The sequence below is a fragment of the Cololabis saira genome, chromosome 4, assembly GCF_033807715.1.
Source record: "Cololabis saira isolate AMF1-May2022 chromosome 4, fColSai1.1, whole genome shotgun sequence".
Lineage (NCBI taxonomy): Eukaryota > Metazoa > Chordata > Actinopteri > Beloniformes > Belonidae > Cololabis > Cololabis saira.
The window spans coordinates 33,940,729-34,084,907 of record NC_084590.1 but is presented as its reverse complement, the minus strand read 5'-3'; the positions used below and the strand labels follow the sequence as shown (position 1 = coordinate 34,084,907).

The window sequence follows — 144,179 nt, the reverse complement described above, 5'->3', positions numbered from 1 at the left end:
GACTTTAATCAACTTCTTAAAAAGTTGGGACCAGCTTTCCTAAAAGAAAGCCAGCGTCATGCAGTAATGAGGGGAGGAGGAGGAAGTACCATCTGCTCCTCGCTCACAGCAAGTCTCACCGTTCTGCATTGATGTCTGAGTGTGAGCAGGTTCAGGTGTGAAATCCAGTGCAGGATGGCTAAAGAAAACCAATAGCCGTGCATCTGTATTAGTGCAGCATGACTACAACCAGAGGGAAAGACTCAATTGCACGAAAAGGAAAAGCAATGAGTCATAAATTATGAATCCTAATTATCAATAGCAGTTTGCTGATGTAGATTGCTAGTCATACAGCTTTATTGGAAGCTTTAATAAGTAAAGGGACATCTTTTCTTGGTTGTTGAAAACATTTCATTGCTCACTTGGAAAAAGGCTTCTTATATTCTCACTGGTATGTGAAGAGTTTTTTTTAGGCTAATAAGCAGTTGATGGCACAATATGTGTTATTATTGAAAGTTATTAAAGACAAATGTTCTGTAAATCAGTGACCCACCATCCCTCCTTTGTGTCATCAGATCATTGGGCTTACCTGCTCAGCATGTGAGATGTCTTTGTTTCAAGAATCAAGATATGAATAGTGAAACCTCCCAGGAAGGAGATTTGAGTGTTTGATTCCTCTGTTAAATGTAGGTTTGGCCCGCTTAACTTAGATTTAACATAGATATTCCTTCAATCCTCTCAAACCATCTGTCTACTCTGGCCAGAATGTGTACATTGCTGCCCTCGAAATAGCCTCCCTCATCCTTGAGCTGCAGATGAGTTCCTGTCACTAAGTCTGGCTTATTAGTCTGATGCAAACTCAGAAGTTAAGAAGTGTGTTTCTAGGAGGGAGCTGAAAAGGGGAGTGAATCTCCTCCGAGCCTTATTGTTAAATTTGTCCAACTTTACAGTAGAAATTAACATATACCACCTGGTTCAAAAACTGTATATATGAAAAAAGCTTGGGGGGTGCAGTTTTATGTACCTTATCTGGTAAATGTATATAAATCCACAAATTTGCATTGAATTAGAAGCGTCATGTTTGGCTTGACAGCTGTCTGTGGCTAATGGCTAGCTGTCATCACTTTGGCTACTTAGCAATTAGCCATGTCATCACTTGACTTCCGAGCTGTCAGTGAAGCCCTAACAGTGCATAGTCATTCTTATTTTAAAGAGAAAATGTTTTGTTGGGCCGCCAGCGGTATTAACAGACCGCCGCAATCGGCTCTGGTTTGGCCTGGAAAAGTCCAAGGATGAAGCTTAGCTAAGCAGCAGGCAGCACATACACGGGATAACCAGTGAGCAGCCTCTAGCTCATTGGCTGCTTGTCCTGGCAGCAGTGGGAACAGCTGGCTCCTTCAGCCAAGCCACCCTCCAGGTTGGATTGCACCCTTTTGGATTGACTAACTTTGTCCAGATCTCTGGCGGGAACCGGCTGGAAGACCCGGGGACCCGAAGGACACTTCTGCTGGCTGATCGTCAGCTCGTCTAGGGTCACCGTAGTGTTCCATCTGACTTTCAGCTCTCGCAGTTCTTGTGTCAAGTGTAATTTTAGTAGTGACAGAAGGAGTTAGGATTGATGGACACATTAGGTCAGAGTGGTAATGCCAGAGAGCTAATTTCCGGTAACAGAGAAGGTAACATGCTGGCCTCTAAACTAAATACATATGGAGTAAACCCGAGCAAAGAGGCAAGAAACCTAGGAGTCATATTTGACTCAGATTTTAATTTCAAATCACACGTACGCTGTGTCACAAAAACAGCATTTTATCATTTAAAAAATATTTCTAAGGTGAGGCCGTTTCTCTCTCTGAGCAACACGGAGAGACTAATGCACGCCTTTATAACAAGCAGGATAGACTACTGTAATGCTCTTCTTACTGGTCTACCCAAGAATACCATAAATCAGCTGCAATTGGTTCAAAACGCTGCAGCACGACTTCTGACTCAGACCAGAAGGAGAGCACACATTAGGCCCATTTTAAAATCCTTACACTGGCTACCTGTTAGTTTTCGTGTTGATTTTAAAGTTCTTTTATTAGTTAGTAAAGCGCTACATGGGCTTGTACCAGAGTATATTTCAGAGATGTTTTTATTCTATGAACCAGGAAGGCCCCTCAGATCCTCTGGCTCTTCTTTTCTAGCTGTTCCAGAGAGTAGAACTAAAAGATTTGGTGATGCTGCTTTTAACCACTACGCTCCAAAACTGTGGAACATGCCGGAGGATCTGAGAGGAGCTGGAAATGTGGACATTTTTAAACGTAGACTAAAAACTCATCTCTTTGATCTGGCTTTTATGTAGCATCACATTTTATAGTTTTAGTTTTATTCAGTTTTTTTTAAAGGTATCTGTTTTATTTATTTATCTATCTCTTATAATGTTTTTATTATTTTTATTGTTGTGGACTGATTATTTCTTTTTAGCCTTAATCCTTGAACCTTTATCTTTTTATAAATTTTATATATTTTATATTGTATGTCAGGGTGCATTGGTCTCCCAGTTTTTATCTTTTTGGTCTCCCAGTTTTTATTTGTTTATTATGCTTATTTTTCAATCAAAATGTCAAAGCACCTTGTATTTCATGTACCTGGACGAAAGGTGCTATATAAATAAAATTTGATTGATTGATTGATTGATTCTACCCACATTTGTCCAGATTTCAATTAGAAGGCTTGGTTGGAGTCTGCTTTTGTAAGATGGCAACTTCCACCAAAAGCTTCAAAATGAGTGTTCAGAAAACCTGTGATTGATGTCACAGAGGGTTTGTCCTGATCTTATACAGTCTATGGTCTTATTTTTGTGTAGTTGTTTACTTTCTCCTAGATTTATTGCAGTGGGCTGAGTACACCGCTCAGTTTGTGTCTGAGTGTTTTTCCTCGAGGTGAATCTGTTTTTTGCCTGAGGGTGTTCTTAGGTTTGAAGTGTGCCTGGATGTTGCGTTTAGAAAAAGGATCTTTCTAGGTTTTTCAGCCACATTTTCCACTTATGGAACAACATTTTTCTTTCTTGTCCACTCTGTCTGATACTGCGGTAATCTTTTCAGATTTCCCAGATGATTCAGCCAAAGGACCAGTTTGGAAATCAGCAAGTTTTGAAGTGTTGTGTTTGAATTTGTGTGTGTAGGTTTTCATTATAGCTCAGTGTTGAGACATCAGTCCTCTTCAATCTGAACAGCACGGTCCATAAACGGCAGCTTGTTATTTCCTGCTCTTCTCCATCCTCTTCTCCACAAAGGGGTTTACGTGGAAGAGTTGTCACTGAGCACCTGCTGCAGAGCAAAAGTAAGGTCATATTACCAACACACCCCATCAGACCCACGCAGAAAGTTACACAGCAGTGCAAGCACAATGCCACTGCACATTGTGGGCCTTCAGCAGACAGTCTGTTTCCACTTGACGTTTGGAACCACAGGAGAGATTGTCTTTTTTCTTCCTCCCTGGGCAGAATTAGATTTTCTACAAGCCAGGGCAGGGAAAAGATAAGAACAGTTAAGATAATCTGTTATGTAACTCTGCAAGTATTAGTTTTACAGCTCTGTGTGGGGAAGCTGGGGATGGCTGCTACCAAACGCCAGGAGGGGAGCATGAAATCTCTCTATATTTCCATGGCAGTCTGTTCCAGAGCAAATACAACAATTATTTTCTGTCATAACGGCTTGTATCTTATGGTAAAAGTGGCATTATAGAAAAATCATGATGTCCCCATAATATGCTTATTGAATCCATAGTGATTATATAAAGGATCCATAGTGATCATTTAGGGGGAAAACTCTTTTTGATTTCTTTTAAAGCGATATTTATCTTCAGAACTTGTATATCGGGTTCTTATGAGAAACTGAGGTCAAAGGAAATAAATCATTCCAATATTTCAGCAGAAAGGGGGCTTGCATAGCAGAACTTTGTTTTTTCCTTAATCTGACTTCCGTTAATCATCTCATGACCACTTAGATTTGTCTTGTGACTCTTAGAAAGGAATGACCCCTGGTTTGAATATTGCTCAACAAAAGTGGCTCCACCCTGCAGCTGCTGCAGCAAAATACTGGTGTACACTTCACGTTCATGTTTCTCACAGTCCATCTGAGGGCTTTTAAATGGACTTTTACCTGCAACTGAATCCTTTTTACAGATTTGTTAGTACCTTTACTTTGATAAAAATATAATTTTCTCATTCAGCTGCTATATAAGCAGAATTTTTTTTTTTTTTGTTTGTTCATTTAGAGGAAGTCCAAATATGTACATGTGCTGATTTCAGGTTCCCTGCTAAATATACCATGTCTTTACTGTAGATGCGTCAGACTTGTTCGTTTTTAGGGTCGTCATCTCGAGGAATCCTCTCAGTCTGTCACCACGTCAGTGAGAAGCCTATGTGCATGATGTCTTTAATTTACAGCCTCCGCGATACATAATGGTCAATCCAAAAAAAACGGATAAACCATCGCATTTTTATTATCTTTCTATAATCCCATGTACATCCATTAAACATGAAGTGGCTTCCACAGACCAAGATGCTTTGGTGACAGAGACATATGGGTGTGCGCACTCAGGGTCCCGTTCAGCATCAATCCATCAGCCTGCAGCCCGATAATCTGCCTGCAGCACACAGCGGCTCATGTACGCCTGAACACATGTTCTGATGCATGTCTGCTAATGGTGTTTTATAAGCTCTGTATGTCCACAAAGCCTCACACTCCTTCTAGGCATAATTCGTGCTTGTGGCCAGTAGTGGTCAGCAGTGTTGTACATGAGATAGGCGTGTTTTCAGAACTCCTTGGTCAGCTTTTGCAGCCATAAGCATGGTTCAAAATGTACAATGTTGGAAATATATATGAAACAGGCACTATAAATGTAATTGTCATAATTCTTAATTTTTCTCTGAGAATATAGAGTCATATTCAAATAGCTACATATTTTATGAGCTAGCAGCTTTAGCCTACATGCACCTACAGACTCCAGTCTAGTTTTAAAGTACCCTGACAACATTTATCTTTCATTACAGTTCCATGCTGAAATGTTCTGAGGGACTGAGATATTTTTTATAGCCAAAGAGTTTACAGAATTCTGTAAATGGAGTCATATGTGAAACTATATAATTGATTAACTTGCAGGTTGGGAGGATTTTCCCCATTTCTTCCTGTCCAAGGTCAAGACACGGATTGACATGGATTCTTAGAAAATAAAGTCAGAACTCCCAAATCAATGAGAAAAGCAGAATTCCTTTAACACAAAATAGTAATAGTAACAACTGCAGTTTTCATGAAATAACTGGTCTTCTCTGACGGATGACAATGTATTAGAGCAGGGGTTTTCAATTCCAGTCCTCAGCCCCCCTGTCCTGCACGTTTGAGACGCTACGCTGCTTCAGCACACCGGGATACAATGAGCTGTGTCATCAACAGACTTGATGACAAGCTAATGAGGACCATTAATTAGAATCAGGTGTGTTGATGCAAGGCAACATCTAAAACACAAAGGGCAGGGAGGCCTGAGGACCGGAATTGAAAACCCCTGTATTAAAGGATATTGGAGCATTCTGTGTTTCTTCTTCTTCTTTCTTTTGTATGGAAAATAATACATATTTCTCTTCTGACGATCATTATTCCCTTCACTGGATGGCTGGTTTGGTTAAGACATGACAGACGGTTATTTTTAGGGTCAAACTAGTCACATCCAGCGTTTTACTTCATTCAAATTGCGTCACTGCAAGGTTTGTTACACATGCTTATTCTCCCAGCATGCAAATATCACCGGCTATTGTTTAAATGTTATATTACAGAGATGTCTTACATGTTATCCTTAATAATACTTTATAATTATTCATGTTTGTCCTTAGCTGGATGGGCTGTTTAAGAAAAAAGTGTAAAAAATAAAGCACCTATTAACTACAGGGTGATATATTTTTTTTAGGCAGAAATTGGAGTACCTGGAGAAAACCTGCATGTGGCGTGAAACCTCCAGGGCAGGAGGCCTCCAGGATATTCCTGACCGGCTGCATCACTCTCTGGTGTGGCAGTTGCACCGCCCTCAACCGTAAGGCTCTACAGCAGGTGGTGAAAACTGCATCACCAGGATGGAGCTGCCATCCATGGAGGACCTCTACACCCAGTTGTGCAGGAAGAAAGTCAACAGGATAATAAGTGACCCTAATCACCCCGGCCATAATCTATCCTGTCAGGCGGTTCCGCAGCATCCAGGCCCACAGCCCCCGGCTGAGGGACAGCTTCATCCTTCAGACCATCACACTGTTGCACTTATGAGCTGTTAGCCCACCAAAATCACTGCAGGAACTTTAGTATATATTTCACACTGCCACTTTAATTTACACTTACCCCAGCTGTGACTCTGATATTTTGCACCTTTTTTTATCATTAGAAACATTTCTTACATTTTTATCGCTTGGATATATTTATTAAGATTTCACTGTTGAAATCTGGCGTCTGTGACACAAGTTTTTCAGTGGCAACTCTGCTCTTGTAGCTTTTTGTGCAGTGACAATAAAGGACTTTGAACTTTGAACCACTGAAGAAAAAAGTCAAAACTGCTAGAATAAATGTGAGTCTTCTTAAAATAGTACCCTGGCATCATATTTTCATGACAGCCTTTTTCCTAAAGCTGAGAAGAGCAAGATAAGATACCAATGCATACATACATACAAAACATAGATAATCAAATAAACTAAAGAAAATCAAAAATGTTCAGCAGTTTCACTATGATGGCTCAGAAAATGTATAATAACTACATTTACATATCTACCTAGCCACACACACATTCACTGTGAACAGCACCCTCATAGTCTAGTGATCTACACAGGTATCATTTTTTATTATGTGTCTTCCCCTTTCATAATCAGACACCTCTTAACAACCCTGGAAGCAACATGAACACAAACAGCCAAGGAATCAAACCACTGACTTCCAGGTTGTCAGACGACTAGTGTACTTCCCAAGCTACAGCTGCCCTGCACGTGGCCACACCAACATAACATTTTCTACAGTCCTTTCACTTTTATATTTGCTTCAAGGCAAAATTCCAACGTTAAAGTCTCTTTCAATCTATGCAGTGTTCCTCCGATAAGAATCTCTTCATGTTCAGACGTCATCGGTAACCAATCCACCTAAACAGTTGATTTGCAGCAAAGGATAAGCAGTTAAACCCTTTCTTGCAGTTCAGTGTCACAACATCGTGCTGCACAATTGCATTTTGAGGTAATGGACTTGTATCACCTCAGAAGTTAAAAAACTGTGTCAATGTTCATTGATTAAATCCTCACATAAAGCCAATGTGTGCATCTACACTCCCATTAGGAGTTGGATAGTTAGTCGAACTAATGTCAGTGTTAAATTGAACTCATCAAAGTGAATTTATCTGTAGGCAACATAGTTAAGACATATCTCCACTGGTTCTAGAAATAGAATTTGCTAATGATGAGAAACGCAAACAACAGTGTCTTGGTGTTCAAATTGTGATCTCCTGAGATCATGATAAAAATCAATGAGCCCGACGAGCATTTCATCGTCTTTCAGTCCACTTATGACATCTATAAATACCACAGGCCTAAAACATCTGTAGAGGCATTGCCTGCTAATCCTTGAGTCTTTTTAGTCTCTGCAAACGTGATGAGCTTCTGTGGGCAGAACTCTGTTGACAACATCTCTCATCTTCTTCGCAACAGTATGCAGTTCAACCTGTTGTTGCCACGGGGAGAGTCTATGAGTGTTTGTGAGCAGAAGACAAGGCAAAGCCTCAACCAGTCATCGTTCCAGAGAGTAAATCCCTCTGCACCCAGTGTTAAAAACTTTCTGCTGCACGTCTGATTCAGAACAATCTCTTCATGAATGTTTAATTGCACTGCAGTGACTGTGTTTACACCGGCTCCTAATATCACACAAGACTTTCAACTCTCCTAATTACCAATTGTCATATTTCTACAACTATAAGATACACATTCTTGTTTTTTGCATTGTTCTCCATGAATGACGCTACAGCTGCCAGTCCAAGAGCAAACAGAGGTTGGAACTTTTCTGCATGCTGGGAATGGAAGTATACATGTGGGAAGTCATTCCAGGAAGTTCTTTGAAGTCTTTTGACTTCTGTCTTACATTTGTCAGTGTACATATCTTAAATACTCTACAACAAAATATCCAGACTTAAGAGACCAAGTGAATACAGTGGTTAAAACTGTATCTTATAAATTGAAAGGCAGTATGAGCAAAGAAGAGTCTACACCTTGGGATTATTTTTAATTTTATCTTTTTAATAAAGATTAATGGAAACTGAGTTTCCTGTCTACATATTTGTATTTCATTTGAGTTTTTTTTAGCTACGTTTAGCATCTGTACTTGGAGTGTGTGGCTTACTTTCTATTGTGATTCTATTGTGTTGACTCTGACTTTACCTCAGAGTGGTAGTATTCAAACAAGATTACATGATTACATATTGCATGTAACAGTTAGAGCTGTACAGCATCTTATACCATTTTAAAATATTTATATTAAAAATACAGTGAAACCCAGTAAACCATTAAAATCCATTTAGATGTTGCAGACCCACCACTCCAGGAGAAACTGGCTGATAACAGTTTTAAAATAAAACCCCTCTTGTGCCACTGGACCCGCTACACTTTCGATTAGATGTGAATATGATTTTGAAAGGAGTCCCGTGAGCCAGCCACAATGTGAAAATTTAACCTCCCCTGCTTTGTTCGTTTGTTAGCCTTTTCCATCTGATCGTCAGGTTTGGGAATTTGAGCCGCCTCCTTATCTGAACCTCAAAAGCTCCTGCTCTAAGTCCCACTCCGGTTCTGAGAAGCCCTGCAGCTTTTTAAAGCCATAGCCAAACGTGTACCAGCTGCAGTCTGCCATTTGCAAAATAAAAATCGCACGGGCCGAAGAGTGTCCACAGATTTAAACACAGACTGCAGCGAGGATTTCATCAGTCAGCGGAGGAAAACAATAAGCAGCAGAAATATTGGGAGGGGAAGAAGGTGTCTCACACCATGATTGCACTAATAATAGCAACAAGAAAGAGTGGGCTGGGGATGAGTTGGGGGGAGAGGGAGGGGGAGCAGAGCGATCCTGGAAGACCTTTTTTTCTGACTCTCTCTTACCTAGAGATAAGAAAATCCATCAAAGGAGCTATGACCAGCACATGTTCAAATTAGCATTCCTTTGAATTGCTTAAGACACGGGGTCCCATTGTAACTTGTGATCCATTCATCCATTCATCCATCCATCTCTACCTACTTCTTCCTATTGAGGGTCACGGGGGTCTACTGGAGCATGGCCCAGCTTTCTTCAGGTGAACCCCTGCAAAAGGCATAAAGTCACCAGTTAATTGCAGGGGTTCAACATAATTCAGCTGGGTTCAGTTCAGTTCAGTTCAGTTCAATTTGGTTCAGTTCAGTTCAGTTCAGTTCAATTTGGTTCAGTTCAGTTCAATTCTTTTCAATTCAATTCAGTTCAGTTCAGTTCAGGTCAATTTGGTTCAGTTCAGTTCAGTTCTTTTCAATTCAATTCAGTTCAGTTCAATTCAAGTTAAGCCTGAGTTATGGTTATGCGTAAAAAAGACGCCGGGCCTTTTTCGCGATCTTTTCCTGAATGGTTTATCCAACTTTTTCCGGTCACAGTGAATCAAAGAGATAAGGATTGTGCAAAAAAACTAAACAAAAAAAATCACACATACACGAAGAAAAGAGCGCTGAAAGTTCACGACTGCTTCAAAACGGAAACCGGAAATGCGTTGCTACCAAGCAAACCAATCACAGCCCTCTCGTCTGCGTTTGGTCTGCGTCGCATCGACGCGTAGTTACAATTTTTGGGAGGTGCACGTCAGTGAAGGCATCAGTGACGGCGTCAGTGACGGCGTCAGTGACGGCGTCAGTGACGGCGTCAGTGACGGCGTCAGTGACGGCGTCAGTGACGGGGTGTGGTCTGCGTCGACGCGTACCCTGCAGCATAGGCACGGCGTCGTTTTGACGCAGAACCATAACTCAGCCTTTAGTCATTGTTTTGCATATACTTTATGTATGTAATCAATTTAACTGCATGCTTTATGTTTGTTTATGTTACATTTTCTCCTTGTGTTTAAACTGAAAGAAAAAACAAAAAACAAAAAAACAAACAGACACTTGTTTTGTGGAACCACTGCAGAAGTTTTTACGCTAATAACAAATCAGATGCTTTAAATTGTCTGATTTACGATGACAACAGTGTGGCAATTATGTTGTAAGCTCATCAGTTCTTGGATAAGAGTAATTCATTTTTCAAACTGTAAGTTAAAATTTCTCTTGAAAATTTGCTTGAGGTCCAGAGGAAATTTGAATGTTTAATCACTGAAGCGGATCACATGTGTTTTGGTACATATTTTTCCCAGTAACCGTGCAGGTAACAAATCCAAACAAACATGGATCATATTTTGTCTTCCCACATTCTATGAATTTTTAAATTGTTTAAGGCATAGCATAAAAAATGTACCCATTTATTAATCAAGATCTGTCAAGACATAAACGTATATTCCTTATGTATCTAGTTCATGTTAATCTGGAAGCACAAAAAATAGCAACATTGTTTTTATCAGATGATAATTCTAATTGTGCCCTAAACACCTAACTTTTCCTAACCCTTCTCAATAAATGGATACAAGATCTGACACAGTAAAATCAAGGTGTGGTTGGACTAGATTTGCCCAATTATGTCAGTTTTTAATAAAATTAACTTCCATACAACTACCAATTTTAGGGATACAGAGTTTGCCGTGTATGAAAGGATACAAATCTGAGTTGCTTTCAACTTACTCCCTCAAGAGACTGACATGAAGTGAACTGAATTACATGAATTTAAATTATACTAATTGCCATGGGGAAATTATATTGTTGTTGCATGAATTATTGAGGATAAAATGCATAAAGGATAATGCAAGAGTAAGATTAAAATAATCAGATGACAAACCATTGGAAAGTTGGAAGTGATTTTGCATAGACAGAGGTGTAGCTAAATTTTCCAGTTTGCCACGAATGCAACAGGGTGTTCATCACAGGTAACACAGGAGACCTTTCTCTATATCTTCTATATAACTTGGTCCTAACTCTTTTGGATTTGCGTGCATAGACACTCCTTTATATTTGCATATCCAGGATTACACTGTTTTTTAGAAGCAGTGCAGTCAAAGCAGAAGGGGTACTTGATAACAGCAGAAGGAGGGAGGCCAGGGATTAGTGAGCATCAAAGCCACCATCCAGGATGAAACAACAAAGATCCAGGAATACGTCAAGAAGATCGCCCTTAAGGATAAGCTGCTAGGTGAATGTCCCAGGCACCTTAAATCCAGTGAGGAGAAAGACGGCATTGAGGAGGAACCGTCATGGAAAGAGAAGCTAATGCATGGCATGTATCACTGACGGACTGAGGAAGTGGCTGACAGTGAGAAGTCCTACCAGTGGCTGGAAAAGGTTGGTCCGAAGTCTACAACACCAGACAGGACCCTAGCTGCAGACAAAGATGACTCAGAGACAATCCAGCACGTGATGGCAGGATGCAAGATGCAGGCAGGTAAGACATACATGGAACGCTACAACCAGATAGCAGGAATAGTGTACATGAACATCTGTAACGAGTATGGGTTAGAACTCCCAAAGTCACTCCACAAGTGGAGGGGAAGGAAAAAGCATATATCCTGTGACACTTCCAAATTCACACCATCAAACTGTTGATGGCCAACCAAATGGTTGTGGTCAACAAACTCAAGTAGAGAGAAGTGGTGACAAATATAGCAACATAAGAAGAAGGAATACAAAAAAGAGGAGAAATATTGGGTCAAGCTGATTCCAGGAACAACGAAGATCTGTTGGAAAGCCTGTTTATTTCCCTTTTAAATGGTACCATATTTGTAAGAAACATGCATTTGTGAGATGAGCAGCAGAGCCGAGTATGTCAGTTCTGCCCATGAAAAATTTGCCAAATCTTATCTGCCAATGCCGAACAGTTAATTTTGCCACTGATTCTTGTTTGGTGTTTGGTGGATTGGATGATTGAAGTTTGAAGAAACAACACATATTGGAAATGTAACAGTTAATTCATTTAAACAGGAGCCTCAGTAGTGTGTGGAAGAACCCCACACAGCCACAACAGCCTGGCACCTCCACCACATGCTGGTCACCAGCCTGGTCTCACACTGCTGTGGGATGGAATCCCATTCTTCAACCAGCTTTTGTTGCTAGTCAGCCAACCTGGTTGTGTTGGTCACTTTGGTACAAACAGCACGCCCAAGCTGAGCCCACAAGAAGTAAATGGGGTTGAGATCCATTCCTCATCTCTACTCCCAAATTCTAAGACATAGTCTCTGGTAAACCTCGCTCTGTGGAGGCGAGCATTGCCATCCTGGAGAATAAAGTTCGGTCCCAGACTGTGGAGATGTGGGATTGCCATTGGTTGCAGAATCTCATCTCGATATCTCTGCATTGAGATTGCCTCTAATTATGACGAGCCTAGTTTTTCCAAGTGAGGGAGATCCCGCCCCATACCATCACACTGCCTCCCCCAACAGATGTTACTCTATCGGTGCAGCAATCAGCATAGCGTTCGTGGCGTCTTCTCCACACTGACCCAATGATCCCAATGCTGTAGGCAGAATCTGGACTCATCGCTGAACATAACATTCCACCACGTGTTCGGGTTGCAGTGCACGTGTTGCATACGCCAGCGCAAACCAGCCTGACAGTGAAGGACAGTCATGGCAGGCCTCCTGGCAGCCAGAGACCGGAGATTGGCTGTGAGCAGGCTGTTCCCGATTGTCTGGGCAGAGAGCCGTCGGCCATATCGACCACTTTGACTACAAATCTATAGAAGAAAAAAAAATTATATATATATATATATATATATATATATATATATTGTGTGTGTACATGCATAGAATTATATGTGTGTGTGTAACAATGACAATAATAATAATATATCTCACAGAACACATTGAAATTAGTCCTCTGCTTTTAACCCATCACTAGTCACAGTAGGAGCAGTCGGCTGCCATTCTTCCGTTGCCTGGGGAGCGGTGTGTGTGTGTGTGTGTGTGTGTGTGTGTGTGTGTGTGTGTGTGTGTGTGTGTGTGTGTGTGTGTGTGTGTGTGTGTGTGTGTGCATATATATGTTTTATAAGTCTTCCTCCTTTCGGCCCATTTTGCCCCTTACCTTTATACTTGACATCTCTTCTTCAGCTTGTTTGGATATCAGTTATTATTCCAGGTATTATTAAAGCTTTGTAAAGCTCAATCAGCAGCTCTCACACCTGTAAACAACTTCCCTGTTGTCATGGTTACTCGCCATAATGGAAAGTGCCAGAATTATTACCAGATAACTCTAAAGAAGCACAGCATCCAAAACCAGAACAGAGAAATATTTCATATGACAGTGTTTTAACTGAACAAAGCTCAGCAGAAAATATCAAGAAGATACAAAGAAAGAATGACCAGAGGCGCTGCAACGGGTTGTGGATGGGTCAAGTCCATTTTATAAGCCCCTCCTCGGGTATTTTTTCAACACATGAGTCCAACAGAAATGCTATTCTCAGATTGACTATCAATAGATTGATGTTAGATGTCATAAATATTGTGAAGACATCACAGCAGAAAATTGCAGGGGTTGAGGTTGCACCTAAATGGGGAAATAGATTTTCGTGCTGCATCTCAAGGAGGAGAAAATAGCAGATATGATGTCGTCAAAAATCTCTGGCCAGAACAGCAGGGTGGCTGCTATGTTGAGATGAGCTTTGTTTAGAGAAAATTGTGGTGTAAAGTTGCAGTTTACCCCTGACATACCAGGGATCACAACCCTCTTCTTTCCACTAATGTACAGTACTGGCTATCACAACTTGTGACGTAAAGGAGATAATCTGAAGACTCTTTCAAAAATTGTGCATCACAGCAAAACTGAAACGGGAATAGATAAAAGGCTGCAGATGGGAAATGTTTCTGAAGTTTTACCCTGAAGGAAAACATTCATTCACTGAAGTACTTTTTTGAGCATCAACATTTGAGGGAGTCTCTTATCTGTTAAGACAAATATTTAGCGCCATAAAATGAAGACACAACCAAAATAAAAATGCTGAGAAAAAGAAGGTATGAAATAAATATTTCATTGACTTTCTTGTTTTTGTCAACAATGTTTGTTTCTTAATTGCATCTATACTACAGGCATCAAAACTCAGTTGTCTACAAAATACAGACTACATTTGTATTTACATTGATTGAACCTGCAGGTCCTGAGTATATTTTCTTTTATGTAAAATCCATGTGTTATTTCAACTCATTGCAGGTTGTGAATACTGTTGCTGACTGATATACTTTAATATCCTGTGTTTATTCAACACCTTAAGTCAACTTTGTCTGGCGTTTGACTTGTCTGTCAAGCCTGCAAGAAGAGATCTCATGGGTGTGAGGTGGATAGATTAGTGATATTAAATCCATTGCTCCTGTAGCCATAGTGACTTATTTATATTTTCAAATATATTTATTTAATTTGCAAAAGAAGCAAATACAAACAATACTTTGCACACCTGACTCACCATCTTTAATCAGGCTGATAGTAGCACCTCATTCAACTGCAGGATAAATAAGCAGAATGTTTCTGTTTTGTTCACAGATATGTTCGTTTTTACTTCATTTCCTTTCATAAGATAACAAAAGTAATCTATCGAGGCTAATTCTCTGCAAAGATACATGATAAACGTGTATTTTTCTTTGTTGTATGATTGCATTTTTAAAAAATTCAGTTTTCCTTGGACTGCAACACAGAGAAGCCACAAAGGGCTTTGCAGCAGAGGAATGATTGCCTGGCAACGTCTACAACAGCAGGACACAATGCTGTGATCTAGTTGGAATGTTCAAAGAAGCCAATGCTTTTGCTTTTCTTTTTTTTTTCTTTCTAAAAATCTCAGTGTGTGCATAAGAGGATTGAATTCAGAAGTCAGCCCAAGGGTTTTGTGTTCAATGACACTGTTAACAAATTCAAAGCGGTTTTTCTACAATGTAATCATGAAAAAAGACTTTGTGTTCTTGAGAAATTGCAATACATTACATGGCATAAATACCACAGATATCACCATGTAGTCCATTCATTTGTACTGGATGGTGCAGTTGCCTGGTTATGTGTGACGTAGTGGCAACCTTTTGGGCGAGTATTAATTTCTGGTTTAACATTGCCATCTGGTGTTGATTTATATTACTTCATGTTATTTATTTATTTATTTATAATAGTAAATGTTATTCTGAAAATACTTCATTGTTTCCTCACCGTCAGCAGTATCAATCAGATGTTACTATGTTTGAAATAGATGAAAATGTTGCAGAAATGTCCTGCTTATAGCTTCATTCAATTTTGCTGTATCTGTTATTTTTATTTTTGTTATGATTTATGAATGGACTTTAGCTCAGAACGAGCAGGACTGCTGTTGACATTAAAATCACAGTGGCTCTGTGATGCAAAAGCATTTCCTGTCTGTGAAGGATGCACCTTCTGCTCTGATGCCCTTGTACTGACTTTTTTCTTTTTTCTTTTTTAAATGCTGCATAACTAATGCTATAGATGCCCTCGGAGTGGTCTTTCAGGCAACAAACAATAGAGGGATACATTTTCTATAGGTGTAGTCACAACTGTTTATTCTAACAGCACTAAAAGGAACAGGCTCTGACCAAAATTCTGCACGAAATCAGATGAAAAGGAAAAGGAAAGAAAAAAAATTAAACCAGAAAACAATCTCAAATGATTTAAAAATAAAAAGTTACCAAAGATTAAAACAAAAAAGAATAAATAAAATGAAATGAAACTAATTTAGTCAGGTTTAACTTAAATGGTTGCTAACATCCCTATCTCAGACATTTACACCCAAGCTTTTCCTTTTTCTGAACCAAATACCAGTCAAATCATGGAAAATAGCTTTACAAAAAGTAAATATGTGTTACAGAACTTCATGCAACAACAACTGGGTTATTTTTTTAAATCCCAACTATCGCTTGAGCCCTGGAATATATGTACCGTATATTAGCCATTAGCCTGAGAACAGTTTCTGAGAACAGTTTACTAACACTTACTTTATATATATATATATATATATATATATATATATATATATATATATATATATATATATATATATATATATATATATATATATATAAATATATTATATTGAAAAATGACCTCTGATCTTCAACATGAATAGACCATTTATGTCAAACCAGAACATAATTATGCTCATTTTGCATGGTTTAAAGTGATAGCAGTTTCTCCAGAAGACATGATTTTTGATTTTATTCCAAACGGCAGTTCAAAGACCAGCTTGGTAAATTCTCCACTTATCAGTAAGGAAATCTGGAATTTGAAAAGAAAATTTACAAAGCAGAACATTGATTTTCCATCTTTCTGCTCTTGTGAATCATTACACAATGAAGACTTTGAAGTCAGGAATGGAGTGGAAGGCGGAGGACCTGGATGCAAGCTCGGATGGAAGCAGGTTGATGTTGAAATAAAAGGATTTTAATATTCCTTTAACAGTCAAACATGAGGCTTTTTAAAAAAAAAGAAAAAGATTTGGCTTGAACATAGAAAAGTGTTCTCAACGTATGTCCTCCGATTTGTATTTAAGCAATCATTTAATTGCAATAATTCACCTTTTTTACAACAGAAGGAGGAAATATTTTACATCAGATGTCAGTAGAAGAGAGTCAGGGCATCTGCCAGTAAAACAATTAACACCAATATGGCACATAGAGTCAGTTGTCCTACAGCTGGAAGGTCACCGGACTGATCGAAGAGCCCTTGAGCAAGACACAGAACCACTCATTACCCAACCCCCCCACTGAGGTCACAAACCAGCATCCAAATAGTACTGGATCTAAGACACAATTTAACGGGAAGATTGTGTTACAAAGGGCATCTAGTGTAAAACTTAGGCTTTTATACACATGTGTAAAAATGTGCTGGTACCTTTCTATTAAAGCCAAAACTGGGCAATTCTGAAGTGTCCTTGTGTGAGTCCTGATCTACGGTAAATGCTATTTAACATCTGTGGAAAGAGCCGAAATATGCAGTCTGGAGAAGAAGCCATTCACACCCGAGACGGCTGGGGCAGTTTGCTAATAAGGAGTGGGTGAAAATACCTGTCCAGAGGTGCAGAAGGGTCACTGGGAGTTAAAGATCACATAAACTGCAGTGATAGCCACAAAAGGTTGTGAAACAAAAATGTAAGTTGAGTTTTGTTTTTAAATGATTATTTCAAACCTAATTTAATTTTTTTTCTTTAATCAGTGTTCATTCAAATATAAGTTATTATTACTGTTGTCTGTTTCAAGTTAATTCACTGACCAGTGTTTTTTTTCTTTCTTTAATGGGAAGGCACCAACATATGTATCCCCAAGTGATGTGCAGAACAAAATGACCCCTAGAAAAAGGGAAACAGTGAAACAGCAAAACTAAACCAGGGAGGAATAATTTTACAAAATAAAACGGGACATAAAGTGTACCACAGTACAACTGTTTATGTGCAGAAATGCTGTACTTATTCACCCGTATATTGAGAACTATCTAAAAGGCACACACATACATAATGTACTTATAAAATCGTGTCATCCTCTACAACCTCATGTTTTTGACAAACTTGGCAGCTAAACATTAGTAAATTGTCACAGTTTATTCTGATGAGGTTTTTTTTCCTCATGCCTAACTCAAAACATACTGTGGAAAATTTGACAGTAGTCAAGTAAGATTAGATTATGAGTTTTATGTCCACAGTACAAGCATTTGTCAGAAAATGAATTAAACAAGTTACTTAAAACAAACATTTAGTTTAGAGTTATTTGACTATTTGAATTTTCCTAAAAATATTTGTTCCACTCGAAAGGGGAACTCTACGTAGAGAAGACCCAACCTCAAACACAAAAATACCAAATTACTTCAAAAGGACTAAAAATTAGTGGAAATGGTCAGAATGAGAATATAGGATGACCACCCACAAAGTAAAATGAGAATTATGCAGTGAAATGCCAAATGCCCATCACAGTCAGATACACAAACACAAATTAAGATTGGTATATGAAGCAGCATTAAAACTCCAACATTTATTGCAGGTAAGATGTGGGTAAAATTGGTTTTAAAAGAAGTCACACTTTTAGGGGTATTCACTAGTTGAACCATTGGGAGAATCCTCCAGACAGAGACAGTTTCTTCCCTCAAGCTGTTGCTCTGATGAACTATCATCACTCATATAGCCCCTTTCACACAGAGATTCCGCAATATTGGTGTAAAGAAGTCCTGCCAATACGCCGCCTTTGTTGGTTCACACAGAACCATACAACGCCGGCATAACGCCGCTCCCGTCTGTAAATTCACACAGCATGCCGGCGTTCCGCAATCAGAGGCGTGACGACAGCGTCAGCGCTGGCCCCGGCTGGCCCCGGCATGCCGGCTGTGTCATTCACACAGACCCCGTTACGGCTCTGTGACTACCTCCGCTGCCGGCTTATTGGTGGGGCCACTTGGCCCCCCCATTCCGCCTCCGTGACTTTCACACAGAACAGCGAGGCGGCTTAAAGGCGCAACGTTCCCGCCTCGAACTGGCTGTGTGAAAGGGGCTATAGAGTCTCAAAGCAAGGCAAGGCAGGTTTATTTGTATCACACAATTCAACACAATGTAATTCAAAGTGCTTTACATCAACATTAAAAGCAGCAAGACACAATTAAACAGTAAATGACAAATAAAATGAAATAAAATGATAAGAAAAGAGGTAAAATAATAAAAAGCACAAGTTGTTAAAAAGTAAGGGCAGTAGAGTCCAGCAGGTAAATATTTAATGTAAGAGTACGCTTCAGTAAACAGTAGTGTTTTTAGGCCTGATTTAAAGGATCTACAGTTGGAGCAGACCTCAGGTCTACAGGAAGTTTGTTCCACCGGTGAGGAGCAGAGTAACTGAACGCTGCCTCACCTTGCTTGGTTCTGATTCTGGAACCACAACAAACCAGATCCAGATGAACCTCAGGGGTCTGGGAGCTTCATAGGAACTAACAGATCAACCATGTATTTTGGTCCAAGACCATTCAGGTCTTTGTAGACCAGCAGTAAGATTTTAAACTCTATCCTTTGACTCACTAGGAGCCAGTGTAGCGATTTCATGACCGGTGTAATGTGGTCCAGTTTCCTGGTGTTTACAAGGACTCTGGCGGCAGCGTTAAATATACCTGATTTCTGAAGGAAAAAATATATATATATAAAAATAAAAATTTAAAAATGTTTAAAAACAAAAAGGGAGGGGGGGAGGGGTTTTTTCCTTTCGCTGCCGTCCTACCTGCCTCTCGCTGGGGCTCCTGGTCGGGCAACTTGGAGTCTGGTGGGGGCCCCCTGCTCGCTTCCCTGATGCCCCGGTCCGACCTCGCCCCTCATTGCAATATATATATTACCAATTCTAATTCTAATAATTATTCTTGGCATTATCATGATATATTGTTTCATAGTGTATTATTATATTATGTTATGAGAACTCATGGGATGTTAAACTATAGTATTATTATATTGTTATAGATTATAGTATGGTGATATCATTTTGTTATATGTTATAATATTATAAAAATTATTATGTTATATTAGGATATTATTATATGCTATTATAGTATTACATATATTACTTTATATTATATCGTGCTATATTATATCACTCTATATGATAATTATTTATTTGTTTATTTATTTATATATAATTCTGATTCTGAGTCTGATTTTTATTCCTCCACCTTTACATAATGAGTTGTACGGTGCTTTAAAAGGTAATTTCATTTCATTTTTTATTTATTCCGATCATGGAAATATGCACACAGAAAAAACAAAAAACAAACAAGTAAAATAACAACAACATAATCATCAACTAAAGCATATTCCATAACCAGAAAGGAAGAATACAATCTTATTATACCTGCCCCTCCCTCAAAACAAAATTGAACAATAATAACAGATGGTCTGCACAATTACAATTACTCAGTTAACATCACAAAGAAAGGAAAACAAAAAAATCAAAGATAGATTGTCCGTCTCCATACCATATATTATAAATCTTAACTATTTCATCGATACATTGCTATTTTTTTCTCTTTACTTTTTTTTTTAAACAGAAATATGTTTATACAGCCCTTTAAATCATCATGTAATGAATTCCATAACTTAATTCCAACAACAGAAACACTCATCTGCTTTAAAGTTGTTTGGACAAGTAGATGTTTAAAATTAAATTTTCTTCGACTACCTTAGGGCTACTAGGGCAGCACGGTGGCTTAGTGGTTAGCACTGTTGCCTCACAGCAAGAAGGTCCCCGGTTCGACTCCCAGGCCCGGCTGTTCTCCCCGTGCTTGCGTGGGTTTTCTCCGGGTACTCCGGCTTCCTCCCACAGTCCAAAAACATGCATGCTAGGTTAATTGATGATTCTAAAATTGCCCGTAGGTGTGAGCGTGAGTGTGATTGTGATTGTGAGCATGGTTTGTGTGTCTATATGTGGCCCTGTGATGGACTGGTGACCTGTCCAGGGTGTAACCCCTGCCTCTCACCTAAAATGAGCTGGGATAGGCTCCAGCAGACCCCCGTGACCCCGCAAGGGATAAAGCGGGTAAGATAATGAATGAATGAATATCTTCATTATTTGAACTGAAAGTAAACATGTATTGTAAATTTTATGGTAATGCTTTACATTTAGCTGTGTACATGATTGTGAGTGTCTGTAACTTAACCTAATCATCAAGTTTCAGTAATCTTGATTCAATAAATAATCTGTTGGTGTGTTCTCTGTAATGCGTATTGTAAATAACTCTAAGTGCTCTTTTCTGTAGTAAAAATAAAGGATTCATATTAGTTGGATATGTGTTGCCCCAAACTGCAACACAATAAGTTAAATAAGGCAAAATTAATGAACAATACAGGACTGTCTCAGAAAATTTGAATATTGTGATAAGTTCTTTATTTTCTGTAATGCAATTAAAAAAACAAAAATGTCATACATTCTGGATTCATTACAAATCAACTGAAATATTACAAGCCTTTCATTATTTTAATATTGCTGATTATGGCTTACAGTTTAAGATTAAGATTCCCAGAATATTCTAATTTTTTGGGGGTTTTCTTAAACTGTAAGCCATGATCAGCAATATCAAAATAATAAAAGGCTTGCAATATTTCAGTTGATTTGTAATGAATCCAGGATGTATGAAATTTTTGTTTTTGTAATTGCATTACAGAAAATCACAATATCCTAATTTTCTGAGACAATCCTGTATAAAATTCTCATTTTAGAGCTGAAACCACTAGAGGGTGTAGGTCACAAGTTTCCCACGACAGCAGAGCATTGTCTCCAGCAGGACTGCGTGCACGTCGGAGGAGGGGCGGAGCCTCATTAGGCCCCGCCCACAGCCTGTCAGGCAGCGCTGAGGGCGGCATCACCCAGAGCAACGCTCGTAGCTATGGAAACTCGTCGATGGCAACATCCAGCAGCGCTGTAACCCTCATCCTCATCCTCATCATACCTCTGCGAGGTGCTGACCGGGAGCAGCTGGAACACACTCAACCGCACGCTGGGCAAGATGGCGATTACGGGACTGGCTTTTTGTTTGATTCTGTACACCGTTTTCGGTGAGTTATTGTCTCGCTTTTGAACAACGCTATTGTGAAAGCGAGCTTAACGAGGTGAGGCTGTTAAATCCGAGCAGCAGCCGAGCTGCCCGCGCTAACCACGTTAGCTCTGACACGGACAGGCTGACAAATGTCAGGGAGAAGAAAACGAAAAGATGTGTTTTGGAGTGTAATGAAGCGCTTTCCTGCCAGTGAGACATTTTGAGAACTAAAGCATAGGTTACAATTAAGCTTAAAAAAATACGACATGGCGTAAAAGGGCATCTTAAACGTGTTGAATTCGACCGCTGGCTAACAATAAAGCGTACATTTATGCTGTAAAACCTGCATTGTTATGGTGGAAGCATGCCAACAGATGTTAAGTGCTTACATTTGGAGACTTTCTCTCATGGCATTCATTGTTAGGATAAAAACACACGTTTGCTTTGAAAGAAAATGTTCAAACACAATGTCAGAGATCCCAGGCCTGCAAAAGCGTCCATACGTTTACTATGCTGTGCTCCTAAATCAAATGTGCCGGAAACAGAGACCTCAAAGTTAAACTAAAGTGTTTATTTTGAAGCCTATTTTAGTTTTAACTGACCTTTCTTGATCACGTGGTGCTTGGGATGCTGCGTTGGGTGTTAGAGGAGAGGCAGGTCCAGCACTGCAAACAACTCAACATCTTAACAAGAATATTTGTCTTATTTCTAGATAAAATGTCCCATTTTTAGTCAAAATAAATCTCATTACACTTAAAACGAGACTCATCCCTTGAAAAAAAACCATCAATTTTCACCTGTTTCAAGTAGATTTTCACTTAAAATAAGTAGAAAAATCTGCCAGTGGAACAAGATTTTTTTGCTTGTAATAAGAAGATAAATCTTGTCCCACTGGCAGATTTTTCTACTTATTTCAAGTGAAAATTTACTTGAAACAGGTGAAAATTGTCAAATAACAAGTTATTTTTCTGGTAATGACTCTTGTTTTAAGTGTAATAAGATTTTTTGACTAAAAATTAGACATTTTAACTAGAAATAAGACAAATATTCCTGGTAAGATTTGGAGTTTGTGCAGTGAGGGTGATGAAGATGATATGCAGCAGCAGCAGCTGGTTGAGCAGCTGAAACAAGGTGATGTGCTTCATCTGGCTTCCTATTCACAAACTGGCCGTGGGAGGTTTCCTTAGTAAGAATCTAAATTTAAGTCCCAATGATTCAGAGACTGACAGGCAGAGCTTCATTAGTTAAGCTCCTGAATTGGAATGCAATAAAACACCCTCATCTGCCCACACTGAATATATTCTTGAATATATTCAGAGGAACAGTTTTGTTGTTCTGCTTGTTACCATTTTGAAAAGTGTATCATGCAGGACTGTTAAGAGTAGAAATAGGGTTCCTTTTTATTTTTTTTTCTTAAAATATTGCTTTTTTTGTTTGTTTGTTTTTTTTTTGTTGGGTAGGGCTTTGAGTGAACTCATATCAATATTTTATGTCTGCGTCATGGTAAGAGCTCTCTGCAAGTAGAAATTAAAATAGGTATATAGAGCAGTGTCAGCATTGCCCAAAACTATTTATCTGTTTATTATCTGTAACAATTTAATATTGTGCATCCCTTCAATTATAAAACCATTCCTCTGGTCGTGGAACCCAGGAATGATCCTGTGGTTGTAACAAGAGAATTTATGAAAACTCGTGCTTTACGACAAGCTCTGAACACTAAGTCTAGATTGCTGTTATGTCAGAAAATGAATAAGGATCAGAAAGAGAATTGTTTAATACCTGCTTGTGATAAATTATTACTGCACCAGCTTTTGCCCTTTGTGTTCTGCTGGTTTTGAGAGTAAGATTCTTTATTCTTAAATCTTTACATGTTTTCCTTTGTGTATCCCTAAAATCATAAAAATGCTGCAACTCCACTCTGACAGAATCACATATATTGTATTCCATTGTGTCTATCTTCTTCACCTAATAGAAAATGTTATTAAATTATGTCATTATTCAACAGTTATTTTTGAAATTACAGACTACATTTTTCATTAATGAAATATTAAAGACCTGAAGAAGCTAGAGAAAGGAGGCCTATTTAGAATCCTGTAAAAACGAATCCTATTCCATTTAAAATGGTTAAAAAAAATGAAACAAGACACCACATCTTCATCTATGCAGGAACCAAGGAGTATGTGGTATTTTTGTCTTCAGGCTCGTTAAATAATTGTCATTTAATATTAATGTTCTCTTGGCCAACTTCCAGAAATAAACAGAGCATAAACTTAAAATCATGTGGTTACGTAGTCAAAGTTTTACTCACATTTTCCAAAATATAGCCTATCTTGAAACTGCCCATTTAAGGTTAGAATTGGTTCCTGCTGGTAACTCATAGGTACAGAGACTGCAGAGGTAAGAATCAATGGCTCCACAATTGATGTCTTAGCTCCTGTAGTGATGTTTCCTTTACCTGTGCCAAATTTGTATCCTACAGTAATTAAAGGGGAAAAAAATCAGGAGCAAACTACAGTTTATGTGTCACTTTCTTACATTTCCCTCAAGTACTAATAGCAACATGACTGCCTTGGTTTAATCTACTGGAATGATGTTTTGCACAGTGACACCGGTATGCTTTGAATCCCAGTGGTCCTTGCTCCATCGTCAGCCTTTAGCATATTTGCAGCGACTGCACTGGAATGTCTGGGAATAAGCTTTTTATAGATGCATTGGATCAACAACTTTTGTCGCAGGGATGGGGATGGTGTGTTGTTTTCATAGTCAGCATGTAAGAGGATTGCAGAATTTGGCTATTTAAAAGTAGGTTTCTTTTTGGACCCTTTTTGCCTGAGCATTACCATAAGAGAAGGATTAACATGAGACTGCCTTTGCATTTCAGAAAGCTTTGAGATTATTTTCTAAAATCAAAAATACTGTCTTCATCTCAGCCTTCATTGTGTCGCACGGGGATAAAGCATTGTTTCCTAAATGCTTTTATTCTAAACTTGCATTGGTAATTAGTTACATTGTCTCGTTAATTGACTGTGCTTAGTCGTTCCCACGGTCTACATTTTGTTTTGTTTGGGAATAAATGAGTAGAACCTGTAATATGTTCATATTCTGCAATTAGTACGCCTGCTATAGATTTCACAGAGCCTCTGGACCAAAATAACCTGCTGGGGAATCTGAAACCCAGGAAGCAGAGGGATCAATGTTCCTTCAATCCTTGAAATTTGCCACATCACATGTTAAAGTGTCGTACTGCAACATTTGGCTCCACATCGCTCCCTTCTGTGTCTCGATTATAAGTCTCTTTGGATAAAAGCATCTGCTCAGTGAATGTTATGTATTCAGCCACAAATGCAGTTACTGTATAATGCAAATAAAAATGCCTAAAATGTTTTTTGCTTAATGGACATGGCATTTGACCTTTTCGTCACACATCTTATCGAAGCAGATGTTCTCTGGCAAATCTAAAGTGTTGTCATTTAACTTAGGCTAACGCAGTTATGATTCAGTCCACACAGTTAATGAAAGCAGTTGTATTTTGTTATTACAATAGATTGAATTATATGTCGTAATATTGTTAGAATATTGGTTTTTGTTTTGTGTTTTCAGTTAACTTTGGCCAACGCGCTTATGTTTCAGTCCACACAGTTGATGAAAGCTGTTGTTTTTTGTTATTATGGTAGATCTAATTATACGTCTTAGTATGTTAGAATCATGGTTTTTATTTGGTTAATAAAAAAGCTCTTCAGATTTTGCCCCACAATGTCTCAAGAGCAGAAGAAACTGTCCAAAGAATACTTTAAAGCCTAGTATGTCCGCGAGGGAGCGTTTGGTGGACAAGGTCTCCTCATGTCTCACAGGATGTCCAGCCACAGCTGTATAAAAATAGATCTTGATGTGCAGGGTGGGAAAGTCAGCAACAGAGACGGAAGCTGAGACCTGGGAGTCAAATCACATCAGTGTCCTCAGCTGTGCTTATATGACCGGATTCTTGGGCAGAACGCATCTTTTCTTAATTTTACGGCTGAGCATCAGCTATAATTTAGCCCCCTTTGTCATACTATGCAGCTCATCTTGGGGGTCACTCATCTAACAATGAGGTATGCTTTGGATAAATACCTCCGAGTCTGCAATGCCTCGAGCAAACAGGGATGTCTTGTTGCATTCATGAGCAGCTCAGTTAATTGTTATTGTTTTAATTCTGCCCTTATTTGAAAGCCTTTGTACTGCCCCCACTGGGAGCATGAATGCCTTCATTAGTCAGCGTGGGTGCTATTATTTGCATGTATACCCAACAATTACTGCATTTTGATGTGACTCAGAAAAAAAAAGTTTAGTGTAGGGTACGAGTTCAAGGCAGAATAATGATTATTTATCCTTGCAGCTTTAAACATACACCAAGGTTAGTAATTTTCAGATTTTCTTAATTTGTTCTTGCTCTGTGGTGCTGTCCTCCAAAATCACTAATTTTCTGCTTAAGTTGGCATTCTGCTGGCCCAGTTTGGAAAAAATCTATGAATTATGCCGCCTGCCATTAAAGCCAGACATTTAGAAAATAACACTGATTGCTTTAAGAGGTTCACTAGAGCATTAAACCTAAAATAAGTACGTATCATGTGTCGCCTTTGTGCCAGAGGGAAACCTCGATGGTAGATTAAGTATGGTTCAAATATAAGCACATTCCTGCTATTATTAGGCTTCAGATTTGACTTGTTTGAAGGCTTTATTAAATGATTAATTTGTAAATCTTGGTTAAAAAAAAAAAAAAAAGTGTGTAACCATTTAGTAGTGGAACATGAAGCAAGAAACATTTGTTTTTTTTCTCAATACTGCATATGGATTTACCACCAGTATTATTACAGCTTAGTGGAAAACAGCTTACCCCTACATCTAAGCCATTGCTTTTTTTCAATGACTACATGCTTTTTGCACATTTGTAAAAATAATGAAATTATGTTTTATGAGAAGATATCCGAGCTTTCTGCTTTAATGGAGGACGGATCATTTTTTTAATTCCATATATTCCTTAGAGCCGTATCATCATCCAAACACTCATGAGATGATGGGAGCTAGTGATGCAGATGCGCACATTTCATCAACTGTGTTTTCAAGCATCCCATCCAAACTGTGCTTTGACGTGCAGCCTTTATGATTTCTTGATTTAATTGTTCTGCTGGTTTAGAACATAAAAATACTTAGTTGCAAAAGAATTGTGCACTTGTTTTGTATTTGTATCAAATCCGGTTATAGTTAACCAATATAATTTAAATTGGTTTACATAAAATGTAATTTCTTTGTTAATACATACAACTAAAGGCAGACTTTTATAGTAGTTTCCCAGTCTTGTACTTGACTTTTTTATTCTTCCAGTCTCTACTTTAGTACAAAATACTTGGTCTTGGCTGAAAATGTGACTTGTTTCATGACCTTATCCGTATTGTAATGCTGCATCTACCATAAAATGCAGAAGAAGTGGTGTTTCCGATATTTCAAATGTATATAGTAATTGTTTCTTTGCATGAGCTTTTCATTGATCTCTCTCTCTCTCTTAAAACTTCATCACCATCAAGGTGGTAATCCAAAAAACCAGCACATATGAACCAAAGAAAATATGAAGCCAGTTTAATACAGAAAGCCCATTCTGTGTGGCCCACAACTTCATTAAACTACAGGACTTAGACATTTTACCCTCAGGCATCAGTGTCCTTAAATAGAAATGGGAAGTAATTAATGAAACACTTTCACACTAAATCAGATCCCAAGGCTCTTACGCTCGCCTCGTTTATCAGTCTAATCAAGTGGTTATTAGGCAACATGCCCGTTTGATAACATCTGCTGATGAAAATGCTTGTGTTTGCAATCATGGTAACTCAGTGTTTTAGTGTGCCTTTTTTTTTTTTTTATTCCTTTTTTTCTTTTTTCTCATTGTCCCCACAGGCCACATTCCATCATCGCTTGGGGTAATCCTCCGAACCACAGACAAGATTGTTTGGGCAAATGAGTTTGAGCGTAAGTTGTGTTCTAACCTATTCTGTGAAAGTAGCTTTTATTTTCCTGATCTACATTCCACCCTCTCATCCCCTCACTCAATCTCTTTTCTCTCCAGCCATCGAACTGACCTGTTTAATAGAATCCATCTCGACAAACAACCCGAGGATTGAATGGAAAAAGATTAAAAACGGCGTCCCCAGTTATGTCTACTTTCAAAACAAGATATCAGGTAAAGCTTCTGGAAAGTGTCTTTATGAAAAAGAAAGAATCAAACAGTAGAATGCAGCATTTCAAAGAGAATTCCTCGGAACTGGAAGCTGAATGGTACCTTTTAAAGAACTTGGCACCGAAGTCTGTTTTTGAACTGTAAAGTCACGTTGTGTGTTTGAATGAGCAATTGTGAAGAGTTTTTCTCTCTTTTTTTTTTTTCTTAATCTCTCTCTCTCTCTCTCTCTCTCTCTCTCTCTCTCTCTCTCTCTCTCTCTCTCTCTCTCTCTCTCTCTCTCTCTCTCTCTCTCTCTCTCTCTCTCTCTCTCTCTCTCTCTCTCTCTCTCTCTCTCTCTCTCTCTCTCTCTCTCTCTCTCTCTCTCTCTAAAGGGGACTTGGAGAACAGAGCTCAGCTCAGAGAGCCAGCCAACATTTTGATCTTCAACGCCACTCGATCAGACACTGCAGAGTACCGCTGTGAGGTGGCTGCCATCGATGATCAAAGGGACTTTGATGAGATACTTATTAGTCTTGCAGTTAGAGGTATGGGGAGCAAATGCATCACTAACCAAAGCATGACTGACATAAATCTATGTTATATTATATTTATATGCCTTGTTTTTGTCACAGACTGAATATTTAGTGCACTTTTTGGGGAATACTCATTCCCACTTTCACATCGGGAGTTAAACAAGAAGATCAGTACCGCCCTATTCCTAAAAACATGAAGCTACATTCAACCATTGTAACTGTGAGGTTTCTAGGTAACCGCTTTCTGCCCCTTGGAGTTGCTTTTAGGGTAAGTTAATGGGCTGCTGGTACTGATGTCAGCAATACTACACAGTGGAACTGCAAGCTTCACTGATTGCCATCCAGACTCAGAGGGAAAGCAGAGAAGAAAAGAAAACATGTGAACATCCTCTTGCCTTTTATAAAATACACAAATAAAGGGTGATGTGTGGGGTTTGGAAATGTTGTAATTTAACTATTGAAAAAGAGGAAAACAGTGAGTGTCATTACAAACAGGAAGTGGAGGCCTGGGGTCACTGTGTTAAGGTCCACTGCATTGCTGCTTCCCTCATCAAAGTCAGTGGAAAGCTTTGAATCATCACCCAACGGCAGTGCTCTCTGGTCCATCACCACAGACATGCTGTCTTCTCAGTCCCTGGAGTAGATCCCGCTCTGCATGCAGAGAAAACCAAAAGATTGAAATGCCAGCAGCCGTTGCTGCAAGTAGCATAAAAAGACAACAGACTGGAGTTACGTCGGTGCCCTTTAAACTGACTGATTTACAAGTATATGCTGACAGCAAAATGTAAAATCTCTCCAATTCTTGCATGCACAACTAACTCACAGTCAGTGCCAGTTAGTGTTAATGACACAGATCTATCCTGTCACTTTTAATGTAATGTCAAACATTTTTGCTATGATATCGGGCTGCACTTTTCAGTCATTGGTTTTTACGGTTTATGCTCAAGAAGAGGATTTAATTGCATAAATAACAGAGGAATATATGGATAAATGTCATGTAGGCTACTTGCTGCTGACACTTTAGTTCTCACGCAGTGGTATCAGTGGAAAAGATTAAAGGCAGTATATAAGCTGTTGTAGATTGACGTGAATTCTTGCTTGCGTGCAGTGAAACCTGTTGTGCCTCGGTGCAGCGTGCCAGAGGCCGTCACAGTTGGAACATCAACAGAGCTGCGATGTCTGGAGAACCAGGGCTTTCCTGCTCCTCAGTACCGCTGGTTCCACAACAGTGAAGAACTTCCTCAGGATCCCAAAAACAGCCCAAGATTTGCAAACTTCTCTTACAGTATCAACCCTGACACTGGAGGTCTGGTAAGAGAGACAGGCATAAGCTTGCATTTTACTGCGCCGTTTATTTATTAGTTTAGCTCCTAGTACAATAACTGGAAACATGGTTTAAAAGAAATGATCATACCTATATTATCTGAGGAAAAAAAAAGAATAGATCTTTGAACATGTTTCTGTATTTTAAGGGACTCTTTAGTGTTAAGGATAGTCAGTTACAGCTTATATAACATAAACAGCTTAATCTGAATTAAACCTGAACCATGGAATGACTATTTGGAGGCTTAATCCCTGTGTTTAAAGATAGCCATCCTGGATAGTTCACCAAACACTGACATATGAAAGCAGGATAATGTTGCTTTCAAAGCCATCCTGATATGTCTAAACTTTTAAGACATTGTGACCCAAAGTTTTACATCTGGCTCATGTCAGATATCTGGAAACCATGTTGCCAAGTATTGTGAAGTCTATTTAGAAAAATGCTCTAACAGTCAGTGTTTAGACTGTCGTAAAGTCATCAACCTGCCAGACGTCCTCTCGCATTTTGTTTACATTCCAGCTGTGTGTCAGTGCACTCAATTTGTTCTGAAAATGTCTCCTCAGAAATTTCGACGGGTGAGGAAAGAGGATGCTGGAGAGTACTACTGCCAGGCAAAAAATGATGCAGGATATGCACAGTGTTCACCGCAAATCATGGACGTGTGTGAGTGACTTACATACATATACTGTACACGATTTTATGGATAGAACTAGAACCTGAAAACAAAATCAGAGAAGTTGAGCTCACTCGAGAGTGAGAATATTAGTGTACTGTTGCTAGTAGATCTTTAAAACATAGTCTCACCCTCCTTTTTAACAAGAGTCACCGCTGTCCTGAAAGCATCCACACACTCCCATCATCACCTTTTCTCTCTGCCATTATGGAAGGTACAAGAGAGCAATAAAAGTGCATTCATCCAGAACGAACATCTTTTTTTCCTCCAAGAGCCATTACTGAACTGCACTCTCACAACCGTGTTCCACCACTCCAGTGTCACATGCTGCATTTAGTAAAAGGAATATATTGTGTCAATTGCACAATAATGTTGTGGACACCAGGTGCAGTGCTGTTGTTTTTGCCTGGGTGTGTGCATAACTGTGTGTGCATACTATGTGTGTATTTTACAGTCTGTTTTTTGTTATTGATTGTTTCAGGATGACAATAAAACTTGAATTAAAGTGAACTAAATTGTAACTGATAATTAAAGGCAAAGAAACAAAGTTTAAATACAGCAAAGTGACAATCGGGGTCCAAACAGATTTAAAGCAACAACAACCCACAGTTGAACGGCTTCTGCAATTGCCCTCACGGATTAAATTTTACAAAATTTGTGAGCGGTGAATTATGAATAATGAAATTTGAACTCATACTAAATATTGGCCAAGCGTTTCAAGGCCATGGCATTTATTTTCATTGGCCTATAATTTCGAGGACTTCGAAAAATCATAACTCTTTTGGGTCACATCAGAGTTTGCTTTCCATACTTTTTATTAACTTGTGTTCATAAGAAACACGGAGGAGGTGCAAATGTTATCATACAATAGTTGGAGTTGACTAAATATGGGGAAGAAGTTACCTGCTGAGGGAATAATGATTGCCAGAGATCTGAGCAAGTCCTGGTTCTGTGTCTCTGCCATGTATCCTGTTTGCTGCCCAGACACTTTTAGGGCAGATGAAAGGAACTGAAAGACAAAATGAAGGTAAAAGATTTTGACATGACAGACACAAGCAGTAAAAATCTCCTCTCAGTCCATCAGTTTTACACACGGCTGTTTCTGATGATGGAGGAGGAGAGCCGGAGCTTATGGTAACATGAACACGGGCAGCGCACGCACCCTGGACAGGCTGTCAGTGTGTCACACAGTCAGCAGTGCATTCAAGTGTGATCCTGTTTACCAGCTTACAGTGAGAAAAAAATGTCCACCTGATGTGAAACAGAAATTTTGAGTAGGTAGGGGAAGTTTGTTTTTGGTCAGAGTTTAGGAATTTTGACATTCTTGCAGGGCACGTAGTCCCAATTTGCAAATTTGTCTTAAAAGGGTTTTAAAGAATCTACAGCATGCAACACCCTTTGCTCATGTTGTATGCTGTAGATTTAAAGATTTAAAAACAAATCTTTTAAAATTCCAACACAATGATGGTATCTACATGACCCACATTGCAAGCTATAAGATATCACTTAAAAACATAAAGTAATCCTCTTGTATCCTGTTGCAGATGATGTGGACATCCTTGGAATTTTCCTCAAGTCACTTGGAATATTCGCTGTCGTCGTCTCTTTGGTCGGTTGCCTTTGTTCCTTTAGACGTATGTGTCCTCACAATAAAGGCCACAGTGAAAATAAGTAAGTACAATCTGCAGCTTTGAAGAAGGCAGACAGGATGTTTTAAACGTCTACTCCTTGCTCCCAAGATTTTGTATTTTATCCAGTTTTTCTTCTTTTAATCTTTTTCAGCTATAACTGGCCCGCTCAGAATGATCGTGTTGACTACAGTGATGCAGATGAGGTAAAATGCACAAAACATGCACATCATTTCACGCGCGTCTCATTTACCGTGAACTTTTTAAACTATGCGACATGTTATGCTAATCTTCTGCCCTCTGTCTTTCTCAGGGTCATTTCCGTCACAAGTCTTCATTTGTCATATGACAAGACAAAACAGACGAACACTGTTGGAGTTTACCTCCAACAGTTATAGCCCCGTTGATAAAGTTCAAGGTCTAACGTAGCACATTTCTCTCTGATGCACATCAAAATCCAACCAACTGACTTGCCAAAGCATTATTACGTTTGTGGCACAATATGCTTCTTTTGTATAGTGCCACATAGTTTGTTTTTTTTATTCTGTTTGCATTGCTTTCCTTTAAAGCATAAGATTTTTACATCAAATTTAAGGTATTTTTACTCATTTTCCAACATACTTGTATCTTACAATACAAGAATTTCAAAGCTGTGAAATTTGATATCTGGCTGTCTGTGTTATTACAGCGTACTGTAAGCTGCATCCCCTTTCCATTTTTGGACAAATCCTTTTTGATAGCATTTAAACTTTTTACTGTGTGAAAAATTCTTTAAAAAAAAGTCTTTTTCATCCTTATGTCATCGGATGAATATGTCTTTAACCGTTTCACATACAGATCAGTCAAAACTTGTCTTTGTATATATTGTAGATATATAGGCAGTAAATAGCAGACTGCAGAAAGCCTGAATAAGATCAGATTCAAAAGGCACAATTTATTAGCCTTTTTATTATATTCACAAATGCTAAACATCTACAAGTAAAGATTAAACTATACATTTAAATACTCTCTATCCCACTATGCTGCAAAGCCAATATGAAGTATAAAGGTGGTGAAGTCTGAGTTTTTGGAGTGTCTTTTATGTGTATAAGTGACCTTTTGTGCATTACTAGTTATTTTGTGAGTATTGGACATATTGTACAGTTTTGATTCAGTATTATATGTACATAAGTGTATACTTTTTTATTTTTTAATTTCAATGCATTGCACTCCATGCTTAATTGTAAATACCCCAATAACCTGTTTGTTAGAAATAAATTCACAGTATAACTGTTGAGTGTGTTTATGCAGTGTTGAGCCTGTCGGTAACAACAGTATAAGTCTTTTAAGACGGTTGTGTCGTTTTGTGTAACAACTCAGGAACTGTTGTACAATGTCTGCTGTTCATTTGATAATAACGTTATTGTTTTTTGGTAGTATTAAATACATTTGAACTGTAAGTGAGTCAGATATGTTGTTTTATGAAGGTATTGGACATTTTTGAAAAAACCTTCACTTATGAAGCTTAATGGAGTTTGAGTGTGGAAAAATACTGCAAGATATGATGATGATGTTTTCATTATATGCTGCTACATAAAACCTTAAAATGTAAATGATAGGATATAAGATTTAAAAAAAAATTAAATGAAGGTTTTTAAGAATATACACATGCATTTTCAACAAGGAAATAACTAATACTGTATAATATCCAATTAGATTAGGTCAACATTATTTTCCCGAAGGAAATCTTTGGGTTTAAAAAGGCTAAACACAGCTGCAGTTATACATAGACAGGCACACTGAATATTCAGTAAAGATCAAATATCAGTAAGTATTACATAGATTAATATTGATCAATATAAAACACTTAGTGAGACAAAAGGCTATAGAAATAGTGCTCTCTGATCCATCACCACAGACATGTCTTCTCAGTCCCAGAGAGATCAAATTAATTTCATTGCAGTTTTAACTACAGATGAAATTTTGTTTTTTGACTGGATATTTAATAATAATAATATTAATAATAATAATATATTTTATTTATAGAGCACTTTTCATTCAAAGAATCTCGAGAGTGCTTACAAGATTAAAACGAGTTAAAAACAGGTACAAATTTAAAAACTCTAAAGACGGAGAAGCGGCGAACAAACACGCCAGCGTCCTCTCCTCTCTACTTTCCTTAGCAGTTAAAAGCTTTCCTGAATAGGAAGGTTTTTAGGCCTTTAAATTGTTTTAATTTAAATTGTCCAAGCTCTGTGGAGCCCTCAACTGGGCGGGGAGTTTCACAAGCGTGGTGATGAGCAGAAGGCTCAGTCCCCCATAGTGCGGAGTCTTGTTTTTTTGTTGTTTTTTTTTTAATTTTTGTCCCCGATTTTTTTTTTTTCTTCCCATTTTTACCACCCCGTGCTCCTACCTAAGTCAGTCCTGGGCATTGCCATCCTCTGCCAACCCCGAGAGGGCCCTAAACTGAGCTCAGGTCTCCTCCTTAACCTGAGGAGTGAGCAGGCCGCTTCTTTTTCACCAGACAGGGTGGGGCTTCTCCGGCCGGATGTAGCGCGTGGAAGGATCACGTTATTCCGGCCAGATCCTCCCCACCCCATCTGGCGCCCCGGCTGGCCAGAGGGGGCAGTATAGCCCACGACAGTCTTGTTTTTGGGACCAGTTTCTCTGCATCTGGTAGGGTTAAAGTGGGATGGAGTTTGGAGATGTTCCGGAGGGGTCTGAGGCGGAAATGAGGTCCTAGGGCCGGTCTGAGGTGGTAGAATGACATTTTGCATAGTTGTTGTATGTGGTTGTTTAAAGTGAGGTGCGGGTCAAATCGAACCCCCAGATTTGTGACTGAGTTGGATAGAGGGATGACCTGGCCGTCAAAGGTGAGTTGGGATATGGGTGAAGTCTGGATCTGATGTGGTGTGCCAAGAAGGAGAGCCTCAGTTTTGTTGCTGTTCAGCTGAAGGAAGTTGTTACTCACCCATGCCTTTATCTCCTCAAGACAGATGGTGAGAGATGACAGGGATGCAGAGGGAGTGGGGGCACTTCTTATGTAGAGTTGCGTGTCATCAGCATAACAATGGAAGGATATGCCATGTCTGCTGATGACACGACCAAGTGGGACCAGGTAGGTAATAAAAAGGATGGGGCCGAGGACCGACCCCTGTGGGACGCCACAGGTGACAGGGAGCAGCCTGGACTTTCATCCTCCCAGCCACACATATTCAGTCCTGTCTGAGAGGTAGGACCGGAACCACTGCAGAGCACTGCCTGAAAGTCCAGTGGGGCTTTGAAGGTGCTCCAGGAGCATGGTGTGGTCCACAGTGACGAACGCTGCTGTCAGATCGAGGAGGATAAGTAATGATGGTGATCCTGTGTCTGCTGTCATCAGTATATCATTTGTCACCCTGAGCAAGGCTGTCTCAGTGCTGTGGGCTGAACGAAAGCCTGACTGAAATTTTTCAAACAGATTATTGTGTTTGAGATGGTCCTGGAGCAACTACTTTTTCTAGTACCTTGGACGGAAAGGTGAGGTTTGAGATGGGCCTGTAGTTAGCAAGGACCTCCGGGTCCAGGTTTGGCTTTTTGAGGAGGGGACGGATGACAGCAGCTTTGAGGGAACATGACCAGTTCGGATTGAGAGATTTACAGCCTGGGTGATGATTGGGCTGAGGATGGGGATTTATGACTTGAGCAGAGCAGTTTGGATGGGGTCCAAGATGCAGGTGGATTTAAGGTGCCACCAGGCTGCCCTGCTGTCCTAATGACACTTCCGAGCACAGCACAGAACATATTTTTTCCGCTGACTCCAAACAGTCTCAAACCTCCTGAGAGTTCTTTGGTTTTATTGGTATTCCAAATCATGGCATGCCTGTCACCAGGATTTGACACCAGTCATCTCAATACAGCAAGCTCAGAACAATTGTTTCACCCAAGAACTTGATGACACGGTTGTTCTTATTCTTGCTTCTATAGCCAGTGTAATAAAAAGTATTGGTGAATTCTGGCTCCTTGGATTTCCTGTTACCCACTTTGCTGAAGATCTTTTTCAGCCAGTTTGATGTGACAGTATGGGGAAAATGTATTGAATAATTTCAACCAATTTTCTTCATTCCAACTCAGACAATGATCCTTCGCAAAGTATAAAATGAGTAGAGATATTTATAGTTATGAAAGAGTACAGACTGGCAGAATTTAGGTAAGAGTGCTTCTCTTGTCTACTGAGACTTCACTTGTGTTACCTGCACATACTGCAAGTCATGAAAGTTATCAATACATCACTACAGTTCTTAGCAGGGATTAAGTATTACCAATTAAATTCAGTCTTTCTTTCAATGAGCAAATTTCAAAGGCTAGAAATCTGCGGTACCACTGCCAAATTTAAATTAGCTTTGCAGGTACATCTTAAGGTGGGTCTGTTCTAGGGTTGCCAACTCCCTGAAAAATAAATAAGGGACACCTCATCGGCAGGGCCGGCCAACCCGATTGCCTTCACCTTTCCTGGCGTGGTGAATTTTTTTTTAGCTCTTGAACCTGAATTGAATTAGATACATATTTTTGAATGCCATGAACACATTACAAATATTATCTAGCAATTCACTTTAATACAAAATAACAAAATGAACTGAATAAAATGAGTATCTTTCTTAAACAGAAACCTGTCCTGCTTAACTTAAAATTGTATAAATTAATATAAAACAATAGAAAGAAAGCACAACATCCATTCCGTAATAGTGCACATTTTTAGTGCAATAACAAAAGTGCAAACATAAAGTCTGTAGAAAACTTGTAAATATATTTGTGCCTCAAATGCCAGTAAAATATAAAAAAATAACTTATGAATTCAACAGCTCAATTACATTTTCCATTGGCATTTTATGACTATTTTTTGACTCTCACAGTAATACGGGACAAAGTGTGTCCCTTTTCAGCTCCATAGGACGTGTACTTTAGTTTGGGACAAAGTTTTAATTCACAGTAACAAGGATAACCTCAGAGCTCTTACTAAGGCTGTGTACTAATGAATCTTGTACTCGTTAATCAATGTTTAATCTAGTCAGAAATGCTGTAAAATTGTTCATTTTTTTTCAGACAAAATAGGTGATCCTTATTTTTAATACTTCAGATTTTTGTGTCATGATCTGGTCTCTTGTTAGTCCTTTATCTTCTACTATTAAATTAAGCACCATCAATGTGGGTGTACTTCTTGATGCTATAGTAAATTTCCTTTTGTAAAAAAAGGTTTTAAAAAGACACCACACAAAAACAATACAAATGAAAAATATCGCTGAGGGCAATGCTGGTAATAATGTTAACCATAAATCAATGTTTTTGCACCCATCCACATTTTTATTAGGTATTATAGGTATGCATGTAATACTGAGGACACCTAATAAAGATGCCAGTGAATGTATCTTGTTGGATTGCAGTAATGCTTTTGTCATGGCTGTAATTCCAAAACTATTTCACAAAAATGTGCAAAAGTAGCAGGCAAGCTCTAGTCTAAACAATGCCCACACGCAAGATTTTTTCTTTCTTTATTTCTTTTTAGACGTTGAAAATTTAGGTTTGGTCCGGAAACATAGACTGTGTTAAACCTAAAGACAAAAAAACAAAAAAACAAACCTGCTCATCATTACTCCTGCACTTTAGAACCAACTCGTACATTTTTTCCTTTAATATTATTTGCTCTTTTGTATTGCACCAATCACCACAACAAATTCCTTGTATGTTAAACTACTTGGCAATAAACTTCTTTCTGATTCTGATGGTCGACGACCAGACCAGCAGCACACCAGGATGCAGGGGAGGTGTGTTGGCTGTTCCAGAGGCAGAAGGTCAGGAAGGCTCCAGGCCTAGGCGTCGTGTCCCCCTCCTGCCTGAGAGCCTGCACCGAGCAGCTGGCACCCACCTTTACACGGATCTTCAACCGGTCCCTGGAGCTGTGTGAGGTGCCCTCATGCCTCAAACGCTCCACCATCATCCCAGTCGCCAAGAAACCCACCATCACAGGACTAAATGACTACAGGCCTGTCGCCCTGAAATCCTTTGAGCGGCTGGTGTTGAGCCACCTGAAGGACATCACAGGCTCCCTGCTCGACCCCCTGCAGTTTGCCTACCGGGCAAACAGGTCGGTGGATGACGCAGTCAACATCGGACTGCACCACATCCTGCGTCACGTCGACTCCCCAGGGACGTATGCGAGGATCCTGTTCGTGGACTTCAGCTCAGCGTTCAACACCATCGCTCCTGAAATCCTCCACCAGAAGCTCACCCAGCTCACCGTGCCTGCCTCCACCAGCTTCCTGAGTGACAGGAGGCAGCAGGTGAGGCTGGGGAGCATCACATCCAGCACCCGGACCATCAGCACTGGCGCCCCTCAGGGGTGCGTCCTCTCGCCACTGCTCTTCTCCCTCTATACTAATGACTGCACCTCAGAGGACTCTTCTGTGAAGCTCCTGAAGTACGTGGACGACACCACCGTCATCAGTCTGTTCTCTGCACTTCCATCACTGTCTGGTTCGGATCGGCCACCAAACTAGACAGGCACAGACTGCAACGGAATGGTCTGTGGAAAGGATAATTGGGACTAACCTCCCATCTATCCAGGACCTATACCGGTCCAGGACCAGGAAACGGGCAGGTATCATCTCTGCAGACCCCTCACACCAGGACACAGTCTGTTTGAACTCCTCCCCTCGGGACGGCACTACAGAGCACTGTACACCAAAACCTCCAGACTCAGAGACAGTTTCTTCCCCCAAGCTGTTGCTCTGATGAACTCTCATCACTCAAAGAGTCTCAGAGTAATCAACCCCTGTACAATAATAATTATTATTATTATAACACAATCATATGCTGTGACAATGCACCCTTCAATAACCATGTCTACCTCATACTGCTGCACCTTTCACTTTTTAAAAAATTGTATATATGTTAATAAGAGCTGTCATTTGTCTCTTACTTATTTAGATCATCAAAATAAGAGTCTTCTCATCATACCTAGAATTCACACTAGATCTGCTCATGGTGCTTTCAGTCACTACGGTCCCACTCTCTGGAATTCCTTGCCGCAGGAACTACGGTTTGCTCCAACAGTGACCTCTTTCAAAAGCAGACTAAAAACTTACCTTTTTGCACAGGCATTTGAGTAAACATTTGAGTAAACATTTGAATAAAACCCTTGTAGCTGCGGGCTATGAGACCTCCTGCCGTGGACGGCTCCCTGATACCGTTTCCTCACCTGGATCCTCAGTGCTCAGCCATGTCTACACTGTGTGTCTGCGTACGTGTCTGTGTGTGTAACATGGGTGAATTGCAGTGTGCTTGTGTCTGTCTGTGTGTGTGCGGGGAGGGGGGCATTAATACGTTTTATGTTTGTATTTGTTTTATGTAAAGCACTTTGTGCTGCATTCTATGCATGAAAGGTGCTTTATTTTAAAGTTTGATTGGATTTGATTTGATTTATACTCTACATGGTTGGCTTAGTGATCGCACTTTTGTTAAAATGGAAGATCCCAAATTTTGTCTGTTTCTGTTATTGTAAACCTGTAATTTTGTTTGTTTATGTATTTGAGCACATTGAGTCCATGCTCATCATCTGAAAGGTGCTTTATAAATACATTTGCCTTTGCCTTTGCCTTCTGTAGAATGAGCAAAAGTAACCGAGTCAAATTCCATGTCTTGTCTTGACCTGACTTGGCCAAATAAACATGATTCTGATTCTGAATTCAAAAACTATTTCACAAAACTGTGCAAAAGTAGCAGGGAAGCTCTAAAACAATGCCCACACGCAAGATTTTTTATTTATTTATTTATTTTTAGATGTTGAAAATTTAGGTTTGGTGAGAAAAATAGACTGCGTTCAGAGGTGTCAACTAACGAAGTATAAATACTTTGTTACCTTACTTAAGTAGAAATTTTGGTTATCTATACTTCACTGGAGTAATTATTTTTCAGACAACTTTTTACTTTTACTCCTTACATTTTCACGCAATTATCTGTACTTTTTACTCCTTACATTTTAAAAACAGTCTCGTTACTCTATTTCATTTCGGCCTTTAAAAAAAAACTATCCAGTTAAATTGCTCCGTCCGGATAGAGTGAATTTGGTTGTGGTTGTTTCAGATGTTCTTGTCCAGTTTTGTTCTTACATCCGTTCCCTCAGATTCCTGCAACTAAACTTGGATGTACATTCCAATAAAGGTTAGGATAAAAGATAACATGGCTCTGAAGTTTGACTTTTTGCACCATTACAATACTTATAGACATCTAGTCATCATATCTTCAGCTCTCTGAAACACATGTTAATGCTCAATAGTACACATATATGCTTCTTTAATATATTAGCATTATACTAAGATGCTTCATTTTCAATGGCTTTTGTCCTTAATGGCTTTTTCCTTACCTTACTTTTACTTTTATACTTTAAGTCGTTTTGAAACCAGTACTTTTATACTTTTACTTGAGTTGATACTTCAACTTCTACAGGAGTATTTTTAAACTCTAGTATCTATACTTCTACCTGAGTAATGAATGTGAATACTTTTGACACCTCTGACTGTGTTAGACCTAAAGACAAAAAAAAAAAAAAAAACATCTTAAACCTGAATTATGGTTCCGCGTTAAATCGACGCAGAACCTACGCCGTAGGATGCGGCGTAGCACTCGCCGTAGGGTACGCGTTGGTGTAACGCGGAACCATAAATCAGCCTTTATCATTCACTTCCGGTTTTATTTTGGAGAAAAGGCCACCCGGAAGTAGTCGGTTGAACCACAGCCAGCGTATGCTAACGTTTCATCTGTATCGCTCACTATCTGCTCTTTCAGAGCACAAACATGTAATTTAAACCCAAGTTATAGTCACGTTTAGCCGAGATTTATCTAATAACCTTTTCGTAGACGGCTTAATGGTGTCAATAGTTTCAGCCGAGGGGAAAAAAAGAAACTGCTAATTTTCCGATGGACGTAGCACTGAGCATGTTCGCTTCGTATTCACTAGTTTGACGTTAGTTCGGACATGTAGCCTACTAGTGAAGACTTTGTGAATTATCTTTGAATTTACTCTTTTCTTAATGTCTCTCGCTGTAATTCCTGCTCCAAAAGGGAACCGAGCTCTTACTCTCACGGCCTGGGTGTGTGTATTATTGGCAGGATCTTTGCACTAGTTTTCTCTCACTAAAGTCCCAGTCACGTCACAGCAGATAAGAATATATGCGATATAATAAGGATTGACTCAAAAACAGGCGTTAAGGATGAGTTTCTTCAGTTTTGGACAGAGTGCAGAGATCGATGTAGTCCTCAATGACGCCGAGACGAGGAAGAAGGCTGAACACAAGACTGAAGATGGCAAGAAAGATAAATATTTCCTCTTCTACGACGGAGAGACCGTCAGTGGGAAGGTGAATGTGACGCTGAAGAACCCCGGGAAGAGGCTGGAGCACCACGGCATCAAGATCGAGTTTGTGGGCCAGATAGGTGGGTAGAGACAGTTTAGTGTTTAAAGTGAACAAAGATAAGACCATTCCCCCCTGGGGAAGATTTATGTTATTGGATTTGTGTTTTTGATGTAAGCCTCTGCTGCAGTGGGTACATATTTAAAAGACAAGTCGATTTGCAGCGCTTTGTGACAAGAGTGGATTGAGGTTTGAGCTAAATGATGTCGCAAAACATGAAAAATGTACTAAATGTCTACGCTAGCAGCTTAAAGGGGAAGTACAGGGCAAGGCAAGTTTATTTATATAGCGTAATTCAAAGTGCTTTACATCCACATTAAAAGCAGCAAGACATAATTAGACAGTAAATAACAAATAAAATGAAATAAAATTATGAGAAAAGGAGGTAAAATAATAAAAAGCACAAGTTGTTGATTTAAGAGTACGCTTAAATAACAAATAAATGAAATAAAATTATGAGAAAAGGAGGTAAAATAATAAAAAGCACAAGTTGTTGATTTAAGAGTACGCTTAAATAACAAATAAATGAAATAAAATTATGAGCAAAGGAGGTAAAATAATAAAAAGCACAAGTTGTTGATTTAAGAGTATGCTTAAATAACAAATAAATGAAATAAAATTATGAGAAAAGGAGGTAAAATAATAAAAAGCACAAGTTGTTGATTTAAGAGTATGCTTAAATAACAAATAAATGAAATAAAATTATAAGAAAAGAGGTAAAATAATGTTGTTAAAAAGTAAGGGCAGTAGAGTACAGCAGGTAAGTATTTAATTTAGGAGTACGCTTGAGTAAACAGTAATTTTTTTAGGCCTGATTTATAGGAGCTGACAGTTGCAGCAGACCTCAGGTCTACAGGAAGTTTGTTCCACCGGTGAGGAGCAGAATAACTAAACGCTGCCTCACCTTGCTTGGTTCTGGTTCTTGGGACACACAACAAACCAGATCCAGATGAACCTCAGGGGTCTGGGAGCTTCATAGGAACTAACAGATTAACCATGTATTTTGGTCCAAGACCATTCAGGTCTTTGTAGACCAGCAGTAAGATTTTAAACTCTATCCTTTGACTCACTGGAAGCCAGTGTAGCGATTTCATGACCGGTGTAATGTGGTCCAGGGTCCTGGTGTTTGAAGGCAGAGGATCTCAACATTTTGCGAGTTTTCTGTGCAAACCTGGTCCATGATAACTTAAATGTCCCTCAATGGATAAAAAGAAAGATAGATTTTACTTTATTGATCCCAAACTGTGTCATTCCTGTGTCACAGCAGCATGGTTGGGGATACAGGTACAGAATGTACAACTATATGACTATGCACAGTACTGGGTATAAAAGGTAACCTGTGTATAAAACTTCATAAAAAATTAGTAATAAAAATAAATGTATTTATTTTTATCAAATAAAACACTGAAGAATCTGGAAATAGTCTCTAAAAAAGGTTAAAATATGTAACTGGAATTTTTCTTAAAGTATTTCAACTAGTGGTTGATTGTCGTGGATTTTTCAGTGATTTATATTGATTATTTAGTGAGCATGAGGAGAATTTAATGTGTTACCCAAAATGTTTTTTTTTTTTTTTGCCATCACAAAAATATATAATGATGCAATAACCATAAGTGTGAAGCAAAAGTTGCTGAGCTTAGATTGTCTTTTTAACACGCCCACAGTGCTGTTAACTATTCATTTATACTGCTGGAACCAGGGACTATAATAAATGTGAATAAAAGTGAATTTCCCCATTGAAGGGAGAAATAAACGACAATCTAATTATCAGGGACACATTTATGGTTGTTAATGTTTTACTTTTTTACATTTTGTTATATTTATTCATTATCTGTTAAAATGTATATATTTATCTGTATTTTTTTCTCTAAGTATACTCTGGAACAGTAGGGACACTTGTTTGAAATGCAGCAAATGTGTGCATTGTTTTTGTTTGCTTAAGTAGATATATTCTCCCCGTGGACAGCATTACTGGCTGGTGGAATACACTTCAATTGATTTTCCAAAGTTTAAAGCAGCACAATGTAACTTTTCCACCTTAATATAATACTTCCAGAGTCATTGTGATGGTACATCAACTTACAACAGGTTTAATGAACCTCTGTCATGGTCTGAGTGGTCTGTATCGCCTTCACTGGCACTATGTAACTTTGAGGATCATGGTAGGAACCCTTCCACACTACTGGTAAAGCACTACCGCTTTTGTCCAAAGGAGCCGCCAAACTCAACAAAAGCTGAAAGTTACATTGTGCTGCTTTAAAGTACCCTTGATTAAAAAGAACAAACAAAAAAACAACAAAGAAAATGTTACCCCATTATTTTTTTTTTATACCCTCCTTTTGTAGTCTGACCAACCATACTTGTTAGTTTTGCGCTAATTCTCAATTGGTCTGGCAGCCCTCCTGTTCAAACTTATTTAAACCATCACAGAACACAGCAAAACAGTAGCGAAAGGGTTGGGATGGCTTTATATGACTTATACAGGAGCCTCCAAGAGCCACAATTCAAGACAACTATGATGACGGCATAAGTCCTAATAATACTTGGGATTGCCACGTTTTCACTGCAAAACCACAACAGTCATTTACCGGTGTTCTGACTCATCTGCCAACAATTTTGGGTGTCTTTTGTAAATTTAAAGGGGACCTATTATGAAAAACTTGTTTTTTCTTGCTTTAACATATATAAAGTGGTCTCCCCTCAGCCTGCCAACTCAGAGAAGGAGGAAAGCAACCAAATTCTGCAGTGTCTGTACAGCCGCCCGGATGAGCCATCCAGTGTGATGTGGATCTACGAGCCGTTAAGATTCTGCTCCCGTCGTTACGTAACCAAAATGCGATTTACATAGGTCGGCCTCCTATGTGTGAAACCACACCCACAACTAACTCCGCCGGCCGGAGCTTCCACCATTTTTTCGTAGCGGTGTATCGCGTCATTCAGGCAGCCAATCAGCACAGTGCCTCATTATCATAGCCTCCCCACCCACCCATAATCCCGCAATGATAAGGAGGTTAGAGACTGGGAAGATAAAGACATGGCTCAGAGGCTGAATTTCTAATTTATTTAGCAAAAACAATCAAAAGCTTGTTTTTAAGACATTCAAGGCCTGTTTAAAATAGGTATTAGATGCCGTAATAGGTCCCCTTTAAGTATAGTTGTCATGTTCCTTCCCCTGGTTGGGTATCCAGAGGCAGTTTCGTTTTCATCCGTTGCTACGGCCTCCCAGAGATCAAAGTTTTATTCAGAGAAACTAGATTTATTCTTAAAACTATTGGGATGGCAGGCCAGGCTACTTCTTTTAATACTTTTTAAGAAGTCATTGATGAAAAATAGACTATAATGTTTTATCTAAATGAAATTATATGGGGATAATTACACTGTTTGCTCATAGTTTAAGAATTATTGATCGATTCAAATGTCTTTGTAGTAACCTTCATCAATGCTGTAACAGGGCGTCAGCTTTTATTGAACGTAAAGTTTTGTGACACATTTTACTCTTTGACTGAAATCACTTGTCACAGTCTTATGCACAAATCTCACCAGATAATTATTTTAATGTAACTGTTTCATCACACTTTTCTAGAGCTGTATTACGACAGAGGAAACCATCATGAATTTGTTTCCTTGGTGAAAGATCTTGCGAGGCCCGGTGAAATAACTCAGTCGCAGACCTTCGACTTTGAGTTCACCCATGTTGAGAAACCCTACGAGTCCTACACAGGCCAGAACGTCAAGCTAAGGCAAGTTTGATCATTTACTCTTCTTTTATAGAGAGTGAGATGAGTGACTCTAAGAGTTACTCTTTAACTTGTCTTTCATAAGGTTACATTTAAAATTAACATTTGACCCCTGTAGTTGCCCAGACTTCACTTGTAGCACATCTTGGGTTAGACACCAGCCTGTGTTTGATCTCTTTTCAGATACTTTCTTCGTGCCACGGTGGTAAGAAGACTAAATGACATCACAAAAGAGATGGACATTGTTGTCCACACACTGAGCACCTACCCTGAACTCAACTCCTCCATCAAGATGGAAGTTGGAATTGAAGACTGTCTCCACATTGAGTTTGAGTATAATAAATCCAAGTAAGTCTTGCAGGGATCCAACAGTCTGTTTTTTCACACACAGTCAGGCATAGACAAGTTGGTTTAATGTAAAAGCACAAATAAGCTAGGCCTTTAGCAAGGCCTTCCCTTTGCTTAAGTGTCTGTTAAGTTGGAAAAAAGCTGATCTTCGTAGGTGATAAAATCAGTTTTTTTTTAGTTAAAAACCACACAAAGATTCCTCACAAATTGTTTGCAGCAAAATGTAATTGGCTCAGCAGCATTATGACACATGTCTGAAATGTTGGATGGATGAAATACTTTTTTTTAATTATTATTCATGTAACAAAGTTCCTCTCCACCCATGACTTTACTTTAGGGCTGAACGATTTTTGAAAATAATCTAATTGCGATTTTTTTCCTTAATATTGCGATTGCGATTTAATATGCGATTTATTTTTTCAAGTTCCTGTTGGGTCGTTCTCTCTGAACCCAATCGCACGACACCAAACCGGGTTAAACTTTAGCCAAAACGAGGCGTAGTTTAATAGAAAAACACAGAAAAACTCCCACAGGGAACAAAAAAACCTTCCTCACAGGGAACTCAGAACTTCTTTACAAATAACTCAAAAATCACAGGGAGAAAAAAACCACCAGCAAACTAACAAACAAACCAACAAAGCTCAGAGTTAACAAAACAAACCAGCAATAAACAACTGGCAGCCGCTCTTTAACCTCTGCTCCTGATGAGCTGACGAGCTGCAGGTGTGGCTCACAGCGCGACTCCACTGTCCGCCAGCTCGTGCTCGTCGCCACGCGCAGCTCTTCGCCACACTGACTCCATGCTCATATTTTTAATAAATGTATAAAGCCCATATATTTATAAAGCCCCGCCTGGCCGAGCCCTAACACTGAGGCCATGGTAGATTTAGGTTACGCGGCACTGTTGGCTTTTTCTCCCTGCCGGCTCTGCTCTTCCCGCTCTGCTCACTCGCACATTACGTGACCAGATCACGTGATCAGATCATGTGACTGGTCAAATCGCAGCCTTTGCGGTTAGAAAATCTCGTTTTATCACATCGCGATATTATCGCAAATGCAATTTAATCGTTCAGCCCTACTGTACTTCCTTAAGACAGGTAAACAAAGCTTCAACAAAAGTATAACTCTTATGTCTGTATGGGTAGATAAACCTGCAAATCATCATTAAACAATGAAAAACATTATTCAGCTTCCTACAAATACTGCAAAAACAATAGAGCCCAAAATGGAGCCTTGTGGTACGTCATAGTTCAGTTGGGATGCAGCTGAGGAACACTGGCTCAGGTGGACATAGAAACGCCTCTTTGACAATATGACCAGAGCCTCTTGAAGGCTGTACCTGAAAATGCCCACACACAAGTCGAGGCTAAATGAAAGGGTCATCATCTACCTTGTCAACGGTTGTGGTAAGATCCAAGAGCTCCTTAACAGCAGAATGACTAGAATCCGCGGTCAAAAGCAGGCCATTAAAACTGTTGGAAGTGCTGATTTTGTGCTGTGCCAAAATTTAAGTTCAGACTACAGTTTGTCATGAAATACCTTTACTAAAACGCTCTATTAAAAATGGAAGCTTGGAGATGTATGTGTGTGTATATATGTGTGTGTGTGTGTATATATATATATATATATATATATAATATATACACACACATAATTACTTCTAATAAATGTGTCTTGTTCAGCAGCTTACTTCAACTTTTTTAAACTCTGCTTGATGACGGATGATTTGAGCCCCGGTTATAACATGAACATCCTGCACATACTTCTTCCCTAGAACATGTTAAAGTCCAAAATGTGCACAAACATTTGCCTTCAGGTTGTGTGTCCTGCTGAATTTCTTGCTGCTTCATATTAAATAAACGTCTAACTCTAAAAATAAGAGCTAATTTTAGCAGCATAAAACTCGCACCCTGGCGCTTCATGTTAATCGTTAATTAAACAAAAGCCCGGAGAGATGCGTGACAAGGCAACAGTGCCAAATTGGGTAAAAAAAAATGTGTTAAGAAAACTATTCTTCAAAGTTGTGAATCTTGTTTATTTTCTCCTCCCATATCCTAATTAAATGTGTGCTCTGTTTTGTAACAGGTATCATCTGAAAGATGTAATTGTTGGAAAAATCTATTTCCTGCTGGTGAGGATCAAAATAAAGCACATGGAGATCGACATCATCAAACGTGAGACAACAGGCACCGGCCCGAGTGTTTACCACGAAAATGACACTATTGCTAAATACGAGATCATGGATGGAGCACCAGTCAGGGGTAAACACACATTTTAAAGTGTGACATCCTTTTAAAACGAGTCACCTGTTAAGCCAAGTAAAAAAGTATCCAACTCCTACCATTTTACTTGATCTTGTAGGAGAGTCCATTCCCATCCGATTATTTCTGGCTGGCTATGATCTGACTCCGACCATGCGAGACATCAACAAGAAGTTCTCTGTGCGCTATTACCTGAACCTGGTGCTGATTGATGAAGAGGAAAGACGCTACTTCAAACAACAGGTAAAAAAACAAAAAAATGCGGAATCTGAAATATTGAAAAGACATATTGTACATATTCAGTTTACTTAACATGTGATGGGCTCACTAATTTGTATTTATGGGCTTAAAATGTACTACATTTGGTTGCAAAAACTGTATTTGTTCCACATCTAAGATACCCCAGTAATTTTTTAATTCAGGTCATCTTAAAACGGCTGTTTTATTCCCTCTGATCAAAGCCAGTATCATACTGTTCTGTATGCATGATAATGGGTTATGATGACAGACGTGTCACCATCATATTAAAGGAGTCAAGGAATACAGAAGCTCATTTCAGGACAACTGCTGTGTGTTTGTGCAGTTCCTGTTGTCAATACGACAAAAAAGCAGAGATAATGTGACATTTAAAGTTCACATTTTCTCAGTGCGTTCAGTGCTCATTAGTCTTTTTAAAAGACTGACCCGGGATCACATCCAGTCACTGTCTGCAAGCATTGAGTTGATTGAAGCAGCCATCCTGCAGTGCTTTTATCGTTGTTTCAACACATGATAAATGTGGTGGAGATGTGCTCACACACCCTGAAGTATGAAGACTGGGGTGCAGGGAGACTAAGTGTTTATCGGTGCCACATACATGGGGGGGGGTTCTGGAGACACTGCTACAGGCCATTTGGTCTCTGTAGAGAGGGAGCAAGATAGGGCTGCACGATTAATCGTTAAAAAATCGCGATCTCGATTCATGCTTGAACCCAATCTCAATTCCAAATGACGACGATTTAATTTTTTTTTTTTTTTTTTTGGATGTCTATTGTTTTTATGTTCAATGTCAGCTGTTACAAAGTTGATGCCAGTCTTTTATCAGGCACCATCATATTTTTTGTAACGTTTACCTTTTGTATCGGCAGCTTCTTAATAGCAGCAAAAGGAATAATTTGTTGCCTCAGAACTACAGGATCTGTTACAAGTCCCCTTTCTGAAAGGGTGTTCAACTCAGGGAGGAACAAATATTGTTCAAAATTGTTATTATTGTTTAAATTATTCAAAGGTTTGTGTAAAGAAGACAATAGATGTTTATTGTTATTATATTTTTGTTCAGCTGTTGCAAAGTTAAAGTAATAAGTGCAATAAATTTAATATTTTAAAAAAATCGTGAGAGAATCGTGATCTCAATTCTAAGCAAAAAAATCGTGATTCTCATTTTGTCCAGAATCGTGCAGCCCTAGAGCAAGAGTCTGGTGTACGTTTGTAGAAGTGAGTCAGATTTGTTTTGGGTGGGAGTTTGTCTCTGTCAGGGCGGCCTTTTTATTACTGACTGTTCATAAAACCCCCAAAAGAATGAGATCCCAGATACAAGCGGCTGATGTGAGTTTTGTGTTCAGTGTGGCTGGACTCTCCTTTCGAGAGAGGGTGAGAAGCTCTGCCATTCACGGCTTTTTCCAGGACGCACTAGAAGGAGTAAAGCTCTGGCCTGGGTAGGGAATGCCTCAATATCCCCGTGGAAGAGCTGGATGAGCTGGCTGGGGAAAGGGAAGTGAAGGCCTGTCTGCTTATGGTGCTGCCCTCATGACGCAAACTTGTGTCAGTGGAATTTAATAGATGGATGGAAAGTAACTTACAAATCTTCAGAAAAGAGTACGAAGTAGCGACTGTCATAATTAAGCGCACCAATTTTCAGTAAATTCTCAGGGAGATTAGCTTGTACATTTGTACGTTACCTTATCACCAGGTCTTTCAAAGATATTTGGATAGTGCTGAGTGGAAAATCTCTGCAAGAAGTGCACAGAAAATGCTACTAACAACTGCATTCCAACATGCCGTCTTTCCAGGTTGTTTCTTATAAACGTGTGAAAATGGGTAATGACAGATGTGTCATCAACATATTACAGGAGTTAACAAATGCAGCAGCTTTAGTACAGCACATCCGCTACATGTTGTTAGTGTTAGAACCGTCACAGTGGCGTTTCTGTCATCACAGTTACACTGTTTCAGTCACATTCAGTCCACGCTGTTAAAACAGCCTCTTTTTATTTACTTCTATTGATGCAGCGATATTTTCATTCGACATCTAGAAAATATCCTGTATGTAGCTGATATAGTCCAAATTTAAGTAAGAAAAAAAGCTTATCTGTTCAGCTAATACAAATTAGTTCTTAATTTAGTTTAGTTTTCATAGACATTCTCGGACATTAAGATCAGCATTTGTTGAAATACATTTCCAAACCCTTTTATTTTCTCCATCTTTGCAGGAAATCACGCTGTGGAGGAAAGGAGACGTGGTGAGGAAGAGCATGTCCCACCAGGCCGCCATCGCGTCTCAGAGGTTCGAGGGCTCGGCTGCGTCAGAGAGCGCACTGGAACAGGCTGCAAAGGAGGAGAGCGGCTAGAGCCGCCGCCCTGCTCTCACAGGAGTTGTCGGTGTCGGCGCGAGAGAGGCGGATACCTGTCAACTGTGCAACAAATGGAGAGTCAGCTGTTTTGTTTGTAGCCGCTGCTGGTAAAGGAAGGAAGAAGGGAGACAAATGCACCCACTAAAACTGTGTGTCAATTATGAAACAGTTTGTATGAGGCATTCAGAGCGGCTTCAGGCTGCTCCTGTCCTTCCTCATTCATGCATTTTATTTTTCTGTATGGAAATCGAACTAATCACCTGTCGCAGTGTCTGCTGATATGAAATTCTTACATTTTTAAATCACGTTTGTTACATTCTAACGCTTTTTTGGGATAAGTTGATTTTTTTTTTTGGGGTCACTTTGTTGTTATAAATAAATTGTCATAAAGTTTCAACAAGCAAATCTCTTACATTCCACATTTAATGAGTGCATTCCTAACATTGTTATAAGAGTAAGAAATAAGAGTTAACTTTGCATTGCTTTATCATATGGAGCACATTTTTCTTGGTCATTGCACAAAAATAGTGAAAGTGGAGACCAGAATATTTTGTTCCCTTTTCTGGGCAAGAAGGCTAAAGTATTATCCCACGTATTGTTTTCTTTCTTTTCTTTTTTTTTAGCTGTAAATAAAACCAGTCAAACCTATTATCCTGTTCCAGCTTGTATACATTCACTATTCAGTACACAGTGCTACAATGACCTTTCATGTCCATGTGCTTTACCTCATTCCAGTGGTGTTAGGAGAGGATGTCAAAGTATATGTATTAAGGTCTGATTGTATGGAGTCTTCTATATCCTCTTTATTAGAGACTTGAAGTCGTGCCTATGTGTATTAAGCAAATGAAATTCTACTGCCTCTAACATGATTTTAGTCTTTTAACCAGAGAAAAATTACTTATTGACTTATCTATCTTTTGCAAAATGCTAATCAAGTACTCTGTTCCCAAATGTCCAATAAATTGATGCCAAATGGAAAACAATCTCTGATCTGACTGTGTTGCAAAAAGGAGTAAATGTGTTGTGATGAGCCTGAACACAAATGAAACAGATTAAGTGGTTTAGATTTGTCTTCTATTTTAATATTCATAAAAATACTCACATTTAAAAATACAGGACTTATTTTTAAAACTGCACATTTTCAATCATTTTTACTTGTTCGCTATAATGATTTCTCCACATATACTACTGTAAATAGCAACAGAAAGTAATTGTGTTTATCCCAAGCTGAGCTGGGGATAAACAAATATAAAACATGTTTTAAAAAAGTTGACAAGCATTTTGACTTCTATTAAAACGGTTGTCCAGGGATACAAAAGGATGATCAAATTAAATTGGACTAATTGATCCTGATCATAACAGAATAAATGATTCTACATGCTTCTTCAGCAGTGGTGTGAGATTGACCTGGGCCACATATCACAAGAAAGTTTCTGTGAGCCCCTGCTCTAAGACATAAAGAAGTGCACCTCTAATGGGACAATGTGGTAAGATGTACAAGCCCCGTTCTGTGCACTTAAATTTAGCATAATTCAATTAATCATAATGCAAAGATACAAAATTGTTTGCAAATGCAACACCAGTAGGTAAGATAGTCCTGTTGCTGCATGAGGAGCTATATTATATCCAGCAGTGGTGCTGTTAGACTGTTGCTGTTATAAACAACATCATCATCACTTTGGATATGAATTATCAGCTTTGTTGTGACATGACAAATGCATTCAATTTAATTGTTTCAAAGTGTATTTTGAAAATCATCCAAAATTGTGTAATCTTTAAAATGTCTTGAACTTTCACAGAGAACCTTAGAGCATCCAGATTGGTCATCAGCAAATTAATCTCAACTCTATTTAAAATTGACTGAGTCATTTGTAATCACAGCAAACTGATTTAATTTGTGTTTTGTGACATTGTCATAGATCAAAAGATTAAAAAAAATATTTTTCAGTCAGACCAGATGCAGTTTATCAACACAATTAATTTAATTCTTGTTACTTTCAAATAGTAATTTGCATTAGAATATGAAGCCTCTTAAAATACAGTACTGATTATATATTCTTATTCTATTCTTAAATAAAAGAATTATAAAAAGAAAAAAGTTTCTCTGAAGTAAACACGAGCACATATAGCTACTCATTTGCTTCATGTCTGTATGATTGTATTTTAGATTAGCAGGTTTTCCTATAAATGATGTTTTCCTGCTTACAGAAAATTATCAAAATTAAAATATTTTTGCACTTTTCCTCTTATTTGCTGTACCCAATACTTTCTTCATTTGTATTGCTTCGAAAGTTCATTTTTCAGAACGTATTAGTATTCTGTTTTCTAACTTGGAAAGTACCAGCAAGGACAACCATCAGCCAATCAGCAACAAAACAGCACTGACCAAGTTTTTTAGACATCTTTACAGGAGAATGCGCATAGTGATCGTAATATAATTGTTCGCATTATGAGATGCTGTTATGAGTTTGGCAGGATGTCCAACAGGATATTACTGTTACTACTCACTTCCTCATCACTTCTGACCTTACTCTGCAACTTTATAGAGCACAAAGCTTCTTTCTGATGGTGAGACTTAGATTTAACAATCATCTGACGCTGTAAAGATCTGCCTCTTACGCTCCTGCACACAAATTACGAGTTGAAGAGCAATAAAACGACACCTACAATAACCAGAGTTACACACTGGAGATGATATATCATATTGCACCACCCTGTTACTTTCACTCAATAGTCTCAAGGTCTCATGCAGTGGCTGATTATTTTTTTTTTTTGTTTTTCCAACAAAAGGAAGCTCACAATTAAAATCTGAGCCATGATAAACTTCTTTAATAATATTAACATAAAAGATTACAGCAGTAACATTTCAACCAGCCAGTCTGTTGAGTAGTCGTAGGTCTTTTCTTTTTTTAAATGGCAAATCTTCATAGTGGATCTTTGTCCTCCAAATATACGATAAAGTCAAACTCCTCTGTAAGGGGGAAAAAAAAACAAAACAAAAAAACAGTTCAGAGCCAGCACCTTGTGACATGAAATAAAAGGGTGACATGTTTTTATATACCAGTAGTGAGGGGTTGAACAGAAAGCCTGGCCCTTGTAAAAAGGGCCATGTCCTTTAGAGGCCCCCCGCTGGCGCGATGCTGCAGGTGGAACTTCTTCAGCTCCGACAGGGGAATAAAACGTGTCGTCATTCTTTGAAACTGAACATCGACCTGAGAAAACAGGACGACAGCTCATCATCATCATCATCATCATCATCATCATCATCATTTATTACAGTTTAATTTATCCTTATCTCATTTATGGCAAAATTGTTTGGGCAAGTACATATTCATCAAATTTACACAAATTACTCATTACTCAAAAGAAGTTTGTAAGAATAGCTACTTCTGCCTCCTATTTGGCCCCATCTGCCCCTTTGTTTAAAATTTTTTATTTATTATCCATCTATGATATTAACATACTCCAATCATGTGCTTTCATTTACAAAGGCACTTATCTTGCAAATATGCTTCCAAGTACCTTCAAAGATTTTTTTAAGACCAATTCACAAATTCATAACTATAATACCAGACAATTTGAGGATCTCCATTCTTCATTCAGTCGTATCAATAGCAGTCAGTTCTCCATCAAAGACAGAGGTGCCTCACTCTGGAATTCTCATATACTTATTGCTAAATCTTCACTGTCTATTAGTAGCTTTAAACAGAGATTGAAGACCAGCCTTATTGACCAAGCGTCTAGAAGTGCTTCCACTTAATGTGGACTCACTTCTGCACGTGCACATACACTCGCACACACACACACATACAAACACACATGTGCATGCTCACATGCAAGCACACACACTCATTCAACCGAGAAATTGTCTGTTTATATCCATCTTTTTGGAACGCTGTTTTTTTGTTTTTTGTTTTTTGTTCTTGCTATTATTTCAATACAACGTATTTTCTTGGTGAGAACTTTGAATAAGCCCATTTAGGGCTTCCTTTCTCACCTGCACATATTTTCATGCTTTTATGTTCATTTCAACTTTTGTACCATTTTTTATGTTGTGCAAATGAACAAATCAAAAATCAAAATCAAATCATTTGTGCTGAAGGTGCATACAGTGTGTCTTATTTACCATGCTCCACTTGGGGTTGTCTGGTTTGCTGGCTGCGTCATAATGGATATCTTTCTTGTCAAACTGCGTGTGATCCACATAAGCTTCCTTCGCAATCTTAACAAGGAAACACGTCTTAACATCAAGACCGTTCTGAGCCGTACGTCAACGGGAGCAGAGGGACTCACCTTCATGATTCCTGCGATTCCTGGTTCCTTGCAGTTGCTGTGGTAAAAGAAAGCCAGCTGCCCTACTTTCATCTGCCTCATGAAATTGCGAGCCTGCAGAAGAAACAAAAGTGGGAAATTAATTCTTTTCTTCAGATATGAACAACAACATTGTGGTTAGATTAAGACGACAAAAAGCTTTTTGCGGTGCTAATTTGTAAGCATTTCACTTCTGATAAACATATTTCCATTACAGATGCTGTATTTCTGGCTGCACCTGGTAATTACGGACACCGTCCCAGCAGCTGGTCTGATCCGACATCGCCTTCAGCTCTTCAATGCCGAACTGCAGAAGGAGGCATTGTGGTCAGACAAGAACAGCCTATTTTACATGAACTGTGGTGACGGATGCTGTTCTGCACCTTTACATCAATGCCGTTCTCAAAGCGGCTCTCGGGCTCAGACTTCATTAACCAGTGGTTGTAATTTGGCGAGCCAGCGGATCCAGAACCGTCTTCCTTTTTCACAACTGAGGCTTTCCTCTTCTTGACAGCTGAAGAAGCTTTCTCCTCATGGTCATTTTTGCCTGAGTTGGTGTAACGTCCATTAGAAAGTACCATCACCTGATGTTTTATTCTGCTATTTAGTTTTCTTACCTGAACTTGCAGTTCTTGGACTCACTCTGGCCCTTTTCTTTGGTGGCATCGCTCAAACCCTGTAAAGATTCACAAGGGGTTTGAGTCAGGATATTGCTCTATATACCTTAGTATATTCCTGCAACATGTCAACACGCTTCTCTGATCATTTTACACAATTATTAAGTGATTTTTGCTTCTTCTATCCATACATAATCTTGTGCAAAGATTTTAGGATACACAAGTAAACAGTTCTACTTTCAAAACCAAATTAAAAAAAGAAAAATGCATCTCCAAGCAGCTTGGAAGCCTTGCTTTCTTGGAGAACTGTTTTGTGGATATGAGTTGTTTCAGTATGTTCTGTCAAACGCTGAGGTGAGAACCCTCAGCTACAGAACTAATAACTCTCTGTGTTGCAGACATTTTACCCAAATAATAACATTTTCAGTCAATAAGACACCAGAAAAATACATTTAAGAGTCACAGTACACGCCACAGTAACTCTTTAGTAGGCTATGCAAAAAGTTAACATTTTTAGTTTCAGTTCAACTTCAGAATCATGTTGAAGGATTAAATTTGAATTTCTACACATATTTTTCCCCAAAGCACTTTCATTGATAGATTTAGTGTGATCTAAAAAAAAAGACAAATTTTGACTTTGTCTCCTTTCAAAGGGCCTCTTGATTTTCTTCAATTTAAAAGAAAAATATGTGATATGCTTTGCTCATGATACCAAATATAAAATGTATAGATCTCTCTGTTTAAAAGAGCCCTTTTCAACCATATGTTTACAGCTCTATTTATAGTAGATGGTGTTAGGGTGGTGGTCAGACACCTGCCCCCCATCTCTCTCCTCCATAGTGTATCCTTTAGTGTAGACTGGTGAACTTACGCCCTCTCAAGGGAGAGGGCTGTGCTGTTAGACACCTAATACTGTACATGCTCTAATGCACATAATAAAAGTGACTTTATTATTACTTGTAAAGGTCCCCTTTAACCCAATTTCAGCTTTATTACCTGGCTGTCCAACAAAGCAGTGTATTGTGCATAAGCAAAGTGAAGCGAATTTGATGTCGACCATGTATGAGTAGGGTTGCCACCTTTCAGAAATAGAAATAAGGGACGCCCTGATTTCACCAGCGCAGGAGCCAAAAAAAAGCCCCCAAACTTCAAAACTGCATAACAATGTGTTTATTTTATATGAAAAAACAAAATGCTTTGATTTAAAGTTTAAAGTGCTTTAATAGCATTGAACTTGCACGACTGTACAGACAGCCAACCATAGTAGCAACTGAAATAGCCTCCTATGCTACGTATGTCCACATCAGCCCAGATGTATAATATACATACAGGTGAAGAATATGGTGTAAAAGTTAATTTATTTCAATAATTCAACTAAAATATGGTGTAAAAGTTAATTTATTTCAATAATTCAACTAAAATATGGTGTACAAGTTAATTTATTTCAATAATTCAACTAAAATATGGTGTAAAAGTTAATTTATTTCAATAATTCAACTAAAATATGGTGTACAAGTTAATTTATTTCAATAATTCAACTAAAATATGGTGTAAAGGTTCATTTATTTCAATAATTATACTAGAATATGATGTAAAAGTTCATTTATTACAATAATTCAACTTAAAAGGTGAAACTAATATATTACCTAGTCTTATTACATGCAAAGCAAGATATGTTAAACCTTTATTTGTTATCATTTTGATGATGGAGTTGTTTATTAATTTCATAAAATATTCTCTAATTTATTTTTTATTTGGGGTTATCATAAACTGTGAGCCATAATCACCAAAATTATAACAAATAAAGGCTTGAAATATCTCACTTTGCATGTAGTGGGAAATAATATATTTGCTTCACCTTTAGTTGAATTTACTACGAATGAAGTTTTGCAATATATTCAAATTTTCTGACCTTGACCTGTATATTATTACATGAATAAATAAGAGCATAATATACGTCTTGGTTCAATACGGAACGCAACTTTTAATTCCCCGTATTTCAAGGGACGGGTGGCAAGCCTATGTATGAGTAAATAAATAAATAAATGTTTCTGCTCTTGTAACCAGCTTATGGTCATCTAGGCTAAATAGTGGAGGATATCACGTGGGAAATCATATCAACAACAGTACGTGAAAACGTGACCCTTAAAGTTACAGTTACACGTAAGAATCCATACATGATCTGCATGTGAACTCCATTAATCCTACCTTCTGCTACGAAGCACTGCTGCTCTGTTAAGCCTGATGTATGGTTCCGCGTTAAATAGACGTAGGTCTCGCCGTAGGGTACGGCGTAACCTACGGCCTAGGCTCTGCGTCGGTGTAACGCGGAACCATAAATCAGCCTTTAGGACCCGCCAAAATCCCACGACACGTGACGTAAAAAAAAAAAGGAAGCGTGCGCTCGATTTATTCACCAGTTTCTGCCGCCAGGTAAGTAATAGTCAGTAATCGTATTCTTCACACTACTACCAAGAAACCATCTACAATGTCTGTCTGCAAAGATGATTTACCTGGTGTTTACTCTGTTTCATGTGTCAAATGTGTATTCATGATTTTGTAAATTATATATTCAAAATGTTACTCAAATTGTTTGTTTAAATATCTAAGAGGGCGTAAAGAAAGACTGTTTACCTTGCTCTCATACGTTTATAACGGGATTCGTTTTGGCATTGTTTTTTTCATTTCAGCATCAAAAGCAAAAAGTAATTACTGGGTGATAAAATCAAACAGACCCATATTGTGAAGGGTTGAACGTCAGCCCGCCTTCAATATAAATACAACTACATTACCCAGCTACCCTAGCGGCTCTGTTAGTAATTAAAATAAAAATATATACCTGTTATTACCTTATAAAAATAGTATCAAAATGTGTCACAATAAGCTCAAACATCTGCCTGAATCACCCATTGATTTTTTACCAAAAACTCACAGAGACGAGGAATAGCTTCATGTATCAACCGTAAATTTTGGAAAATCGACACTGTTGATTGATTGATTGATTGATTGATTGATTGATTGATTGATTGATTGATTGATTGATTGAAATCTTTATTTCGAGCATACGTTAAAAAAAAAAACAATTACCCAAAACAACAAAAAAAGAATATAAATAAAAAGTCATTAAACAAAGTCAAAGGGAAATAAACCGTCATGCCCGAAAAGGAGTAGGAGGAAGTAGAAAAACGTATGAGGTCCTACCCTTTGTTTTCTATTTCAATTTTGCTTGAAAATAAAAATAAGAAAAAAAATATAACAACAAGCTTTACTTTATCCCCAAAAAATATATACCTGTTATTACCTTATAAAAAGAGTACAGCACTTCATTGCAATATTATACCTCAGCATTATAAATATGAATATACTTGAGCATTTTAAATATTATACCTAAGTTTTATAAATAAATTATGTACCAGAGCAATTATAAATAATATACATATACAACATGGTTATGTAACAGACTTTTCCTTATATATGTATATATATATATATATATATATATATATATATATATATACATATATATATATATATATATATATATATATATATATATATATATATATATATATATATATATATATATATATATATATATATATATATATATATATATATATATATATATATATATATACCATTTTATATATCATTTTATATACACTACCTCATTTTATATACACTACCTCATGTCTCCTCTTCCCTGTATTTGGCAAAAATCTTTTTTTTGTATTTGCTTTTGACCCTGTAGATGGTTGGACATTGTTTCAGCTCCTTACTCAGACTGTTCCATAGCCTCACTCCACTGTTTGAAATGCAACATTTTTTGCTTGTAGTTCTACATGACTGTAATTTAAAATTAATTGGTTCCCTTAATTCATATCTCCCCTGTCTTTCCTGAAACATTTGCTGTATTTGTCCGGGTAAAGAGTTATTTCTGGCTTTATTATTATTTACTTATTATTTACTATATTATTTGTGCAGTCCTTAACTAACTAAAACTATTTTATTACAATTTTATAATTTTATTTTGTTCACTTGTATAGCAGCTGAATTAAATGCAAATGCCACTGAATAAGTAATACACCTAAAAAAAAACAACTTAAAAGCAAAACTTAATATAATTTTACTCAATATTCAGCTGGTTTGGTCTCTCTGGTTTTCCAGATGAGAAGTGGAGCAGGTTACACGCCCCTTTTAAACCCCCCTCTCACACAGACAAGATGACTGAACTTGTCTGATTTATTAAAAAAAACAACTTTGCATCCATGGTTTGTTTACTTGCTGCAGCAGGGAAAAAGGGGCAGCATTTGTTATCCAGCATTACAGTAAAAAAATCATGACAGCTGGCTCCCTGTGTGTTGGATTAACTGTACATACTTTTGACAGCTGCTCACTGACTGACAGATGAACAGAAAGAGTTTCAAAAAGTAAAAAGTTTTAAAAAGCTGCAAACTTTTAACTTTGCAGCCAATGAAATGGTTCCTAACAGAGCAGAGTGACGCCACGAAGTATGTACTATTGATCCTTATTGTTATATAGAAAAAGATCCTGTTATTTTGGTTGAATACTTTTATTCATTTGTGTTAAAACAAATATCTTTCCGATGTACTAGTTTAGTATGAAATAGAGGGTTACATGTTGCATAGGGTTTTTTTTAGATAGATAGATAGATTGATCCTGAGTGAAATTCAAAGTGTGTGTTACTATGTTATGAAATTTACTGTAAACTAATTTGTCTAGAAGAATTGGAGGAAGCATCTTTTTTCAGAAATGTTTTCTTTCTTCCTTCCCATAATCAGACCTCCTTTCTGACAAAAAGAGACAAGTTATCATATTTTGTTGGACTTTTCCAAGATTCTCTGATTCCATTTGAGTTAATTTTTTTGTTTTCAGTTTTTTTTTTTTATAATTTCGAATCCAAATCAGCTGTTTTCGGTTTATTACTCGTGGAATAATAGACTAGCTTTAAGCTTTGTTTTCTATTACTGTATTCCTCAAGGAGTTCCCTGTTCTTAACCAATTTATAGTGGGAAGATTAATACAAAACAGAATGCTTTTTGGAAGGGGAATTATAAATGAGACACAGCTGTGACCAGCAGAGACTGTGAGAAGTGAGGAAAAACCAACCAAACAGAGGACAACATGAAGATAACATGAAGTAGCTAAAACAGCAAAGCGAGGGTGGTTGAAAGTCATGAAAACAGGAAACATTCCCGTTTCTGGACATATTTTACCCGAAAGACAACATAGTTGTAAATAAAACAAAAAGGAGTGGAAATTAGTGGTTCAATGACCTGTTTGTTTTATTTTGTTTGTTTTAAAGAACTCCACTGTTTACCAACACTGATGCACTTTTTAGTTCTCATCTATTAAAAAAATATTTCTATTTAACCTTTATTGAACCAACTGAGTCAATAGAGAATCAAATTCTCATTTTTAACCATGACCTGGCCAAAATGCAGCACAAAAGACAAAGTGAGGACATAAAAGAGGGACAAACCAATATAAAACGCATATAAAGAAACGGCCAAAATAAGGTGATCATATCTAACTGACATTCTGATGCATTCGCCAGACGATGGACCTGGACATTAATTGGCCAAATTCCATAACTTTCTTACTCTACACGGCTGTAGCATCGCACTAGACATTCTATATATTCTGTTTACCTTTGGGAATTGACTGTGTGGTAACACACGCGATTTCCATCCTTTGCAACATGCATATTTATGAGCGTGTAGTAGATCCACTCTCACTTCTGTACACAAGCACTTTGTGACTCATGTCTGTGAAAGTTACTACCGGTATATAAATATGTACTAGACTAGTCCTAATTTGGTAAAGAAATCCACATGTACACTCATTGGGACTGGTACTGCTGCATCAGCTGGTGTGCTCACGCCTCACGGACCAATTCATCAGTGTTTATGAAAGTGCGGTACTGTCAAGGAGCCGCCGCCGGGGGGGGGGCCTCGCAGGCGGTGGGTTGCCTCCCTCCTACTTCTCCCCTCTGTGGGGTTGCCGGTGGCCTGGGTTCCGGGCTCTTCCGTGTCGGCCTCTGGTCTCGCGGGTGGCGGGGTTGCTCCCCCCCCTCCCCCACTATAGATACACTTCAGGTGGAGCTTTGTTTGGTTTATTACACACACACACACACACACACACACACACACACACACACACACACACACACACACACACACACACACACACACACACACACACACACACACACACACACACACACACATACACACACACACACATATAGTCACTTAGTCACATGCATTTACACACACACACACACACACACACACACACACACACACACACACACACGCGTGATCATATACATACACACACACACACATAGACATACACACTGGCTTGTTCACCTGCATGCTGGCTCTCTAGTTTTTGGGTTTAGGTAGCGGTAGCGATAGCTTAGCTCAGACTGCGATCAGATCTTAAGATTTAGGTCGATTGCTGTTATTGTTTTGGTTGGCTCCGTGCCGGTTTCGTGCTTTGTTTGTGGTTTTTTGTTGCAGATTTCCAGTGCTTGACGTGTGTCTCCGTGTGTTCCTGCTTCCTGGATTGGCAGTGGAGGTCGTCACCCCCCCCCCCCCCCCCCCCAAAAAAAAAACAAAAAAAAAAAAAAAAAAAAAACACTGGGTTTGTATGTGTATATTTATGTATGTGTACGCATATGTGTGCGTATATATATGTATATATATTAAATATAGTAATAATGCACACATATACACTTTTTGTTTCTACCGTCATGGTATCAATCAATAATATGTGTGCAGACAAGGTAAAAAAAAAAAAAAAAGACGGTCCGGTACATCGACCGCATAACTGCAGACGCTGCACCGATACGTCTGTCAATATCACGCTCCATTGTTCCCTCACTCGTGAACAAGACCCCGCGATACTTGAACTCCTCCACCTGAGGCAGGACTTCTCCACCCACCCAGAGAAGGCACGCCACCCTTTCCCGGTGGAGAACCTTGGCCTCGGTTTTGGAGGTGCTGATTCTCATCCCTGCCGCGTCGCACTCGGCCTCAAACCGCTCCAGCACATGCTGAAGGTCCCGGTCCGATGAAGCCAACAGGACAACGTCATCTGCAAAAAGCAGAGATGAAATCCTGTGGTTCCCAAACCGGATCCCCTTCGGCCCCTGGCCACGACTAGAAATCCTGTCCATAAAAATTATGAACAGAACCGGTGACAAAGGACAGCCCTGCCGGAGTCCAACATGCACCAGGAACAAGTCTGATCTACTGCCGGCAATGCGAAACCAGACTCCTGCTCCGATCATACAGAGACCGGACAGCCCTTAATAGAGGCCCCCGGACTCCATACTCACTGAGCGCCCCCCATTGGTTTCTGAAGAGGGGTTTTCAAGCTAATTTTTCTTGGTACGGGTCACAGCCATGTTGCTCAAGAAGCTGACGGGAACACACCCACTATATGTCAATCTAAGTCAGGTATGGGTATCAGCTGCTTCAGCTGAATCCCTGCCGAAATTATCTCCAGAGCTGCCAGGAGACATTAACAGTTGAATATATACTGTTAACATGTTCTTAGCAGTAAAATCAAACATTACTATCGCCTTTAGCCAGTGCTGGGTTCATACAATTGGCTGGTTACTTCACTCAGTGCTGTAGCATGACAATTATGGATGTGGAAGAAATAGTGGCTAGCCATTGGCTGAGCTGTCAATCAATCAATCAGAGATAAATGTATTGCCTAATTTGTGCTGTCTTGTCTAATTATATAAATTAGTGAGAGGGCTGTAGTGTTTTGAAATGTTTTTTGATGTGGTAAACTTTTTAGACTCCCAAATACATGCTGTAATGCACAGGAAAAAAGTTTCTTTATTATTTTTATCTTTAATGTTTATCTTTAATGTCCTTAACCCAACTCTGGCTTTATTAGCTAGCTGCAAATAACCAAGTTGTGTGTTGTACTTTTGTAAAAAGATGCAAAAAATGTTTTCCATTGTGTGCCATGAAAAAAAAAAATCAAATCCATATTTTTGCGTTTGTAACTAGCTCATAATGGCTGCCTAAAACTAGAGCAAATAATAAGGTTTATCGTTTGTCATGGATGAAAGTATGTAATACTACCTCAGTATAAACACATTTGCAGGAGTGTCACAGAGAGTTGCCAGTACAGAAGTTTTACAGAACAGAGCTCAGTGCCCTTTAGACAAAATAACACGCAGTTCCCAAAACAACATCTTTGCAGCTGTGTATGACGACTAAACCCAAACTGCACAAACACAATACTGGTCAGACCTGAGTGTAGGCTACTCATGACATCACTGGATGACTGGAAATTTCCATCACATGTGATTAATTGAATCAACAACAGAACATGAAACCTAAACCCTGGAAGTTAAAGTTTCAATTAGGGTCCATATATGATCTGCAGATAACCTCTATAAAGCCTCAAGTTCTACCTGACCTATCTGTTACAACCTGCGAAAAATCCTCAATATGACGTGAAACAAAACATATCTGTGCACTTGGTTAATACACCCATGTCTGCCTCTAGTCTGTGTGCCTCCGCGTTAGTATAATTAAGAAACTGTCTACTATGTTCATCTTCAAAAGTAGGTTTTTAATGATTCTCCGTGTTATATACTGTCTACAAATTATGTATCCATTATTTAAAAAACAAATTCATACCAAACATAAATAAAATATGTGTCAAATGACGATATGTGTGTATATACATATACTGAGGTTGTATATATATATATATATATATATATATATATATATATATATATATATATATATATATATATATATATATATATATATGTATATTATTTATAATTGCTTTGGTATATCATTTATTTATAAAACTCAGGTATAATATTTCAAATGCTCAAGTATATTCATATTTATAATGCTGAGGTAAAATCAAAAGTGAACCAGTAAGTACCTTAACCAGTAGTATGAGTAACTGGGTCATAAAATCAAGTCAACAGTTGCTCTGATGAACTCTCATCACTCATAGAGTCTCAGAGTAATCAATCACTGTGCAATAATAATAATAATAATAATAATAATAACCACAATCATATGCTGTAACAATGCACCTTTCAATAACCATGTCTACCTCATACTGCTGCACATTTCACTTAAAAAAAATTGTATATGTTAATAATAGCTGTCATTTGCCTACTGTACAGTGAGCGAAAATAACCGAGTCAAATTCCCTGTCTTGTTTGACCTGACTTGGCCAAATAAACATGATTCTGATTCTGATTCTGAACCCGTACTGCAGGGGTATTCAACTATATTCGGCCGGGGGCCACATCTGCAAAAGGACTGTATGGAGAGGGCCGCACAATTTGAAAATTTGGGGGTTTTCAAAAGGTATTTTGCACTCAAAGACGAAGACTTATGTATATATAATACATTTGTATTATACATTTGAATATATCTAGTTTACATATGAATTATGTATTAATTGTCTCCAGATATAGTCATTGTGAATGTTAAATATAATATTCAAATAAAGAAATATTATTTTAAATGCAAGTTCATTTTGAAACCATGCATTGTGCAAACTTAATGAAGTTGATAATTGACCTACCGCGGGCCGCCAATTGAATAGCCCTGCCGTACTGGTTCAAACCTCAGCCCCGCCTCTTCTCGCCTGATTTCAGAACTACATCCCCCAGAATCCTCCGCGGCCGTGTCATAACTAGTCCCGTAGTGTAGAGGTAAACATGGCTGTCGTAGGCTCTCTATCAAGACTTGCCAGACGGGGCTCTAACATCTGCCGGAATCATCAATTGATATTTTCCAAAAACGTGCAAAGACGAGGAATAGCTTCATGTATCGACCGTAAGTTTTAGAACTAGAATCGCCGGTGTTCACTTGTGTGGCAGCTGACTGAGTTAAACACCTTGGCAAGCTAATGTTAACTGCTTTGTAGGACTCAAACGGCCGTCACAATAATGATAATTACTAATGGCAATAAACTGATGTCAGCTGTTCAGTATTCAGGTGGTTAGTTTAGTATCACTGGTCCTCCAGTCACGAAGCAGAGGAGGCTACACGCCCTCCACCCCCCTCCACATAGGCAGCCCATACAAGAGTATGGAGGTAGATTTGTTTCTTAATTATTCAATCAAAAAATACATTTTCTATTAAGAAAAAAATAACTTCAATCAAAAAACATGATTGCAATCAAAGAAAAAGTGTTTGGATGCAAAAAAATATTTGAGACTCAAAAAAATGCATTTGAACACTGTTTTTCTTTGATTGGAAATGTTTTCTTTGATAGAAGTGACGTTTTTTTTTTGTTTGAAGCAACTTTTTTGATTGAAGTAGTGTTGTTTTGTATTTGGGCCATATGGGCTGATATTGATAGCTGATATTGCTGCTGTTTCAACATATAATGGCGTGGCCCAGTAGCTTCAAATCGAAAAAAAATATTTTCAATCCAAAAAAAGTGTTGAAATGTAATTGTTTGGGTCTCAAATATTTTTTTTGCATTCAAACACTTTTTTCTTTGATTGAAAAAGTTTTTTTTTATTGAAGTGATTTTTTTTTAATTGAAAATATTTTTTTCTTTTAAAGCAACTTCTTTTTTGATTAAATGATAGATACAAATGTGCTACCCATAATATGGCCCAAACACAAAACAACACGAAAAAGTTGCTTCAAACTAAAAAAAACGAAAGAAAGAAAACTTTTCCAATCAAAGAAAAACAGTGTTCAAATGCATTTGTTTTTGAGTCTCAAATATTTTTTTGCATTCAAACCCTTTTTTTCTTTGATTGAAATACATTTTTTTGATTGAAATGATTTTTTTTTTAATTGAAAATATATTTTTTGATTGAAGCAATCTTTTTTCTGATGGAATAATTAAGAAACAAATCTACCTCCATAGAAGAGTACTTTTCAATGTTATCTGATAAAAAAAAAACAAAAACAAAACCCAACAACTTCAAAACTTTGCATGTGCTAATATTAATAATTACACATATAATATTGGAGCTTGGGTTTGCATTTGTGGTGTGGTTTACTTGCTGAAGAGCACCGAGGAGAAAAGGGTTAGAGTTAGGAGCAGGAGAAAAGCGTTTACTTTTTTTCATGCATCTAACATCATGTTAAAGCTCAGCTGCATTTGTAATCCAGAATGATTTAAAACATCACGACAGCTGGCTCCCTCTGTGTTGTAATGAATGTTTTTTTTTTCTTTTGACAGCGGCTCATGGACTCTCAGATGAACAGAAAGAGTTTCAAAAAGTGGCCTTTGACTTTGCAACCAATGAAATGGCTCCTCACATGGCAGAGTGGGACCACAAAGTATGTACTATTGATTCTTATTGTGTTATTATGAGAAAAAATGTATCAATGTAATTTTTGGTATATTTTCAGTGAGGTTCCTACCTCGCAAATGAAACTCATGATATCTCTAGTAATAATAATAATACTACTACTAATAATAATGATAATAATAATAATAATTCACCTTTCTAAAGTTTTAGTTTAGTATGAAAGAAAGGGCTGGTGTTTACAGACTGTATTTCCCACCATATCCACAAATATATTTGTGAGGAGACACTACAAATATTTATACACAATATTAAACAATAAAGAAAGGCCCTAACGAAGTTCCTTGAATTGGTCTTATTTGTTACCAGGGAGCACATAGCGACTACGTGAAAGTCTGACTCCCAACAGTAATATAGGCTTTGTAAATGAACAGTTATATTCCATCTGAAAAGATCATATACACACTCAGAAGTGATTACAACACTTTTATAGAAATATAAAACCCAATTTAGTGTGTGTGTGTGTGTGTGTGACTGTGTGTTTATTTATATATATATATATATATATATATATATATATATACATATATATACATATGTAGGTGTATAGACACGCTACCAGTTTCTATAGCAGATGGTATGGGTATGGGTTTTTTACATTTTAATGATTATTATTAATGTTATTTATCTATTTTCAATATGTAGATTATTTATTTATATAAAATGTATATATAATTATTATGCATATAATTAAATTACACTTTTTGTCATAGAGACCTGAGAAAACTGATTTTTTCTTTTGCAAGTAGTTAATTATATTGTTATATTGAAGAAAATTTAGTTCAATTCAAAAATACTTTATGAATGTCTGAAGGGAAATTATTGGCATTAAAATTCGGTATTTGGTATCAGTTTTCTTGATGTAAATATTAATTTCTGCCCAGTTAATCTAGGACCTTATGTGCCATTTTTCTTGCAGGAAATCTTCCCCGTGGAGACGATGCGGAAAGCAGCTCAGTTGGGGTTTGGTGGGATCTACGTTCAGCCAGACATTGGAGGATCGGGCCTTTCTCGGCTGGACACATCGATCATCTTTGAGGCTTTGTCCACAGGATGTGTGAGCACCACAGCTTACATCAGTATCCACAAGTAAATACTATATACACTCACAGAACTACATGCATCCCAAACACACTACACACACACTACATACATGACGCACACAAAATTGAATCAATGGTAAACAGAAAGCTCCTTCCCCCTTTTTCTTTGTCCTCTTCTGTTTAGTAATACCTGGTTGTCTTATGTCACCTTTTTCTTATTATACATTCATTCACATACACTACACTACACTACACTACAACACATCACACACTCACCAAACTGCACCCATAACTGTCTTGTCTTTTCTTTCCTTCTTTTTCACGTTCCACCTTCGGTGATCTTAGTCCTCTTTGGCAGAATTTTTTTCTTTTTCATCTTGGGTTTTTTATCAAACTAGGTATTAATCATTAATATATAGGCGGACGAGGGAAAAGAAGAAAAGGAGAAAAAAAAGTATCCACAAGTAAAGACCCCTCATACGGGAATAATGGCATGTAATCACCAATCAAAGCTGAAGAAAAGGTTACTTGAATATTATTTCTTCGATGGCTGGGTGAATACTTCAGTGCTTTGGGCAAAGAAAACAATTTGTATAATATTATTTAGTGTCTTAAAGATTTTCACTGTCTGCACCTGGTAAAGTTCATGATTAGACACATTATTTTCCCTGGTCAGTGGGATCACATGTTTGTTTCATAATCTGCAGTGTGATCCTGTCTTTGCAGCATGTGCGCCTGGATGATTGACACCTTTGGCAATAATGAGCAGAGAGAAAAGTTCTGCCCTGATCTGTGTTCAATGGAAAAGTTTGCATCTTATTGTCTCACTGAACCAGGTCAGTCTGCATGCACAAATAAAATGATTTTGCAGCTAATTTGAGATGAAAGTGCTTCAGTTAAGGCTGTCAACACATTAAATCTGACCTGTTGGCTTTAGGCAGCGGTAGTGATGCTGCTTCGCTCCTGACCTCTGCACAGCGGAACGGTGATCATTACATCTTAAATGGCTCAAAGGTACTTTAAAATAGTCTCTGCTTTCATGTGGTTTAAGGTCTGTAGAACGTTAAGTCATTTCTTTGAAAACACAACCACAAATGTGTTTCTTTGTGACATTTTAGGCCTTCATCAGTGGAGGTGGAGACACAGACGTGTACATTGTGATGTGCAGAACGGGAGGTAAAGGACCTAAAGGCATCTCCTGTTTGGTGGTGGAAAAGGGAACTCCTGGCCTCAGTTTTGGCAAAAAGGAAAGGAAGGTAAAGTTCAATGCTGCTCCGTTGAAGGGCATGGTGGTGTTACGTTGTAGTGTTTGCAGGTAACCACTAGGTGGTGCAGTTTAGCCACATTGACTGAGCTCTTTTCCAATCTGTCCTCTAGGTGGGTTGGAACTCTCAGCCTACCAGGGCCGTGATATTTGAAGATTGTGCTGTTCCAGTGACCAACCGGCTTGGTGAAGAAGGACAGGGCTTCAACATGGCCATGAAGGGCCTGAATGGCGGCAGGATAAACATTGGTGAGATGGAAAATAATTTTCAAGTAGTCAAGCTACTAATAAACTATTTCCAAAGAAGTTGGGACATTGCATGGACTGCAGATAATTTAAACCTCTAGATTTGAAAACAATTTACAAAGCTAAATTGATTTCAGCCGATTGTGTTTCTTGGATCATCTTTCAACAAAGTGAATTCTGCATCTCTGTGGAAACCGTTACTTGGTTGCAGCTAAAGTCAGCTAAATGTTGGCTGGTCAGCCTTATTTAGACAATTAGCAAAAAAACAAAAAACAGAAAGGGAAATCTTTGTCCCTTGCTCACAGAGTACGCATATTCACATGTACATATCTGTTTATATTGATTAAACAATGTAAAACTACATTTTACTTGCATTATGGGAGGATGGCTCTGGTGGAACAGTGTCAGAAGTCTGAAACATCTTCTCTGCAGTGCAGACTCCTCATCCACCGAGAATATGTCAAGCAATAGGAAATTAAGAATATGACAAAGGGCACATTGATCCGTTGAGACGCTTAAACCCTGTAAAGTGAGAGAACATTTCATTTTTCAAAGTGCAACAATTTGTCTCCCAGTTCCCAACGAGGGAGGTGATGCAACTCAGTGGAAAACATGTCCCCGGCCTCTTATTTCTGATGCATGTTACTATTTGCTTTTTCAAAAAACACACAAAACCCAATCATTTTAAATTTTGAATTTATATTTTCAAAACATGGATCATAAAAATTGTTCACACCTTTCCATTCTGTTTTTATTTAGTCTTGTGCACTGTCCCAACAGGCAGTAGAGTGATGTTGTAGTTGGTACCGTCACCTCACAGAAATCCTCCTTGCTCTCCAGCGGGGAGGGGGGCTTGCTTATCTTCTCTGGCTACTGTCGCTTCCTCCCACAATCCAAACAAATACACATCAAGATTGAGACTCTACACTTCACAAAAGGAGTGCAAGTGTGTATGGTTGTTTGTCCCATTATCTGTACTCCGCCTCCCTCTGCTTGGATACGCTCCTTCCCTCCTCAACCCTGAACAGCATGAAGCTGGTACAGAAGATAGATTGACAGACATTATCTCAACCTTTTTGGAACTTTTTTAGGTTAATTGTCCTCAAAGTTGAATGTAAATATAAACATCATAGTTAATCAGTGTTCTAATCAGCCATAAATCTGCCTTATGGCAGAGTTTTGCATAAATTATGGGCATATTGGAGTGGAATCTTAATCTGGTTAAGGCATGTCTAAAGGTTTTATGAGCTTTGAATAAATATGCTTATTTTTGTAAATGAAAAGTTTTTCTGAAGCATCCGTTCATTCTCTGACACCCCCCCTTTAACCGCCTGTGTTCATTCTTCATTATTTTTTTCTTCATCTTTTAAAATTGTTACAGTCCCTTCCATATTTAAGAAACCTGATGCAGACCCAAATAATTTAATTAACCTTTGTCCTATTTCTTGCAGCAGTTGCATCTCTGCTTTATCCCCGCCTCTCTGACAATAACCTATGTGGCCACTGCACAGCACTGAAACAGCTCTGATTAAGATTACCAGTCACCCTCTTACGGATGTGGATCCTGGATTTCTTTCCATCTTCAACCTTCCTGATTTGACTGCTGCATTTGACACAATCTCCCTAACCATTTTTATCAACAGATTATCTCCACTGGTTTTTCAGATATATTTCCCTGGACTGGTTCATTTCCCAAGTCTCTGGTCACACAGTTTATTCAGATCAAAATATTTACATCCTACACATCCCCATTCTCCTCTGATGTTCCCCAAGGCTCTGTCCTTGGACCACTTTTATCTGTCATTTACTTGGCTATATATTTCGCAGGTATAACATCCACCAAACCCACTTCCCTCTCTGATTGTTTACAGGAAATCAGATCTTGGTTCTCAACTACCTAAAACTTAACAGTCACAAAACTGAATTTCTACTCATTGGGACTAAATCCATCCTACTAAAAATGAGTAATTTCTCTGTTTCCATAGACAACTTCCTTTCACCTAGAAGTATTCCTGTTTTGGTTCACAGCCTGGCCATGTCCCGTCTTGATTACCGCAACTCTGTTTGCGGATACTCAAGTCCATTCATACAAGTACAACTGGTCCAAAACTTTACTGCCCGTATTAGGACCAAACCCCCCTCCATTAGTCATATAACACCCATCTAGCAGCAACTCCACTGGCTTCCTATCAAAATCTGGATTATGTGTAAAATCCTAGTCCTCACCTTTTAAGGTCATCAACAACTTTGCCCCTCAGTATCTCACCAACCTCCTCCACCTCCACACACCTAGCCATGCTCTTCCTCTGCCATCCAGCGCACCCAACCACCTTCTCATTTAATCACCATGGGATTGAGAGCCTTCAGTCGCTCAGGCCCTGATCTATGGGACGCCCTCCCACAACACATCAAAACTTAGATTCTCTCTTTAAACCCCAACTCAAAACTCTTTTATTCAGACAGGCATCCTCTCTTTTAGTGCTCCTATTTTTAAATGTGTTTGCTATTATCTATTTTTTGTATTTGTATTTGTTGTGTTGCGTCATGTTTTAGTGGTTGGTCGGTGTATTGAGTATTTCGAAGGGGGCCGGAGTATGATTTTGTAGTATGATTTTTTTTTTTTTTTTTTGTAAGTGGTGAAATGCTCCCTCAACCCCATCAGATTTTGCTGCTGCAGTCTTACCCGTCTGGTTTAAAGCTCAACCAAAACATGTATTAGTATGTGGTCACCCATCAGTTTCTCTCCAACACTCAGCTTCCTGTTCTCTTGGAGCTGCACACGCCTGCGTGCTGCTAGCGAAGGATCACCTACTTGTGCGCAAGCAGTTTGGAGAGACGCTCGCTAACAACCAGGTGATTCATTTGCTTTTTTATTTATTTATTTTTTTAGCTCAGAGAACAGTCCAGATTATCAAGTGTTTATTGAGCTACTGGTAAATGGTAATTTTGAACATGTTTCCTGTGTGTGTGTGTGTTGTTTCTGCAGTTTCTTCAGTTCAAGTTGGCAGAAATGGCCACCAAGTTGGTCGCGTCTCGCCTTCTGGTTCGTCAAGCTGCGACAGCGTTGCAGGAGAACCGGAGCGACGCCGTTTCTCTCTGCTCCATGGCCAAGCTCTTTGTCACAGATGAGTGCTTTAATGTGAGTCAAACTATGTAGTGAAATGAGCTTAAATAAGTTCATGTTCTTTATCCCAAACGTGTAGAAAATATACATATCTTGGTGTGTATGAATCATAAAAAAGCCACACTTGAACAAAAACTCTCCTTGTATGTTGCCGTTTTTTAGTGGGATGAAAGAAAACTAAGTATAAAACGTGGATTCAGAGTCCACAGAAAAAGTTTACTGTCTTGATGTATTTCAGATACATCAACTATAACTATAGAGTAGATACACATTTACTTTCCCATAATTCTGATTAATATCCAACCAGTTAAACAGTTATTTTCAACAGTTTTTACCTGTTGTTGGTCAACAGATCTGCAACCAGGCTCTCCAGATGTACGGAGGATATGGTTACCTGAAAGACTACGCTGTACAGCAGTTTATGCGGGACATCAGAGTCCATCAGATCCTAGAAGGTGAGCTACTGTCATCTTTTCTGTGTGCATGTTGAGTAACATACCTTCACATGGTTCTTGTCTGTTATATTTAAGAAGGGTGGAACAAATAGTCTCTTTTTTTGTCTCCTTACAGGAACCAATGAGGTGATGAGGATGATTATTTCCCGAAATCTGCTGACAGAGTCCTGATGCACCTTTTCTCCCTGATCTTCATTTGACCATGTTGTTGTGGTCATAGTTAGTTTATTACTGTGACTGGTGCAGAAGTGACTGGGGAGTTTTAGGTACACCAGTCAGTAAAACTTAGGATTTTGTAGTGTAATTTGGGATCATTTGTTGCATTTTCAGTGGCAACAAGACTCTTGGGATGACGATGATTTATCACCTTGTTCTTTAACAATAGCTTGTAGTCAAATATTTGAGTAAAAACTGCCAAGATTTTGAAGAATAACATACAGATTTGGATCTCTCAGAGGAAATTAAAATCTGGGCACTCATGTGCTATCTTTTCACGACTTGGACTCATACATGGACCAGAACTAGACAAGAATGGGACATTCAGAGCGTTGAAAAAAGCTAGATGCAATCTGTTTTTTGCTAAAAACGGTTTAGACTGTCTGTGTAAACATCGCCACGGTCTCACAATTCTGTGATTAGACTGAGATGACAATTTGTGTCTGGTAAAAATTATGAAAACACCTTTCATTGTTCGTAACTGTACAATACTTTTTTTTTTTTTAAACGTAGATTAAGATAAAACATTTTATTTTTTTTTATCTGTCAAATCAGGCTCTTCTTTCCAATAGCTGAACTCAGTTTCTAAGAAGACATTAGGATATTTTTTTTCCTGTTAATTTACAAGACACAATGCCAACTCCAGTATTACCAGAAACGTGGTCGTTCTTTATCCCGTGCAGCGTAAATGCTTATGTTCCTAAGTGGCCTTTCACATCTTATTTATATCATAGTTACCTCATTGTGACTGAACAGTTACCCTGAGTTGTGGTCTGTATGCAGCAAAGTGAAATATGTGGGTTAGGTTTTGTTTGAGATGTTACTTTGCAATAACACTCCAAAATAAATGATCACATTTCCTACGAGGAATTTGTCTGCTGTTTGGTACCTTGAAATACTCATTTACTCTGTTTACATTAAAAAAATGCGCTTTTAGCCGAGTAGATAATAATACAAACACTTCAGAACACTTTATTAAAAAAAGAAAACTCAACAATCAAGACTGCATTAAAAGTGACACATGTAGCCTCTCAGCATTAATTAACCACTGCCACATCATTTCCAGAGTTCAGTATAATTACAAGAAAATGATTGAAAGCAAACGTATTGTTCAAATATTGGGGCGAATCTGCTGAATTGTTCTGTTGTCCAGTTTTAAATGACCTCCATGTTTGCAGTTTAAACAAAGCATCTTAAAAACATAATCCATTAACTTCAACATCATCATACTGACTATTTTGGTTACATTCCAGCTACCATAACAGGCAAATTTACGTATTAAACATGTACTCTCAGTACACATCATGAACTCAAACTGACACTGTTACAACAGTCAAATAAACAACCCTTAAGTGAACTAAATGTAAACGTGGGTCAAAGAAAGTGAAACATCTGAACAACTACCTGGATCGTGGGATTTTGCTCAGACGCGATCCAGCTGGCCTGAGAACAGCAGCTGAGGAGTGAAATAACGTGAAATGAAAATGACATTAAAATCATTTTATTTATTATTTATTCACCCTACAATCCTCACACTTGCATCTTTTTAATGGCAGCAACGTTTTGAGTAAACTGGACAAGTCATGGTTTGCAAGACAAAAGGCTGCCTGAGAACTTAAAACGACTGGATTCTACACTCACTGGCCACTTTATTAGGAGCACCTTGCTAGTACCAGGCGGGACACCATTTTCCCTCAGAACTGCTTTACTTCTTCATGTCATATCAACCAGGTATCTGGAAATATTATTATGAGATATTGGCATGACAACATCATATAGTTCTACATTTACTTATGCAAAAACCCCTGCGTTAAAACCAAACGTGCTCTGCTGTATTCATATGTGGGGACTGTGAAGGCCATTAAAGTACGTGACCTCACAGTCATGTTCAAGAAATCAGTCAAAGTAGCCATCAACTGTGTTCACAAAAATATGGACCTGGTCAGCCAATATATCCAGGCAAATGATGCTCTAAGGAACTAAGGGACCCAAGAGAATAACCCCTACACCATTATAAAACCACCACCAGTCTGAAATGGCGATGCAATGTGCTTTCATGCTGTCTAATGCAAAATTCTGACCTTAGCCATTCGCATGTTGCAGCCGAAAACAAAGATATGCTTGTCCAGGCAACCTCTTTCTAATCTTTATTATGTACATTTTTAGTCAGCCTGTGCAAATTGTAGCCTTCCTTTCCTGATCTTAGCTGATAAACATGTCACTCTATGGTATCTGGCTGCTGCTGATGTGTTGTTGTGCACTCAAATATGGACTTCTGCATTCCTCGATTGGCTATTTTACAAACTGCTGTCTTTCCATTATTTCACAACAGTCTAGCCATTTGGCTCCGACTGCTGGCGTTAACATTTTCACCTAGATATTTGTCGTTCTCAGAATACTCTCTTTTTGGGCCATTCTCCGTAAAACCCTGTAGATGTTTGTGTGTGAAAATCCTAGCGGATCAGTTTCGCAGATACTTTAAACATCCCGTCTGATGCTTGTGTAACATGTGGATTCAACATGTGGTGGTGGAATCACTCTCAGTGAACGAAAAAAAAAAAAAGCAGGATGGAGATGGATAACCTGGTTAAGCAGCACTTTACTGGAGCTTTACGTGCACACTACACTTCCTGGTTCTGATCCCATGTGATGAGGCTAACCAATCAGAAGCTAGCATTTGGATTAAAGTAAATGTGGGGTAAACAAATACAGATTAAACAGATTATCCCTCCTTGTTTTAGAAAATAAAAATAAAGAGCCAAACATGTAAATACAATTTAACGATTGGCATAAACCTAAAATATGTTTAGTTTACATCTTGCAAGTTTTTGTTACTTATTTAACTCTGTATAAATGAATCCTGATGTAAAGGCTTTAACGCTCTGAGGTGCTGCTGTGTGACCTGAGTAGGACAGGTGTACTTAATAAAGTTGCTGGTGAGTGTATTTTGGAATTTTTGCTCATATAAATAAAAATATATTTAACTTGGAATTAATGCATTGTGCAAAAAAAAAAAAAAAAAAAGAGATGAAGACTGCAAAGACACCTTGAAACTGCTCTGAGTCAGTTTCATCAACAAAACAAAGGGACAGATTGTGAAAATGATGCACAAACCAGCTGTGAGATGTTTTCTTCTTGGATAACTCTCAGGTCTTCATGGAGACAATTCCCTCCCCCCTCAAGGCATGTTGCTACACCAGGGAGCCGGCTTGGCTCTGAGCAGGCACCATGACAGCAACGGCCCCCAGCCGCGTCAGAGTGGAGGAGCTGATTTGTGGGGACACAGTGAGCGGAGGCGGCACCTGAGGCTGAGCAGCCCCTTCAGTCCTTTTGGGGACGCTGACCGCAGAGCTTCTGACGACCTGCGGAGGGGCCCCGTTTGCAATCGGAGGCCGCTTGTGTTTACGTGTAGGGGTGCCTCCAATGTTGTATCCGGGAAGCCCCTGTAGGCTGTTGTGCTCCCCGGGCCGCAGCTGGTAGGCGTTGATCACCGATCCCGTGTCTGACGTCGATATAGGGGAGTAAGGATACTGGAAGTTGGGTTGATGCAGGTCTCGCGATCGAGGGCTGGTGGCTATGGAGGACATTGTGCCATTTTTGGACATGATGTCGGAACCAGTGTTGCTCTTTGCCCATGACACACGTTTTGGTGCCTGAGCATCCTCCCTGTGGCCCAACGAGAGAGAGAACAAGGTGAAAAATGGTTTTAGGAAATTGAGCTAAAGTAAATACCTGAAATAAAACTATGGGCTCAAATTAAAGCCATAAATATTTTGTATCTGTAAATAAACTTTGTACTTGTAGAAATATTTTGTGCGTGTGCAAAAAGTATTTGTACTTGCAAAAAATATTTGTACTTGTAGAAATATTTTGTGCATGTGCAAAAAATATTTGTACTTGTAGAAATATTTTGTGCATGTGCAAAAAATATTTGTACTGTAGGGGGGATATATATTGTTTTTCGGCACTACCTTGTTCTCTATAGCTCTAACATGAATTACTCCTATGTGGGATAAATAAAGTTCTTATTTTTGCCGTCTGAGAAAATTATATATATTATATTTGGTGCCTAACTGTTTCCCAAGTATATTAGTGTGTGTGTGAATGAATAAATGAGACGTAAAACGTAAATGTCTTTGTAGAAAGGCGCTTTATGAAAATAAGTCCATTTACTTGTATTAGTTTACAGCGCAGTCTTGCAACATCCAATATGGCGGCGACGTCAGTAGGCGATGCAATGTGCTGACTGGCTCTCCGGAAACGCTTTGAAACCCGTGCCAAAGATCGCTGATTGGCTCTTATTATTGGCACGTCAAAACAGTGCCATAATTCGCAATAATTCGTAGTTGTAAAAAAGTTTGTAGCTTTGTATATCCAATGTTGAACACAGATGAATTAATTCCACAGCTACAAAAATGTTTTGCACACGCACAAAATATTTCTACAAGTACAACATTTATTTACAGATACAAAATATTTATGGCTTTAATTTGAGCCCATATAAAACCAGATAATCCAAAGGACTTGAAGAAGAGCAAGGAGGAAGTTTAAGCCCTTTCTTCCAGTAATTGCTATGGGGAATGGGAGATCACTGCCCAACAAAACTGCCCAAAGAGCTGTGTTACTGGGGTCAGTGTGGACAGGGAGGTGGTTGACGAGTCCTGATTGACAGATGGAACTTCACATATCAAAATATATCCTGCATACTCGCTTACTGCTATCCCACCCTTCAATCAAGAGAGGCGGGGCAGAATCCCTTTCCTCTGAAAATAACCAATGAAACGGCATCCACCAGTCAGCAACATTGACTGATCTACCGGTACTACCGGTACTACCATTTCAATTTGCATTTGTAGACACCTACAACAGTTTTATTGTAGATAACTGCATCACTAGATGTAGTCACAAATCTGTAGAGAAGTCTCTTCCTTGCCTAGTAACTACTTTTTAATATATGAATGTGGTGCCAGTGACACATTTAAAAAATGATCACAACTGATTATCTTAGAAGGGCATTTCAAAGAGATCGAGTTCTGCAAAGCTACAGTACATACTCTGTAGAAGAACGTGTGGTAAAAATGAACTAAAAAATGCCAACAAACAGAGTTTACGTTTTGGAGAATTTGAAGATATGAAGCCAGTTCTGAATGGTTTTGATCTTTTTGATCTTTCTCAGGAAGCAGTTTAATTATCTGCTGTGAATCAGTGCATGGACTTGACTGTTAGAACATAAACAAGTCCCAGAAACCCTGCTGCCTTCTTTGAGGCTAAGTTTTCTGAAGATGGACTTGCATGAAGGGGAAAACTTTAGAGAGAAAAAAAAGCACACTTGGAGGAAAAACAAACTTTGGTCTAAACATAAGAACCATCCAGCTTATTATCAGTATAGAGTTCAAAAAGCCAACATCTGTGATTTTATTTGAGAGAAAAGGCCCTTTGCTGTGTCTCTGTGCACATGCTACCACGGAAAGTGTTTTCGTGACAGTCTCTGCTATCCTCAGTTGCAATAGTGTAAGTGACTTTACACTGTTGTTAAAATAATAGGTGATGCAACACTGTGGTAAATATGAGCCTGTCCCCACTTTTCTAAAATGTAGCTCTGGCATCAAATTCAAAAGAAGCAGATATATAGTATTGATGTGGTTCCATGCTTTAGTCTGCTGTAGGATATCAAAATAAAAACCTGAATTCAGTTTTTATTTACACCCTACAAATACATTTAAACATTTCTAGAAATTAGTTTACTAAAAATGGTTGGGAAGTTCATTGTTGTGTTGTTAAAAAAATAGTAAAGAGAATGGAACAGACCTAAAATAATAACAATGCGTTCTTTCTTTCCCTTTCTTTTTTTAATAAAGCAGGAAAAAAATGTAAAACAACGCAACTGTTTTTAGATTTTCCTTTTTATAGGGGTCATCGCAGAAGATTAGTGTTCTGCAGACTGATTTGACATCAGTTTACACAGCGTGGATGCCCTTTCTGACTTTCTACTTGGGCTTGGGGGACTTTAACAGTTAAAGTATTTTAGCATTAAATCCTTTATGGCACAGACTTGTAACTCCTTGGTTGGAAAATTCTGATTGGAAGGGAACCAACTTTTCACAGTACACCACAGCCACTGCAATACAGTAAATACTAGGCTTAAATCATAGTGTACACACGTTCAAAGTAAAGTATCTTTATACTTTTATGATGCCTATAATGTACAAACACAGAAAAACCCTTTTCTATGAATCTATGATTGATGATTGATGTAAAAATTAGATTACTGTCAATATTGTTGACATGTTGCAAAAATGTCCAGTGCAATGAACAAATCCTAATTTACAGATCTATAACACTGGAACATTCTGAGTTTTGTAAATGCATAAATAGAGCTGTATTAGACTGAAGTGTGTGCTGCATGAAGTGAACGTGGACAGTGAAACTCTCACTTGATCTCATTGGCCATCTCCTCCTCAGAGTCCTGTCTCCTCTTCAACAAGAAGATGAAGAAGAGCACCATCGCCACCAGTCCCACCACGGATCCCAGAGTAGCTGCCGCAATCACGCCAGCATTGGAAGCTGGGAAACACAGCGCACACAGGATTTAGGCTCAATGATTGACGCAGCTGTAGTCTGAGTAACGTATGCGTGCCAGGGTTGCTCGGGGATACGTACAGGTGATAACCTCCAGGTTAATGGAGCAGCTGTCTGAGCCGGCCGTGTTGCTGGCTCTGCAAATGTACTTCCCTGACATGCCTTTGGTGAGGTTGCTCAGCCTGAGCGTGCCATGTCTCTCATCTGCAAACAACCACACAGTTACACAGTTCACAAAGATGTTTATATGCAGGTCAGAAAAGTTGAGGGAACTAGAGAGGACGACAATGATAATTACAGCACAAAGTTACATGCTGGATAACTATTTTGTGAACTCTGACGACCTGCGGAGGGGCCCCGTTTGCAATCGGTGGCCGCTTGCGTTTAGGTGTAGGGGTGCCTCCAATGTTGTATCCGGGAAGCCCCTGTAGGCTGTTGTGCTCCCCGGGCCGCAGCCGGTAGGCTGCGCTTATGTCACGATCCAGCCGTGGGAGTGTTTGCATTAAATCACACAATCTGTTCCCAGCACATCTGGCTCTAAAATTCTGTGTTACAAACAGGCTGTAGGAATATAAAACTTTATGAGGGACTTATCACAATGAAATCCTCTGAAATCCAATCTTCAGCATCACATCAAAGCATGCCTTCATCTGATGTGCTTTTCCTTTTGTTTGAACATAAGTAAATGGCGTGCATGTCTGTCGTTGTGAAATCCCCCAGACAAATTGTGCTGGTCTAATGGTGGAGTGCTGTATCTGTGTTTGTGTACGCCTTTGCCCTCTGCACCGCATCAATCCTCCGGCAAGTAAAGCAATGCCACCCAGGGACTCATCCAAATCATCCCTGATGAAAAGTCAAAGTCCACATGATGACAGCGTTCTATGTATTAATACAAGAAGCCAGAAAATCCTGTACAATCATTGTGTCCAAAACAGCTGCCGTCATGCCAAAAGTTATGATCAATGAAGGGTGGACTAGAATTTGTGCTTTGTCAATACTACTTACTATTACAGCACCATGATGGAAACTACGGTGGGCAAATGAATCCAGCCGTCCGTCCTTCTTAACAAGTGGAACTAAATCATCTTGCCCCTTTTTCTGATGGGGCTTTTTCCTGCAGACCTGCTTCCCATTACTTTGCTTGGTTATCAGCTCCCTGCACAATCCTATATAATTCCCTCTGTCCCTCCCCGAAGGGTTCATTTTTCTTGTTAGGAAGCTGTTTCAGATTGCTGGTGATCCAGGGCTTGTTAGTGTGGAAGCCTGTCACTGGTGGGGATGGTGGTTTCCACACAGACATTTAGTCTGTCGTACACTCATTCATGGCACTGATGCCCCACCTTGTGGTTCATACAGTGTATCTTAGTCCATGGCCTAAAAGCACACCAGCAGAAGGATGCTGCAGACAAAGCCAAGGAGGAGGGACTGCAGTTTTCTATCGCTAATTTTGCACTCACATGCCATAAGTGGCATGTGTGTGAACCAAGGTGGTATACCTCAGTATATCTATTGGTTTAAGTTATTGTTCATGTTTGCACAAGACCGAACTACTGCAAAGAAATTGCCATTCAAAGGGCCGATAAATTGTTCTGATATTCTGATAATGCAGTGCTGGATGTTACTGTGAAATAAGCGCCTCTGGAGCTCAAATTTTGAACTGCTGGGAGTTCACCGGTGTCAGCTGCTATGTGTGATGTCATCAGTTCAGTTGTTGCCAGGTTATAAATAAAACACTGAAACGCTCAGCACTCACAGAAAAGCTTTATGGGGACTATAATCCAGTCATGCTGATTTAATTCTTGGGTTGGCACTCGTCAAAGTTTCTGATAAAAGATTTTTGAGTTGAGAATGCTGATTTCCACACTTTAATATATAGATTTTTCCTGAATAATTACTCATTTAACCAAAAGAGTATATTGTATGACGTGTTTTGCGTTGCTGATCCCATTACTGCTTTTTTTAGGTCCAAATCATACTTCCACTTTAGTGTTAAGCTTAAATGTTGCCGTGGAGATAAAATGATGTGTGAATACCAAATAAAACAGTTGTTCATTAGTGTACAGTGCGCTTGTCCCTTTCTGATTATTTAAACCCTTCGCCTAAAATCCAGCTGTGAGGAACCAAATATAGTTCAGAAAGATTAGCGGTACGTCAGCTGACTCTGATTTTGGAGTTTGTTCAAATACAAATCGGATACCAGCAGCGTAAGAACAGCAGGGGTCTGAAATTATACAAGGTGCCCCCTCGCATCAGGACAGGAGTGTTACTGCTGCTATGCTGCCACCACAATAAGACAACTGAGTGGCATTTGTGTAAGCCACACATGATAATCAGCTGATTTATTTTTGGTATGGTATCCTGGAAACATGATATAATCATGCAGGATCAAGTGAGATTAATTTCATTATTAATGTAAAACATACAAACAAACAAACACATATTTTAGCTCACAACTAAGTAGAGACAGTGAAACCAAGTAGTCTTATTGACTCTGAATTTAACTCACAGGGATAAAAGAAGAGAAATCCTGAACACAACAGGACCATGCAAAACATAACATCTATTTACTAATTTATCTTTTAATTCTCCCCTCATATTTATTTGAAATTTCTCAAGATGATCAAATAAGCTGCTGGACATATAAACAGCTTGATGTATTGTTTCTCACTGAGTGATCATTTTGCTGTCAGCTTATGGGTACAGTGGTTTTGTGCTTATAAAGAGCAAAGAAGCAGGGTCAAACAGCTGTCATAGTGATGTCTTAATGGGCCACTTTTCAGTCACAGACCGTCAGTCACAATTTTAGATCAGCTTTGCCATTTGCCAATACAAAAAGAGAAATATGTGAACTTGGCCTGCTCAATTATGAATCCAGCTGTATTAAATTATGTGAGCTCAGAGAGTAGAGAGAAGTGAACAAAAGGCAGTTGCCAAATGTAAATGTTATGTGATGATATCATGAATATGTATGGGATATCTTTCCATCCACGCATCCATTCTTTATACCAGCCTCATCCTACTCAGGATCACGTGGGGGCATGTTGAGAACATTTAGGCATTTGTTTTAGCAGGCTTTGACTACATTTTGTTTGATTGGTAAAATTGCTGATGAGAACTAAACCTAAACCAAACCTAAACACCTAAACATAAAGATATTTCAATGCAAACATAGGCTACTGTATCTATTTGAAAGACATTACCCGGTCCTAAAACTAGTAGAACAAAACCGAACATGCTTGAAGACCTTCTTGCCCATGATGAGAAGTAGTAACTATTTATACACTTATCAAAAATGTACCGTCTACAATTAGCTCCCCATCATATCTCATATCATAACAAAGAGAAAGAACTAACTAATTAGCTATGTGTAACAGTTACAAAATTCCCATAAGACATTATGACTCGTAAACATTTATTTGGAATAAACAATAAAACAAACTGTGCAAGCAACACTTTGTTTTAATACGTTTTAATTGGAGCTTGTTAGCTGCTTAGATGTGTCAAAAGGTAACAAAATCAACAGCCTCAAACGTACTCATTAACCAAAAGTAATTACAACCTGTTTAAACTTATCTTTACTATCTGCGCACTTTACAGTGTTGATGGCTCAGATTTAAGTGCTTGTTACTGGATTTGTGATAGTAACTTAGCTAAATTTAAGGTAGCCATTCCTGAATGCTAAATGGCTAACCGGTTAAGTTAAATTGCTGCTGGTTGTACAAACGTCAGCGCAAGATCAAAATGCTCACAAACCCTCAGCAAGAAAGTGAGATGTATTTTCTGAACTAAGAATCTGCATAAAGATTAAATAATGTAGGTTAATGTAGTTATATTTCTACAGCGCACAAATGACTAAAATGCAAAAGATATGTTTTAAGCACATTTTGTTTTTGGAAAATGTTGTAATATTTACCTAAATAAGTATATGACAGTTATAACATGACAGAATAATGCAATTATTTGACAGCCAAATCTAAAACATTATACATATTTTAAAGTTTTAAAGGACAAATTCAACCCTTTATTATAAAGTATGAATTTATGGAAACCTGAAAATGTTACTTACAGGAAAACATTTCTATGTAAAACATGGGATTGTTATTCTATAAGGTTAAATAAATCTTTAAGTAAGATCCGATGATTTGCTCTGTTAATATATAGACAGTATTTTAAAGGCTTTACAACTAAGCTTTTTTTTGTGATAATCATGTCAGAACGTTATCATATAAGCGTTCGTAGAAGTTGGGTTGATTTTTTTTTCCTTTAAAGCTTTTCTACAGCTCAATGGATGCCATGCTGACTCCAGAAAATATGATTTCTCAGGATGTCAAGGATTTGTGGTGAGGAAGGGATGGAACTGGGTACACAAGGGGAAAACGTATGATTAAAAACCCTTACCCATGAACCCAAGGACAAGTATGGGTTGGGAGCAGGCTCTCCATTCTGGGTTTTGTGCATACGGAAAAATGGCAGAGAGAGAGCAAGCATGAATGAGAGGTGGGGAGGGAGCGGTGAAACTGATGGGAAGAGGGTGGAAGAGTGAGATGAGCTGTAGTCTCGGCACCAAACCCAACTTATGGATCTTAGAAGGGCTGATCAAGTAATGACATGGGGCTGGTTAGTTCAACAGGACATGAGGAGTGTGAGAGGAGCAACAGACACAACAGAGAAAGATATTGCTGAAAGAGATAAGAAATGATGGCATAGTAAAGTTCAGGAGTCAATAGAGTACTGATAAAAGCAAAAGCGCAGCATTTGAATACAAGTGTTGAAGGCATGTGAGACGATGCACATGCACATGTGATGTGTAGATGAGTGTGTATACAGCGCTACAAAAGCCTAGGCTAATGCACAATCAGAGGGAGTAGTTTTCATCTTATGAGTCTGGGACTTTTGTGCGATAAAGAGATGAGGGCGAGGGCGAGGGCTCAAAGCGGTTAAAGTCAATACTCAATCAGCCTAAGTCCTGTTGTTCAGAAACAGATGGTGTTTTTACGGCAGAATCATTTCAAAATAAGCATCTATAAAATAATGCAAGACATGTCTTTTTCTCTTTTGCAGAGGTAGCACTTATGTAGGGGGATGCTGTGTATCCCTGTCTGTTAAGAGGATTTCATGCTGCATGTTATGTAAAATGTAGGATCTCCCTCTGATATACATTTGGGGCGTCCTCACAGCAGGCAAAGCTATTTGAATAATTGGACGCACACATACATACACATGTGCATGTGTATATATATACACATATATACATGCACGTGTGTATGTATGTGGGAATTAGAAGCAGCCACGCCACGTTAATCAAATCCAGTTGATTAACTGACCATCTGCAAGTGTCATTACCTCACTAAATGTAAACATTTTGCTGGTCTTAAGTATTCAGGCCTGTATTCGCATAATGCAAAGGAGGAAAGACGTAAGTAATGATCTTAAGAGAAGCAGCTGCTGTTGCCCATCAATCCTGGGAGGATTATAAAGCCATTCCCAAACAATCTGCAGAGTTAGAAAAGTTATCCACACGTGGAAAACTAAGTTGCCAATCTTCCAAGGAGTGGATGTCCCAAACATTTACCACAAGCTCATACATTTTTATTTTTTTTAAACCCAATAAAAAGAGATGTTTGGTCACAATGCACATCTGACAAAAAAAAATCAAACTTTGTATCAGCACAAACACCTTATACCAACTATCAAGCAAGGTGGTGGAAGGGTGATGATATGGGACAGGACAATGATCACAAACTGATCAGCAACTCTACAGGAGAATGGCTGAAAAAGAAAATAATCAATGAACTGACTCAAGTCCAGAGTTCAACCTGACTGAAATGCTGCTGCGGCGACCACAAGAGAGCTAAGAATTATATTACATCTCCCTACCTCTATTAAATTAATTTTATACTAAATAAATAAAAAATAAATAAATAATGAATAAAATATCAGTAATTCCTCCACAATGATGGGACAGACTATCACTGTAATTCTGAAAATGATTACTTCTACTTTTTGCTACAAGCTACAAGCTTATAAGCTATTGAGTCCTGGTGTTTACTTAGCACACACTGCTCTGGCATTTTGGCTTATCTTTTGTTAAAGGAATAATGACGCAGGATAATATATCAAATCGTGTCTCTCTAAAGTTCTATCTACCAAATATAAAACCCTGATGTTTAAGACAAAAAGAGGGGGCACTCTCTTCTTGACAGATCTACATTTCAAAAAGCTTTCATCAGATAAAAGCACAAGTTTAGCTGACAGAAAGAATAACCATCACTAAGTTACTCCACTCTTCCTTAATGTTGACTTTGACTGCAAGAACACTTGGACAGTTTTTTGGGAACAAAGAGTGAATATATCAATTTTAAATTATGCTGAGGCATGTTTCCATACCCCTTACTGGAAATTACAGCATTGGTAGCATGCTTAGCATCATACCTGTTTGTTTTTTTTTTAATTTCATGTGTTTCTTATGAGTAAAAAAAAAGGTTTGTTAGTAGGTTATTAAGTAAATAAATAAATATCTGCTTAAAAAATTGTATGTTTTTGAATTTTTACCCTTGTAATATCCATTCTGGTGACACTATTTGCACAAAAGGGAGCTTTGCATCTGTTAACAAGCACCACTAGTCAAAATTATTTTTGAACAGCAGCCCGTGACCACATGACAGTGAATAAATATTCCCACTGGAAGTTGCTCTTCTATATTAGACTGAAAAAATATGTCTGCTGTGAAAAAGCATGAATGAAATTGAGTCTACTAGGATTTCAGAATTAAAAATAAAAAAAAACATTATAAGCAATGCTGATGCAAATCCTCTTCAAATAAAATAGAAATAAATATTTCAAGAGCATATATTTAACTGAGGAAGTGACTCTGCGTGTGTTATTTTGAATTAGATGGGCCTGGTGTTTCACTATATCTTTTACTATATAGTCTATATACTCACTTTGCATTGGGGAGAAGAAGACCTCAGATGTGGGTGCTGCCTTGGTCCATTTGTAATGAGGGGCAGGTTTTCCATGACTGGACTTGCAGCTCAGAGTCACGTTGCCTCTCACCACCGGGTTTCCTGTCATGCCGCACACAGGTGGAGAGGGAGGGACTGGAGAGATGGACAGACGGGGTTATTACAGCAAGTTAACACATGTAAGATACAGATATACATCAGAGTGACCCCCTTCCTGAACATGTACATTAGTTTTAATCTGCTGATAGAAATGCGGCGAGTTTACAGAGCAGTAGCCAGATTGCATAAAAATAAGTAGATGTTTTGAATCTCTCCCCCACCTCCCCGCCCTCCTGCTTCCATTTGCTTCCGTAAGATGGCTAAATGACCACAGAGCCCATTGAATCCCTTAACAGCAGATGAGTTTTGTCTGAACGGGGCTTTCTCACATAAATATATTATTTTCAACAGACCGGTGCAATCCAAAATCCTTCAAAATATGCCCAGCATTTACTTGGCCTAAACTTTCAAATCCAAATATACAATCGAGCTTCAAAGCAGACTTTCCTGATTACATCTAACCTTTGAAACTCCTCTGATGCTCAGGACCGTTACCTTTGACATTAAGCCGCATTTCTCCAGAAATGCCACGGCCACCGGGGACGATGACGTGGCAGAAGTAGAGACCCGAGTCCGTTTCCTGGGTGTTATTGACGTAGATGGAGAGGTTGGCCGAGGGCATGGTCGCACTGAAGCCCACTCTTTTGGTGAATTCGTTGTGTCCGTGCCCGACTTTACCTGAGCTAAAGTTTATCACCTGCACAATGACAACCCGTTAGTGGAAACACTGTATAGCTGGGTACGGTCATGACACTGTTACCTAAAAGAGAAACAAACATTTCTGAGCCATTTTCACAAAACACAACATTCTGAATTGAATGCATGTTTCAATTCCAATGAAACGCTTTTATTCTATTTGTTGCAGCCATGTCAAGACATGCAGATTAACAACAGAAATCAACGTCCTTCATGAAGATAATCCTGGCATGTACAGATGGTGGATGTTGAAATTCAGGCTGATTTTCTGTTTGAGATAAGCTGACAGGCATTGCATACCAAACTTGTTTAGATCATATTAATGCTGCAAGCATTCGTATAATGCACGTGCAGATATTTGCAATTCACACTACTGTACATGGAAGAAGTGCAGTATAAAAAGGCAATAAATGTCACAACATCATTTCATTAACGACACACTTCATTCCCTCAGCAATGATAGACATTAGCAATGATTTTATTTTTCAGTAATACCAAACTCTAAAGATCACTCCCCCTGAAGTTAAGTTAAACAGATCTTGGATCCCACTTGAAAAAAGATGTAGCCTAAATTCATTTTCAAGCTGTACTATATCATTATTGTACTCCAATAGAGGTTAGAACAGGCTCATGTAATGACAAAAAAGTGATGCTGGAGGTTTTGAAAAAAGGTAATATTCAAAGAAAAACTTTGTTTCAATTGATAAAAGGAGTAAAATTGGAAGTTAAGACTTAAAAAAAAAAAGTTGAGCCAAGGAGCTACATCTGATCACACTGTTGCAAAGTGAAGCGATGAAGCAATTACGTATTTTTGTAAATTGAATTAAGTTTTTCTTTCTGGCAAGTTCATGACTTTCTAATCTTGAAGAATACTGGACTTATTTTCCTGTAAATGTACAATTTCAATCTAAGATAGTACATTAACCACACCTTACACATTATATGACCTCCTGTGCCTCTGTGTTTTTTTCCCTCATTCAGTTTTATGACCAGCTGTTCGGCATCTTTAAACGTCTCACCTGCTTTGACTCATTCCCCGTGAAATGCCAAATGACTGTGTTTTGGGAAATGTCTGAGTTGGGGCTGTACCAGGCCTGCAACACCACCATCTGACCCTTCACCACTTCCATATCCTTGCTGGGCATCTCCACCTTCTGGGTGTCACCTGGGGACAACAACAACACAGGCCCACATTCAGCAGATTTAATAACCACGCTTTTCTGCTTGTTACTTTAAACCATTAACTGTAGTTCCCTTCATTGATGAACAGCAGCGACCACTGATGATTTTGGGAAGCGAGATGATTTTTTAATGTTACATTTCAGTTAAAGTTTATTTCAGTCAGTCAACTCTTGATTGAAGACTTGCAGATGCTTTCTGAACGATAACTAGGGCTGAAACGATTTCTCGAATAAGTAATTTTTCGAAGATTTCTCGAAAGAGTAATTCGATTACAAAAAATGATCGAGGAATTTTCTCTTCCTCGAGGAATTGTTTAATTTTTCCAGCTCAAAACAGGGTATTTCGCCCAGACTACGTTTAATGCGACACAACGCGCTGACGCCACGCATGTAAATGAAGAAGAAAGAGGTGGCGGATATATTTTGGTTTTAACTAAAGGAAAAGGCAGAAAGTGTCAAAAGTGTGGGAGCATTTCAAGCTGGACACCAAGGCGAACACTGTTGCATGTCTTCACTGGAAGACAGCGCTTGATAGCACAACAGTACGTCCTCAATGCTGCAGCATCTCCACCAACACCCTGTTTACACCGAGAGCGGAGGATCGTCACCCGGGACAAGGTCAAATTAAATTAATGTAGCGCTAATTAATGATATTAACGTTACGGTACCTTGCTAACATAACGTTAGCCCTGTGGAGGGCTATTAATTACGACTGCTGTCGATGCGTGGCTAACGCATTTAATCTGTTAAAATACAGAGCTGTAGAGTGATGAGGGTGAAAAATAAAAACGTAATAAAGCTAACTGGGTAGTTGTCAATTTTAGCTCTGTAGTCATTGATGGATAAAACATCAAGTAGCGCTGGTTCCTAATGTGCTCCAATACAGCAGGTCTAAGAATTTTATTTTGAACACTGCCAAAACTCAAAATCTTATCAAGACTTTAACTTAAAACTTAACTAGAACTTAAAATTTGCTTGACACAAATGAAAGTTCAATTGAAACATGTGGGAAAAACACCTAACCTTTTTAGTGATGTGTGTTATCAGACCTGGCATTTTTAGGTTAGAAATAAGAACATTGGGTTCGATTCCCGCCGGGGACGCTGTGGGCGCTGAAGTGCGTGTTAGTTCTCCCATGACTTCAGTGCCCACATCCTGGGTGGGGTTGGCGAAAGGATCTTTCTGTGTGTAGTTTGCATGTTCTCCCCGTGTTCCCTTGGGTAGCTAATGTGAGCTACCCTCACAAAAAACATGCACACAGTCCTGGGCTATACATGTCCCCTCTGGCCAACCAGGGCGCCAGATGGGGGGGGAGGATCCGGCCGGAATAACGTGATCCTTCCACGCGCTACGTCCGGCCGGAGAAACCCCACCCTGTCTGGTGAAAAGATGCGGCCTGCTCACTCCTCAGGTTAAGGAGGAGACCTGAGCTCAGTGCAGGGTCCTCCCGGGGTTGGTAGAGGATGGCAATGCACAGACTGTCACTTAGATAGGAGCACTGGGTGATAAAATGGGAAAAAATCAGGGATAAAAATATTCAAAAAAAAAAATAAAAAAAATAAGAACATTTCTTTTCTTTTCTTTGAGTGAAGGCAGTGAATTTAGTCAACTAATAAATAACTTTATTTATCCGTTAGGAACTTCATTTGTGTAAAAGCATCAGAATCAGTGCGTGTACAGATAACATATGCAACAGGACAATACAGAAACAAACCAAACAATCAATATAAAGCAACATACATTGGGCAATCACAAATACTGCTGGACTTAGATGCTGTAAACCATAGCATAGATAAAATACGAGAGAAAAAAGAGATAAAAAATAGGTCCCCCATTAAGGGCCTGATTTACTAAAGGTTTGCGTGTGTAAAAACGTGTGCAAACTTGACATCACCCGAAAACCAATGTGCAAGCTGATCTACTAACAGCGTGCAAAGAGGACTGCGCCTCTCAAATGAGCAAAATAGCACACGCTGTTCATTTAGTACTTTTGCCCTGATGAATAATCAATATGGGGCGTACCCGCCAGAAAGCGCTAAATACTGGGAGGGGAAAATGCAAATAAGTTAATTTACCACACGCAATGAGATTTACCAAGCCAGAAAGTAATTGCGGGGATTGTGATTGCGTCTGTATTTAATACGTTTGAAAGGAAGGTGCTAATCTGCCCAGCATTACGCACCGATGGCTGCTGTTATTGTGGCAAGGAGGCGACATCGCCAAAATCAAAGAATACGCAGAGAGAGAGTCTTTCGGACTTGTGTAAATTTGTTTGGAATGAATGAAAACCAGATAGTTGAAACATATCGACTATCTAGCGATTCCATCTTGGAGCTGTTGAATGAGTTAAGGGCTGATTTGAGGACTGGGGTGGGGATGGCTCAACTTGTGGTGAGGATTCTCCACATGCAAAAGGAGAAATATTTTATTTGAATGTTAAATAGAGTATTATTCAGCAAAAGGTTGCCACAGGAGGCACATTAATTTTTTTATTTGTGATTATAAATAAATCACGTGTTTTCATGGAGAAAAAAGTGTTTCTTATTGTGCGCCTATACTTGTTCTGCAGTTGTCATACCCCGGTGTTGTGCCGTATTCAGCACCCCTGCCGTGAAAAGCACCCCCTCGTCTGACAACAATGATATTCTCATTCCGTGTCACGTTCTGTTTAGCGTCCAGTTTTGTGTTAATGATTCATGTTTAAATGCGCTCATGGATTCCACAATAGTCATACTTTCCCACAATCACAGTCACAGATAACAAAAATCGGGTAAATGGTTATTGATGTCATTAATTAATAGCCTGCTTACTGTGTTGTCTTCCATAATATTTGTAAATATATATAATATAAACTCCTAAGTATGTGTGTGTGTGAGTGTGTATATATAAATATATTGAAGTGTCAGTGTGTTGTTTTTTTTCTTGGTCTACTTATCATTGAATATACGAGGGGGTGCTTTTCACGGCAGGGGTGCTGAATACGGCACAACAATTAGCCTCTTCCACTAATATCTCTAACTCCAACTCGTCAAATTTCATTTTGCGCTTGCGACTATATCCTGCTTTCCATCCAGACTCTCCATGGTGCAAAGTTTGCGCCGCAAACCGTAAGACACGCAACACCTCATTTAAATACTGCTGTTTGCACCCGTTATCAATTGCGCAAGCATTCTTAGTTGATCACCCGCAAACCACACAACAACAGCACGTGCAAACTTTTTCAGTGCACACGCAATTTAGTACTCTTTATTTAGGATCTTAATAAATCGGGCCCTAAGTGCGTAATAAATACAATGATTTTAAAAATATGTTTAAAAGCGGGTACAAAAATAAATAGGTAAAATCAGCTGTTTATAAGTCTGATGGATGAGGGCACGAAGCTTGACATGGCTCTGTTTGTCCTGAATTTTAGTGATCTGTATCTGTGACCTGAAGGGAGGTGTAAGTTCAGGGTTTTTAAATGCACAGCCATGAACCTACTGTATTATATAATTCCATTAATATCTAACATCTTATGTATATTTATAATTGCTCTTTACCTAAACAAAAATATGTTTTATCCGATTACTCGATTAATCAATGGAATTTTCAGTAGAATACTCGATTACTAAAATATTCGATAGCTGCAGCCCTAACGATAACACACTTGAGTTTTGACTTTGAGGCCTTGATCCCATCAATCCCCATTGATTAGGCATGTTATATACTGGGTGTGATGAACTTAACTTGACCCCCCCTCCAAGCTGGGAAGGAGGCAAGATTTTAAGAACAGCAGCTAGCTTGGTGGCCAGGAGGCCTCAAGCATGTGTGAGAAATGATTACAAGTAAATCTATACCTGTACAAGATTAAATCATGGAATAAATCCAGAATCCAGAGCAAACAAACACTGTCCAGGGGTCATTTCATTTATTGCTGTTTTAATGCTGCAAAGCTGCAGTTAGATATAATTCAGGTTTTGATGAATCAGTTACCAGTTAAGAGAGAGAGAGTGAAAGAGAGCGAGAGAAATACCCCCTTAAACCATACATAACCATACTAAGCTGCATCAAATCCTCACATCTAAGAAGCTGAAACGGGGAACTGCTTGGTATCTTTTTTTTTTATCTTGATGACTACATGATCAATTATTTTAAACTGCAATAACAAAAAGTGGCAATCAGGACAAAGGAGGATGGAAAAAGGTAAATGTGCGAATTGAGGAGAACCCAGGACTTCTCTGCTGGATGTAATGCTGTTCTCATGTTCTCACTGGGATTTAGAAGATCTGCTCAGGTTTGAGTCCTGTACATTCTATTGTGGTTTATTTTATTTCATTAATTTATCTAATTATTATTATTATTATTATTATTATTATTATTATTATTATTATTATTATTATTTTTATTATTATTATTATACTAATATGACTACTATTACTACTACTACTACTACTACTACTACTACTACTACTAATAATAATAAGTATTATTTTAATCATTATAATAAATAATTGTTTAAACTTCTTGCTTTTTATGTATTTTTTAACGTGTTTGTAAAGCACTGTGAATCAAATTGTTGTTGAATTGTTCTATATAAATAAACTTGCCTTGCCATGCCTTGCCTAATCTAATAATTAACTGATAATTACACAAAAACATCCCTAACTTCTCGTTAAAATCTTGTGAGTTTTCAATTTTGGCTTCGGCACACATCAAGACTTAAGTAAATAAATCCTGCTGGTATATCACATCATACACGAGTCAAAGAGAGATACATTGAAATATTATAAAGAGACCCATATGCTTCTGTTAAGCCAAATAAAGCTCCATCATCTAAACAAACGCTAAGATGCTGTCACTGACAAGATTTTGTCAGTGCCACACAAAATTATTCGTAAATCGTGTCCCCATATGACAATTTTCCTAATTTATGCTTGGGCTTTTTCCCTTTTTATACACTACATGGAAAACAACTTTAAAATACAATTTAAAAAAGTGCATGTAAAGGAAAAAGATGTATGAAATAAAAATATACTTTGAGCAAATTAAGAAAAAATTGCATTGTTACAGGTGCATAAAGTTGATCTAAATTAAAAACACATTATTTTAATAAGAAAATTAAATGAGCTCAGTAGGTAGGAAAACTTAAACCAGATGAAAGCTTTATAAAAAGACCACAAATACAATTAACTACTTAAATATCTCACATAAAAAAAATCTACTATAGTTTTACACATTTAAAAGGAATTTTAAAGGATTTAAAAAAAGAATAACAATATACAGCAAAGCAGCAGCTGAGGCAAAAAAGCATATAAATATCAAAGTTTAATTCAACCTGATGAGGAAAAGACTTAAATACACTTCCAGATGAAAAAACAAGAAAAAGGTACAGTATATCTGATAGATCTATGCAGCAATTGATATAATGTCATAGGAATTCATGACAAAAAGAGGAACAAAATGACGAAGATGAAAACGGGAAAAGAGGATGTCCAACTCACAGGGTGCCCAGTCACCTGAACCGGACTGCTGAAGCTGGATCAGCTGATCCCAGCAACCGGTGTCCATCTGCGTCTCCAGTTTGAAGCTCGGTCCAAAACTAAAACAAAAACAAAAGAAAAAAAAAGAAAAAAAAAAAGCCCTACAGCTGCTATAAAATCCTTTCACCGCAGGGAGGGAAAGTGGGAAGAGTGTCCCTCGTGTGCTCAGATGGCTGGACGGGTAGAGATGGACAAGAGAGAAAGTTGCACGACCCAGCTGAAATCTCCACGTGTGTTCAAGCACGCCTTCCTTGTTTTTCCAGACAGACTGCAGGAGGAGAATCAAGCAATAGGTGGTGGATGTGCAGATGAAGAGTAGGCAAAAGTGCATGTGTGCGAGAGAGAGATTGGGCTGGCATGAGAAGGGCAAAAAAGCGCAAGAAAAAGAGAGACAGGACGTGTTTTTCTCATGCAGCTGTGTGGCAGCAGCTTCCTTATTCCTCATGGGAGAATATATCCCCATCAACGGAGTCCCTTAATTTCTGAAAATCCGAGCCTGGTAAGTCCTGTCCTCTAATCCCCCGAACAAACACAGGCTCGGTGCTCTCACCTCACGTGAGCAAAAAAAGCTCAGCTGGGCATGAATATGATGTAACACATGGTCACTGGTCACACCCCGTATGTCACTCGACCTGGGTTGCGTGCACGCTCTCAACATCACAATTAGTAGATCACTCTGCATCGCATTTAAGCTTTTGTGCCATGTGACTTTTGCTGACTCTGGATGCAGTTTCCATGTGTTCCAAGAATTTTAAATGAGGGATAAAAGCAAAGATGCATTTGGAAATTGGAATTAAAAGAATAAAAATATCAATGAAGCATTTACATTTTTTAACACACTCAAGAGCTTAATTAGAAAATTATAATTTTAGAATTAGTTAAAAAGTTTTGCTTTCGGGTTGTATTTTGTTTTGCATCTAATAATTAAATAACAATTTTAAAAAAAGAACAAGAACAATGTTGAGCGTTCAGCCCAAATCGTTCAGCTAAAACAAAAATGATTCAGTGAAATAAGGAACAGCAAAGTATTTGTTATAAAGATGAATAAATGCATTATGTTTCCAAAGTCAATATGCATTGTTAAATGTAGTTTAACAATATTTTACAATATGTATTTAAGAATTAAAATCAACAGCAACTTTGATCAAGCAGATCTCATCTTTGCACACACTTAAACAGATGCAATGTGTGCATTTTAATTTTTGCAAAGCCAAGACAAATAATATATATTTATTCATTTCCTGAACGAATAATACAATAAAATAAAAACCTGTTATTGGTTTAACTGATGTTTGAGTGCTGAAGAAAAAAAAAAACAAAAAAAACTACACATCTTTGAATAGGTGAACATGACCTCACAATGAGCGTCCTAGTTTAAGACATCCAGTGTTGAAGAGCTTCATTAAGTTGCTAAATAATTCTTTAATTGAGTTAATGTGAATGCCATTAGCATTGGATGTTATGTTTTTCTATTAGCTCCTTCAGTGTGAAGGAAGTTAAATCTCTACAAGACTGTGAGAGCATAAACAGGCCAAAATGATCTTGCAGCCATAAATACAAAGCAGATTGAAGGATTGGGGAAAGAGAAGCAAACAAAAAATCAACAACAATAACAGGGTATCACCACAGCAGGGTCCAGGACAGTCATCACAGACAACTAAAAAGATGTCAAGTCTAGATGCGGGATATGACATGTGAAAATCTTCTTTATTTTATTAATAACAACAATAAAGCTGATTACTGGACATGTATGCATCAATTTAATATCTACACCACTGTCATGTCAGCTTGTTTTGGATTGATAATGTACAGCAGGATGCAGATGAACTGTCTATATTTAGACTTAAAACATTGTTTTACCCTTGCAAATCTTGTTAGTGCTCTTTTTCATTTCCACCCACTATTGTTGCACCTTCCATTGCAGCAGTGCACACACTGCCTGAAACTGCTAACAACAAGATACAATAAAAACATACAATAAAATAAAGTAATAGTTGGCAATGGCACATTTTGGATGGCAATTGTGTCTACGTGTGAAATACCTTGCAGGTGTTGCACGGTGTTTATATACACTATAAGAAAATACACCCTCAGAAATGCTGGGAACCTGCAGGCGGTAAACTTGAACGGTGCCCAAGACACCGCCTGATGGAGTAGGGTAATGCGCTGCAGTGTCACTGCCCCAGACTGTTGCTTTGCTTCTTTGAGCAGGTTTATCCTTCAAACTGTGTCATTCTATTGTTTATTAAATGAAGCAAAATCTTCATTAATCCGTGGCCCTCTTACATCTGGGATGTGTTCGTGTGTATGGGGTGCAGAAACAGCAGTTTAAGATGTGGACATGCAATTGAAGAAACTTAAATCCCTGCAAGAAAGACAAAAAATCTGGAGATACTTATGCGGATATGACACTATCTGGCCTCATTCAACTCTGTCCCAATTACATTTTGTCTCAGGCTTTATTTCAGTCTATCCACACTATGCATCTGGTACATGGATGTTTTTTTCTCTTCAGGAAGAAAGGAGGAAAAAAAAAAGTTTTTCAGCAGGGCATCTTGGTTCTGAGGGTTTCAGCTGTAAAAATGTTATGTCGGCAAGGAAATACCAACACAGAATGATTACAAATTAACCATTTCATCCAACTAAAGCAAAATGTGGAGACCGGATCTGTTGTAATGTCACACCTTGACCATAAAGGGGCGCAAATTTCTATGAAACAGACATCGGAGACAAAACAACACTGGGACTCCTTACTTCACTTAACAGTTAAATGTTTGAGCTCAAATCTGCACGAACAAACAGATGATGTACAGTATGTACACAGTTAGTGTAAAACTGATAGTTTGAAAGACAAGCTATGCAGGAATCTAAAGATTAACCGATTTTTTGCATTTCTTAACAGAATACATCAAATCCCAATGCCTGATAAGGCATCCAAAACTAATGCTGCTGTGTTATGATCAAGTGAGGGATAAAAGTCAGTCCCTCTCTCAAAGCCCTCAGGGAGACATGTAGGCCTGTGTGAAGATAAACTGATCCTCTTTAACCCGCCACACTCTATCTCCCAGAGTAATCTCTGCTTCCACCCATGTATTTCTCTCATGTGAGTCCCTCTGTGGAGCTAAAGCTTTAGGTGAATCTCAGACTTACTCTCCGTTTACACCTCTTCCAAGTTGTTTTATTTAGATGGGCCTGTGCCCTTGATATGAACTGTTAATATAATTAAAATTAAGTAAGTAGTCATATTTTATATTAAATTGTTTTCTAAGGCATTGACATGTGTGTATTACGCTTTCAGAAGTCATATACAAACTTAAATCTATATGGAAAATAGGGCTGGGCGATATGGACCAAAAGTCATATCTTGATATTTTCTAGCTGAATGGCGATACTCGATATATATCTCGATATTTTTTCTGTGCCATAATTGGGGTTTCCCCCAAAGCATTATAGCATAGCATCTCTGTTAGCTTCATTTTTTTCTGAGGCAAACCCTTAAAAAAACAGTCAGTTTTAATACAAAGCCTCGTGCCAAATGTCACACAGGTTCCTTTATTAACAGAGGTCTGCACAATATCAAAATGTATAAAACAAATGAAATAAAAATAAACTGCCTGCATATATAGAATAAAAATGCTTCTTGAATAAAATAAAACAAATATCCCTTTCCTGCATAACAATTAAATTAAAATACACTGTGCAATTAATACAATGTAGACAGTAACAGGCAGACTTTTCCACTGAGGTTGACAGTTGTGCAAATAACAAAACATTTGTGCAAATCTCAAATAAAACATTCAAGTCAATTTGTCAAAAAATAAGCTATATCAAAATCATTAAAAAAAAAAAAAAAATATATATATATATATATATATATATATATATATATATTTTTTTTTAATCGATATAAACGATATGTCTCGTACCATATCGCGTTTGAAAATATATCGATGTATATTAAAATCTCGATATATCGCCCAGCCCTAATGGATAATACATATGACCGTATTTTTGCATGGCCGTCTTGGTCAAATTTTGTGCTGGCTCAGCCTTTTCCATGGATGAAAAATGGTATATCAAAACAAGTACAAACTTGGTGCATCTGACGACTGAAACTGCAGTGGTGGTGGCATGTAACCACAATCCACACATCAGGCAAAAGCACCCGAAGGAGAATGTGAGGTTTGGGTTCTGCTATCTGATGAACGGATTTAACAGACCCTGACTTTGTGCTTCTTCACTTTGAGATCCCTCGAAACAGATACTGTATGTCCTAATCCAGTTTACAAACACCTACAACATTCCTTCTTGATGCTTTCTTGCATAAAAGTCAAATCTGTTTTCTTTTTACAGATAAGTCTAAAATCACAGACTTTCTTTACAAAGCAAGCTTGTGAGTGGGAGAATTGCAACAGCAGGCGAAATAGTGTGTCAAATCACATTACTTAAAAATATGATTAATTTATCAGGAATAAAACTACGCTACTGCCACGATGCCTGTGAAGGCGAGATTCGGAGCACAAATGAGGATCAGAGTTGTAGAGAGTCAAAGCGACAGTAGCCTCAGGAATTTTAGTAAATTAAAACAAAAGTTTCTGATACACGACTGTGGCGTTTAATTAATTATTCCAAACATTATGAAAGAAAAACACAGCTACCAAACTTTCGAGTTTAAAAGTTCATGATGAAAGTATATATTTTTATCAAATACAAAAATCGTAAAGGCTACCGGTGCTTTGCAGCTTTCTTATTTTATACTGCAACAATATATTTTACTTTTAGAGTTCATTACTAAATCAATTACATTTTAATTCTAATGGCACTCCATGTAGCAATACCACGTCTGACCACATGGGGGCATATAGATCAATTCTGTTGACAATAAAAACCTTTAATGCTAATGAGTGGGGAGGGTCCGTCATGTCTCGCAAAACCACTTTGTCCCACTAGAGGTTCACTGTATTCTTCCAGGGTGCTGACACATTAACTTTCTTGTGATGTTATTGCTGGTACCTTTTGAGTATATATATATAAAAAAAAAAAAAACTTTCTTGTGATACACTCCCCCTATGTGGTCAGAATGGGTATTGCAGCATAAACATTTTATATTAGCTTAAAACTGGGCTGCAGCTACATGTCATTTACAGTTTTCGCGTACTGCTGATTTTTCCGTGCATGACGCAAGCAGAATTGAAATGGTTGTCACTAAAATACACATATAAAACAACTGGACAGCGCTTATGTCTTCAAGTCTCCAACCATGTGAAAAACAAACATGGTACATCACAGCAGTTTACCACTGAACATTCAAAACACACAACTCAATCATTACTATCTTCTACATGCAGATTAATCCGAGTATTTTTCCACTTTTTTTGCTAGCCATTTACTCTTTAAAGCTTCAAAATGGAAAATGAATGACAACCTGTCAGAGCAGGATTGCCTTTTCTATTTTATTTTCAACAATAGATGCGTTTCCATTATCACTGGAATTATGCAAAACCTAAATATAGCAAATAAAAACCTGTAATGGAAAAACTTCCATCACAAACCTTTTTATGCTTTCATGAGGTGGTTCTTAATAGTTAGTAGTTTGATAGTCAATAGTCCAGTTTGGCGAAAAGTGTAATGGAAACACTTTCCGATTTGCATGTCTCTGGCATCACTGGATGCAACGTAGTCTGTCAATCCAAAGTCATCAAAATCAGGTTTCCAGCTATTTTCAGCCTCATTAATATGATGTAGTTGTGCTATGACACTATTTAATCGTTACATAAGGTTTTGTCTTTTAATAATCATTTGAATTAGCCACCCTCTTCTTTTGTTGACTAATTTCGCAACCACAAGCAGTTGCAATAATTTGTCCAAAACCAGATGTTTTCTGGTATCTTCTTCAAAGTCAAGATTGTCTTTTACCTTGATTTAAAAATCAGTGTCGTAGGCTGAGATATGGAGCCTGTTACAGTGAGTTAAACAGGGTTACTGAACTTCACAGAGACAACGGGAGTACAGGAGAGTTACAGAACTTGACTGTTATGTGAATCACTGAGCGTTACAGATGGCTACGGAGAGAACTAGAGAGTAACGCTCATAAAAAGAAAACAGTTCAATGGCAACACCGAGCGGTACCTTTATCGCTATTTCAGAATTGTAATTGCTTTTTTCTTTTTTCCCACCGTATAGTTGAATGCAAATACACTGACACCATGCAGGTATATGATTGTTCTCGCCTTCCACTGCAAATATTTAAGCTGATGCTGATGGCATTGATCTGTATCAGTCCACATCTTCCAAGCTTGGCTTTCTCTCTCCTCCTTCCCCATCCCCTTCTGTCTGATTGACTCCAGAAGCTGTTAACTGTTCTCAATCGCCTCCCTGATAAGAACCTGGTTCCCGTTGCTTGATAACATCAGCTCTGTGAGTGGTCTAAACTGTTTCATTCCGGCTTTTTCTAAAAGTCCTGCCTAAGACTATTTTGCTTGGATCGGCCTCTGAGACCTTTCATCTACTGCTGGGGCTTTTCTGAAAGGAACACTTTGTCACAACCCTGGAAAACGTAGAGCCGGATAATCACAGACTTCAGTCTCAATCAACCGATACAAAATAAACCACTTGAGCCTGAAACTTTGACAAAGGTTTGTGTCTGGATTTGGGTTTAGATACACACATTGTTTGATAAAATTGTCAGCTTTTTAGGGTTTCTGATCATGAAAGTATGAAAATATCCAGGCATAGTTTATCTCATTATGAGGCTGTGCCATGTTGATGATATTTAGTTAGAAAAACCCAGATGTCATGACTTTCGTACTCTTAAGAGTTCCTGAAGTTCCTCTCTTCTAAAAACAACACCAATGAACCACATATCATCGGACTTAAATCGTGCTATCTTAAATGTACCGACGTCTAACAAGTGTTTTGTGGGTGGACTCTTGAAGCTTGAATACTTTAATGTCAGACGACACTGAATTCCTGTCGTAGTCTCACTGCTTTGTGTTTATCCAGCTGTCTCACTTAGCTGGCAAGCAAGAAGGGGAATCTGTTGCTTTGCTGACGGTGCTGAATAAAGCTTCTTTTATTCTCTTAAGCTGCAACTACACATTTACCTTATGTTAAGGACCTATGCTGTCGTTGGCATTTATGCTTGCCTATTGTCATTTGGGTCGCTTTGTAATTACACCACCAAACATTAGGTGGCGTAGCGGGTTATTCTTCCTTTTATTTACTTCCGACATGCAGCCTATAAAGAGCAACGGAGGAAATAAAGCATATCTTACATGAGTTAGAGCTGATAAATAAAGCTGATAAATGCTGAGCAACAGTCATTTTTACTGTTTATTGTGTGTTAATCTGTCCATCTACGATAGCTTGCAAACAACAAAGAAGTGTAGCACTGAGAAATATAGGGTAGAAGAAAAAGAAGAACTATAAAATAGAGCGATCACTAATGTGTTCCACGTCAACATGATGTGTTATTGAAAGACAAGCTACACAATAGCATAAAGAACGTACCTGGGAGGCTGAATAGGCAGAAACAACATAACAAGCTGGCGAGTCCAACAAGCAAGTTCCATGTAAGCAAGTTTCTCAGTTGTATTTAAGTTAAGTAATGTTTGAATTACCTAATTTCCAGTGGCACAGGAGTAGCACATGCCGGTCACAAGCCTAGAGTGCCCTATTGTGGTTGTAGGTAATGTTTACTCCTTGGACATGTTGTTCAGTATCTATGAACATTTAAGAACATGTGAAATTATAGATTTTTATGCAAATAAGTCTCACCTGAGTATAAGTGGCAGGACCAGCCAAACTATGAAAAAACATTAAAATATGGTACATGTTTGATGCTGAAGCATAACTTTTGTGCATTATGTTACTATTTATCTGACTTTGTTCTTATTTCTTTCTTTTTTGTTTACATTTTAAATCATGCTTTTTATTTATACTATGTTTTAATGTCTCTGTTAAGCACTTTCTTGTTGAATTGTGCAATAAAAATAAACTGAACATTTTTTTTACAGCTTAAAATATCAAATATTTTACAGGAACAGCTTCACAGATGTTTTTGTGTCATGATTATCCTCTAAGGAATCATTTAGTCTCCAGTTTTCTCCTTAACATCATTAGCTTACTTTACTAAGTAGTCAGCTGGGCATACATTACGTTAACCAGTTATTATATTTTAGATCAAATAAACCTTTTCTTTGCCACTATTATGCATATTCGACCGATCCGTGTACCTTGGTACAATTATAAATGTGTGGCATCCAACAGATTTGTTGACTGATATCCCCCAACCTTATGCTACATGATTAATTGAGAAGGAGATCAGAGCTGTCGTGGATGAAACGGTGCTTGTTTGAGCTCCGCTGCATCTTCTGTGTGTGTTGAGCCAGGATCTGTGTCAGAGCGCTGTCAACAAAGTCTTAAAATGACCCCATAAGCGGCAAGCATGCAAGAAAGAAGAACACGATGGTAAATTATTAAAGCAAAACTTCTTTTGGCTCATTATAATCTTTCATTTGCCAGGCTGGTTATGAAATCTGCATGACCTTGAGTAAACCGTCACAAACAAATTAATGACAGAAACCAATTTAAGGAGGGATCTTCCAGATGTCGAACGAGAACAAAGATCATACCCGAGCAGGGAGAAAAATTAAAAAGATTCTTTGAATTTTTAGTAGGCAGGACAAACAAGAATATAGGACAGCAAAATAGCTGTGTTTGTATTAGACTGACCCTACAGGCTCCAAGCAGATGGTGCTTCAATAATAAATATTTAGGAAGGGCTCCTTTAAATTGGATTAAATTACTGCAATCTCTTCAGCTATTTTGAACCATTTTGAGTGTGCTATCGTATTACAGTAGCTTTAATCCTTTTTAACTCTCAATGGTGTTAAAACTGATTCTCTACACACACACACACACACACACACACACACACACACACACACACACACACACACACACACACACACACACACACACACACACACACACACACACACACACACACACACACACACACACACACACCTTCCTTTGGTTCTTGACCCTGTTGATGATAACACCATGAGGACTACTAGTTAATGAATCATGATCTTTTTTTCTGTCTAGACCTTCTCCAGATGTTGACATTTTGTACCTTAGCCGGTTGAAAGTTGTTCTGTTGGTCTTAAAAGAACTCATGTTAATATACATTGAAGTATATTATGGATTTGATGGAGGTTCACCACCAACATTGATAAAAATCTGCACAATCCAAAATCTATAGACTGCATTGAAGATTCATCAGTAACTACGGTAACAATAATGGCACATGGACAACTGACTGAAATAATACTAAAGGTTCCTGATGGAGTAGGAAAAAAAAGCATGTCCAGACATCTCTATTTTTTCCCACATGAGCTTAATCAACAATGAAAGACAACAGAGGGGGCAGGGTGTTTGACTCTCAAATGTTTTGCTTTTTTGTTACCTCTAGAGTTATTTCAGCCTAAAGACAGTCCATTTAATTTATTTGCTATTTTGAACTCACTATGGAAAGCTTCAACAACTTGCTCCACGGTGACTGCATCATCATGAAGTGGTTAAAATGAATAATTAAAAAGAAAAAAGATTTCTTAGTATTCTATGCTTCTAAGCTGATGCATTTCCTGACAGCTACAATAAGTAAATAAATCAATAAATAAATAACATAAAACATTTCAAAGCTGTGCATATCTTGTGTGTACTAAAGTCAAATATCAGCCAATATCTGCTTAAACTGGTAAACTGATCCTACAAAATAAATAAGTAAATAAATAAAAATGAATTAATGAATAAAAATCCCCCGATTTACCAATTTAAGTGTTAGATCAATAGGTGCATCTTTAATTTTCAGTTAGTCAGTATTGACTGATGCAGAGAAAACTGCTCCTGGATGGACAGGTATATAACGAATAAGAGAAACACAGCATGTGACGTAGGTGGAGCAAGACCCAGACTAGTGTCAACAGCAGAGATGGAGTCAGAATGACCTGTCCAGGGTGAACCCCTGCCTCTCGCCTGTAATGAGCTGGGATAGGCTCCAGCAGGCACCTGTGACCCTACAAAGGATAAAACGGGCATAGAAAATGGATGGACGGAGGAGTAAGAATTGTAGTGAATGGCTGTTGCCAGTTCCACAGTAAATCTTATCAAATCAAATCAAGCTATAGCACTCTTCATACAACAGTAGCCCAAAGTGCTTTACATAATGAAATCAACATATACAGTAAAAACACACACACTCGTGGTTAAAAACACACACCAGGTCATTTTCACACACATCCTCACATTGATACCCACACAGCACACATATAACCCCCCCATCCCACATACACATCAAAACATAATCATAAACATCATAAATACACATCATAAATATCTGGCTCAACGCTGAGGTGAGGAACGATATCTTGTGGATCTATCCGCACCACCCCACCAATGACTAATGAGGGCGTCACCGCGGGGTAACCAGTCAGATCCGGGCTGGCCAGCGTCCACACCACAGCCAAGGCTGCAGTGCAGGATTCCCCAACGACCCCGACCAGGGCCATCCCCAAAGTAATGACCCCACGTGCTGAGTAGGCATAGTTCCAGGTGTGGAAGATCCCAATGAGGAAAAGCTCTGGTGATAACAAATTAAAAAGTAAAAACAACTTAACCTTAAAATAAACCTAAGAAAATTTTTTTGTTTTTCAAATAATAAATCATGTTTCACACGGGTTGTAAATCCAGTAGGACTTTATTGTATACATGTGGCAGGGTGGAGGAGCTGCAGCCACTCAGGTTGATTGGGGTACAGGTGGCCCCAATCAACCTCTCCACCCTGCCAGCCTTGATAAGGCATGACTGCACAGCAGAAAGGGTCTCGTCTTGCTGGGTCTGCTGTGAAGGAGCTGAAGCACGTTTGTCTTGGGTGAAGGGAGAAAATAAAAGGTTCCTGCACTAAACCTGTGTCCTCTGTCCTGTCGGTCGGCCCCCGTAGCACTGGCCCTGCTACATATACATGTGCTTAAATAATATTGTTAATGTTAATTTCATGTAAATAATATGAAAAACATTTGCAAATATGTTGTAACTTTAACTTGTATAGTTACAATAAAACGGCATGGATCATTTCGACTACATTGTTTCAACTCAGTTTGTCCCATGAATTATCACTATAATCTGTTGTACGGGCAATTCGGATTTTAACATGCATAATGCCTTAATAATGTTTTCAGCGAACTATGTATAACAGGGGTCACCAATCCTGGTCCTCGAGGGCCGGTGTCCTGCATGTTTTAGATGTTTCTCTGCTTTAAACACACCTGATTCTAATTAATCCTCGTTACCAGCTTGTCATCAAAGTCTGGATAGTTCTGTTGATGACACAGTCACTTGTATCATGGTGCAATGAAGCAGGGAAACATCTAAAACCTGCAGGGACACCGGCCCTCGAGGACCAGGTTTGGTGACCCCTGATGTATAACATTGCAATATATCCCAAAAATTGGATATCACAATATCGTATCGTGACTCAAGTATCGTGATCATGTGTATCGTATCATGAGGTCCTTGGCAATACTAGATACTAGATCCAGTAGCACTAGGATTGAAAGCTTCTGAGTCCATGTTGCATCTGAGATCATTAACAATCTTTAAAAGGGCTGGGTCTGTACTGTGATTTGTTCTAAAACCCAACTGATGTTTCTCAAAAATATTGTTTATTTAATAAGATATTTAATGTTATTAAATTGGTATGGTAATGGTTGAATGGTAACTTGGATACAGGTCGGTAGTTATCAAGGATGTTGTGATCTAAATTGCTTTTCTTTAGAAGGGGCATCTCCACTGCTGTTTTACAGGCAGCAGGGAAAACACCCGTCTGAAGAGAGCAATTTACTATGTTTAAAAGCTCACACTCAAAGAAACCATAAAATCATTTAAAAAGTGATGTGGGAATGGGATCTAAAAGGCAGGTTGTTGGGTTTAGTTGAGAGAAACAAGGACAAAACTCTCCAGTGTTTCCTCAGGTAAAATCAACAATTTGTTGAGATAAAAGGCTGGATCTAATAGCAAAGTTCTCACATGCAGTATCTGATGCTGGTATGGAGGACTTGTTAAAATCTGTGTTTATTGAAAGATTGTGTGTTTTAAAATATGGATTTTTTTGTTTTGTGTGGTGAGGTTTGAAAATTGGTGGGCTCTTGCCTGTCTTGATCCAAGGTGTTATGGGGAATTCTGTATTTCTTTAATGGGGAATTCTCTGATTTTTGTCTGGTTGGGCTGTCTGGTTGGCATGGGCAAAAAAAAAAAAAGAAAAGCCCACATTTAATATTAAACATTTTGTCTGCTTGTCCTATTAGGCTGTTTTGGAGGCTTTTGATTTATAGTAAATATTACAGTACTCAGTTTGACCAGTCACAATTTTGAAACAATAACAACTAAACTAGTATTTTCATAAACATATTAAATAAAAATAATCTGTGTAACAACCACGTGTCATATTTGCACACCATTTTAGTAGAGGGGATTTTTATGACGTTACCTCAAGACACCTCGTGTCTTCTGCTGCTGTTCAATGGTACATGAACAGACGTTTACTGCTCTCTTAAGACATTAATTTCTTGCGCCTGACTGATTGCATTTCTATTGACAGGATCACAGAGTAACATATTTACTTATTCTGTCAAATCAGACACAAACAAAACCATTTGTGCTTTTAATGCGGTTACTTGCTGGAGGGAAATAGCGCTCCTGTGCGTCCCTGACTGTAGAATTGGCTGCTTGGAAACAATTACTGCACAAAGCTGCCAAGAAAATGTTAAAAGGTGCCTTAAGACCACCGAGTGACCTTTTCAGGTTTCGATTTTTGAGAAGACTAAACAAAGCTTTGGAGATATTTGAACTTCAAAGCCAGTCTAACTTCATCCTGTTGTAAAGCTGAGCTGATATATTTCGCCATGGTAACACGCAAAAGCATTTTTTAAACCATTTAAAAAATCCTTAATGACTTCTTGTAATACGGCCATTAAAAAAGAATACATTCTTTTTTTTGTCTGTTTCGAAAGCCTGCAGTTCATCACGTGTGTTTTTTGCAAAAGGAAAAGCAAGTATGGATTAAAAAAATAAATAAATAATGTCAACAAAAGTACATTTGTAACAGAAAGCCAGCAAGTGTAACAGAAAATCCCCGCCAACTCTTCATTTTCTCAGGAACACTGCTGTCATGTGCTTACACCAAACTGCAAGGATAAAGCTGGGTTGACCTATAAAGGACTGAAGTATTGAGTGAAAGTCGATCAAATTAAAATGAAACCACACTAATTCTCACGGTCCAAAATATTTATAGTAATAATTTCATGTGCATTAAGTCATCAGCGTGAGATTTGTACCATCAGACCTCTGATAACCCCCTGATAAACTCACATCTCTGACCACACATTAATTTATTACGTAACTGCGTGCATGTGATTTGTGTAGTTCTTTCTGTACTGTCCCCTCCTCTCTACAGGGGCTTACCAGAGCTCAGGGACCTTCTGAGCCTTTTTACATGGTACTCGTTTGTACTCTGGACCCTCCTTACAATGTTTATTTACATGCATGTTTGCACACTTACGGCAGCAGAGGCATTACATTCTGTTGCAGCTTTGACAGCAGACACAATGCCCTCTGAACTGAAGCCACGCGGCTCAGAGAAATACGAGGGAAAGAAACAGAGAAATTATAAGCAACGATTTAGAAAATAACCGTCATCGTCTTCAAAGTTAATGTAAGAGTTGTGAATATGTGTAGAAATTGTGGCTGATTATGAGTGCAGCAGTTCATTACAACTTGTAGATCTGATGAGCTCTGATTTGGACCAGTGGATGCCAGGGGCATCTTCATCTCAGCTGTCCATCACAAGTCTCACAGCACCCTCTTCAAATCCTCTTCCAGCCTGCTCTGGGGTCCTACTGGCAGGGAATGAAAGGCAAACCGAGAGCTTAAATGGGTCTGCCATGTTACACCACAACAGAGCCCACAACAGCTACGCCACCCCTCACACCATCTCGGGTCTTTGATAAAGATATTTATAAACCATTAGCCTGGCTATGGAGCGAGGGGGGGCGGTTTTATCTACCAGATCTGTCATGTGTTACAGAATACGAAGCAGGCCGCAGTGACAAGAGTGACAGAGTGAGGGCTGAAGGAGCCCAATGCCGAGGCTACCCCCCTTCCCGCTCCAAATCTGCCGCCACTTTACTGCCTGGGGGACACGTGGAGGGTTTAATGCAGTGAGACTGTAATTAAGAAGCTGAGAGATCTGATTTCAGATTTCCACTGAGCGCCCACTAGAGATGAATTACAGGATGAGGCTCATTATCTGTACACAGCATCAGAAGCCTCCCAAGTTCATCACGGAAGAGGTGCAGGAGGAGAATGTGATGTGGATGCATGCTGCATGCTTTTCTGAAGAGTTCAAACAGGTGATATAGTCCTTCTTGTGTTTCTCGTCCCATTTTCTTTTCTGTTTTGAAATAAACTGCTTCAATATCTTATGAATATTAAAGTAGTGTATTTAGGGCCCGAAATGAGGCCCTTTTTGCCCCCCTAAACGTGCCCCAAAAGACACCAAATACGCAAGCACGCAAGCCAGGCCTGGCGAAAATTTGATATTTAATGGTTTGCATTAATGGCCGTGGCCTAATGGCTCAACCGCCCCCCCTAGAAAACTTTGTGCCTCAAGCCCCACAATACGGTTTGACGTACATGCACAAAAATCGGTACACACCTGTATCATGTCGCAACTTAAAGAAAAGTTTCTTGGCGCCATGGCTGAAACCGAACAGGAAGTCGGCCATTTTGAATTAATCGTGTAATTTTGGTGCAATTTATGCCATTTTCACGTGTCATACTTTAACGAACTCCTCCTAGCAGGAGCAGGATAAAACTCGCTCAGGAGACACAAAAGACGTTAACGATGAAAAGTTATCAAAATCGTGAGTTTTCGTGAAATGGCGTGGCCGTGGCGCCGAGTCAAACTTCAACGTTAAACAGGAAGTGATACTAGTAGCTGATTGGTCGATATTTGATAGATCCTATTTTCTGCCATAACTTTTGAATGGTTTGACATAAAGACTCGTGGGTGGTGTCAATGGACTTAGTTTTGAGTCCAGTGGCGGCTGGTGATAAAAAATGTTGGGGGGGCGCACTGGCGAGTAGGGATTACAGCACAACTATAAACTCTACTTGAACATACATTTTTTTGTTATTTTTATTACATATCACTACATATACTACATATACATATACATATACATATACATATACTACATATACATGTAGCATATTTTAGATAAACATATTTAAAATTTTTAAAGTAACAAAATAACATATTTGAACCATTTTTCAGATTTTTTCCGTTATTATATAGAGATATTGACAGATATTTTCTGAAAAATGGTTCAAATATGATATTTTGTTATTTGAAAAATTTTACATTTGTTTTGTTGATGAGAAAATATGTTTCTCTATTTTTCTTATTTTTGTGAGGAGGGATATATATTGTTTTTCGGCACTACCTTGTTCTCTATAGCTGATATTACATGAATTACTCCTATGTGGGATCAATAAAGTTCTTATTTTTGCCATCTCAGAAAATTAAATATATTATATTTGGTGCCTTTCTGTTTCCCAAGTATATTAGTGCATGTGTGGATAAATAAATGAGACGTAAAATGTACATTTCTTTGTAGAAAGGCGCTTTATGAAAATAAGTCTATTCACTTGTATTAGTTTACAGCGCAGTCTTGCCACATCCAACATGGCGGCGACGTTGACGTATCGCAGCAGCTCCATGGGGCGGATACGGATACATGTCTATGGCTGTGACTCCGTTTGTAGCGAGTGACAGGTGCAGTCGCGCGTCTACACTGTCAGGGGTGTGACTTTGATTGAAAGCTCATGAATCAATCAGATTGGATGAAGAATGACAGAAAACACGCTGATTAGAGACCAGCATGAAGTCACATGGAAGAAAAGTTTAAGAACATGCAATACACGCTCATTTGGCCGGCGCTCCTCGCCATTGAAGCCTATGTATTTCGGTCTGCACAAAAAACAAACTCTGAATAAACCCAGTATGGGATGGGAAGGCTTTAAAAATTAAGTCAGACACATTTTACGAGTGCACAGATGTGATAATTACTTTTTATTACGTAATTTATGTGTACTGTGTCTATTTTTTTTTTTTTCCCTGTAATTTTAATGGGTGCGGCGCCCTAGCAGGGATGCCCAGACTTCCTTCACACCAGACACTTCCTCCCGCTCTTCCAAGGGGAGTCTGAGACGTTCCCAGGCCAGTCGAGAGACATAGTCTCTCCAGCGTGTCCTGGGTCTTCCCCGGGGTCTCCTCCCAGTGGGACATGCCTGGAACACCTCCCTAGGGAGGAGGGACATGCCTGGAACACCTCCCTAGGGAGGAGGGACATGCCTGGAACACCTCCCTAGGGAGGAGGGACATGCCTGGAACACCTCCCTAGGGAGGCGTCCAGGAGGATCCGGTACAGATGTCCAAGCCACCTCAGCTGACTCCTCTCAAGACCGCAACTTTCTACGTTCAAATCAATTTTTGTATATCCGACCGTGAGCGTAGAAAGTGGCATACGTACGTTTTTTGTGCGCCGCACGTTTTGTACATGAGGCCCCAGGTATTTATTGTAACTGTAATATTTTACAGCAATATGCCATCATCTTGGCTCTCTAAATGTCTATGAGATTGTAAACAACATAAACACAACCATTTAAGCACCAGCTGAAGAGAAAGATGAGGCGCAGCAACTACAGCACACAAGGACTCATCTGCATGAGGGCTGCACTGGGAACCATTCTGGCTCCTTCCCTCTTCACGCTCCACACTGCTCAGGACTCTGAGGTCATCTGGACCGCATGGGGCATTCTTGATGACCTTTTACAACTCTGCTGTGGCATCAGCCATTTTTTATAGGGTGGTGATGCAGAGGCAGCAGCATTTTCACTGCCAAGAGGAAAAAACTTGATCAACTGAAAGCCACCTGTCCTTGGATGCCTCATCAGCCCAGTGCAGGTTGTTGAGGACAGAGATGGGAGGAAGCTCGTCGAGTAGTCAAGCTATCAGCACTCATTGACATTGTATAAAAAGAAGATTTTTACACTGTTTAGTGTTTGGTGAAGGGTCCTTTGCAACTTCAAGCTTGTTGAAGTTTTGTGAGCAGGGGTGATTGACAAGAGCTCGTAACTCTTGAGTCATCTTGCACAAAGTATAACATCCTTTCAACACTTGTTTCTCAGCTGGTTTTAATCAAGATTTGAATTCAGGCTTCTCAAGCCGAGATTGGTTGAACTTGAGCATCAAGCCTGGGCAAATAAAATTCAAAGAAATGTCTCGACGGGAAGAAAAAAACTATGAGCATATACACAGTATATAATTGTAGCAGACTGAAACAACTTTGAAAAGTTCACACCATGTTAGAAGTTCTACTTCTGAAACAACTGAACATCAGTCCAATTATATACTCAATCTGAAGTGACAGGAAACCTGAGAGTGCTGAGGGGCAACGGGAAATTCAGTGAATAACGACATATTACACACCTCACTTTAAGACCTATGACACAATTTTCACACACTTTTTAACACTTCAAGCCTTAAGATCAGAAGTTTGGATTTCAGACCTCCCTTCTTGAGCTTTGGGAGGAGTTTCATCCTCGTATACGCCATATTCAAACTAATTATTTGTTTGTTGCACATGGTTTGATCTTAACTTTTAGTGCTGATTACTTATGTGACACATTCTCATTCAGCCTTTTCAAAACCAGGATCTTTTGCAGAGGTCAAAACATTTCATTTTCTCTACTTTCCTGAGTAAAATTATGACTCTTTGCTGCTGCTTGCATTGTTTTGTCCACTTAGTCACGATTGGAGCAGTGGTTTTATGTGCAGATGTGATGACCAACAACGGGAGTGGAAGTCAGGCTCAAGCCTTTACAGTCAATTCTGCAATCAATACTATTTATTAAAGCTTACCTCATTTCAAATTTGACAAAAACAATCCTCGTGTATTTCTACTTTTGTCCGTACAAACAGTTTTAGTCATAAAACTAACCAGATTTCTTCTGCTCCTTGGTCTTCGTCAAATATAAATTAAAGTGAGGTCTTTGCTCATCACACCTTACATCTCGATGTCTATCTTCACCTTAAGCAGAGAAATTAGGTAATTAATTATTAACAATACCTGGTGCACAAGCCATTTCATAGGCTAAATCAATATTTTAGAAAAAAATCTAATAATAGCATGCCATTCTAACGTATTCAGGACATAGTAGGCAGACATCACTGCACCTCGAAGATTAGATATGAGTAAAGGAATGAGAAAAAGAGCTATGGTTAAATTAAGAACTTGTGAGGATTTCATTGAATTGATCATTTGCAAAACAAATGACCTTTTTTAGAGTCCATTAAGCAACTTCATAAAAGTGAGTTTTGAGATCCTCCATCTGCATCAAAGCCTGACGTGGTGGACTGGGGCTGAACAAGGCTCAGATGGTCAGCAGTCGTGTCTCTGCTGGCCTTCTTCCTGCTACTCATTATATCCAGCTGTGCAGCAGATGCAGATGAACCTCACTGACCCTCTGGTCCACCCACCCACATGTGCGCCTCATTTCCAGTGCAGCTGTGGGGACAAGCCAAAGATGAGCGAGGCAGCTGAGAGCAAGACATAACCTGTGCCCGTGGTGCAAGAACAGGGTTTGGTGTTGACACTTAAAAGACTCAACTCTGATTTAGGGATGGGCGGTATGGACTAAAAAATGTATCACGATAATTTCTGGCATTTATCCCGATAACGATAAAAATGACGATAAAAAAAATACTAATTCAACTCCACCTTTTTAACTATAAATCTATCTCATCATCATTTCTTTCTTTCTGGCTCATTTCTTTCTTTCTTTCTTTCTTTCTTTCTTTCTTTCTTTCTTTCTTTCTTTCTTTCTTTCTTTCTTTCTTTCTTTCTTTCTTTCTTTCTTTCTTTCAGGCTCATTTCTTTCTTTCTTTCTTTCTTTCTTTCTTTCTTTCTTTCTTTCTTTCTTTCTTTCTTTCTTTCTTTCTTTCTTTCTTTCTTTCTTTCTTTCTTTCTTTCTTTCTTTCTTTCTTTCTTTCTTTCTTTCTTTCTTCCTCGCTCATTTCTTTCTTTCTTTCTTTCTTTCTTTCTTTCTTTCTTTCTTTCTTTCTTTCTTTCTTTCTTTCTTTCTTTCTTTCTTTCTTTCTTTCTTTCTTTCTTTCTTTCTTTCTTTCTGGCTCTTTTTTTTTTCTTTCTTTCTTTCTTTCTTTCTTTCTTTCTGGCTCATTTCTTTCTTTCGTTCTTTCTTTCTTTCTTTCTTTCTTTCTTTCTTTCTTTCTTTCTTCCTCGCTCATTTCTTTCTTTCTTTCTTTCTTTCTTTCTTTCTTTCTTTCTTTCTTTCTTTCTTTCTTTCTTTCTTTCTTTCTTTCTTTCTTTCTTTCTGGCTCATTTCTTTCTTTCATCTTCCTTCCTTCCTTTATCGTTTTTACCGCGAGATGGCAATTTCTTACCGTGGGGAATTTTTTTGACGGTATATCGTGAACGGTAAAATATTGCCCATTCCTACTCTGATTTATATTATCCTAAATGTATACTTTAATGTGTACCCTTTCTTGTTGGCGTGTGAAGTATAATTTTTCTTCAGTCTCCGATGGTAAGGCAAGCTTTTGTTTTTCCTCCCTTTCATGTCCAAGATACATTTGTATCATAACAGAAGAATCCCTGATCAAATCAATACTACATCAAAAATAAACTCCCACTGAAACGGCGCCTTGTGAATTAGAATTACGATTTACTGTGTTGATTCCTCTGCACAGCCCTCTCCCAGCAGACACGGATGAGCCGTGTCCTCTGCTTTATGATGCCTCATCAGGCCTGTGGTTTTAAAACAAAGATAGGATGGTTCGTGCATTTACCAGGATAGATGTCACTGATGAATTTCAAAATGTTTCCACCTTTCAAGGAACTGTCAACAAATTTAGTTTAGTTTTGATCGTATTGCAATTTTTTTTTTTTAGAAAAATAAATAAATCAGCGATCTGTATCACCAGGACAATGACAACAACCCACAGAGGGTGAAAACTAGACAGCCTTCCGTGGTCAATCACTGCATTTATACAACATAAAAAGTTTGATCCATGACCTCAAACACACAAAAATGTGTGATGGTGCCGTGGCACTTGTATTAACCTAGTTTTAGTCCAGAGTACTGCAGCTTCCCGCCTCTGTAAAAGCTTCCCCTGTTACAGTCAGCAATAGACGCCTGACGTTTTTCTGCTGAGTTAAGTGGCTCCATGTTACCTGTTTGGCCCACTCGCAAATCACAGCGCGATGGATGTGGTGCAGTGATATGTGCAGGTCATTTCAGTCCTGATACATTTATGGACCAATGTGTCACCTTATCGATCCCTGTGGAGGTGGTTTCTGGCCAAAGTTAGGTGTAAAAGCAGGGTCAGACACAGGTGAGCTGCCCTGTAGCAGGGGAGGGATCAGTGAATGATGTTCGCTAGCAGACGGGGGTGGGGGCTAAAAGCGCATGACCCTGTAGACATGTTCTACAATGAGTACAAAACTACCGAGCAAATGTGCAATTAAATACATGACACACCATTATAATAATTTGTGTATTTCTACACATCCTGGGCCAAACTTGTATTCCTCGAAGTATAGAACAATGTTTGTTTGTTTAAGTTAAACTTAGTCGGTCTGTTTTGGTACAAGTAATTTAGGAAAAGTAAAATGTTACGAGCCGAACGGTCACATTCAGTTTGTAATTTAGTGTTTTATATTAATCACAATGATTATACGCCAAAATCTTGGCTAAAGGTTATCATTAACCTACTGTATATGGTGGTCAGTTTGATTTTACAGCGATGTTAATGCAACACATGTGCTGAAGCAAAAATGATATGATGTAAAATTGGATGAAAAAAACAAAAAAAAAACTCAAAAAAACCCACATTTTTCTACAAGGACTAAATCTGCTGCATCGTCTCTAGAAAGACGTCTTCAGAACCAGACCTGAGTGAGACAGCCACATTCCTCCAATTAACTCTGAACGTGAGCTAAGACCCGTTATTTACTGTATGCGTTATACAGTATTTTCTCTTTGGCAGCCAAGTCATGTGTTGCTTTTAACACGCGTTTCAAAATATGATGAGTAGGAATAACATTTATAATGCATGATTTTCCCTAAATGTAGTTGATTCAAATTTTATAGACTCACAAATGTGGTGCCCTTTTTGTAACTTCAACAAGTCATTCTGCAAAGCAAGGTTTAAGCAAATGAACATTATGCAGGAATCTGTATATTTTAAAAGTAACACACGTAATGCATTAATGTTGTAGAGTTTGACAGCGACGATTTTTGTGCACGCCCCATTTACCAAAGCTCTGTACGAAGTTGGAGGCACGAGCATTTTCATGAATACCAAAACACGTGCAAATTTCACAAACAGTTTACATACTTATTCGCCTTGCTCAAGTTTCACGATTGAATTCCCTATCGCTCGCTGCATTCCACGTTTAATTTGCTCAACATAAAAAGGAGAAAATCAATGAATGCGTTCTGAACTGCATTCTTTTCAGCGTTCTGATGTGCAGAACGAAGGCTTGTTGCATTGCTGTGAGTTTGCAAAGCCAATGCAGCTAAGTTGAAGTTTGACTGCGATGAATACTTATGTGACCAAAATGAAGGCACAGGAGGAAAATGGAACTAAAACATCAATCAAGGGTTATGAATAACATAAAGGACATTTTTCAACAACAAGACAGTTTAATCAACAATGAAAAGACACTTTAGTCATGAGGCAAATGTTCAGTTGACTGTTGTTCCATAAAGGCTGTTAAGGAAATGTACATTTCCTTTGAATTGCCAGCAGGCTAGATAGCAGATAAAACATGGAGGATGGCTATTAGTCACTGAGGGCAGTTGTTATTAACTTCAAAGAGATAAAATAGGATTTTTTTTTTCCCCAACCACTATCAGACTCCGGATAAAGAGGCAAATGGATCCATAAACACACAAAAGAGGGAGACTAATGCAACATGATGGACCACATAATGCAGCTATAAACTCTCCTTATTTTCAAGAGAATTCAATAAAATAGCTTCAAATGTGCCCACAAAAGAGGGAGAGGGAAGAAAATGCACAACAAAGATGCAAAGTTAATGTCAACCTGCAATAAAAATGACAGCAGCAACAATAATCGAGGACAGGTGAGACGACCGTAATCAACACAGATTCTATCAAAGTGTAAAAAGATTATGTGCCCCTCCTTCACCCTGACAGGACGGATTAACAGGAGAGGCTTTAAAGACCTCTCGAGGGTCCCCAACCTGTGAATGGATTAGACTCTTTTACAATAGTGGTCCACTCTGTGCCGGGATTAGGTGGAGAACAGTCGCCCCTCTGAGGCCGAGTGTCCGGTGCTACTGTGTAATGGTCAAAGACAAATGAGAGAGATTTATATGTAATCCTCTTGAGCTACTTTACCATTCTCTCCCACAAAGTTGACAGATAAAAAGCTGTTGTCTTAATAGGTCACAGGTGGCGTTTACTATACTGTGGGAGTGACAAGAACATAAGTACACACGATTACTGTGGGCACTCAAAGTGCTTCCGATTTATAATCCATCCATATTCTATGCATAGACCGGGACCTTTCCCAGCATCATCGGGCAAGAGGCGGGGCATAGACACAAACAACTATACACATGTATGCCATCAGTCAATTTTTACTGTCACTAGTCAGCCTGATGTGTGCTTGTTTCTGAACTCTGAGAGCAAGGTGGAGGACCCGGATCAAAACACATAGGAAGAGTGCAGCCTCTCTGACTCCAGTCACATTTAAATCAGAAACCTTAGTAGGTGGATTTCCATTACACTTTTTTGCAAAACTAAAGCAAAGCTCTGAATTTGATGTTTTCGTCGAACAGTGTTTTTTTTCGCTTTTTCATGAGCATAATTCTCCAAGTTCCCTCTCCGTAACTAACCGCATGACGTCCTGTATAACTTATTTTCAAAACAAAGATCTCAACTTTGAAGAAGATGGATGGAAACATTTTTAGTCTTTGACAAATTGTTGCAGCTGCAGCTATCGCTGATGTGAAAATAGCCAATAGATGATGAAGGCAGCAGAGGATCATTAAACTGGTTATTTTAAGGCAAAACCCTTATGTAATGCAGTAATGTATATTGATCAAGTAGTGTTATAGCCCCTTTACATCACATTATACAGTAGGCCAAAAACAGCTGGAAATTAGCTTTTGCTGACTTTAGATTTGACCGACTACATCCCATCCAGCCCTGCCAGAGACATCCAGATGTGTCAAAAGTGTTTCCATTACAATTTTGCAATAAACTGGATTATCAACACGTATAAAAGAAAAACAAAAAAAAACATGCCTTGTGAAAAGATAAAAAGGTTTTGCAATATTTGCAATATCTTTTCAAGCATGTCATCTTAAAATAACTTTACAGGTATAATTAATTGTTGAGGAAGAACTAGATGGTTCCTTCAAATCCGAAGATCCCGAACTAAAGAAAAATAAACAAGGGTCCTGGGTCATCCACTTATAAATTTAGATAGGATATCAATTTTTTTTTCTTTCTAACAGTATCTCAATGGCCCAGAAGGTGGCTAGTGGGCCACAATATACTGTATTTTAGCTTACCTTCTGTGGACGATACTCTAACAGTTGGAAGCAAAGGGTTTAAGCTTTTAATTCTGGCACAGTTGGACAGAGCTCTCATTAGTTTAGATGAATGAGGCCATCGATAAAGGTGAACGCTCTGTTTGGAGTGAAGACCTAAACAAATTATTTATGTATTATACAGCAGACTTTTTCATGTTTGTGCTGTTTTTGTGCATCTTCAGCGCTCAAGTGCTTCTGTAAGGTGCTCTCTCTGAAGATACATCCCAGTCCACTGTGTATTTTCAGGTACTACATGCGAACACAAAAGAGATTTTAAAGATGCATTTGTCCTCTGACTGTGTGGCGTGTGCTGCCGTTAACCCCAGCAGCCTTACACCCACTCTCTGGTCTCAGCCCTCCTATCCCACTCGTGTCAGTCTGCAACAGCTTTCCAGATAAACGATCACCGTTCCTTAGGCCAGGTCGCTAAGCTGCCTCTCCTCACTCTAATCTTATTATCAGCCCAAGCTGGCTTTATCCGGGAGGGAGAGGGGATGGACAAAAGTCGTACACATGACGACATTATAATATGACCACTGTCATTTGACTTAAGACACAATCGCATTACAGCCGAGAGACAGAGTTGATTGTTGAGGCTGTCGACATGCTGGTTAACTATACTCGTTTTGTTGTAAAAACGTATTCATCCAAGGAGACATCTTTATTATGTTGTACCTTTGTTTCGATCTCAATGATTTCTAAGTTAGGCTTGGTGTCTTTATTCTTTGCTTTTGTAAACACTCTGTTTTTAATTGCATCCTCAGAGTCTCACCATAACTCTCACAGCTCCAGGTGCCCAGTTTTAGATCCCCCACCATTTGTTACTTCCTCTAATGCTCTATCACCATTATGGTGTACTTTTTTGTTTTGAGCCTTTCTTTTGTACATAGTTTGTGCTCTAAAGTTAATAAAGTCAATATCCTGCAAATGCATGTACCTCCTGTCGATGGCAGTGTTTTGGTTTTCTTTTGAGCTGCATTTGATTAAATGCCATTGATAAGATACGGGATTAAGCGTTATTGGCCCTGACACTCAATGACTGCAGGACTAAACTGGAATGAATTCATTTCTACTACTTTTTTCATTTAGAACAAGAAGCCATGACAATGAGAAAGAAAATTCAATACATTTTTTTAAAGACTTCGTATGATAGGCATTATTTTGATGGTATTGAAAGAAAGCAGTCTTCCAGGAAAATATGCGTGTGCACACTTGTTTTCCTGGAAGACTGCTTTCAAGGGCACAAACCACTGTGGGGGCCATCAGCTAAACCAATTAGACGTTGGACAGACATTTCACTCCAGCCTTCAAAAAAAGGAGAAGAAATACACCTGGAGGAGGAAAGAGGTGTTTCACTTCAGCGTCAGAAAGAGAACCGATAAGGTACAACTTTCTAACCACAGAAGTTAATATTGTTAATAATCTAACTATAACGGTGGCAAACCTTTCTCATAAGGACAACGTGCCACGCCACAGCTAAGCTAAAGCGTTGACTCGTGCACCTGAACAAGCCTGATCCCACAACGTCAGAACTCCTGGAAAGACTGTCCATGACCTCACAGGTCACAGCGGATCTGGTAGCCTGAAGGGGGGCTTACCATTGCAGCAAGACTCACACTGTAAACTGACACTATCGTCTTCTGAATTTATATTCTACTATAGTATGAAAAGGTTAAAAAGAAGAAAAAAAACGGTTTGGGCTAAAAACAACCAACAGAAACATTAGCTGAACAAAAGAATGAGTTTCGTCTGACAGTAATTTGAAGCTAATGATAATCGAATTATTCAGCCTGAAAGCATGACCTCAACTAAAGGGGCTTCCAGTAAAACCACTGGTTGAGCCTGCACATGACTAAGAGCCTCTCAGCAATAACCAGGAAGAAAATAGGAAGTAAAACAGACAGACACTCAGCATCCACGCAACAGATACATGTAGAAATAGTACATTTGTGTTCTATCACAAGCTAACTTGTCCATTTTTTATATTAAATGGAAAAATAAAGAGAAATATATAACAAGAAATGGTAAAACAAGATAATAATTTAAGACTTATAACTCTTAGCCACTATTATCTAACTTAAATTTAAATTGTTTATTGAAAACAACTCGTACATGTGGGTTTGTATCAAAAGGGCAATTCATGTTAGCCCTGGAAGCAACAAATCTATCTCAAAATAATTGCTCTTTTAATTCTTTTGCAAGACTCAAAATATAATTTAATTAAGTGATAATGTAGGGTCTGTACAAAGAAAAATAAGCAGATTAACTTTGGGTACAAAGACTATGTAAAGGACTGTACATGAATCTCTGTCCATGGCCACTACGTTGTCGCAAATTATATGTCCAAGTCAACCATAGATGTTGCAAAAACAACAGTCAATGCACGCTACAAGGAGGCAAGTTCACACTCTCTGCTTCCATAGGAACAGAGGGGCGCTTAGATATTAAAAAGACAAAATAGACAAGTGTTAAAATCAGAGTACTGTACTCATTTTCAGTTGCAGTGTTGACGTTAGATTTTCCGTTTCAAGAGGAGTTTAATTCATGGTCATTAAGTTTTTCCCTTCTGTAATGTAATGGATTTGAAAAGCTTGGGCCACATGTATTATTGTGTGAGAGAATGGCGAGATAACGAGAGGGCAAATGTACGTGGATTGCGGTTTTACCGGTGTCCATTCAGTGAGCATCCCAGCTCAATTTGCATGATCGGGGAGAATAGTCCGCTACCTGCTTCACATAAGGAGGATTTGTATGGACTCAGCTGTTATGTGTCTGACTGACAATAAGACAAACACCCACTAATCAGTAATAGTCTTATCTACATAAACTAATAAACATTTCAGACCGTGCATGTTTCCACACCAAAATTGATGGGGATGATGATCAGTTGATGAGCTTAAAGCCCGGACTGGACTAGCGTGAGTCATTGCTCTTCCACTGATGAATAAGTCATATTTTTTGGTTGTATGCTTTTAACATTTTAAACGATGACAAAACTGTTTTAACTCTGTAACCGATACCTTCCTCGTCGTCATTTCTAGAGCTCTTTGCCCTCATTTATCACCCTCCTCCTCTCCTCTCCTCCGCTCTGTCCTCATCTCCTCTCCTCTCTCCATGACTGACTATAAAAAGAATACAATCACATGCTGACTAAAATCTTATTAAAATTCTTGCTCCCAAGAACATGTTATTCATCATTATTTGTACACAGATTAGACTGGTTGGTTGCGTTTTGGCATTAGTCTCCTTTGTGACGACATCTACTACTAACGGTAATAACAACATACAGTAAGAAAGGTTTTATACAATAATACAATTTGAAAAATAAAAAAATACAAAAAATTATCAAATGTATTCATAATGACGCAAAACATTATTTAAAAAAACACCCAAAATGTATATAATTCACTTATATAAAAAACAAAAACCCAAAATCTTTTCTAAATAATAAACACTTTCATATGTCAGGGATTAAATGGTTAAATTGTTAGTTTGTTCAGTAATTGGTTGTTTATTGTTCAATTGACCTTCTGGGAGACTTTTTTTGTCCAGTTTTCTTGGCGTGCTTTGTGACTGCTGCAACGGTAATCAATATTCTTCACCTTTTTTCGGCCAAATCTGCATATAAATGTCATATTTACTTTTTTTTCTTTTTTGATGATTAAAAAATCAATCTTGTAAACACGAAACAGCTGCCCCTTTGCTGCCCCCTTTTCTGCTCTCTACTACAGATATTCATTAGATTTAAATCTGGTTTAGACTTTTGGTACCTGGATTTTTCTGTTGCAAGCAACTAAGTTGCCAAATACATTTGTCAGCATCTTGTAATTTTTATTGCACCGCCAAAAGGTTGAAATAAAATAAAACACAGCATCCATGTGGCCACGGGCATACTGCTTTCTCTTTCTCACAAGTTTCTGACACACTTCTGCTTACTTTGGCTGTCAAAGAACAAAATCTCAGCCATGCAGAAACACGTAGAATTGGCTGCAACAAGGCAAAGAAAGCTTCGCAAATTTGCAACTGTAATCTAGCCAAACAGCCACGAAAAACCACATGGATCAGTACAATACAATCAATTTCTCACAAATAGGCTTGTATATATTTAACCATGGCGATATAAACAAACAGTTTCATTATGTGCAATAAAATAAAAGTCAAGATAGTGACCATTTTCCCCCCATACTGTTCCAACTTCTTCTATTCTGGGGTTGTGTGTGATATTTATCTGCTAGAAACTGTGGAGTCGACTACGCTGCTAATATGGAACAAAATATTAAAATCACAGCATCACAAAAACATAAAAAGGAGGATTCCAATCTACCAACAAAATTAAGGAAATCTAATTATAAAACACTTGATCCTGCAATATTTTATGGAATTAAAGAGTTCATTAAAATGCTCCAAAACCGTAGCGTCCTTTCTGTATCTGGCTGCGATAAAACTCTAATTTCAAGGCATCGAAGACAAGAAAGTGCTCTGATTAGGAGATTAAAATGCACAACCCGTTGAGAAACTTGGTTGCAAAACTCCAACTTGGTTTCACAAAACCACAACATGTTTTGATGGGGATCATTGATTATCATAAAATGAATACATCATTACTCGCTGCAGTTCAAAAATGGGAGTGGTATTTTTAAGCTCATAAAAGAGCTTTTTCTTTGCCACACTACTGAATCTGAACGCTCTCTATAATGAAATTATGTGTATGGGGCGAGACAATTATTCTTCCAAGCTTTTTAGAAGCAGCTGTTAATCTCAGCTTTGTTTTCACTCAACACTGCGACTCTAAATAAGAAACAAAAAGAGGGTGTACATTTGCATGTGGCGCCTCTGTAATTGCTCAAAGCAGAAGAGCGAAAAACAGGAGCTGGAGAAAATGAAAAAATGATCTTCTTTAGTCTGCAGGGTCATTTTTAATAAACTGGAAGCTTAACGACAACCATGTAATCTATATTTACCAAGCAACAATTCCTGGGATAATGTACTTGTAATGGGGAGAAATAATACATTTAAAAGCTGGGCTCAACGCTTTCCCATTTTCATCCTCTCTTGCAGATTGGCCAAAACCACAGATCTCTCCTTTTTGTGTTCTCTCTCTTACTAAAGTGAACAAACATGCAGATCACAGTAACTTTTATGACACCAATTGTGTTTTCCAGTTTGATACCAGTAGTTTTAAAGCATCTATTTTCACCCAAAAGCGGGGTGTGGTCATTCCAAGGTGAGGAAAATGATGGTATAATTAGTTCCTTCTACCAGCACATATCACCTTGACTAATTTACTTTTTTCTTCTTCCCCCATAGTTAATCATTGTGATGATAATGCCTTTGTGGAAGTAACAGAGTCAGTGAATAAAGGAGCAAAAATAATAAACGATAAGTTCTTCCTCTGTGACCGTATAGGATTAAGTGGGTATAGAAATGGATGGATGGACTAGATCTTCCTTGAACCCAATATAATAAACCTAGACATCTCTGAAGCTATGGCATGTCAGGAAATGTGAATGTTTGTGCAGGATGTTTGCCAGCACATCTGTGATTTGAAGCTGTGGCAGGCTGAATGTGACTGCAGCTGCTGTCTACAGTTTTAAGTGCAGTTCTCCAGGCAGAATCATTCCTCCAATGTGTCAAAATACAGTAATTCCTGCATTTTTGGGGACAAATTTGTTACCTAAAAAAAGTTCAGGACTTCCCTTCTTCCATTTGGAATGAAGCATTTTGATGCCTGAGCTTTGCCGGTAAAGGTGTCATGGTTACCGAGCTTATCAGGTCTGAGCAGGTTTCTTAGGAGCAGCTGTGTTCAGCAGATCAATTTGCAAGACCAACCAACCCCTGGGACTGAAATAGAAATGCACAAAATCCCTTTGGAGAAAAAAAAAAAAAAAAAACCCACCCAACTATATATGAAAGTGAGACTATAGATCAATATATATGTTGAATGCATAACTACATGCTACAATTTTGACAGAACTACGGGAGCGATTTACACACAGTAGGACACGTTCTTCTGCTAATTTACTTTGCAGTATGAACACACTGCTTCTCATGCATGATTTAGTGCAGAGGAAGAACATTTAATCGTGTTTTGTAAATATCCTGATGTGCTAATTGGTTCTTTGCAGGAAGTTTTTTTTGTTATCGTCTGTTTTTAAATATAAAACTGTTTAATACAGTATTTCATACTTTCTGAAAGCAAAGTTTTAAAAAGGGAGTTTTCGTGGGATCACTGAGGCTGTCTTGTTAAAAATAAGAACAAAAGTCAAAGAATTTTATTTACCTTCAGTCAACATCCAATAATTACTATAGAGTAACCTTCAATACAGACGATTCATACAATTCTTCAGCCTGAGGCAGCTTTCTGGATCAGATTGAAAATACTCACATTTATAAGAGCCGATGAAGTCTAAATAAACTGCTGCAGAACAAATATTGAGACGCTTAAGCCTGGGTCCCACCGGACCCAGCATGGCTTCGCTGTCTTTTTTCTCTGTTACTGGTGCAACCTCAAGTCCCACCAGGTTGGGTATTTCAAGTGCAGCACTTCCACACACTACCTGCTCCCCTGGATTCATGAAATTATGAGTTTAGCTGAAGATTTTGAGATCAATTGACAATCTGTTCATTCATACTTTTATACTTTCATATTTTTCACTATGTCTTGTGGTGATTCATTTTGAAAATGGACCAGATTGTCTATGCAGTTTCCTTCCTGCCAGCTCAATCTGCTGTGCGTAAACCGACATCATTTAACCATGGTCGAGCGCCAAAATAGATGTTGTGTATCTTTAGCGAAAATCAGACTGACAGTCTCTTCTGGGGCACTTAAAAACCATGCTGTCGCAGTTCTAGTGGGTCCACTCTCAATGACTAGAATACCCACAATTAAAAGTGTGGTGCAGCTGTTCTGCGTTGCTTCTGCGTCCAGTGGGACCCAGGACCATGTCACAGTGGAAACCACATACGAGGAAGGATCAAGTGGCAACCATTTAACTTCCAGGTTGAGGTTCATGGGGAACTAAGATGTACTGCAGTTCCTCGACTGGCCACTAGAGGCTGGTTCCAAAAGCAAGCCAATCTCCATTGACTCCCAAGTTAAAATGTCAAATTTTAGAGCAGAAATAAACATATTTACAGCCTTCTTCAAAAAACTGAGGTGACAAATAACACACCATGTGTTTACATTACCATTGCACGTCAAAAACGCGTTGACCTTCCAGTGATATTAGCGGGATCCAATCTAAAAACACCTTTTTGTTTTGTTTTTTTGCACAATAGTTGTCCTTATCTCTTTGATTCACTGTGACCGGAAAAGCCGGAAGTAGGGCTGGGCGATATGGACCAAAAGTCATATCTCGATATTTTCTAGCTAAATGGCGATACTCGATATATATCTCGATATTTTTTCTGTGCCTTAATTGGGGTTTCCCCCAAAGCATTATAGCATAGCATCTCTGTTAGCTTCATTTTTTTCTGAGGCAAACCCTTAAAAAAACAGTCAGTTTTAATACAAAGCCTCGTGCCAAATGTCACACAGGTTCCTTTATTAACAGAGGTCTGCACAATATCAAAATGTATAAAACAAATGAAATAAAAATAAACTGCCTGCATATATAGAATAAAAATGCTTCTTGAATAAAATAAAACAAATATCCTTTTCCTGCATAACAATTAAATTAAAATACACTGTGCAATTAATACAATGTAGACAGTAACAGGCAGACTTTTCCACTGAGGTTGACAGTTGTGCAAATAAGAAAACATTTGTGCAAATCTCAAATAAAACATTTAAGTCAATTTGTCACAAAATAAGCTATATCAAAATCATTAAAAAAAAAATGTAAAAAAAAAAAAAAAAAAAAAAAAAAATTAAATCGATATAAATGATATTGTCTCGTACCATATCGCTTTTGAAAATATATCGATATATATTAAAATCTCGATATATCGCCCAGCCCTAGCCGGAAGCTAAACAAAGTATCAACTAGTGCTCTGGGGGGGTACTGCACCGCGGCGAAATGGAGTGACGGAGAAGTCCGAAGGGTTCACGACGGCGTCATGGCAACGGCGTAGGCTCTGTGTTGGTTTAACGCAGAACCATAATTCAGGATTAAGGCCTTGCTCAAGGGCCCAAGGTGGTTAATCTTGGTTGCGATTCCGGGGCTTGAACCTGCCCACCTCTGTAGCCACTAGACTACCACTCCCACTATTTACCTGCAGAAGTGCCAGAGAGCCCTCAATATAACAAACCGAGCACAGGTATAACATGTTACGCTTTTTGATGACATGTATTACCTAAAAAAGAAAGGCTGACTGCTGCATTATTTATTCACAGACTGACAAGCTGCAGCTTGTCATCATGTTGGCTGTCTAGTTGATCAAAATATGTGTTGATGCAGAAACCAGCAGCAGTCTCATTAAGAGTTTCCCAGTGCAGTTTTTTGCCCCTTTCTTTTCAATTAGTCAGGAAGTGGTTGAACTTTTGCACAAACCATTTGTAAATGGGCTGAAACACTGCATGTCCCCAGACAGCCCTATAAAATTATTAAAATGTTATCAACTGAACAATAAGAGTTAATTGACTCAGAAATCTATAGTTAGGTTTGAGAAAGAAAAAAACAAAAAAATGCCAGACTGTGGCTGCTCTGGCATTTTAAAAATTGGTTCAGTGAAATGTTGTTGAACCCAGGAGACTCTACTCTCAGTCAGACAGCCTGAATCTTGACCTGAAACCACATCATCTCTAAACTGAAGCAGCACAGTTTCATGCAAATCCTTTTTCATTTGCTTTCACTGCAGCCTCACTGTGATGTGCACATGTTTGCTCATATTGAGCATATGCTCTTGTATAATTTTAACTCTTAGAACACAGAACATTCAACATGTTTTTTCCATCACCATGTTAAAATGTATAGTGGCTAAGAGCGTGCAATATTGAGAGTCATATCCTTTTTTCAGGACAACCAAACCAATCCAATGATTTTTTTGCCCCCATTTTCACTAACTATATGAAGACATCTGAGCAAAAAGTACTGCACTTCTTTCACTTAATAAAATATGTCACTGTTCAAAAAGCACTTTCTTTTTAATGTCTTTTTATGAACAAAATCACAGAAAAACAAATCACTTATCACAAAAAAGACAGGTTTTGCAAAGCTGGAAGATGTGACCTATAAACACACCACCATGATGTCCATATAAGCAGTTGTCTATTATTCCCACAGCAACTTTCCAAAGGTGGCCTTTGCCGTCTGGCTTCTTAGGGCTAAATTAAGTATCTGTTTTTCATTTTTTTGATGCTTTGTTTTTTGATTGAGCTGGCCATTAGTCACATGTTGTGTTGCTAGTGTCTGGTGTCTGTGATTTGCTCTGAATTGTCATAGATGTGGATCATAGCTTCAGCACGTTAGAGGTCATGAAGCTTGCAACGGCTAGGCTAAAAATGACACTAACAGCACCCTCTGATCCTGCTTGGACCTTGTATTGAAATGCATCCCAGGAAATCCAATCAGAAGAGGTCAGCGCGAAGGCATGCTCTGAACACATTCAAGAAAGGGACGCAGATCTCATCTCTAACGTATTCTGAGACACTTGTTTCCACATTCTCTTCTCTTCTCTTCAACTCTCTTTAATCCTCGCTCAGAGTCTGCCTAAGTTGAAGTCACTGGCTTTGGTGATGGCTTTTGTGATTTGGCACATTTTAATGCAAGGTGTAAAAACACGTGGTAAACGCTGGCCACCGGTGATTGGATCTCTGTGGGTGCCCTTTAACAGGGGCTATGCTGTGTTTCACTGGTCTGATACCAGTGAAAGATAAAGTGTGTGACATGTGAGGAGTTTAAAAAAAAAAAAGAGAGAGAAAAGGGTTAAGGATTAGTGATCTGGCACAACAACAGCGAGACTCTACAAATCTGTATCAAGGAACGTGGAGCAGTTACAGCGGAACGATCAAACTAAAGTTCAGAAATCTATTCTGTAAACGGTAAATTCAAATTCTTAAAAAGATAAAATCTAAATCAGAAGATTGTACCTTCAAAAGAAAAAAAAATGTTAATCAAAATATGGCAAAAAAAATGCAATCCATCCATCTATATTGAACAATAATTTTTTTAGATTTTTTTGTGATATGAGTCTTCTCTGTACAGAAATTCATCCCTTCCTCATGCTGCTGAGGAGGAATTCCTCCAATTAATTTCAATTCCTTTTCCATCTAACAGCACCTAGAGAGAAGTACAGCGTCAGGTGAGGGTAGGGTCATTACTCCTCCTGACTTCAACCGTCGGTCATCCCACACAGCTAGTTATACCCAAATCTGACAGACCACCGCGAATGCAATTTAGGGCTCAGTCTTGTATTGCGCTTGCTGTGTTGTTTCCGTTTTCAGCATCATCGCCCTGAGGTCTTAATTCTAATGGCAATAGCCCCGCCACCACCAGAGGGACCAAACAGAGTGAAAATGTGATCCTCAAACTAAATTGATGTTACAGCAGCTATAAACACCAGAGGGCTTGAAAGCTATCAAATGCAGGGGGGATCTATAGAAGCAAACAGCCTTTTCAGGAGGATTTACAGATGAAATAAAGCATTGGATAGTGCAACTTTACAATCAAAAGGTTTTATGATGCTTTTCTTTGTCATCATGTGTCAGTTAGGAGGCAATATTCTTTCACAGTACATTTTGTGTCCGTTTATTTTCTCTTGTGTAGTCTTAATATTTAAAACCAGTACACAGAATGATCATGGATTGATCCGTAAGAGCTACAGTACTAAACAATGTTGTGCCACTTCATTTAAAATTGAGTTGAAAACAAAAGAAGTAAATCAAACAATGTTGCTGAATATTCTAAAATGATTTCCCCCTTGTTTTAGCTGTACTTGTATTGGAAAATTGGAAAATCCATGAAAATCTCTTAGTAAACTGAGTGCTCCTCCCTCCCCCTGAGCAGATAGCGGAGGTGGATCAGGCACCTGATCAGGTTGCCTCCTGATACCTCTCTTTAGAGGTTTAACTGGTGCGGCCAGCTGAGGGCCCAGGGTTGGCCCAGGACTCGCAGGAGGGGATTATATCACCCAACTGGCCTGAAAGCGGCTGTCGAGCAGGAAGATGTTACTGGGGAAATGTTTAAATCGAGGATTGACTTCATTCATTCACGTGAATGCTAAGAGCCTCTGTTTCTCAGCAGAACGTTGTAACAAGATTATCAGGGCTGCTCTCTTCAGCTGTAAGGAGTTTTGCTTCTGTGGCTGATTGGAGTATTTGGATGCATCTCCACCAAATAAAACCATTATGGAACAAAGGTGCCTGATTATAACAGTTGAGTTGCCCTGAGCTGCAGGCATCGAAACGTGCAGAACAATCTTATTCTTCATACAAACATTTCAGTGCGAAGCTCATGTTTAGAAGCCACGATGTTAACTGTGTGCACAACCTGAAATCTCTAAACTGACAATAGCTGAGTTTTCTGAAGTGAATTTCAAGCCAAGTGTTAAAACATCATAGAAAATATGGATCTGGGTTGTTTCCATAACACAACCCAGATCCAATAAACAAGGTTCTGTATTTCCCCTCTTTAGCAGGTTCCATTACAAGCTGCAGGCTATGTGGCACACATGTTTAATAAGCAGAGCAGGAGTTGCTCAATGGATAGGAGGAAGACTAAAAAAAAAGTCAATTTGGCTGCAAGTAAGAGATAAATGGAGAGATGTCTTCAGAAATTTGTTTTCATTGAGTTTACAGCGCAGGGTTCTCCACAAAAGACTGAATTAGTTTCCTGTTTACAAATGTTGCATCTCTGAACTGTAAAGATAAAAGTATCTTCATCATTATTTTTATTACCGTATTTTCTGCACTACAGTATAAGATGCACTTAATCCTTAATAATTGAAAAACTTAAAAAATCCTAAAAAATCCTCAGTGCGCCCTATAATTAGGTGAGCCTTACGTATGAAAATTGTTGTGCTTACTGACTTCGAACCAATTTTATGTGGTACACAGCGCTTAAAAATCTGTGTGACTTTGGTAGCGACGAAGCCGCTCCGCTTGATTGGTTGTCGGACCATTCAGCTGACACAATAAAGTCGGTCCTTGGTTGGATACAGGTTAGAACGTCAGGCAACTTTAGATAGCTAATTATACAGCGCTGGCAAGCAACCACCATCTAACATCTAGTCCTTATTACCTTACTATAATTAGACGTCAAGCCAACGTTATAGGTTTTTAGTGCAAAACCCAATTTTCAAATCTATATCATAATCCAATTGTAATTAAATGTTAGAACACAACGTTCCAACCTCGCACTAACTATTCTGTCAACGATGAACCAATCAAAGAACAGGACGTAGTATGATGCTTACCTCCTCCACTTTTTATTTGTAGATTTGTGGAAGATGAATGATTTAAAATGTGAGTGTATTTTTCTGTATTAGTTACCACTGAACGATATTCTGAGTTATTGTGAATTAGTTGAATAAAGTTTGACTTACCAGTTACTGTTTTGTTTCTCTTTATATATGTTTTATCATGCGCCTTATAACCCGGTGCGCCCAATGGTCCACAAAAAAAATACAAAAAGTGTTTGAACAAGGTATGAATCGTGAAATTTGTTTACAAATTACCACAAAAAAAAAAGAATTTTGGTAAATATTTGGCCCTTTAGTTGCCCCTTGATAGCCCCTGAATTAAGAAAAGGGATACACTTCAGCCAAATAACAACGCTAATCTGGCCAGAACTACCTTCCCCCTCCATCTGGCAAGATGGTCAAGCATCAGGAGTAATGAGAAAGATGCCTGTGACTTTTCAATGAATAGTAATCTCTCACCACTGCTTGGAAAAAAACCACTCAAGCAGCAGGAAAAGAAAAAAAAAATTCCAGTGTCATAGGACTCTCATCCACTATTTTTAAACCAACCTATTGCCAATCCAGCTGTGCAGAAAACCCATCCAATACCACAGAGGAGGGGGGGATCCCATCTACTTTACGATAACAGCCAAATGGGACTATAATCTTCCAGTCTTAGCACAAAACTCATCTGCTCCCACGATACAACCAATTTCCTACCCGCACTACAAAGTCTAAAGAACAAAGGCATTTCATTTATTCCTGGCCCAGCAGTTTTTACACCTTTCACTCCCATAAATCAATCTTCATCTGTGGATAAAAGCAAACATTTAAAAATGCTGATGAATCAAATTTTTTTGCAGTCACTTAACTTGCAAAACAGAGATAATTACAGTTCTGATGCTTCTTTTCAGTTAAAGGGATATTTGTTGAATTGCAGGAAGTGAAAATGAATTCATATATTTCAACGCTGCCTTTTCAAGCCTGAACATCAGCATTAATGGCTATCCTTTCCTAAAACCATTGCATACGGTAAAGGCTTCATAGGCACATCAATTACTTCTGCAGATGACAGTCAGCAGCCTTGCATTGTCTATGTGGATGCATGTATACACCCCTGCCTCTTACGTTGATGCAATCTTCTCTAGCCAGAGCAAAGGTTTCATTTAAAAAAGGAATACACCTCATTAGTGGGCCATTTTCCCAGAGTGCACCTGGTCCATATGATTGCACACTTCGCCCACGTCTGGGGTGTAAATGGTACAAACCTCTGAGATGCATCATTTATTGCCTGTGATCAGCGGGGGGAACCGCCGCCTAATATAAACGTAGCTCGCTTCATTTGGATACTTTTTCCTTCCAGGGCAGCGACTTACAAAACTGTGAAGGTATCATGTCTGTGCTCGGAAGAGCATATTTGATTGATGTAATTTATGAAACGTGCCCAGACTGTGTCATGTCCTCAGTGGGTAGAGGCGACTGATCACCAGTGGCCACATCATTAGTTAACACGGACACCGAGGTGATGGACACGTACATCTGCAAGGTTTTCCCCACGCACTCAGTCAGTCTGTGCTTCTTTATGACTCACTGCACTAAACACACTTCCATATATATATATTTGACTAAGTCACAACATGTAGGCTGGTGTACTTAAATGAAAAGCTGTAATTTTCAACAAATACAGCTTTTGGACAAACCCAGCAGAAGGTGTGCTTGAAATAGATACATGTCAGTGAACAGTGGGAGTTATTGAGGTGAAATCCTGTAACTAAGGTAAAATGTGAATGTTTTCTAATGATCCATGCCAGAAAAAGCAGTCTTAACTGAAATATCATATATCATAACTGATATTGTCAAGAACCTTTTTCCAATACTAGAATAAAATTACATTTTTAAAGACTTTTGTTCTTTGGAAAATATCAGAGTGTAGATGTCAACATAAGAAAAGGAAAAAAGCTAGCTTCCTCTGCACGCATTGTACTGTTTTGATTTGCTCTAAATGCAGATTAATATGCTAAAAGTTCATGCAAAACTCAATTACTTTCAAACCAATAGTCACATGTAAAAAGAAATGTATCCATTTTGTATACAAGGATATACATGTATAGTAGCGTAGCTTTGGATGCATCACTAAAAATAATGCAATTTGTACCAAATTAAGTAAATATATCCTCAAAACTATGCAAGAAGAGGAAAAATCAACCTCCAATGACACGCCCCACCCCCTGTACAGGGGATGAATTTTGGTACTACATCAGGTAAAATTATGTAACGTCGCAAATTAATGTAATGGTAGCCTATCTTGATTGACAGCCTACGTCTTATAGTGACTAATGGTTAGCTCTCACTTAAGCTACTTACAACTGTAGATAATAAGCGCATAAATCAGGACATACAAATGATAAGTTTGGTACAATGATAAGAAGTATTGTGTCTGAAGTGTTCAGATTGTTGATGATCGACTGTAAATGGGCAGCACATTTTTAATACTGTGAATCACCACAAAATGTGGATTCTCTTTCCACTAGGTCATCTTCTTATTAAATGAAATATTGATAGGGAATTTGAGGGGAAATAATGCTGCTACTGCTGCCTGCACATTTGAAGTGTCACACACTTATAAACTGTACTAAGAGAGTGCTGGACCGGTTCTGGGAGGGAGCTTAGCAATGCAGCCTGAAGCAGTCATCTCTGTGCCGGTGGAAGTCTGCTAGCCAGGGTTGGTAGGAGGACGCCAGCTGGGCTGCCTCTGGCTCATCGGCTTTTACCTCTTGCAGCAGCCGGTGCAGCCAAATTCTACGCTCAAGCAACCATTTCAGGACCCTTCCAAGTTGACGAAAAGAAACAATAGCCAAGACTGGCTGTGATGGCCAGTGTTGGCCATCACTGTTCAGATACAGGATATAGTTTATAGTTTTATTTGGATCCCCATTAGCTGCAGTAAAACTGCAGCTATTCTTCCTGGGGTCCGACACATAATATACAGTACCGGTACATGACAAAAAATTAAAAGCAAACCTAAAGAAGTAGTAAAGAAAAAAAAAGAAAAATAGAAAAGAAATAAGTAAAAAAAAATATATAAATACAAAATATACTTTAGATTTCTGTCAAATAAGACCAGTGCTCCTTTTGACACTCATATTAAGGTTACAGTCATTCCACTACGGTGGGCACGGTCCACACCTGCTCGCTCCACCCAATCTCCCATTTTTTGGAATAAAAAGGATTGAATGAAGTTCCTACCAATATGGTGTTGTGATGAGAGAAAATAAGAGCTTTCTAAAATAATCTCCTAAAAATGTTGTTCTGCCATCAAGTGGGGTGTTATGTTTCATGAAAAGCAAGCATAGCATATCAACAAAAACATCTATAAATCAATTAATTATTTTGTCCTGAAAATATGGGAACATTAGTTCAATTTCATAATAAATTTCATAATAATTTCATAATAAACTCATTACATACACCCAATATGCAAAAATTACTGAAAAAACACAAAGCACTTTTTCACACCCATTTAGAAAACTGAGTTGGTAATATCTCCTTCTACTGCCTTTAGTTACTGCTTCACATATTTTACTTTTAAACAGAATACAGCAGTCATGCAGTCTTATTAGACTGTGTGCAGAGGATAAAAAAAAAAATAAAAAATCCCAAATGCAGTCAGAGTAGTAAACATCAAAGTGAGTCACGCAGCAGGCAAAATGCTGATTAGGTTGTGGGTGTAATGGTTACCGTTGTGCGCCATGTTCATTTTTTTCTCTCTCTCTCTGATGTGGAGAGAAAACGTGCATCTTAAATGTGCATGACCAGAAAATAATGATAAGATTCAATGTAACAAGTAAACTGTAACAAATGCGAAGATATTGGTGGCATGACCCATACCATCACGTCCAGGAGTCCTTGTTCTTTTTTTTTTACACTGAAAACAGCTCCTAATGACTTTGGCTCTGAGTTGTGGGGTCGATCGGATTCTGCAGAATAAATCTGGAGCTGATAACATGCCTCCAGAAAATTTTTACCCCAAACTTGGACTTGAACTTCCATCCTAGTTGACTCCAATGTTTCATTAGTTCCCCATTCTTGAGCTCCTGAACAAAATGCCCTATGCACTGCATTATATAACATATTATGACTCATCATAGAGCATCGGCTGTCTTTTTTCTGAACTCCAGCTTTTACAGGTGGGTATCTAATTGTGGGTGTCTGAGGTAGTCGTACAGGTCCTTGACTGTTAGCAGGGCACCTCAGGAACTTGTACAGGGTAAAAGGTCACTGCTTTGCATTAAGTACTTCAGTTTGGCTCTGAAAGACTGCTGGCAGGACTTGGTCCCCTTCAAGTTTAAGTCTCATCTTCGCATCCTCGCCATCAAAGCGTATGCAAATAGAGCAAACAGGAACGCAGCGACGAGCTCAGCTCCTTCAGTGTTCAGTTCATTGTCCTAGTTAGTCCTGTTGTTCCTTCTTTCCCATTTTCTTAATGATCTTTTTTTGTTTATTTTATTTCACTGGCATACGCAACCTAGGACCCCCTGGAAACTCGCTTTGCGTTTTTGTCCGTAGTTTGGTCTGTTGGCCTTCTTTCCATAATGGAGGCTTTTTTTAGTTTAATTTCTCCCATGAATACTGCTTCTGACCAGACCTCTTTGGACAATAAGTTGGTGTCCCCAGTACCTTCTTGAAAGTTCTGCACATACAGTGTTTTTCATATCTTCCACTAAGTTTCTTGTGTTTATGGTTCACAACATCACATCTCTTTGTGCTCCTTCCAAACAAATTGAACAGCACATCTTGACATCCTTGTTTGCTTTGTAATCTTTGCCTGGGAAAGACCTTGCTGATTTATTATAGGTACCTTTGTTGCTGCTGGGTATGGCCTGTTACATGAACTGCCATTCACAGCCTCACCTTGGCAGCATAGTCTGTTCACACACGTTCAAGCCTCCAAAACAGCTATCTATGTTTCAATACCTGTATTTCAATGTAACTTATATATATATATATATGTATATATATGTATATGTATATATGGCAGTTCGTCGTGTCCGACGTTAACTGTTAATGTTCAAGTTGAGTGCCTCCTCTGGCAGGATCTCATGTGGGCCTGCAGACCCGCTAAGGATCTGCAGAAGCGCTGGCATATCGTGCAGCGGAAATCACTTGCTGAAGCTACGTTGTGTCTACGATCATGCGCTCTTTGGTACTCTGTCTCACGTTGCTTCTCAATTGAGGTCCTTGCATTTTGCAATGTAACTGATGGTTGTTAGCACCTTTTTGGGTGCTGGAGTATGATCCTACACAATGCATGGCTTTTGAAAGTGTACATAGAAGAGTTACTGCTCTTTTGAAGACAGTGACCTCACAATAAATTAGATTTGGTTTAGATTTTACTGTGTGTGTGTGTGTGTGTGTGTGTGTGTGTGTGTGTGTGTGTGTGTGTGTGTGTGTGTGTGTGTGTGTGTGTGTGTGTGTGTGTGTGTGTGCGTGTACATACACACATAAATATATACATTTAGCACAGAAGTAAGGACATTTGTGTTTGGTAGATTATTTCTTTGTTGTAACATTGCTTCTTGCCAATAAATATTATACCATTGGGAAAGCCTGTTTATTTTCTTTTAAATGGTAACACATTTGTGGGATGAACAGCAGAGCTGAGTATGTGGGTTGCAACCATGAAAAAGTTTCCAAATCTTCTCTGCCAATGCAATGGGGGATGTCAGAAGGCGATTTTAGATTGGATCCCGCAATTATCAATGGATGATGAATACGTGTTTAACACAAGTTGGGTAATATAAATGGAAGGCGTGTTATTTGTCACCTTGTGCCTCAAGGCAAGTTGAGGGGAAAGAAGGCGAGTCTGGAGGCGTTATCTGTGAAACATAATGTAACCTGTATGGGCCTGTAGAATGACATATTATCGCTACACCATTAAGCTGCCAGACAGGTGTAATTTTCAAAAACAAGGATGGGTGAACATCGGGATGAGGATTTTTTGACTGGATTTTGCTTCTTGCAAAGCCCCGGTTTGTCATTTTTGTGGCCAGTTGTTCAAACAATGACATCCTTTGTGTTACCGGACATACGCAGGTTTATGGCGTCCTCGGCTCCGAAGGTGAGTAGCTTGCGGATCTCAATTGTCTCCCCAGTTACTCATCTTGCAAATATATTACCCACCTGTAACGTCTTGCTGCTGTTGTTACTCTCGTCAGCTGTTTCCTTATTTTATTTTATTTTATTTTTTAAATTTAAAAATGTACTTCCCTGGTGGGCTGTACTCAGGTTAAATGACGGACAAATCCCTCCCACAACCCACCACCTCGAATTAGTTCTGTTTGCATTGGTTCTTACCCGCGGTTAAGTGTACCCTTTGAGGCGAGTTATTTGCGGCACCAGCTCGAGACGCCACCCCGCGTATCTACCAATGTAAAAGGTGCTAGAGAAGACTGTGGCCTCACCCTGTCAGCACTTACATAGGTACTGTGAGCTGTCTTTTACAGATTTGTAGTCAAGGTTTGCAGGATGATATGGCCAATGGCTTTTTGCCAAGACAATATGGAATGGACATCTATCTGTCCATCTATACACACACACACACACACACACACACACACACACACACACACACATATACATATATATATATATATATATATATATATATATATATATATATATATATATATATATATATATATGCCTGGATGTGTTGCATGCAAATGGATGAGACTTCCCTGTGTGTATCTGAATGTGAATTGCTGTGCAGCGTTACCACTTTTTCACATCCATTAGAGATAACCCAACTCAAATTCACATTAGCTCAGTGAGTTGGCATGCAAAGCTCTAATCAACAGCCATCAACCTCCACTGGTGCAACTGACCACACGAATAACTTAATGTAAGATTTACGCATGTATGGAGTCAAACCTGCAGCATTTGTTGTGTGTGGGAATATGTCTCTATTCACCATTGTCCAATTCATCGTTTGGTGAGCATTAACCAGCGAATCCGACGTAAAACATGCGCAGCTTCGGCTTTCCCTCAAGTCTTTGTCTATTCTCTACAGGAGTCTCCTGTGAGTTCAAGACAGATATAGGAGGCTGTGGGTCAATAAGGCTCCCTCATCAAAACACCCACACTGAGGTGTGTGTCAGCCACATAAATGTCACCATACACAAAACCGGTGGCAACAGTTTGCATCAGTTAAAAAAAAAGAAGTAAATTTAGCTCCAAACAGACTCAAAAGATGTACAGACCCGGGTTTTTTTCTTCTCACTGTAGCAGATGAAGAGTAATAGCCAACATGCTCACATGTGATGTTTCCTTCTCGTTAGCTAAGGAGAAAGGCAATTTATACTTTTGGGTTTTGCAATTAAAGGGGTGGAAAACAAGTCAAAGTCCTTTAGTAAGTGTTCTTGTGTTTTTAACAATTTATAGCACAAGTGATCCTGAATTGATCAAAATAATAAAAAGTGGATCAATCAAGTAAACTATTTACAAGTTGAGGCAAAAATACGGACTTCTATAATTTTTATACTATAATACATTTGTATATTTACAGACTTAACTTTCAGTTTTAAAGTATAGCTTGTAAATATTTAGAATGGTATATATACTTGTTTTTCTTTATAAAAAGGACTTTAACAGCAGGAACAGTGAAATCAACTGATTGGCCAGACATTAGAAATGTTATTTATAATTCAAGACAACTCATATACACTCTTTTATAAAGGAACAAAGTTCTACAATTTTCACCTCAGAAAGTGGTCCCACAATTGTACAGGTTAAGTCCCTTTTATGGCACTGTTCAACACTTACACTTACTCTCATTTATTTCTTCTGCCATTACTCTCAAGTCATTTAGTCGTCTCTGCAATGATGAATACATATGCCACAGTAGCTATGTTTTTTCTTTTTATTTGATGGTGGTCAAAGTTTGTGTTGATATTATTATTCAAGATAAAACTTCACCCAGTTCCTGACATGAGCAACTGTTGATTTTAGACCTGAGAATATTTGGTCTGTAATGGCTCTTTAGCTGCCTCTAACTTCGTCAATATGTCAAAAAAGGCGTCTTGTTTCTTTAGGGACCATTGTTTTCTTGAATACCACCATTCTTGAATATAGTTTTTAGTAATGTCCAAATCCGATTACTTGATAGGCCCCGATTAACTAATTAATGGGATTTCCGAATGATCGGCAGGAAATTATATGATTTTTTCTTCATTTTTATTTCACTAAATTAAATTATGTAAATTATAATTATATACAATTCTTATGTATCTATTCTTTATCAATAAGTCTCACCATTAACAATTACAGTTCATAGCAGGTAAGGAGTAGCTGTTACCTTCAGCCTAGAGTAACAGTTGAAGAGTGAGCTGACATAAAAGTGACTAGCTACAAATCTAGCAACCTTTTTCAGGTGTCATTGAAGACTTGTAATTTGAAGGCTTGTGTTTTCCTCACTCTTCTCAGTGAGTAGGCCATGCTACCATGGGCCCCTCCCCATACCAAAGTGCTCTCAATTGTCCAGCACACGCTCAAAGCTGCAGTCACAGTAGTACACGGTCACCTCTTTGCATCCAGACTGCAAAAAAAATGGTGTATCTATGTATCCAAAGTTATCTTGTGCTATCTGAAAATCAAATAACTCGCACTCATGAGCAATAAAATGTGATAAGGGCATCCTAATTAGGGATGTTAATAATTAATCGATTTTCGATTAATTGCCGTTATGAAATTACCCGATTAAAATTAACGATTACAATTAATCTATTTATTTATTTATTTATTTATTTTTTTCGTTTAATTTCACCAGCTGGTATTACGCCCGGACCACATTTAATGCGACACAACACGCTGCCGCCGCGGCGCGCACAGAAGAAAGAGACGGCGGATATGTTTGGTTTTAGTAATATCATGCTCAGGCAATGAGTCTGCAATGGCCCAGACGGGAGACACATGTAGCTCAGTGCTTAACTTTTATTTTTAATCCACTCTATATTCTTCTGGTTGTTCTCCGATATTTACCCCCTAAAGCCTGAATTATGGTTCCGCCTTAAATCGACGCAGAGCCGCCGCCGTAGCCTTCGGCGTAGGGTCTGCGTCGTTGTAACGCGGAACCATAAATCAGCCTTCACCCGGTACATACATAGGTTTCTCTAAACATCTGTCCCCGCTACAGACTAAAAGAAAATGTGCTCCAATACAGCAGGTCTCATAATTTTATTCTGACACTGCAGAAACTCTAACTTAAAACGTAACTAGAACTTAAAATTTGCTTGACACAAATTACACTATTATGGCTGCTGCTACTACTAATAGCCTTGAAGTGCACTTTATATTATATTCCTTGTGGTACAAAAATGTCTTTTTGTTACTTTTGTATCAAATAAATATTTGATTAAGGAATACATTAAAATGTCCTTTGTATTTTATATAAGCAAAAAAAATTATGTTTGTATCTCAGATGGGGGAAAAACGCCGCTTATCAACTAATCGATGATCGATCGATAAGGTTATCAACTATCAATTAATGAAATAATCGATAATTTGCATCCCTAATCCTAATAGTTTTAAATTAAGTACTTTCACTTAGAAGGAATTTTCACTGTGGGATTGTCCTCTATACCAGTTACACAGGACAGAAAGAGAGACTCCAGCTCCCGAACAAGTTGTTGAAATCCAATACAGGTCAGATCTGTTTCCAATACATGTCGCAGGATGATTTTTTTTTCATGCAAATAACTACAATTAACAATTGCACTTATTAGAGATAGATAGGGGGGCAAAAAAAGACTGTTAGGTATTTTAAATAAAAAACTACACTGCAGATATGACATGTCCACAGCAGGAAACAAAGTGCCATTGCAAGGAACTCAATCACTAAGTCAGTCAGACCTCTCAAATGCTGAGAAACAATTTAGGAATATTATACTTTGTCATTTTCAGCCTCCTATTTTCAAACACGCAACTGAAGATGATGATGATGATGATGATGATGATGATGATGATGATGATGATGATGATGATGATGATGATGATGATGATGATGATGATGATGATGATGATGATGATGATGATGAAGATCATTCAGCCATGATTACAACTATCTTAAAGACAATATTATGATACTTTTTTTTGTGAGCAACTACCAAGTCAAAAACTCAGAGAACACATTGCTTGGGGGGACACGAATAACTGAAATGGTGTCATTGAGCGAGCACTTCAGGTCTGCATTTGCCTTGTGACATCACAGGTTCAGACCAAAGTGGAATTATCTAGCTTTCCTATCTTTATCTCCATCCAACGTCATATTTTCTACATGTGATATATTTCTACAGAGAGTAGCATGTAAGTTGTAAAACTTACACACCCTGCAAAAGAGGAGAGTGGAGTAGAGCTGAGATGCAGACTCAAACCTCTGGAGTTGGCTGTTATGGACATAGCTGAAAAGGTATGGTTGAAAAGAAAGCTTTTGTGTTGTATCTCTGTGGCATTTCATCAAGTCATGTCACAGATAAGGAAGTTATGCCAAGAAACTGTGTCAACCTTTGACTAAAGGGCATGTCTCCCTGAATTGTGTTTACAAAATTAACAGTTGATTAACTGAAGTGGCATCAGTATCAGTTCAAATGTAAATGTCACACATCAACAAGCCCGACTGAACTAAGACTGTTTCCATCCTCTGGCCAAGCTGCAGATGCTGGCTCAAGCTTTGCACTGATGGTTCATTCTCCAGCAGCAGCCTGCAAAGAATGCTGTTTGTTCCATCTCTGGACCATGACTGATTAATTTCTTGTTTAGTTAATCATAATCAGTATTACCCTAAGCTCTGCGAGTTATTCTCTGAAAAGGGATATTAGTTGCCTCGCAAACATCAGCCAAGTAGCTCTGGCCTCATTATGGAACAGCCGTCAGTGAACACAATCAGCTGAAGACGTGACAACATCTTAACAGCTGAGCCAAAGAGAGAAGCATTTTATTTTGAGGTATGGCACGTCACCTTGTCTCTGTTTTCTGTCGTCTGACCATTCTGACGGGCAACAGTAACATGTGTCGGCATGGATTCAGTAGCCTGAGCAGCACGGCAAGGATTGGATTTTCTGCAGTTAATGGGTACGAAACAGTATCCTGAGAGCAGCCAAGTATTAACAGATTTATTTTAGTGGCCAATTATCCATGGTTCTTCTCATGTAAAGCCACTGAGCTGCTGTTTCATCAACACAAACTGGGTTCTCTGTGCTCATTTAGACTCAGTTCAGACAGACATATTTCTGACAGGCGGGATCGGCGTGACAGGCTGCTTAGCTGGAAAAGAAGAAAAAAAAGAAAAAAATCCATCGTCCAAATTAAGAAAACCATTTGATCATCAGAACAGAAAGCGGCTGGAGCTGCTCTTCAGTGAGCCGCAAACTGAGTTTGTTCGTTTCATTCCACTCAGCATGAATCAAAGCAGATGTGATGACACGGCACAGCAACTGCAGAATCCTCTTATTAAAACCGCATATATTCATTCAGGTGACCTCTGCATTGCTTTGCAACCACAAACAAAAAGCATGAAGACACTTCAGAGCTCAAACGCGATGTAGTTTTCCATTTTTAGTCATTTTCTCATACTGTTCCTTGGTCAATCCCCCAGCTGGGACGACATAAATATTGACAAAGAAATGAAAGAAATGCTGTCTGACTTCCAGACTGAGATGGAAACCACCATGTGGTGCATGTGATGTAGCAGCAGAGTTGACGGAGACAGGACTGTCAAAGTCAGAGGAGCTTTTTCTAGGATGACTCAGTTGCTGTTCATGCGAGACTGGGAAATCAATGGTGACAAACCCTCAGACCATTCAAACTGCAATGCTTTACTTTTTCAAGCATTGTTTATTGATTATTCTCCAGAGTGAGTTCAATTTCTTATGCACTGACTGCTAAACCTGCACAGGAAGCCACAGCAGGTGAAAGTAGGTGCTCTTGTGCATGCTTTTGAACCTCTATTGCCACAGCAGTCAACTAAACCTTCTTCATTTAACATCTGGGATTTCTTTTTCAGAGTGTTTTAATGAAATCCTGCTCCATCAGGTGGACTGCTGCTTTCCTTTAATGGCATTTTTCAATCTCACAGGGGAGAAAGACCCGTCAAAATAAAGCTGAAAAGCAACCGTGTTTGACGTTCTTGAAATTCATTGGAGCATTCAAGCATGCAACAACATTATGCACTCTTAAAATCAGAAGTACTCTTGCGAGCCTAAAAGGGGACCTCTGTTAAAAAAACACACACACACGCGCGCACACACACAGCCACAGAGGAATTCACGGCAATGAAAATTACATGGCGCTTATTTCATGAATTGTCTGCTGGCTTGTTCCTGCATTTAGATTTTTTTTTTCCTGGAGGAAAGACGAAGGCACGTTTGGGATCCTTCAAGACGTCTAAGATCTGACCAAGAAAAAGTAACTATAAACCGCGTTGGAATTAATAAGTGATGTATTTGCATGCATTTACATTCTCTCTCTGGGTTTAAAACAACTTGCATACAGCAGAAAGCAGCAAGTGTGTGCAAGTCATGCAGGGACAAAATAAAAAGCGGACTTTTACTGACTTTATTCATGACAATTAAACATTAAAACTAACTGTTATGCTGGGAATAAGTTGGTTAAAAGCAAAGCTGTGTTATATTTTTTTCCACCGGATGATATGTTCCAAGAGGTAAGTGGGAAAAAAGCTTTTAACTCTTGGACTGAACACAAAACTGTAGTTTCACTTTATAATCACACCAATTTCCAAGATACAAACAATGTCTTTCTGGACGGTCACAAGCGGCTTAAGTGACCGTCTGCGGAGTTAATTGGCCTACCTGGGAAAATCCACATCAACATCAGTATGGCTCCAAGTCTTCTCTGCGTCTCCATGACGCAACATCCACCGGCTGCTCCAGCAGCTTTGGAGAAAGCTGACCACCAAAGAGCCTCCGCAGTCCCACAAAACTGTTCACTTTTAACTGTCTTCAGGTATTAATCAACTGTCCGCTGAAGAAAGCAGGGGAGGCAACGTCCGCAAGTAAAGCCCCCGCTCCTGTTCCCATCCCGCCAGCAGGCAGCGGCGGCTGACATGGCAGGGCGCACCGGCGGCTGCTCTCCCTCACTCCGCAAACACGACCAGGGACAAGTTCACTTCACTTTCTTCCTGCGCTGGGTCTCCGTTATAACACCTGTCCTTCTGCTGGCCGTCTCAGTTGGAGAGTGTCGCTCCTTGTGTTGCCCCGTGAGTGAACTGTGGAGCTTTAGTCCCCCACCTGAGCTGCTCTTTGTCGCCCCCCGCCGTCCATCCCGCGCACTGCACCTGAACCGCAACCGCGGCTCACCTGTGTGTCTACATCGCCCGTAGGTGTGAGTGTGTGTGTGTCTGGTTGTCTGACACTAGACACTGGAAAAAATAAATCTAAGCGCATGTAAATATAACATATTTAAATCTGTGATATTAACAATTAAACATGAAGTTTGTTGCTTTACATGAATACATCTAGTTATGAACTTAATCTGTATTTGTTCAAAAAACAAGACATTGTGCATTTTTTCCTTAAAAAGCAGTATTTATGTAATCCCAGGCAATCTTTTCATTTACACACAAACAACAAGCAATTTGATTTTTGATTTGATTTATTTTATTTTTGTACATGTAAAAAAAAAAACACACTTCATGAGAAGTTTAAGAAAATAAAACAACAAAACAAAGAATTTCATCCTTTAAAACTTGCTATTTTGATTTACATGTGCCAAAAAAGGAGTAGGAAGAAGTGTAAACTTAATTAAGTCCTAGCCCCATTCACTGTTAATTTAACCTTTATTTATAAATATTCACACACTAACTTTTCCTTTAACAATTTTAATCTACTGGGCAGATTGACCAACGTTTTGATGACACATGCTAATTTGTTTAAGTCGAACACCACAGTAAAAAATATCTTGCTTGATCTACTTTAAAAAAATTAAGGCAACTTTTTCGCATGAGA

At 38.6% G+C, this 144,179-nt stretch overlaps 5 protein-coding genes across 9 annotated transcripts; 3 read left to right on the top strand and 2 right to left on the bottom strand.

The window, feature by feature from the left end:
• The first annotated feature begins 21,498 nt into the window (after positions 1-21,498).
• On the top strand, positions 21,499-33,403 carry jam3a (junctional adhesion molecule 3a). The gene is made up of 9 exons (XM_061720387.1): positions 21,499-21,662; positions 27,572-27,643; positions 27,741-27,854; positions 28,223-28,375; positions 29,472-29,674; positions 30,251-30,350; positions 31,905-32,031; positions 32,143-32,194; positions 32,302-33,403. The coding sequence occupies exons 1-9, from the start codon at positions 21,614-21,616 to the stop codon at positions 32,335-32,337; spliced, it is 906 nt and encodes a 301-aa protein (XP_061576371.1). The 5' UTR covers positions 21,499-21,613; the 3' UTR covers positions 32,338-33,403.
• Positions 33,404-40,708: 7,305 nt separating this feature from the next.
• vps26b (VPS26, retromer complex component B) lies at positions 40,709-51,351 on the top strand. The gene is made up of 6 exons (XM_061719552.1): positions 40,709-41,435; positions 44,997-45,153; positions 45,334-45,498; positions 47,584-47,759; positions 47,860-48,002; positions 50,228-51,351. Exons 1-6 carry the CDS (start codon positions 41,213-41,215, stop codon positions 50,363-50,365), a joined length of 1,002 nt encoding a protein of 333 aa, XP_061575536.1. The 5' UTR covers positions 40,709-41,212; the 3' UTR covers positions 50,366-51,351.
• Positions 51,352-53,175: 1,824 nt separating this feature from the next.
• Positions 53,176-57,569, bottom strand: thyn1 (thymocyte nuclear protein 1). Of its 2 annotated transcripts, none has more exons than XM_061720385.1 (8): positions 57,505-57,569; positions 55,297-55,355; positions 55,063-55,226; positions 54,918-54,986; positions 54,662-54,754; positions 54,495-54,590; positions 53,430-53,580; positions 53,176-53,339 (listed from the first exon to the last, which is right to left on the bottom strand). In XM_061720385.1, the coding sequence occupies exons 2-8, from the start codon at positions 55,343-55,345 to the stop codon at positions 53,293-53,295; spliced, it is 669 nt and encodes a 222-aa protein (XP_061576369.1). In that variant the 5' UTR covers positions 55,346-55,355; positions 57,505-57,569; the 3' UTR covers positions 53,176-53,292. The 2 variants fall into 2 exon arrangements, with proteins under 2 accessions (XP_061576369.1, XP_061576370.1); XM_061720386.1 differs by lacking the exon at positions 57,505-57,569 and adding an exon at positions 57,474-57,500.
• A 7,463-nt stretch (positions 57,570-65,032) lies between these two features.
• On the top strand, positions 65,033-73,876 carry acad8 (acyl-CoA dehydrogenase family, member 8). Its single transcript, XM_061719551.1, has 11 exons — positions 65,033-65,165; positions 66,535-66,635; positions 67,584-67,753; positions 68,434-68,543; positions 68,645-68,721; positions 68,826-68,963; positions 69,085-69,220; positions 71,973-72,070; positions 72,204-72,356; positions 72,694-72,796; positions 72,912-73,876. Exons 1-11 carry the CDS (start codon positions 65,048-65,050, stop codon positions 72,965-72,967), a joined length of 1,260 nt encoding a protein of 419 aa, XP_061575535.1. The 5' UTR covers positions 65,033-65,047; the 3' UTR covers positions 72,968-73,876.
• Positions 73,877-73,951: 75 nt separating this feature from the next.
• Positions 73,952-143,406, bottom strand: esamb (endothelial cell adhesion molecule b). 4 transcript variants are annotated; one of them, XR_009782500.1, is made up of 10 exons: positions 143,025-143,406; positions 94,013-94,110; positions 88,371-88,516; positions 87,151-87,352; positions 86,536-86,691; positions 83,990-84,034; positions 79,673-79,795; positions 79,447-79,576; positions 76,127-76,678; positions 73,952-74,468 (listed from the first exon to the last, which is right to left on the bottom strand). XR_009782500.1 is itself a non-coding variant. In XM_061719548.1 (9 exons), the coding sequence occupies exons 1-9, from the start codon at positions 143,087-143,089 to the stop codon at positions 76,204-76,206; spliced, it is 1,440 nt and encodes a 479-aa protein (XP_061575532.1). In that variant the 5' UTR covers positions 143,090-143,406; the 3' UTR covers positions 73,952-76,203. The 4 variants fall into 4 exon arrangements, 3 of the variants coding, with proteins under 3 accessions (XP_061575532.1, XP_061575533.1, XP_061575534.1); XM_061719548.1 differs by having other exon boundaries at positions 73,952-76,678; XM_061719549.1 differs by lacking the exon at positions 83,990-84,034 and having other exon boundaries at positions 73,952-76,678.
• Positions 143,407-144,179: the final 773 nt, after the last annotated feature.

Coding starts and splice junctions, on each gene's coding strand:
- jam3a (XM_061720387.1), top strand. CDS start 21,614: ATGGCGATTACGGGACTGGCTTTTTGTTTGATTCTGTACACCGTTTTC. Junction 29,675..30,250: donor ACCCTGACACTGGAGGTCTG/GTAAGAGAGACA, acceptor ATGTCTCCTCAG/AAATTTCGACGGGTGAGGAA. Junction 32,195..32,301: donor ACTACAGTGATGCAGATGAG/GTAAAATGCACA, acceptor TGTCTTTCTCAG/GGTCATTTCCGTCACAAGTC.
- esamb (XM_061719548.1), bottom strand. CDS start 143,089: ATGTTGCGTCATGGAGACGCAGAGAAGACTTGGAGCCATACTGATGTT. Junction 79,796..83,989: donor ACTTGTCCTTGGGTTCATGG/GTAAGGGTTTTT, acceptor GGTTGTTTGCAG/ATGAGAGACATGGCACGCTC. Junction 76,679..79,446: donor GAGATGGCCAATGAGATCAA/GTGAGAGTTTCA, acceptor GTTGGGCCACAG/GGAGGATGCTCAGGCACCAA.
- thyn1 (XM_061720385.1), bottom strand. CDS start 55,345: ATGCCACCAAAGAAAAGGGCCAGAGTGAGTCCAAGAACTGCAAGTTCA. Junction 54,591..54,661: donor GAATCGCAGGAATCATGAAG/GTGAGTCCCTCT, acceptor TTCCTTGTTAAG/ATTGCGAAGGAAGCTTATGT. Junction 53,340..53,429: donor TGTTCAACCCCTCACTACTG/GTATATAAAAAC, acceptor TCCCCCTTACAG/AGGAGTTTGACTTTATCGTA.
- acad8 (XM_061719551.1), top strand. CDS start 65,048: ATGGCTGTCGTAGGCTCTCTATCAAGACTTGCCAGACGGGGCTCTAAC. Junction 65,166..66,534: donor AATAGCTTCATGTATCGACC/GTAAGTTTTAGA, acceptor TTCTTTTGACAG/CGGCTCATGGACTCTCAGAT. Junction 72,071..72,203: donor AGACGCTCGCTAACAACCAG/GTGATTCATTTG, acceptor TTGTTTCTGCAG/TTTCTTCAGTTCAAGTTGGC.
- vps26b (XM_061719552.1), top strand. CDS start 41,213: ATGAGTTTCTTCAGTTTTGGACAGAGTGCAGAGATCGATGTAGTCCTC. Junction 45,499..47,583: donor TTTGAGTATAATAAATCCAA/GTAAGTCTTGCA, acceptor GTTTTGTAACAG/GTATCATCTGAAAGATGTAA. Junction 47,760..47,859: donor GGATGGAGCACCAGTCAGGG/GTAAACACACAT, acceptor TTGATCTTGTAG/GAGAGTCCATTCCCATCCGA.